Source organism: Manihot esculenta, chromosome 7 (assembly GCF_001659605.2).
Source record: "Manihot esculenta cultivar AM560-2 chromosome 7, M.esculenta_v8, whole genome shotgun sequence".
Lineage (NCBI taxonomy): Eukaryota > Viridiplantae > Streptophyta > Magnoliopsida > Malpighiales > Euphorbiaceae > Manihot > Manihot esculenta.
The window spans coordinates 15,439,004-15,583,182 of record NC_035167.2 but is presented as its reverse complement, the minus strand read 5'-3'; the positions used below and the strand labels follow the sequence as shown (position 1 = coordinate 15,583,182).

The window sequence follows — 144,179 nt, the reverse complement described above, 5'->3', positions numbered from 1 at the left end:
AAATTCTGAAAAGTTTGATTAAAAGGTGTGGAGCAAAGCAATACGGATCCAATAGGACAAATTTCTAACAATGGTGTGGAGCAAACTTATATCATTCCAATGGATCCAAGAGTAGTTCAAAATCATATTCATATAATCCATATATATTTGGGGCGTGCTTTAATTCATATGGGACAGATTTGGTGCAACACTTGCAATCATAGGCTGAGGGAGCCTAATCAAACCTATGGGCTAAAACTACATAAAGGAAAGCCTAAAGTGAAGATCAAGTAAGGCTTTTGTGAAGATTCAACTTTGTTATGATGGGCTTGCTAGTCTTATTATTTAAACACTTGTTTTATTTTAGTTTTGTTTGGGCTTGTATTTTGGCCATATTTTATCTTTTAAGTTTTAGAGTGTTGGGCCATGTTGTGGGCTTATATTTTAATACCTATGTGTTATTTTAGTGTGTGATTAGGCTTGGGTCTTATGTGTTTAAGTCAGGCCCAAGAAGAGTATCGTAGGGTTTTATTTGTTTTTCTCCTTACTATATAAGGATAAGAAACAATTGTAAGAGGCAGCTTTTAATCAAACTTTTCAGAATTTCTTTCATGCCTTTGGCGTGTATTGCTTTGAGTGAGAGTGAGGATTTGCTTTCATCAATTGCACCAGGAATCTTGGCTAACTTATCAACTATTCGTTGTGGCGTTTGTCGGATTCTCATCTAAATCCTTCGATCATTGGTGTTTCAGCTTCTCTAAGTTTGGGGTGCCATAGGAGGTGGGTTTATCAGATCTTTGGATTCCGTATCTACTTGTGCGTGTGAGTTTGAGGCTTGTGCCATAGGGTTCCGCGTCAGTTGGTATCAGAGCCAAAGTGAGGTAAATTCTTATTTATCTCAGGATCTAGAGTTATTTTTTTTGAATTTTCCTTTTCTTTCCTGTTCTTTTCGGTGAAAGCTTGTGTGTCCATGGCTGCACCTTCTTGATTATTAGTTATAAAAAAAAAAAAAACCGAAATCCTTAAAAAAAAAAAATCAAAAATCAAAAATCGCCTTTACCTTATTTATCTTGATCTGGCCGATATTGTGGTATATTTCCTTTTTCGTCCATATTGCCTTACCTATCTCAATTGATTGCTGTAATTTGTGGGAATCAATTTTGAATTTTGAATTTGGTTGAATCCAGATTAGGAGATAAAAGAATTTCTGCCTATTTCCTAAAGTGCACATTTAAGGCAATTGGATCTAAATCGATTTGGTGTCAAATCCTTTTTTTTAATGCCCATTTTCGTCCATATTTATGATCTGAGAGAAATTTATATATATATTTTTTTATTCTATTTGTGGTGTTTTGATACTTGCCTTTTTTGGGTAGATTTAAATAGATCCATATTTAATTTGCATTGAAGTGAATTAAATTCAAACTTTTGTCCAGATTCGTCTTTATTTCAATTCAAAGTTTCTTTTTGGTTTAAACTTGCTTTTACTTCCTTGACATTGCTGGAGTATTGTTTGCTTGTGGCTATACTCTAGGTAATATTTTTCAAGTAGCACAAAACCTAGTTCATGTGTTACTTTTCAAATTGTCAGTGTTTTCTTTCTAGTTTTTGCGCGCTTCATTCTTTCTTTAGGTTTTCTTTTTTTTGTTTCATTAAACGCACCTTGTGGTTGGTTGGTTGACCTTAGTTTCTGAAGTGCAATTGAAGAATCAGCAAAAGAGTGGTAAGTGTGCAGACACTTGAGTGCTTTCCTTTCTAACACAATATTTGCTAGTTCTCTTTGTTCTTTGTTGATTCAAGGTAGGATGAGTAAAGATCAGAATATCTCACCAGCGTCCGCTTCTACAAGAATACCTCAAAGAACTCATAATTGCAATAATGGCTGTGATGATTCGGATGTGTTTGTTAATAATGTGTTGCTTGCTGCACATTGTGAGATGCTTGTTGCTAGGCGTGCTCTGAATATGCAGGTTAAGGAAGAAAGCCTGAAACAGCGGGAAAACATATTTCACACTAGGTGTTTGGTTAATGGAAAAGTGTGTACTGTCATTATTGATGGAGGTAGTTGTGCAAATGTGGCTAGTGTGTATATGGTGGAGAAATTGGGCTTGACTTCTATTAAACACCCTAAGCCATACAGATTGCAATGGTTGAACGACTGTGGTGAGGTCAGAGTTACACGCCAGGTGATTATACCATTTTCTATTGGTAGGTATAAGGATGAGATCTTGTGCGATGTGGTACCTATGCAGGCAAGCCATATATTGTTGGGTAGGCCGTGGCAATATGATAGAAAGGTGCAACATGATGGGCTCAATAACAAGTACTCCTTCACTCATGAAGGACAGAAGCTTATACTCGCTCCTTTATCACCTCAAGAGGTATATGCGGATCACATAAAAATGCTGGAGAGGGAGAGGGAGGCTTCGGCCTTGGCTACAAAGGTGAGTGAGAGCTTGAGTTCTGCGGAAAAAATGAGAGAAAAGAGTGAGTTTGAGGGTAACGAGGCTGGAAAAGAATCAAGACTAGTTCAAGGAGGGAAGATGGAGAAAGAAAAGGAGAAAGAAGAGGCTAAAGTTCCAATGTCAACTTCCATAGAGATTCAAATTGAAGAGGAAGTTGTAATGCAATCATCTAATGTAGTTGTTCTTGAAAATTCCATTAATTAGCTTATAGAAGAGGTTGTGAATGATGGTGGACATGGGGAGCACATGATTGATGAGGTGGAGGAGGTGAATAAGACTGTTTTGGAAGTTGTAGAGGAGAATGGGTCACATCCACATGATATTTCTATGACTAATATTTTTATGTCTAGTTCATTTGTTCTTGATGTGCAGGTTGTTGATGAAAACATCCATGATGAAAGTTTTATACTATTTCCACCTATTCAAAAGGAGGTCTTTGAAGATACATGGGTGCCTAAAGCTTTCCTTCTTGACATAAATATCAGCAAGATTCGAGGACGAATCTTTTCTAAAGAAAGAGGGAATAATACGGATCCAATAGGACAAATTTCTAACAATGGTGTGGAGCAAACTTATATCATTCCAATGGATCCAAGAGTAGCTCAAAATCATATTCATATAATCCATATATATTTGGGGCGTGCTTTAATTCATATGGGACAGATTTGGTGCAACACTTGCAATCATAGGCTGAGGGAGCCTAATCAAACCTATGGGCTAAAACTACATAAAGGAAAGCCTAAAGTGAAGATCAAGTAAGGCTTTTGTGAAGATTCAACTTTGTTATGATGGGCTTGCTAGTCTTATTATTTAAACACTTGTTTTATTTTAGTTTTGTTTGGGCTTGTATTTTGGCCATATTTTATCTTTTAAGTTTTAGAGTGTTGGGCCATGTTGTGGGCTTATATTTTAATACCTATGTGTTATTTTAGTGTGTGATTAGGCTTGGGTCTTATGTGTTTAAGTCAGGCCCAAGAAGAGTATCGTAGGGTTTTATTTGTTTTTCTCCTTACTATATAAGGATAAGAAACAATTGTAAGAGGCAGCTTTTAATCAAACTTTTCAGAATTTCTTTCATGCCTTTGGCGTGTATTGCTTTGAGTGAGAGTGAGGATTTGCTTTCATCAATTGCACCAGGAATCTTGGCTAACTTATCAACTATTCGTTGTGGCGTTTGTCGGATTCTCATCTAAATCCTTCGATCATTGGTGTTTCAGCTTCTCTAAGTTTGGGGTGCCATAGGAGGTGGGTTTATCAGATCTTTGGATTCCGTATCTACTTGTGCGTGTGAGTTTGAGGCTTGTGCCATAGGGTTCCGCGTCAGTTGGTATCAGAGCCAAAGTGAGGTAAATTCTTATTTATCTCAGGATCTAGAGTTATTTTTTTTGAATTTTCCTTTTCTTTCCTGTTCTTTTCGGTGAAAGCTTGTGTGTCCATGGCTGCACCTTCTTGATTATTAGTTATAAAAAAAAAAAACCGAAATCCTTAAAAAAAAAAATCAAAAATCAAAAATCGCCTTTACCTTATTTATCTTGATCTGGCCGATATTGTGGTATATTTCCTTTTTCGTCCATATTGCCTTACCTATCTCAATTGATTGCTGTAATTTGTGGGAATCAATTTTGAATTTTGAATTTGGTTGAATCCAGATTAGGAGATAAAAGAATTTCTGCCTATTTCCTAAAGTGCACATTTAAGGCAATTGGATCTAAATCGATTTGGTGTCAAATCCTTTTTTTTAATGCCCATTTTCGTCCATATTTATGATCTGAGAGAAATTTATATATATATTTTTTTATTCTATTTGTGGTGTTTTGATACTTGCCTTTTTTGGGTAGATTTAAATAGATCCATATTTAATTTGCATTGAAGTGAATTAAATTCAAACTTTTGTCCAGATTCGTCTTTATTTCAATTCAAAGTTTCTTTTTGGTTTAAGCTTGCTTTTACTTCCTTGACATTGCTAGAGTATTGTTTGCTTGTGGCTATACTCTAGGTAATATTTTTCAAGTAGCACAAAACCTAGTTCATGTGTTACTTTTCAAATTGTCAGTGTTTTCTTTCTAGTTTTTGCGCGCTTCATTCTTTCTTTAGGTTTTCTTTTTTTTGTTTCATTAAACGCACCTTGTGGTTGGTTGGTTGACCTTAGTTTCTGAAGTGCAATTGAAGAATCAGCAAAAGAGTGGTAAGTGTGCAGACACTTGAGTGCTTTCCTTTCTAACACAATATTTGCTAGTTCTCTTTGTTCTTTGTTGATTCAAGGTAGGATGAGTAAAGATCAGAATATCTCACCAGCGTCCGCTTCTACAAGAATACCTCAAAGAACTCATAATTGCAATAATGGCTGTGATGATTCGGATGTGTTTGTTAATAATGTGTTGCTTGCTGCACATTGTGAGATGCTTGTTGCTAGGCGTGCTCTGAATATGCAGGTTAAGGAAGAAAGCCTGAAACAGCGGGAAAACATATTTCACACTAGGTGTTTGGTTAATGGAAAAGTGTGTACTGTCATTATTGATGGAGGTAGTTGTGCAAATGTGGCTAGTGTGTATATGGTGGAGAAATTGGGCTTGACTTCTATTAAACACCCTAAGCCATACAGATTGCAATGGTTGAACGACTGTGGTGAGGTCAGAGTTACACGCCAGGTGGTTATACCATTTTCTATTGGTAGGTATAAGGATGAGATCTTGTGCGATGTGGTACCTATGCAGGCAAGCCATATATTGTTGGGTAGGCCGTGGCAATATGATAGAAAGGTGCAACATGATGGGCTCAATAACAAGTACTCCTTCACTCATGAAGGACAGAAGCTTATACTCGCTCCTTTATCACCTCAAGAGGTATATGCGGATCACATAAAAATGCTGGAGAGGGAGAGGGAGGCTTCGGCCTTGGCTACAAAGGTGAGTGAGAGCTTGAGTTCTGCGGAAAAAATGAGAGAAAAGAGTGAGTTTGAGGGTAACGAGGCTGGAAAAGAATCAAGACTAGTTCAAGGAGGGAAGATGGAGAAAGAAAAGGAGAAAGAAGAGGCTAAAGTTCCAATGTCAACTTCCATAGAGATTCAAATTGAAGAGGAAGTTGTAATGCAATCATCTAATGTAGTTGTTCTTGAAAATTCCATTAATTAGCTTATAGAAGAGGTTGTGAATGATGGTGGACATGGGGAGCACATGATTGATGAGGTGGAGGAGGTGAATAAGACTGTTTTGGAAGTTGTAGAGGAGAATGGGTCACATCCACATGATATTTCTATGACTAATATTTTTATGTCTAGTTCATTTGTTCTTGATGTGCAGGTTGTTGATGAAAACATCCATGATGAAAGTTTTATACTATTTCCACCTATTCAAAAGGAGGTCTTTGAAGATACATGGGTGCCTAAAGCTTTCCTTCTTGACATAAATATCAGCAAGATTCGAGGACGAATCTTTTCTAAAGAAAGAGGGAATAATACGGATCCAATAGGACAAATTTCTAACAATGGTGTGGAGCAAACTTATATCATTCCAATGGATCCAAGAGTAGTTCAAAATCATATTCATATAATCCATATATATTTGGGGCGTGCTTTAATTCATATGGGACAGATTTGGTGCAACACTTGCAATCATAGGCTGAGGGAGCCTAATCAAACCTATGGGCTAAAACTACATAAAGGAAAGCCTAAAGTGAAGATCAAGTAAGGCTTTTGTGAAGATTCAACTTTGTTATGATGGGCTTGCTAGTCTTATTATTTAAACACTTGTTTTATTTTAGTTTTGTTTGGGCTTGTATTTTGGCCATATTTTATCTTTTAAGTTTTAGAGTGTTGGGCCATGTTGTGGGCTTATATTTTAATACCTATGTGTTATTTTAGTGTGTGATTAGGCTTGGGTCTTATGTGTTTAAGTCAGGCCCAAGAAGAGTATCGTAGGGTTTTATTTGTTTTTCTCCTTACTATATAAGGATAAGAAACAATTGTAAGAGGCAGCTTTTAATCAAACTTTTCAGAATTTCTTTCATGCCTTTGGCGTGTATTGCTTTGAGTGAGAGTGAGGATTTGCTTTCATCAATTGCACCAGGAATCTTGGCTAACTTATCAACTATTCGTTGTGGCGTTTGTCGGATTCTCATCTAAATCCTTCGATCATTGGTGTTTCAGCTTCTCTAAGTTTGGGGTGCCATAGGAGGTGGGTTTATCAGATCTTTGGATTCCGTATCTACTTGTGCGTGTGAGTTTGAGGCTTGTGCCATAGGGTTCCGCGTCAGTTGGTATCAGAGCCAAAGTGAGGTAAATTCTTATTTATCTCAGGATCTAGAGTTATTTTTTTTGAATTTTCCTTTTCTTTCCTGTTCTTTTCGGTGAAAGCTTGTGTGTCCATGGCTGCACCTTCTTGATTATTAGTTATAAAAAAAAAAAAACCGAAATCCTTAAAAAAAAAAAATCAAAAATCAAAAATCGCCTTTACCTTATTTATCTTGATCTGGCCGATATTGTGGTATATTTCCTTTTTCGTCCATATTGCCTTACCTATCTCAATTGATTGCTGTAATTTGTGGGAATCAATTTTGAATTTTGAATTTGGTTGAATCCAGATTAGGAGATAAAAGAATTTCTGCCTATTTCCTAAAGTGCACATTTAAGGCAATTGGATCTAAATCGATTTGGTGTCAAATCCTTTTTTTTAATGCCCATTTTCGTCCATATTTATGATCTGAGAGAAATTTATATATATATTTTTTTATTCTATTTGTGGTGTTTTGATACTTGCCTTTTTTGGGTAGATTTAAATAGATCCATATTTAATTTGCATTGAAGTGAATTAAATTCAAACTTTTGTCCAGATTCGTCTTTATTTCAATTCAAAGTTTCTTTTTGGTTTAAGCTTGCTTTTACTTCCTTGACATTGCTAGAGTATTGTTTGCTTGTGGCTATACTCTAGGTAATATTTTTCAAGTAGCACAAAACCTAGTTCATGTGTTACTTTTCAAATTGTCAGTGTCTTCTTTCTAGTTTTTGCGCGCTTCATTCTTTCTTTAGGTTTTCTTTTTTTTGTTTCATTAAACGCACCTTGTGGTTGGTTGGTTGACCTTAGTTTCTGAAGTGCAATTGAAGAATCAGCAAAAGAGTGGTAAGTGTGCAGACACTTGAGTGCTTTCCTTTCTAACACAATATTTGCTAGTTCTCTTTGTTCTTTGTTGATTCAAGGTAGGATGAGTAAAGATCAGAATATCTCACCAGCGTCCGCTTCTACAAGAATACCTCAAAGAACTCATAATTGCAATAATGGCTGTGATGATTCGGATGTGTTTGTTAATAATGTGTTGCTTGCTGCACATTGTGAGATGCTTGTTGCTAGGCGTGCTCTGAATATGCAGGTTAAGGAAGAAAGCCTGAAACAGCGGGAAAACATATTTCACACTAGGTGTTTGGTTAATGGAAAAGTGTGTACTGTCATTATTGATGGAGGTAGTTGTGCAAATGTGGCTAGTGTGTATATGGTGGAAAAGTGTCCCTTCAAGTGTTTTAAGGACTCATGATCCGTATATATCACAAACTCCTTGGGCAGGAGATAGTGTTGCCACACGTCCAGTGCTCTCACCAAGGCATACAACTCCTTTTCATAGGTTGAATAATTGAGATGTGCTCCGTTCAACTTCTCGCTGAAATAGGCTATTGGTTTCTTCTCTTGCATCAACACAGCCCCAATACCTACGCCAGAAGCATCACACTCAATTTCAAAAGTTTTATCAAAGTTAGGTAAAGATAATATAGGAGCGGATGTTAACTTCCCTTTTAAGCAGTCAAAAGCTTTCTGTTGCTCCTCTCCCCACTTGAACCCAACTTCCTTCTTAATAATTCCTGTGAGTGGTGCTGCAATCGTAGAGAAATCGCGCACAAACCTCCTGTAAAAGCTTGCAAGGCCATGAAAGCTCCTCACATCTGAAATAGATTTAGGAATAGGCCACTCCTTTATAGCTTTCACCTTCTCTTCATCTACCTCAATTCCCTGTGCACTCACAACAAAACCAAGAAAAACAAGTCTATCTATACAAAATGTGCACTTTTTAAGTTTAGCATACAAGCTCTCTTGCCTCAAAACCTGCAGAACCAACCTAACATGCTCAATATGTTCGTCGAGAGACCTGCTATAGATCAAGATATCATCAAAGTAAACAACTACAAATTTTCCTAAGTATGCACGCAACACATGATTCATTAGCCTCATAAACGTACTAGGTGCATTTGACAAACCAAAAGGCATAACTAACCATTCATACAAACCATACTTTGTCTTAAATGCAGTTTTCCATTCATCACCAGGTTTCATCCTAATCTGATGATATCCACTCATAAGATCAATTTTTGTAAAATACCTGGCACCATGAAGCTCATCCAACATGTCATCTAGCCGAGGTATAGGATGCCTGTACTTCACTGTGATCTTGTTAACTGCTCTACAATCAACACACATTCGCCAAGTGCCGTCCTTCTTTGGAACAAGCAGGACAGGAACAACACATGGACTTAAACTCTCTCTCACCAATCCCTTCTCCATAAGCTCGTCAATTTGCCTTTGCATTTCCTTTGTTTCCATTGGATTGCTTCGGTAAGCTGGTCGATTTGGAATGATAGAACCAGGTATGAAATCTATCTGATGCTCAATTCCCCTCAACGGTGGCAATCCATTAGGTAGCTCATCTGGAAAGACATCAGTGAATTCCTGCATCATAGATTTAAAACTAGAAGGCAAAGAAGAAAGGTTAATATCAGTGTCAGCAAATAAAATCTCCTTGTATCTTATAAGCAACACGGGCTGCCCTAAAGAAATAGCACTCTTAATCTCTCTTGCTCTCACATAAAATGTTTGTTTTGCCCTCCCTTCTTGCATCTTTTTTCTCACCAATGGGCCATTTATTGGTCTTGATTCTTTTCCAGCCTCTTTACCCTCAGACTCACACTTTTCTCTCATTGTTTCCGCAGAACTCAAGCTCTCACTTCCCTTTACATCCAAGGCCGAAGCCTCCCTCTTCCTCTCCAGCATCTTTATTTGATCTGCATATACCTCTTGAGGTGATAAAGGAGCGAGTATGACCTTCTGTCCTTCATAAGTGAAGGAGTACTTGTTATTGAACCCATCATGTTGCACCTTTCTATCATATTGCCACGGCCTACCCAACAACATATGGCTTGCTTGCATAGGTACCACATCACACAAGATCTCATCCTTGTACCTACCAATAGAAAATGGTATAACTACTTGGCGTGTGACCCTAACCTCACCACAATCATTCAACCATTGCAATCTGTATGGCTTAGGGTGTTTAATAGAAGTCAAGCCCAATTTCTCCACTATATACACACTAGCTACATTTGTGCAACTACCTCCATCAATAATGAGTGTACACACTTTTCCATTAACCAAACACCTAGTGTGAAATATGTTTTCCCGTTGTTCTAGACTTTCTTCCTTAACCTGGATATTCAAAGCACGCCTAGCAACAAGCATCTCACCACGTTCAGCAAGAAACACATTATCAACAAACACATCCGAATCATCACAGTCATTATGAGCATCAATCAATTCAGTCATATTAGCATGTATCTCATCATCACTATGATCGGAATCAGACACTACACCCCCATCAGCAGTTGCTATCATAACTCTTTTATTAGGACATTGAGATGCAATATGTCCTTTTCCCAAACATTTAAAACATTTTATCTCTCTACTAGGGTTAGAAGAGTTAGAAGTACCTGACTGTTCCTTGCTATTCCTTTGGGAAGGTCCTTTGTTAGTGGGGACCGAATCCTTGCCCCCCTGGATTGGGCTTTTGTAATCTTTCTTTTCTCCACTTCTATAGCCTGGAAATCCACCACCACTAGTTGAGGACTTGTATGTGAGTTTAAGATTATTTCTGCCCTTGTGTCGCCTTTCTATTTTCATTGCTTTATCAACCATATCCTCCATGGTATTGTATTGGTACATGTCAAGTTCTTCAGCAATGTAGTGGTTAAGACCACCTAGAAACCTGGACATCAACATTTGCTCATCCTCCTCAATATGAGCCCTAGCCATCATCATCTCCATCTCCTTGTGGTATTCTTCCACGCTCTTTCCTCCTTGCACCAGTCTTGCCAACCTGTTGTACAAATCCCTATAATAGTGCGAAGGAATAAATCGTTGGCGCATCAACTCTTTCAAGTAGTCCCATGGTGGAACTGCCCTTAAACCCTTATTCCTCCTAGTGGATTTCAATTGATCCCACCAGAAAGAGGCATAACCTGTGAACTCAACGGCGGCGATATGAGACTTCTTCTCCTCGGTATAGTTATGACACTCAAAGATTTGCTCAGTTTTTCTCTCCCATTCAATATATTCTTCAGCATTGTTATTCCCTTTAAATTCAGGAACTTTCATCTTTATGGAGCGCAAGTCACCGTCAATTGTGTTGGTTTGGTATGTCTCGGTGTCATCGTCATTTCTGCCAAGTCTAGCATCTCCACCTCCATTCCACCCTACGCCTGTTCTATTACCTCCATGAACTTCTCCTCTCCCCCTCCCTTGTCCGACATTATCTTCTGTATCATCAACTTCACCTCGAACTTGAGGTTCTCGGACTTGTGGTCTATCGGGGTTAAGAATTCGATGAGCCATTCTTGTAGAAGTAGAAGCCTGTGAGACTTTCAAACTCTCCATACTTACCGTCATCCTCTCAAGAGCCCTACTGAGCCTTTGTAACTCCCCACTGACTGACTTCTTAAAGATCTCATAATCGTTACCCATGTCCGATTCACTTTCACCAGTACTATCCACCACATTTTTGTCTTTACTCATCCTACCTTAAATCAACAAAGAACAAAGAGAACTAGCAAATATTGTGTTAGAAAAGAAAGCACTCAAGTGTCTGCACACTTACCACTCCTTTGCTGATTCTTCAATTGCACTTCAGAAACTAAGGCCAACCAACTAACCACAAGGTGCGTTTAATGAAACAAAGAAGAAAACCTAAAGAAAAAAAAAAGGAAGTGCGCAAAAACTAGAAAGAAGACACTGACAATTTGGAAAGTAACACAAGAACTAGGTGTTGTGCTACTTGAAAATATCACCTAGAGTATAGACACAAGCAAATAATACTCCAGCAATGTCAAGAAAATAAAAACAAGCTTAAACCAAAAAAGGAAACTTAGAATTCAAATAAAAACGAATCTGGAAAAAAATTGAATTTAATTCACCTCAAAGTAAATTAAATATGGATCTATTTAAATCTATCCAAAAAGGCAAGTATCAAGACCCACAAATAGAAACAGGAAAAAAATTCAATGGGCAGATTGCTTTTGTCTCCTAATCTGGATTCAACCCAAATCAAAATTCAAAATTTAAAATTGATTCCCATAAACTACAGCAATCAATTGAGATAGGTAAGGACATATAGATGAAAAAGGAAGGAGATCACAATTTCGGCCAGATCAAGATAACTATGGCAAAGGCAATTCTTTTTCTTTTTCTTTTTCTTTTCCTTTCTGATTTTCGTTTTTTTTTTTTTTTTTTTTTTTGGATTTTGGATTTTTCTTCCAAAACAGGTTATGTGATAATTTATCAAGAAGGTGCAGCCATGAATACACAAGCTTTCACTGAAATCAACAAGGAAGAAAAAAGGAAAACTCAAAAACCCCTAGATCCTGAGATAAATAAGAATTTACCTCACTTTGGCTCTGATACCAACTGACGCGGAACCCTATGGCACAAGCCTCAAACCCACACGCACAAGTAGATAACGGAATCCAAAGATCTGATAAACCCACCTCCTATGGCACCCCAAACTTAGAGAAGCTGAAACACCAATGATCGAAGGATTTAGATGAGAATCCGACAAACGCCACAACGAATAGTTGATAAGTTAGCCAAGATTCCTGGTGCAATTGATGAAAGCAAATCCTCACTCTCACTCAAAGCAATACACGCCAAAGGCATGAAAGAAATTCTGAAAAGTTTGATTAAAAGCTCCCTCTTACAATTGTTTCTTATCCTTATATACTAAGGAGAAAAACAAATAAAACCCTAAGACACTCTTCTTGGGCCTGACTTAAACACATAAGGCCCAAGCCCAATCACACACTAAAATAACACATAAGTATTAAAATATAAGCCCAAAACATGGCCCAACACTCTAAAACTTAAAACATAAATTATGGCCAGAATACAAGCCCAAACAAGACTAAAATAAAACAAGTGTTAAATCATAAAAATATAGCAAGCCCATCATATCGATGCTGAATAAATTGGACAGCGCTATCTCCATTACACACCTTAAGCAAGGTGAGCAGCTTAGGTGTGTCTTCAAGCTTCACGAGACATTTGCCAAAGGCGAGCTCAGTCAATTCTTGTGTTACTTGTTCTTGAATGTGTAAGTTCATAGCTGCTTCAAGCTTCTTAGCTTTGCTTCTTGTCACTGGTCCCCTAGGGAGCACCAATGGATCCTTGCTTCCTTGATTCTCATGTGCTTGTGCTTGCTGGTTCGTATCAAAATCCCTATAATAGTGCGAAGGAATAAATATTTGGCGCATCAACTCTTTCAAGTAGTCCCATGGTGGAACTGCCCTTAAGCCCTTATTCCTCCTAGTGGATTTCAATTGATCCCACCAGAAAGAGGCATAACCCGTGAACTCAACGACGGCAATATGAGACTTCTTCTCCTCGGTATAGTTATGACACTCAAAGATTTGCTCAGTTTTTCTCTCCCATTCAATGTATTCTTCAGCATTGTTATTCCCTTTAAATTCAGGAACTTTCATCTTTATGGAGCTCAAGTCACCGTCAATTGTGTTGGTGTGGTATGTCTCGGTGTCATCATCATTTCTGCCAAGCCTAGCATCTCCACCTCTATTCCACCCTACGCCTGTTCTATTACCTCCATGAACTTCTCCTCTCCCCCTCCCTTGTCCGACATTATCTTCTGTATCATCAACTTCACCTCGAACTTGAGGTTCTCGGACTTGTGGTCTATCGGGGTTAAGAATTCGATGAGCCATTCTCGTAGAAGTAGAAGCCTGTGAGACTTTCAAACTCTCCATACTTACGGTCATCCTCTCAAGAGCCCTACTGAGCCTTTGTAACTCACCACTGACTGACTTCTTAAAGATCTCATAATCGTTACCCATGTCCGATTCACTTTCACCAGTACTATCCACCACATTTTTGTCTTTACTCATCCTACCTTAAATCAACAAAGAACAAAGAAACTAGCAAATATTGTGTTAGAAAAGAAAGCACTCAAGTGTCTGCACACTTACCACTCTTTTGCTGATTCTTCAATTGCACTTCAGAAACTAAGGTCAACAAACTAACCACAAGGTGCGTTTAATGAAACAAAGAAAAAAACCTAAGGAAAGAAGGAAGCGCACAAAAACTAGAAAGAAGACACTGACAATTGGAAAGTAACACCAGAACTAGGTGGTGTGCTACTTGAAAATATCACCTAGAGTATAGACACAAGCAAATAATACTCCAGCAATGTCAAGGAAATAAAAACAAGCTTAAACCAAAAAGGAAACTTAGAATTCAAATAAAAACGAATCTGGAAAATTTTGAATTTAATTCACTTCAAAGTAAATTAAATATGGATCTATTAAAATCTACCCAAAAAGGCAAGTATCAAGACCCACAAATAGAGACAGAAAAAAAAATCAAATAAAATTCAATAGGCAGATTTCTTTTGTCTCTAATCTGGATTCAACCCAATTCAAATTTCAAATTTCCAAATTGATTCCCACAAACTACAGCAATCAATTGAGATAGGTACGGAAATATAGATACAATCACAATTTCTGCCAGAACAAGATAAGGCAAAGGGATTTTTTTTTTTCGTTTTTTTTTTTTTTGTATTGCGATTTTTTTTTTTGTGATGCACGAAGAAAAGGAAAACTCAGAAAAAAAAAACTCAGAAAAAAAGGAAAACTCAATAACGAAGAAAAGGAAACTCACAGAAATCAATAACGAAGAAAAGGAAAACTCAGAAAAAAAACTCTAGATCCTGAGATAAATAAGAATTTACCTCACTTTGGCTCTGATACCAACTGACGCGGAACCCTATGGCACAAGCCTCAAATCTGGAACATGGTCAAAAGGAGACAAGTCAGACACATTAAAGGTAGCACTAACCCCATACTCACCTGGCAAGTCTATTTTATAAGCATTGTCATTGATTCGCTCTAAGACTTGAAATGGACCATCACCACGAGCATCCAGCTTATTCTTCCTCTGATTTGGAAATCGTTCCTTTCGGAAGTGCACCCAAACCCAATCACCAGGAACAAACACCACTTTCTTCCGTCTCCTATTTGCCCTGTCAGCATACACCTTGTTCCTCTTCTCTATGTTAGACCTAGCCTTCTCATGCAAGGACTTCACCAATTCTGCCTTTTTTGTACCATCTAAGCTAGCAAGCTCATGTAAAGGTAAAGGAACAAGATCAAGTACAGTTAGTGGGTTAAAACCATAAACAAGCTCAAATGGAGAAAACCCCGTAGAAGAATGTATGCTGCGGTTATATGCAAACTCAATGAAAGGCAAGCATTCTTCCCAAGTGTTCAAATTCTTACCCACTATAGCTCTGAGTAAGGTACCAAGAGTTCTATTCACCACCTCTGTTTGGCCATCTGTCTGTGGATGACAAGTAGTAGAATATAAGAGTTTAGTACCCAACTTACCCCAATGATACGGATCCAATAGGACAAATTTCTAACAATGGTGTGGAACAAACTTATATCATTCCAATGGATCCAAGAGTAGTTCAAAATCATATTCATATAATCCATATATATTTGGGGCGTGCTTTAATTCATATGGGACAGATTTGGTGCAACACTTGCAATCATAGGCTGAGGGAGCCTAATCAAACCTATGGGCTAAAACTACATAAAGGAAAGCCTAAAGTGAAGATCAAGTAAGGCTTTTGTGAAGATTCAACTTTGTTATGATGGGTTTGCTAGTTTTATTATTTAAACACTTGTTTTATTTTAGTTTTGTTTGGGCTTGTATTCTGGCCATATTTTATCTTTTAAGTTTTAGAGTGTTGGGCTATGTTGTGGGCTTATATTTTAATACTTATGTGTTATTTTAGTGTGTGATTGGGTTTGGGCCTTAGGTGTTTAAGTCAGACCCAAGAAGAGTGTTTAGGGTTTTATTTGTTTTTCTCCTTACTATATAAGGATAAGAAACGATTGTAAGAGGGAGCTTTTAATCAAACTTTTCAGAATTTCTTTCATGCCTTTGGCGTGTATTGCTTTGAGTGAGAGTGAGGATTTGCTTTCATCAATTGCACCAGGAATCTTGGCTAACTTATCAACCATTCGTTGTGGCGTTTGTCAGATTCTCATCTAAATCCTTCGATCATTGGTGTTTCAGCTTCTCTAAGTTTGGGGTGCCATAGGAGGTGGGTTTATCAGATCTTTGGATTCCGTTATCTACTTGTGCGTGTGGGTTTGAGGCTTGTGCCATAGGGTTCCGCGTCACATTACATCAATGGGGTCATGGAAGGAAAAGCTCATCCAACATAATCTATCAGTTTGAGTAGAGCAAATCAAAGAGAAGAAGACTGTGGTTGTGTGTTATTGAAAGCAAAAAATGAAAAAAAAAATGGAATTGAAAGAAAGAAAAATGCAAAAATGGAACTAAAATTAAAAGACTGACTGAAAATAAAAGTTCAAATATGCACCTCCACACCTAAATCATGCATTGTCCTCAATGTATAGGAAATATTAAAATGCAAAAGAGAACTGAGTACTCCCCTGGGTGTGGTGTACATGGTGCGATCCACTTGATCAAGGCTCAAGTAATTGGGGAAGGAAAAAGAGTCCCAACTGAATTGAGTAGTAATGTCAAGAACCAAGATCTCTCTTAAGCTCTCAAAGAAGAATCGCATAAAGCAATTGTATTGAATAATTGATAATCTGCCTACAATATGGAAAAAAAGATGCTTTATATAACATAAATAAAGACCCATGACCTTTGCCACTTCCCATTACTATGCATGGACCTATGATCTATGCCACTACCCACTACTCTGCATGGATCCATGATCTATGCCACTACCCACTACTGATTAACTACCAACTACTAAATAACTTCCCACTATAAATACAAAATTTGAATTGTCAATAAGGACACATTAGGCCTAATTGACTTGGAATGGCCAGATTGTTCTTCAACTTCAAAATGAACTTGCAAAGCTTCAACATATTCCTTCATGAATCCTTGAAGTGCTTCCTTCAACCTCTTGGATGTCAACCTTGTAATTGGTCCTTGAGGCAATGCTAGCTCATCATTTTTAGTGTTGTTGGTCGTGCTTACATCATCCCCTCCCTCTTGAAAAGGATTCATCCTCGAATTTGTACCAAAATCAAAAGGAGACAAATCAGAAACATTAAAGGTAGCACTTACACCAAACTCACCTGGCAGATCAATTATGTATGCATTGTCATTGATCCGTTTCAGCACTTGATTTCCTTTGAGTTGGAAACCTTTCCTTTCGCATATGGATCCAAACCCATTTCAGCCTTCGCTTTTCCATCTAAATTAGACAACTCGTTCAAAGGTAAAGGCATTAAATCTAATACAGTTAATGGATTAAAACCATACACAACCTCAAAAGGTGAATAACCAGTAGAAGAATGGACTGCTCGATTATAAGCAAATTCAACATATGGCAAACATTCTTCCCAAGTTTTCAAGTTCCTACCCACAATAGCACGAAGCATAGTTCCTAAATTCCTATTAATAACTTCAGTTTGGCCATCTGTTTGTGGATGACAAGTAGTAGAAAATAAAAGTTTAGTACCCAATTTCCCCCACAATAGCACGAAGCATAGTTCCTAAAGTCCTTAACCTAATCATGCATCTCTACCCATAAAACTCCATAGAACCTTCATAAATCATGAAAAGAAGTTAAGGATCTACACTTACCTCTTAGAGATCTAGAGGATAGGTGATCCTAACGTGGAGATATGGAGCAACTCTCTCTCAAAGTCTCCAAGCTTCAAAACTTTTGTTTTTAGCTGAAAAACTTCAAAACAACATAAAAACTTATCAAAACGTTGAAAGATGTGAAGAAAACATGAAGATCACCCAAGAAAGATCATGGTCTCACCTCTGTCCGTGGAAATGGAAAGAAAATCTCATCCATTCACCGACCTCTGTCCGTAGCATAGAAACATGGAATACCGGATGGATCCTCTCCATAGAAGCAGGTAAATCCAGCTTATACGACACATTTCCAATCTTCTGCAAGATCTCAAAGGGTCCAATGTATCGTGGAGCCAGCTTACCCTTCTTCCCAAAACGAACCACTCCCTTCATTGGAGACACCTTCAGCAATACCATATCACCCTCCTGAAACTCTATCTGCTTCCTGCGGATATCTGCATAACTTTTCTGTTTGCTTACAGCAGTTCTGATTCTCTCTCTGATAATGGGCACCAACCTGCTGGTGATCTCTACTAATTCAGGCCCTGCAAGAGCCTTCTCTCCCACTTCTTCCCAGCAAACAGGTGATCTGCACTTCCTTCCATACAAAGCTTCGTAAGGAGCCATCCCGATGCTAGCATGATGGCTGTTATTATAGGCAAACTCCACCAGAGGTAGATGCTGCCTCCAAGAACCGCCAAAATCTAACACACATTCTGAGCATATCCTCTATGGTCTGGATGGTCCTCTCTGACTGTCCGTTAGTCTGTGGATGGAAAGCAGTGCTAAAATCCAACCTTGTGCCCATAGCACTCTGCAGACTCCGCCAAAATCTAGAGGTGAACTGAGGTCCTCTATCTGACACTATAGACACTGGAACCCCGTGCAACCTTACTATCTCTTCCACATAAACCTGTGCCAACTTATCCACAGAGTAATTGCTCCTAACAGGGATGAAATGAGCAGATTTAGTCAGTCTGTCCACGATCACCCATATGGAGTCTATTCTGTTGGACACTGTCGGTAACCCCACCACAAAATCCATCACTATATTCTCCCATTTCCACTCTGGAATCGGCAGTGGGTTAAGCATTCCAGCCGGCTTCTGATGTTGCAGATTCACCCTCTGGCAAACCTCACAGGCGGACACAAACTGTGCCACTTCTTTCTTCATAGCTGGCCACCAAAACACTCTCTTTAGATCCTGATACATCTTAGTGGCTCTAGGGTGAACACTGTACCTTGCATTATGAGCTTCCCTCATAATGTCTCCTTTCAGACTTATGTCATCTGGTACACATAGTCGGTTCCCATAGCGAAGGATTCCTTTCCTGTCAAATCTGAACTCTGCACTGTTGCCTGATTGAACAATCCTGGCAATTTTCACTAACTCAGGGTCCTCATGCTGTTTCTGAGCTACCTGCTCCAGAAACATGGGTGTCACTCTCATCTGTGCTATCAACGCACCCGTACCAGACAACTCTAGCTGTAACCCTTCATCGATGAGCCTATAAAACTCCATCACCACTAGTCTTCTCTCTGCTGCTATTTGGGAAAAACTGCCAAGTGATTTTCGGCTTAGGGCGTCTGCGACCACATTCGCCTTACCCGGATGATACTGGATCTTGCAATCATAGTCACTGAGCAGTTCTACCCATCTTCTCTGTCTCAAATTCAGCTCTTTCTGACTCAAGATGTACTATAAACTCTTATGATCTGTGAAGATCTCGCATTTAACCCCATAAAGATAATGCCTCCACATCTTGAGTGCAAAGATAACTGCCGCCATCTCTAGGTCATGTGTGGGGTAATTCAACTCATGCTTCTTCAGCTGTCTAGAAGCATAAGCAATCACTCTGTCGTTCTGCATCAAAACACAACCTAGTCCCACTCGGGATGCATCACAGAACACTGTAAAGTCCTCATTACTGACGGACAGAGCAAACACCGGTGCTGATGTTAATCTTCTTTTTAGCTCTTCAAAGCTCTTTTCACACTGGTCCGACCACACGAACCTCTGATTCTTCTTGGTCAGTTTGGTCATAGGAGCGGCAATCTTTGAGAAGTCCTGGACGAACCTCCTGTAGTAACATGCCAAACCCAAAAAGCTCTTAATCTCTGTCACTGTGGTGGGTCTGGGCCAGTTAGCTACAGCCTCTATCTTCTTGGGGTCTACCTCAATACCTTCTGCTGATACTACATGCCCCAAGAATGAAATGCTCCTCAACCAAAACTTACACTTAGAGAACTTGGCATACAAGCCATGCTCTCTTAGAGTCTGCAGAACTGTCCTCAGATGATGGTCATGCTCCTCTGCATCTCTGGAATACAGTAAGATATCATCGATGAAGACAATAACAAAGTGATCAAGATACTGACTAAAAACTCGATTCATGAGGTCTATGAATGCTGCAGGGGCATTAGTCAACCCGAACGGCATTACTAAGAACCCATAATGCCCAGATCTGGTCCTGAAAGCCGTCTTTGGCACATCTGCCTCTCGAACTCTCAGCTGATGATACCCGGATCTCAGATCTATTTTAGAAAAACAACCTGCTCCAGCTAGCTGGTCAAATAGATCGTCGATCCTAGGTAGGGGATACTTGTTCTTGGTAGTGACCTTGTTCAACTGCCTGTAGTCGATACAAAGTCTAAAGGATCCATCCTTCTTTCTGACAAACAGCACTGGAGCACCCCAAGGTGAGGTACTAGGGCGGATGAAACCCTTATCTACCAACTCCTGCAACTACTCTTTCAGCTCTTTTAACTCTGCTGGCGCCATCCTGCTGGGAGGGATAGAGATAGGTCTGGTACCAGGCAGCAATCCTATTTCAAACTCTATCTCCCTATCAGGTGGTAGTCCTAGAAGTTCGTCCGGGAAGACGTTTGGAAATTTTCTGACTACTGGTACTGTGGCTGGTTCCCTAACCTGATTATCTAGCTCTCTTACATGAGCTAGAAACCCCTGACAACCCCTCCTATGCAACCTACGAGCCTGAAGGGCTGAGATCAAACCTTTAGGTGTACCCCTCATGTCTCCTCTGAAGAGACACTCTGACCCATCCTGATCTCTGAGACTGACTACCTTGTCTCTACAGTCCAACGTAGCTCCATGTGTAGATAGTCAATCCATCCCTATAATGACATCAAAATCCGTCAAATCTAGAACCACCAGGTCAGCTGGAAGGCATCTACCCTCTATGACCACTGGACTGAAACGACAGACTAACTCTGCCACTGATGGGTCACATTTGGGTCCATTGACCCAGAGAGGACACTCTAACCCAGAGACTATCAGACCCAATCTCTCCACGGCTCTCGAAGCAATAAAAGAGTGAGAAGCACCGGGGTCCATCAAAGCATACACCTCAGAACACCCAATGATGAGATTACCTGACACCACTGTGTTCGACGTGTTTGCCTCCTCCTGAGTCACAGTGAAGATCCGTGCCGGGGCTACCAGACCTTCACCTCGGGAACCTGCTGCTGAAGAAGAGGCTGACCCTCTCCCTCTGCCTCTGCCACTGCTCTGAGTCATGGCTGGCGCTACTGGCTGAGCCACACTAGCTGAGGTCATCTGCTGGGATGGTGCCATAAAGGCTCCTCCAGGACACTCCCGTGCAAAATGTCCCTCCTGCCCACACTTAAAGCAGGCTGTAGATCCCAACCGACAAACTCCTCTATGCTGCCTCCCACATCTCATACAAACTGAGCTGCCTGTGCCAGAGCTTGAGCCACTACCCATTCCCAGACTAGACTTGATCTTATTCCAGAACTTGCCCTTCTTGGACTTAAACTTTTCTCCTTTCTTGCTGCCAGAAGCTGCTGCACTAGGGGTCTTAGAACCCGAAGGCTGTGCCACTTGCTGTTTTACTATTCCCTGAATGATGACACTTGCCTCCATCTTCCCGGCCGCATCCACTATAGAGTGGAAACTCTCTTTCTCTGCTGGAAGAATCAAGGAGGAATACCTGGGATGAAGTCTCATAGTATATCTCCTTGCCTTCTTCTGGTCAGTGTCATAAGCCTGACCCACATACTGAAGCAATTCCAGGAACTTATCTGTGTATTCATCAACACTCATCTCTTCAATCTGCCTCAACTGTTCAAATTCTATCACTTTCATCTTTCTAGAACTGTCAGGAAAAGCCCACCCAGCAAATTCATTGGCGAACTCTTCCCATGACATGCTGTCTAACCTGGGGTCCACATAATTCTTGAACCACTCTAGAGCTTTCTTGCATTTCAGTGTGAATCCCGCCATCTCAATAGCTCTGCTATCATCAACTCCTAACTCATCGGTTATCATCTTAACTAATCTGAGGTACTCAAATGGATCATCTCCCGTGTTGAATTTGGGAGCATCCAACTTCAGATACTCTGTCATTTTCACTTTACTTCCCCCAGATGAGCTAGGTTGAGGTGCTTGGACAACAGGGGCTACTGGTTCTGGTGGTGGAGAAGAAGGTGCTGTATCTCTTGGATCAGGGTATGCTGTACTTGGATGAAAAGGTGAGGGTGGATACATGGTGTAACGACCCGGAAACCGGACCGCTACCTGCGCTAGGATCCAGATCAGCTTAAGGCCGCCGGGACCCGTAGCAAGCCAAACATTCAACCTATAAACCTGTTTAATCCCATACATGATCAACACATACATAAAAATTTTGAACTTTTCTTTTCATTCATTCACCAAACTCAACTTGTGCATGCACTATTCATAAACATAAACATCAACCCCACACTGGAGTCCTCGACAATTGCTCCAATGGGGTAACATATCATAACTTAAGTTTGGTTTACATAACAATGATAAAAGATTATTAAAGACCATGTATAAAGGGATTAACTAACATACTAGAGTCAAGCACAATTCTATCCTCAATACAATCATTAACATTTCATAACTATTTGATACATTACATTACAATATTTATCATGTCCACCACTAGCTATTACAAGACATCACTTTACTCTAGCTGACCTCCTGGTCTATCCCGTACCTGCATACCTGGGGAATTAGGGGAATGGGGTGAGCTACTAGAGCCCAGTGAGCAGAATAATAAAACTTTTAATTTAAAACTCATGATCTCATGGAATGTGTCACATCACAAACAAATCACAATCAAGGATGGTCTTGTCACCAATAGTCCTCAACATATCCAATAGTGCCAGGGGCGTAGAATGGGCCTCGACCTGGTCTTTCTCTTAACATAGTGCCAGAGGCGTAGAATGGGCCTCGACCTGGACTTCCATACAGTACCATATAACATCATATCATACGAGGACTAAAGGATCATCTAATACTCATCCACATCATCATCATATTATGCAATGCAACATATTCGTGAATTCTAATGCAACCAACCTATTACATATTATGATGCATGAACATGCTTAAAACATTTGATTTCTTTAGTATAAAAAGAGTTATGTTCTACTCACCTCTGGCTAGCTCTGACCAGACTCGAAAGCAGCTATCTCACTGCTGGGGTCATCGGTTCCTCAGGTCCAAACCTACACAGGTGGACTCAAGTGAGGGACCTAACATACAAGAACATGACTCTAAAATACTCCCCAAAAACCCCCTAAAATACCTTAAAACAATCACATAAATCATGCAAATGAAGGCTGAACAGGGCACTTTCGGCGGCAGGTTCGGCGGCCGAAAGTCCCTCCAGAGCCGAAAGTCATGCACCTTCGGCAGTACTTTCGGCGGACGAAAGTTCTCTCCAGAGACGAAACTCATGCATGTTCGGCGGCACCTTCCAGAGCCGAAAGTCCACTTTCGGGGGCAGGGTTCGGCAGCTGATACATGCTACCACAGGCAGGTTCGGCGGCCGAAAGAGCCTTCGGCTGCCGAACCTGAGTTCTTCCAAAGTGGCAGAACTCAGCCTCCACATGCACAAACGCCTCCCAAACTTCACAACTCAACCATAACACTTCCAAAGCATGCATACGCACATACATAAGCTCCTAGGGGCTTCAAACTATCCTAAACCCCAACTACAACACATCAAACACACTTATACAACTCACATTGTTCATAAACACAACATACACCTATAAACTCAATACAAACCTAAGCATGAATTTCTACCCCATAAACCTTCATAAAACTCGTTTAAAACATAAGATGAGGTAGGGATCTACCCTTACCTCTTGAAGATCGAGAAGAGAAGCGATCCAACTCGGAGATGGGGGAGATCTAACTCCTTTGGTCTCCAAGCTTCAAAACTTGCTCTATGCTCAAAAATCTTCAAAACAAAGGTGAAAACTCATAAAAATCATGAAAGATTTGAAGGAAGAACTCAAGATCGGCATGAGGGCGGCGAAGACTCACCTTGGCCGAAAATGGGGAGAAAAGCTCGCCCGTTCGGACATGGGGACCCCTTTATAGGTGGCTGGCCAGGCCACTTTCGGGGGCCTAACGTGCCTCCGCATGCATGCCATGTTTGGCGGCCAAATATAAGGTTCGGCGGCCGAACCTGGACTTCCCTCACTTATGCCTTCGGGGGCCTAAAGCACTCCCGAAGCGCATGCATGTTTGGCGGCCGAACTTGAGGTTCGGCAGCTGAACCTGAATCTTCCTCCAAGGTTATTTTCATGCAAAAACTCATTTTCTTTCTTGCTTAAAACCATAAAATATATTAAAACATTTTATGAAAACATGATTTTACCCCTTCTGATGCGAATTCAATAGGGCAAATTTCTAACAATGGTGTGGAGCAAACTTATGTAATTCAAATGGATCTAAAAGGAGTTCAAAATCATATTCATATGATCCATATATATTTGGGGTGTGCTTCAACTCATATGGGACAGGTTTGGTGCAACACTTGTAATCATAGGCTTAGGGAGCCTAATCAAACCTATGGGCTAAAACTCTTACAAAGGGAAGAAACAATTGTAAGAGGCAGCTTTTAATCAAACTTTTCAGAATTTCTTTCATGCCTTTGGCATGTATTGCTTTGAGTGAGAGTGAGGATTTGCTTTCATCAATTGCACCAGGAATCTTGGCTAACTTTTCAACTATTCGTTGTGGCGTTTGTCACATTCTCATCTAAATCCTTCGATCATTGGTGTTTCAGCTTCTCTAAGTGTGGGGTGCCATAGGAGGTGGGTTTATCAAATTTTTGGATTCCATATCTACTTGTGCGTGTGGGTTTGAGGCTTATGCCATAGGGTTCCGCATCAGTTGGTATCAGAGCCAAAGTGAGGTAAATTCTGATTTATCTTAGGATCTAGGGTTTTTGAGTTTTCCTTGTCTTTCTTGTTGATTTCGGTGAAAACTTCTGTATCCATGACTGCGTCTTCTTGATAAATTATCACATAATCTCTTTTGGAAAAAAAAATCGAAATCCAAAAAAAAAAAAAACAAAAAGAAAAACAAACAAAAAATTCGCCTTTGCCATATTTATCTTGATCTGGCCGAAATTGTGATATGCTTCCTTTTTTCATCCATATTTCCTTACCTATCTCAATTGATTGCTGTAATTTATGGGAATCAATTTGAATTTTGAATTTTGAATTGGGTTGAATCCAGATTAGGAGATGAAAGAAATTCTGCCTATTTCCTAAAGTGCACATTTAGGGCAATTGCATCTAAATTGATTTGATGTCAAACCCTTCTTTTAACACCAGAATTTTCGTCCATGTTTCTGGTGAGTGAAATTTACATTTTTCTTTTCTGATTCTATTTGTGGGGTTTTGATACTTTCCTTTTTGGGTAGATTTAAATAGATCCGTATTTAATTTGCGTTGAAGCGAATTAAATCCAAACTTTTGTCCAGATTCGTTTTTATTTGAATTCAAAGTTTCGTTTTTGGTTTAAGATTGCTTTTGCTTCCTTGACATTGCTGGAGTATTGTTTGCTTAGGTCTATACTCTAGGTGATATTTTTCAAGTAGCACAAAGCCTAGTTCGTGTGTTACTTCCCAAATTGTCAGTGTCTTCTTTCTAGTTTTTTTGCGCGCTTCCTTCTTTCCTTAGGTTTTCTTCTTTGTTTCATTAAATGCACCTTATGGTTGGTTGGTTGACCTTAGTTTCTAAAGTGCAATTGAAGAATCAGCAAAAGAATGGTAAGAGTGCAAACACTTGAGTACTTTCTTTTTTTAACACAATATTTGCTAGTTCTTTTTGTTCTTTGTTGATTTAAGGTAGGATGAGTAAAGACAAGAATGTGGTGGGTCGTACTGATGGAAGTAAATCAAATATGGGTAACGATTATAAGCTCTTTAAGAAGTCAGTCAGTGGAGAGTTACAAAGGCTCAATAAAACTCTTGAGAGGTTGACTGAAACTATGGAGAGTTTGAATGTCTCACAAGCTTCCACTTCTACAAGAATACCTCAAAAAACTCCTAATTGCAATAATGACTGTGATGATTCGGATGTGTTAGTTAATAATGCGTTGCTTGCTGCACATTGCGAGATGCTTGTTGCTAGGCGTGCTCTGAATATGCAGGTTAAGAAAGAAAGCCTAGAACAACGGGAAAACATATTTCACACTAGGTGTTTGGTTAATGGAAAAATGTGTACTCTCATTATTGATGGAGGTAGTTGCACAAATGTGGCTAGTGTGTATATAGTAGAGAAATTTGGCTTGGCTTCTATTGTACACCCTAAGCCATACAGATTGCAATGGTTGAATGATTGTGGTGAGGTTAGGGTTACACGCCAGGTGGTTATACCATTTTCTATTGGTAGGTACAAGGATGAGATCTTATGTGATGTGGTACCTATGCAGGCAAGCCATATGTTGTTGGGTAGACCGTGGCAACATGATAAAAAGGTGCAACATGATGGGTTCAATAACAAGTACTCCTTCACTCATGAAGGACAGAAGGTTATACTCGCTGCTTTATCACCTCAAGAGGTATATGTTGATCAAATAAAGATGCTGGAGAGGGAGAGGGAGGCTTTGGCCTTGGCCACAAATGGGAGTGAGAGCTTGAATTCTGCGGAAAAGATGAGAGAAAAGAATGAGTTTGAGGGTAAAGAGGCTGGGAAAGAATCAAGACTAGTTCAAGGAGAGAAGCTGAAGAAAGAAAAGGAGAAAGAAGAGGCTAAAGTTCCAATCTCAACATCCATAGAGATTGAAATTGAAGAGGAAGTTGTTATGCATGAATCTATTGTAGTTGTTGCTGAGAATTCCATCAATGAACTTATAGAAGAGGTTGTGAGTGATGAGGGACATGGGGAGCACGTGATTGATGAGGTGGAGGAGGTGAATGAGACTGTTTTGGAAGTTGTAGAGGAGAATGGATCACATCCCCAAGATCTTTCGATGACTAATATTTTTATGCCTAGTTCATTTGTTCTTGATGTGCAGGTTGTTGATGAAAACATCCATGATGAAAGTTTTATACTATTTCCACCTATTCAAAAGGAGGTCTTTGAAGATACATGGGTTCCTAAAGCTTCCCTTTTTGATATAAATATCAGCAAGGTTCGAGGACGAATCTTTTCTAAAGAAGGAGAGAATGATACGAATTCAATAGGGCAAATTTCTAACAATGGTGTGGAGCAAACTTATGTCATTCAAATGGATCTAAAAGGAGTTCAAAATCATATTCATATGATCCATATATATTTGGGGCGTGCTTCAACTCATATGGGACAGGTTTGGTGCAACACTTGCCCGGTGAGTAGAACAATAAAACATGTTAATAAACATGCTCTCATGAAATGCATCACATCACAGGTAATCACATATCGGACGGACGGAAACAAAACTCCCTCAAACTGTGCTCGGCCCGCGAAGGAGCTCCTCAGGTCTTGATGTGCTCGGCCCTCGATGGGGCTCCTCAGGACTTGATGGGAGGGCTAATGAATCCAAACTATGTCCGTCCGCAAGAACAATAAATAATGCAATGCACATATTAGTGAATTCTAATGCAATCAACCTATTGCATAATCATGATGCATGAAACATGCTAAAAGCATTTGATTTCTCAATTAAAAAGATTAAGTTTAGTTCCACTTACCTCTGGCTAACTCTGAACTGACTTTGAAAACTCTGAAGCAGTGCTCACTGCAGATCTCTTCGGTTCCTCTGGTCCGTTCCTACACATGTAGACTCAAATGAGGGACCAAACTAACTCAAGAACAACTCTATAAAACTCCCCAAAAACCCCCCTAAAACATCCTAAAACAATCAAGGAAAACATGCAAAAGAAGGCTGAACAGGGCACTTTCGGCGGCAGGTTCAGCGGCTGAAATTCCCTCAAGAGCCGAAACTCAGGCATTTTCGACGGCACCTTCGGCTGCCGAAAGTCCTTTCCAGAGACGAAAGTCCCCAACCTTCGGCTGCCGAAAGTCCTTTCCAGAGACGAAAGTCCCCAACCTTCGACGGCAGAAACTCCCTCCAGAGTCGAAAGTCCAAACTTTCAGGGGCGAGATCCTTCCTTCGGCGGCCGAAACTGGATTCTCTAGTAAGGCAAAACCCTGCTCTGCCTCAAGCAAAACTTCCTCCAAACTTCTCATACATGCAAACCACAACTCCACAACACACATATACTCAAGTATATGCACAAAGGGGTCCAAAACTACCTTAAAACCCCAACAAACATCACAACTCAACACATAAACATGCTTTCATCAAAAATCAACCAAAAACTCTCCTTAACCTAATCATGCATCTCTACCCATAAAACTCCATCGAACCTTCATAAATCATGAAAAGAAGTTAAGGATCTACAATTACCTCTTGGAGATTTAGAGGATAGGTGACCCTAACGTGGAGATATGGAGCAACTCTCTCTCAAAGTCTCCAAGCTTCAAAACTTTGGTTTTTAGCTGAAAAACTTCAAAACAACATAAAAACTTATCAAAACGTTGAAAGATGTGAAGAAAACATGAAGATCACCCAAGAAAGATCATGGTCTCACCTCTGTCCGTGGAAATGGAAAGAAAATCTTATCCATTCACCGACCTATGGCCTTTTATAGGTGGCTGGCCAGACCACCTTCGGCGGCCTAACGTGATTCCAAACTCATGCATGTTCGGCGGCCGAATCTCACTTTCGGCGGCCGAACCTGGCATTTCTTCCTTGGTTCTTTTCTTTCAAAAACTCATTTCCTCTTACACTTAAAACATTAACACATACCAAAACTCTTTATAAAAAAAAATCTATTACCCTTCTAGAGGATTCCGACATCTCGGATTCCACCGGACAGTAGAATTCCGATGCCAGACTCTAGCCGGGTATTACACTATCATGGGTCCATGCATCCATTTTTCTATTGTAGACACAGATTATCAATTATTCAATACAATTGCTTTATGCGATTCTTCTTTGAGAGCTTAAGAGAGATCTTGGTTCTTGACATTGCATCACGAATAAGGTTTGATACTAACTTGTATGTTTCTTATTCTTGCTGCTCTTGAAATCAATCCATTATAAGTGTTCTTAATTGCATGTTAATTAAGGGTGCTTTAGATTGGGGAATTATTTTCTGAATTAAGTTCTTTTTACTAGGGTATGTGTCGTTTCAGTCTCTAATAGGCCGGGGTTCCGCATCAATTGGTATCAGAGCTAGGCTTAGTAATAATTTCTTAACTATCCTTTGCGTCTTTGCATTCAATTTTGTCCATCATTGGCTGAATATATCACTTTGGAAATCTGGTTTGGGATACCTATTAGAGCCGAATACATTGTTTGGTTGTTGTTCAAATCAAATTTTACCCTAAATTCTTGTTTAGGCTGAATTACTATCTTTAGTGATTTGGTTTATGCTTTCTGCCCTAATTCATATGCTGTCATTCTAATACTCTTAGAATAGTATTTCCAGTGTTTTACTTTTCTGTCCATAAAAAAAAAAAAATCAAAACAAGAAGAAAAAAAAAAGGAAAAAAAAAAAGAATTTCTGCCACTTTGGTTCATTTGTTCAAACTTCATCCTGATTGATATCTACTGATATAAATCATATTTCATATACCTTGAACATATTTCTGGGCTTGGAATTCGAAATACATGTTTGGGGTAGGTTTAGGACAAATTTGGGTAGTATTTTCACAAAACAGTTGTACTTAATACTTGCTGTTTTAAGTGTCTATTTTGTTTGCTTGCTTTGAATTAATTTTGTTGAGTCAATATTAATATCAGTTAACCTAGGTCGCATGCTTAGGGAAAACTTCGTGTTAAGCACATCCGTCTTGTCAATTTTTGATTCTTAGTTTGTCAATTTGGTGTCTTCCTGTCTGTTGGTTCCTTACATTTAGTTTGACAAATTGCACATTGTTGAACATCTAATTACACTTAGTACATGAAATTTAACTTTTGTGTGCTAAATCAATCTATTTGTTCATTTTGGTCAGTTTGCATCTAGTGTTGTTTCCTATCTTTTCTTCTTAGGTCTTTCCTTGCTTTCCTTATTATTTGAATCATACAAGCTTGGCTTATTGAGTCCTTATTCTGAAGTGCACTTTTGAGATACCAAGTGAGTTCTTGAAAATTAAACACGTGAGTTGAGAGAATTGTGAATTTTTTTTCTATAATGTCTGGGCATAATACTGGTGACACTTCTGACCCTACATTTGATCTTAAAGATATATATAAAGCTTTCATGGATAGCTTTCAGAAGCTAAATTTGAGAATGGATAACCTTGAGGACAACCTTAGATCTTCAAAGGGCAAGTCCATTCAGAGGGATGATGATACACACGATCCATCCTATGATGAGGAAAATGAGGCAATCAGCCCCTGTCCGAGCCAGAAGGTTCAATGATCGTGTACCATATGTAGATAACAGTATGAACTCCATAAAGATGAAGATTCCAAGCTTCAATGGTAAGGCTGATGTTGATGCCTATTTAGAGTGGGAGCGTAAAGTGGAGATGGTTTTTAACTGTCAAAACTATTCCGATGATAAAAAGGTAAAACTTGCTGCCCTTGAGTTTTCAGATTATGCACTAATATGGTGGGATGAGCTTGTGAAATCTAGGAGAAGGAATGGAGAGTTACCCATTGCTAGTTGGGATGAGATGAAGCGAATCATGAGGAAGAAATATGTGCCTACTTATTACCATAGAGATCTCCATCATCAATTGCAAAGATTAACTCAGGGATCAAAGTCTGTTGATGAGTATCATAAGGAGATGGAGTTGCTCCTGATCAAAGCAAACATAGTGGAGGAGGAAGACCAGACTATGGCTCGTCTCTTTGGTGGTCTAAACAAGGAGATTGCTGATGTGGTTGATTTGCAACCATATGTTGATTTGGAAGACTTGGTGAACATTGCAATTAAGGTGGAAAGACAAAGAGGCCGAAATAGATGGGGGAGCAACAGGGCTGCTCAAAACTCCAACAGCAAATGGGGTTCCAAATGGAACACCAAGCCTGATCCTAAAAGGTTTGAAAAGTCTTCAACTCAAAAAGGCATGTTACCTTCCAAAGAAACACCCAACTCTCATGGTAAAAATGAATCAGCCCCTAAATCAAATAGAACTAGAGATATTCAGTGCTTTAAATGTAAAGGGCGTGGGCATTATGCCAATGAGTGTGCTAATAAACGTGCTATGGTAGTGAGGGGAGATGAGATAGTCTCCGAAAGTGATTCTGATTCTGATGAAGTACCACCTTTAGAAGATTGTTCTGATGTAGAGATAGAAGAGTATCCTGTTCAAGGAGAGTCCTTAGTGATATTGCGTACTTTAAATGTTTCTATTAAAGAAGAGGGACTTGAACAGCGTGAAAACATCTTTCACACTCGTTGTTTGGTTGGTGGTAAAGTCTGTAGCATGATAATAGATTCGGGTAGTCAAGTTAATTGTGCTAGTACTATTTTAGTTGATAAATTAGGACTAGAAACTATTAAACACCCTAATCCTTACAGACTTCAGTGGTTGAATGATAGCGGCGAGGCCAAGGTAACCAAGCAATGTAAAGTGTCATTTTCTATTGGCAAATATGTAGATGAGGTTACTTGTGATATTGTACCCATGCAGGCTGGACACATTTTGTTAGGTAGACCATGGCAATTTGATAGGCGTGTCATTCATGATGGGTATAGTAATAGGTTTTCTTTTACGTTCCTCGGTGTAAAACATATACTTGTACCATTATCTCCTAAAGATGTATATGCAGATCAAGTGAAATTACAACAATCTGCTAAATTGGGTAAGGGAGGTGAGACAAGTAAAAAGAATGAGGGAAAAGGGGCCAGTAGTAAAATGAAAGTTTCGAATGGCCCAAAGGAGAGTGACTGCACGGGAAAGGATAAAAATGAGAGATGTGCAGGAGAGAAAACGTTAGTGAGTGTGGAGGTAAAAGGAGAGCTGAGTGAGAATAGTGAAGAATTCAGCAAGTCTTCCTTTTATTGTAAAGAGAGAGAGCTGAAGAAAGCATACTTAGGGAAGAGAGCTTTGATTATATTGCGTTTTAGTTCCAATTTTATGATTGAGACTAACCTTACTGTTGAATTGCCTAGTTCTTTTTCTAAGTTATTGCAGGAGTTTGCGGATGTATTTCCTTAGGAGGTGCCATCTGGGTTGCCACCCATTAGGGGAATAGAACATCAAATCGATTTTGTTCCTGGAGCTCAGATTCCAAACCGTCCAGCTTACCGTAGCAATCCTGAGGAGACGAAGGAATTGCAAAAGCAAGTTGATGAGTTGCTAGCTAAGGGACATATCAGGGAGAGCCTTAGTCCATGCGCAGTACCTGTTTTGTTGGTTCCAAAGAAAGATGGAACAATGCGCATGTGTGTTGATTGTCGTGCGATCAACAAAATCACTGTAAAGTATCGCCATCCTATTCTTAGATTAGATGATATGCTTGAAGAATTATGTGGTGCTGTTTTCTTTACAAAAAATTGATTTGAAAAGCGGTTATCATCAAATTAGGATGAAGTTAGGTGATGAGTGGAAAACTGCCTTTAAGACAAAATATGGTTTATATGAATGGTTAGTCATGCCTTTTGGCTTAACTAATGCACCTAGCACATTTATGAGATTGATGAACCATGTTTTGCGTGATTACCTAGGTAAGTTTGTGGTTGTGTATTTTGATGATATATTGATTTATAGCCGAAACATGGATGACCACATTAGGCATGTTGAACTTGTTTTACAGAAGTTGCGTGAACATGAACTGTATGCTAATCTTAAGAAATGCACATTTTGTACTGATAGTGTCATATTCCTAGGATTTATTATTAGTTCACGTGGAGTTGAGGTAGATACTGAAAAGGTTAAGGCTATCCAAGAATGGCCTACACCTAAGAATGCTAATGAGGTGAGATCCTTTCATGGATTGGCAAGCTTCTATAGGAGGTTTGTTAGAGATTTCAGCACTATTGCTGCACCTCTAAATGAGATTATTAAAAAGGCTGTTGGGTTTAAGTGGGGTAAAGAACAGGAACTTGCATTTAACACATTGAAAGAAAAACTTACTACCGCTCCTGTTTTAAGGTTATCTGATTTTTCTAAAACCTTTGAAATTGAATGTGATGCTTCTGGGATTGGTATTGGTGCTGTTCTTATGCAGGAAGGCCGACCCATAGCATATTTTAGTGAGAAGTTAGGTGGCGCACAATTGAACTATTCCACCTATGACAAAGAGTTCTATGCACTGATTAGGGCTCTTGAAGTTTGGGAACACTACTTGCTGCCTAATGAGTTTGTGATTCATACCGACCATCAGTCTCTCAAACACTTGAAGGGACAAGGGAAGTTGAACAAGCGGCATGGTAAGTGGGTTGAATATCTCGAAATCTTTCCTTATGTGATTAAATACAAGCAAGGTAAAGAGAATGTGATTGCCGATGCATTATCTAGACGTTATGCATTGACTTCCATGCTTAGTTCTAAGTTGTTAGGATTTGAGCATTTGAAAGATATGTATGAGAATGATACTGATTTTTCTGATGTATTTAAGGCATGTGAACATGGGGCATTTAAAACGTTTTATTTGCATGATGGGTTTCTTTTTAGGGGGAAACAAATATGCATACCTAATTGTTCAGTGCGTGAGTTGCTTGTTAGAGAATCACATTCAGGAGGATTAATGGGACATTTTGGTGTGCAAAAGACTTTAGACATGTTGAATGAACACTTTTATTGGCCTAACATGCGAAAATATGTAGAGAAAATTTGTGCTCAATGCTTTGCATGTAAACAGGCTAAATCTAAGTCCTTGCCACATGGGTTGTATACTCCTTTGCCTGTACCTACTGAACCTTGGACTGATATATCTATGGATTTTGTGATAGGTTTACCTAGGACAAAAAGAGGTAGAGATTCAGTGTTTGTTGTTGTAGATCGCTTTAAGCAAGATGGCACATTTTATTCCATGTCATAAAACTGATGATGCAACGAACATAGCTGATTTGTTTTTCAGGGAAGTAGTCCGTTTGCATGGTATACCTAGGACTATTGTTTCTGATAGAGATTCTAAGTTCCTTAGTCATTTCTGGCGTGTTTTGTGGGGGAAATTGGGTACTAAACTTTTATTTTCTACTACTTGTCATCCACAAACAGATGGCCAAACTGAAGTTGTTAATAGGACTTTAGGAACTATGCTTCGTGCTATTGTGGGTAGGAACTTGAAAACTTGGGAAGAATGTTTGCCATATGTTGAATTTGCTTATAATCGAGCAGTCCATTCTTCTACTGGTTATTCACCTTTTGAGGTTGTGTATGGTTTTAATCCATTAACTGTACTAGATTTAATGCCTTTACCTTTGAACGAGTTGTCTAATTTAGATGGAAAAGCGAAGGCTGAAATGTTAAATCCAATACACGTGAAAGCGCGTGAGCATATTGAGAAGCGTAACAGCATATATGAGAAACAGGCCAATAAGGGTCGCAAGAAAGTTGTATTCAAACCAGGTGATTGGGTTTGGATCCATATGCGAAAGGAAAGGTTCCAACTCAAAGGAAATCAAAACTCGATGCACGAGGGGATGGACCATATCAAGTGCTGAAACGGATCAATGACAATGCATACATTAATTGATCTGCCAGGTGAGTTTGGTGTAAGTGCTACCTTTAATGTTTCTGATTTGTCTCCTTTTGATTTTGGTACAGATTCGAGGACGAATCCTTTTCAAGAGGGAGGGGATGATGTAAGCACGACCAACAACACCAAAAATGATGAGCTAGCATTGCCTCAAGGACCAATTACAAGGCTGAGATCCAAGAGGTTGAAGGAAGCACTTCAAGGATTCATGAAGGAATATGTTTGAAGCTTTTGCAAGTTCATTTTGAAGTTGAAGAACAATCTGGCCATTCCAAGTCAATTAGGGCCAAATGTGTCCTTATTGACAATTCAAATTTGTATTTATAGTGGGTAGTTCATTTAGTAGTTGGTAGTTAACCAGTAGTGGGTAGTTATTTGGTAGTGGGTAGTTAAACAGTAGTGGGTGGTTACCTAGTAGTGGATAGTGGCAATAGATCATGGGTCCATGCATAGTTGTGGGTAGTGGCAAAGATCATGGGTCTTAATTTAGGCTATATAAAGCATCCATCTTTTTCTATTGTAGACACAGATTATCAATTATTCAATACAATTGCTTTATGCGATTCTTCTTTGAGAGCTTAAGAGAGATCTTGGTTCTTGACATTGCATCACGAATAAGGTTTGATACTAACTTGTATGTTTTTCTTATTCTTGCTGCTCTTGAAATCAATCCATTATAAGTGTTCTTAATTGCATGTTAATTAAGGGTGCTTTAGATTGGGGAATTATTTTCTGAATTAAGTTCTTTTTACTAGGGTATGTGTCGTTTCAGTCTCTAATAGGCTGGGGTTCCGCATCAATGGTATCAGAGCTAGGCTTAGTAATAATGTTTTAACTAATCCTTTGCGTCTTTGTAGCATTCAATTTTGTCGGCATCATTGGCTGAATATCTCACTTGGAAATCTGGTTTCGGGATACACTATTAGAGCCGAATACATTGTTTGGTTGTTGTTCAAATCAAATTTTAACCCTAAATTCTGTTTAGGCTGAATTACTATCTTTAGTGATTTGGTTTATGCTTTCTGCCCTAATTCATATGCTGTCATTCTAATAACAAGCATCCATTTTTCTATTGTAGACACAGATTATCAATTATTCAATACAATTGCTTTATGCGATTCTTCTTTGAGAGCTTAAGAGAGATCTTGGTTCTTGACATTGCATCACGAATAAGGTTTGATACTAACTTGTATGTTTCTTATTCTTGCTGCTCTTGAAATCAATCCATTATAAGTGTTCTTAATTGCATGTTAATTAAGGGTGCTTTAGATTGGGGAATTATTTTCTGAATTAAGTTCTTTTTACTAGGGTATGTGTCGTTTCAGTCTCTAATAGGCCGGGGTTCCGCATCAATTGGTATCAGAGCTAGGCTTAGTAATAATTTCTTAACTATCCTTTGCGTCTTTGCATTCAATTTTGTCCATCATTGGCTGAATATATCACTTTGGAAATCTGGTTTGGGATACCTATTAGAGCCGAATACATTGTTTGGTTGTTGTTCAAATCAAATTTTACCCTAAATTCTTGTTTAGGCTGAATTACTATCTTTAGTGATTTGGTTTATGCTTTCTGCCCTAATTCATATGCTGTCATTCTAATACTCTTAGAATAGTATTTCCAGTGTTTTACTTTCTGTCCATAAAAAAAAAAAATCAAAACAAGAAGAAAAAAAAAAGGAAAAAAAAAAAAGAATTTCTGCCACTTTGGTTCATTTGTTCAAACTTCATCCTGATTGATATCTACTGATATAAATCATATTTCATATACCTTGAACATATTTCTGGGCTTGGAATTCGAAATACATGTTTGGGGTAGGTTTAGGACAAATTTGGGTAGTATTTTCACAAAACAGTTGTACTTAATACTTGCTGTTTTAAGTGTCTATTTTGTTTGCTTGCTTTGAATTAATTTTGTTGAGTCAATATTAATATCAGTTAACCTAGGATTGCATGCTTAGGGAAAACTTCGTGTTAAGCACATCCGTCTTGTCAATTTTTGATTCTTAGTTTGTCAATTTGGTGTCTTCCTGTCTGTTGGTTCCTTACATTTAGTTTGACAAATTGCACATTGTTGAACATCTAATTACACTTAGTACATGAAATTTAACTTTTGTGTGCTAAATCAATCTATTTGTTCATTTTGGTCAGTTTGCATCTAGTGTTGTTTCCTATCTTTTCTTCTTAGGTCTTTCCTTGCTTTCCTTATTATTTGAATCATACAAGCTTGGCTTATTGAGTCCTTATTCTGAAGTGCACTTTTGAGATACCAAGTGAGTGCTTGAAAATTAAACACGTGAGTTGAGAGAATTGTGAATTTTTTTCTATAATGTCTGGGCATAATACTGGTGACACTTCTGACCCTACATTTGATCTTAAAGATATATATAAAGCTTTCATGGATAGCTTTCAGAAGCTAAATTCGAGAATGGATAACCTTGAGGACAACCTTAGATCTTCAAAGGGCAAGTCCATTCAGAGGGATGATGATACACACGATCCATCCTATGATGAGGAAAATGAGGCCAATCAGCCCCTGTCCGAGCCAGAAGGTTCAATGATCGTGTACCATATGTAGATAACAGTATGAACTCCATAAAGATGAAGATTCCAAGCTTCAATGGTAAGGCTGATGTTGATGCCTATTTAGAGTGGGAGCGTAAAGTGGAGATGGTTTTTAACTGTCAAAACTATTCCGATGATAAAAAGGTAAAACTTGCTGCCCTTGAGTTTTCAGATTATGCACTAATATGGTGGGATGAGCTTGTGAAATCTAGGAGAAGGAATGGAGAGTTACCCATTGCTAGTTGGGATGAGATGAAGCGAATCATGAGGAAGAAATATGTGCCTACTTATTACCATAGAGATCTCCATCATCAATTGCAAAGATTAACTCAGGGATCAAAGTCTGTTGATGAGTATCATAAGGAGATGGAGTTGCTCCTGATCAAAAGCAAACATAGTGGAGGAGGAAGACCAGACTATGGCTCGTCTCTTTGGTGGTCTAAACAAGGAGATTGCTGATGTGGTTGATTTGCAACCATATGTTGATTTGGAAGACTTGGTGAACATTGCAATTAAGGTGGAAAGACAAAGAGGCCGAAATAGATGGGGGAGCAACAGGGCTGCTCAAAACTCCAACAGCAAATGGGGTTCCAAATGGAACACCAAGCCTGATCCTAAAAGGTTTGAAAAGTCTTCAACTCAAAAAGGCATGTTACCTTCCAAAGAAACACCCAACTCTCATGGTAAAAATGAATCAGCCCCTAAATCAAATAGAACTAGAGATATTCAGTGCTTTAAATGTAAAGGGCGTGGGCATTATGCCAATGAGTGTGCTAATAAACGTGCTATGGTAGTGAGGGGAGATGAGATAGTCTCCGAAAGTGATTCTGATTCTGATGAAGTACCACCTTTAGAAGATTGTTCTGATGTAGAGATAGAAGAGTATCCTGTTCAAGGAGAGTCCTTAGTGATATTGCGTACTTTAAATGTTTCTATTAAAGAAGAGGGACTTGAACAGCGTGAAAACATCTTTCACACTCGTTGTTTGGTTGGTGGTAAAGTCTGTAGCATGATAATAGATTCGGGTAGTCAAGTTAATTGTGCTAGTACTATTTTAGTTGATAAATTAGGACTAGAAACTATTAAACACCCTAATCCTTACAGACTTCAGTGGTTGAATGATAGCGGCGAGGCCAAGGTAACCAAGCAATGTAAAGTGTCATTTTCTATTGGCAAATATGTAGATGAGGTTACTTGTGATATTGTACCCATGCAGGCTGGACACATTTTGTTAGGTAGACCATGGCAATTTGATAGGCGTGTCATTCATGATGGGTATAGTAATAGGTTTTCTTTTACGTTCCTCGGTGTAAAACATATACTTGTACCATTATCTCCTAAAGATGTATATGCAGATCAAGTGAAATTACAACAATCTGCTAAATTGGGTAAGGGAGGTGAGACAAGTAAAAAGAATGAGGGAAAAGGGGCCAGTAGTAAAATGAAAGTTTCGAATGGCCCAAAGGAGAGTGACTGCACGGGAAAGGATAAAAATGAGAGATGTGCAGGAGAGAAAACGTTAGTGAGTGTGGAGGTAAAAGGAGAGCTGAGTGAGAATAGTGAAGAATTCAGCAAGTCTTCCTTTTATTGTAAAGAGAGAGAGCTGAAGAAAGCATACTTAGGGAAGAGAGCTTTGATTATATTGCGTTTTAGTTCCAATTTTATGATTGAGACTAACCTTACTGTTGAATTGCCTAGTTCTTTTTCTAAGTTATTGCAGGAGTTTGCGGATGTATTTCCTTAGGAGGTGCCATCTGGGTTGCCACCCATTAGGGGAATAGAACATCAAATCGATTTTGTTCCTGGAGCTCAGATTCCAAACCGTCCAGCTTACCGTAGCAATCCTGAGGAGACGAAGGAATTGCAAAAGCAAGTTGATGAGTTGCTAGCTAAGGGACATATCAGGGAGAGCCTTAGTCCATGCGCAGTACCTGTTTTGTTGGTTCCAAAGAAAGATGGAACAATGCGCATGTGTGTTGATTGTCGTGCGATCAACAAAATCACTGTAAAGTATCGCCATCCTATTCCTAGATTAGATGATATGCTTGAAGAATTATGTGGTGCTGTTTTCTTTACAAAAATTGATTTGAAAAGCGGTTATCATCAAATTAGGATGAAGTTAGGTGATGAGTGGAAAACTGCCTTTAAGACAAAATATGGTTTATATGAATGGTTAGTCATGCCTTTTGGCTTAACTAATGCACCTAGCACATTTATGAGATTGATGAACCATGTTTTGCGTGATTACCTAGGTAAGTTTGTGGTTGTGTATTTTGATGATATATTGATTTATAGCCGAAACATGGATGACCACATTAGGCATGTTGAACTTGTTTTACAGAAGTTGCGTGAACATGAACTGTATGCTAATCTTAAGAAATGCACATTTTGTACTGATAGTGTCATATTCCTAGGATTTATTATTAGTTCACGTGGAGTTGAGGTAGATACTGAAAAGGTTAAGGCTATCCAAGAATGGCCTACACCTAAGAATGCTAATGAGGTGAGATCCTTTCATGGATTGGCAAGCTTCTATAGGAGGTTTGTTAGAGATTTCAGCACTATTGCTGCACCTCTAAATGAGATTATTAAAAAGGCTGTTGGGTTTAAGTGGGGTAAAGAACAGGAACTTGCATTTAACACATTGAAAGAAAAACTTACTACCGCTCCTGTTTTAAGGTTATCTGATTTTTCTAAAACCTTTGAAATTGAATGTGATGCTTCTGGGATTGGTATTGGTGCTGTTCTTATGCAGGAAGGCCGACCCATAGCATATTTTAGTGAGAAGTTAGGTGGCGCACAATTGAACTATTCCACCTATGACAAAGAGTTCTATGCACTGATTAGGGCTCTTGAAGTTTGGGAACACTACTTGCTGCCTAATGAGTTTGTGATTCATACCGACCATCAGTCTCTCAAACACTTGAAGGGACAAGGGAAGTTGAACAAGCGGCATGGTAAGTGGGTTGAATATCTCGAAATCTTTCCTTATGTGATTAAATACAAGCAAGGTAAAGAGAATGTGATTGCCGATGCATTATCTAGATGTTATGCATTGACTTCCATGCTTAGTTCTAAGTTGTTAGGATTTGAGCATTTGAAAGATATGTATGAGAATGATACTGATTTTTCTGATGTATTTAAGGCTTGTGAACATGGGGCATTTAAAACGTTTTATTTGCATGATGGGTTTCTTTTTAGGGGGAAACAAATATGCATACCTAATTGTTCAGTGCGTGAGTCGCTTGTTAGAGAATCACATTCAGGAGGATTAATGGGACATTTTGGTGTGCAAAAGACTTTAGACATGTTGAATGAACACTTTTATTGGCCTAACATGCAAAAATATGTAGAGAAAATTTGTGCTCAATGCTTTGCATGTAAACAGGCTAAATCTATGTCCTTGCCACATGGGTTGTATACTCCTTTGCCTGTACCTACTGAACCTTGGACTGATATATCTATGGATTTTGTGATAGGTTTACCTAGGACAAAAAGAGGTAGAGATTCAGTGTTTGTTGTTGTAGATCGCTTTAGCAAGATGGCACATTTTATTCCATGTCATAAAACTGATGATGCAACGAACATAGCTGATTTGTTTTTCAGGGAAGTAGTCCGTTTGCATGGTATACCTAGGACTATTGTTTCTGATAGAGATTCTAAGTTCCTTAGTCATTTCTGGCGTGTTTTGTGGGGGAAATTGGGTACTAAACTTTTATTTTCTACTACTTGTCATCCACAAACAGATGGCCAAACTGAAGTTGTTAATAGGACTTTAGGAACTATGCTTCGTGCTATTGTGGGTAGGAACTTGAAAACTTGGGAAGAATGTTTGCCATATGTTGAATTTGCTTATAATCGAGCAGTCCATTCTTCTACTGGTTATTCACCTTTTGAGGTTGTGTATGGTTTTAATCCATTAACTGTACTAGATTTAATGCCTTTACCTTTGAACGAGTTGTCTAATATAGATGGAAAAGCGAAGGCTGAAATGGTTAAATCAATACACGTGAAAGCGCGTGAGCATATTGAGAAGCGTAACAGCATATATGAGAAACAGGCCAATAAGGGTCGCAAGAAAGTTGTATTCAAACCAGGTGATTGGGTTTGGATCCATATGCGAAAGGAAAGGTTTCCAACTCAAAGGAAATCAAAACTCGATGCACGAGGGGATGGACCATATCAAGTGCTGAAACGGATCAATGACAATGCATACATAATTGATCTGCCAGGTGAGTTTGGTGTAAGTGCTACCTTTAATGTTTCTGATTTGTCTCCTTTTGATTTTGGTACAGATTCGAGGACGAATCCTTTTCAAGAGGGAGGGGATGATGTAAGCACGACCAACAACACCAAAAATGATGAGCTAGCATTGCCTCAAGGACCAATTACAAGGCTGAGATCCAAGAGGTTGAAGGAAGCACTTCAAGGATTCATGAAGGAATATGTTGAAGCTTTGCAAGTTCATTTTGAAGTTGAAGAACAATCTGGCCATTCCAAGTCAATTAGGCCAAATGTGTCCTTATTGACAATTCAAATTCTGTATTTATAGTGGGTAGTCATTTAGTAGTTGGTAGTTAATCAGTAGTGGGTAGTTATTTGGTAGTGGGTAGTTAAACAGTAGTGGGTGGTTACCTAGTAGTGGATAGTGGCATAGATCATGGGTCCATGCATAGTTGTGGGTAGTGGCAAAGATCATGGGTCTTAATTTAGGCTATATAAAGCATCCATTTTTCTATTGTAGACACAGATTATCAATTATTCAATACAATTGCTTTATGCGATTCTTCTTTGAGAGCTTAAGAGAGATCTTGGTTCTTGACATTGCATCACGAATAAGGTTTGATACTAACTTGTATGTTTCTTATTCTTGCTGCTCTTGAAATCAATCCATTATAAGTGTTCTTAATTGCATGTTAATTAAGGGTGCTTTAGATTGGGGAATTATTTTCTGAATTAAGTTCTTTTTACTAGGGTATGTGTCGTTTCAGTCTCTAATAGGCCGGGGTTCCGCATCAATTGGTATCAGAGCTAGGCTTAGTAATAATTTCTTAACTATCCTTTGCGTCTTTGCATTCAATTTTGTCCATCATTGGCTGAATATATCACTTTGGAAATCTGGTTTGGGATACCTATTAGAGCCGAATACATTGTTTGGTTGTTGTTCAAATCAAATTTTACCCTAAATTCTTGTTTAGGCTGAATTACTATCTTTAGTGATTTGGTTTATGCTTTCTGCCCTAATTCATATGCTGTCATTCTAATACTCTTAGAATAGTATTTCCAGTGTTTTACTTTTCTGTCCATAAAAAAAAAAATCAAAACAAGAAGAAAAAAAAAAGGAAAAAAAAAAAGAATTTCTGCCACTTTGGTTCATTTGTTCAAACTTCATCCTGATTGATATCTACTGATATAAATCATATTTCATATACCTTGAACATATTTCTGGGCTTGGAATTCGAAATACATGTTTGGGGTAGTATTTTCACAAAACAGTTGTACTTAATACTTGCTGTTTTAAGTGTCTATTTTGTTTGCTTGCTTTGAATTAATTTTGTTGAGTCAATATTAATATCAGTTAACCTAGGATTGCATGCTTAGGGAAAACTTCGTGTTAAGCACATCCGTCTTGTCAATTTTTGATTCTTAGTTTGTCAATTTGGTGTCTTCCTGTCTGTTGGTTCCTTACATTTAGTTTGACAAATTGCACATTGTTGAACATCTAATTACACTTAGTACATGAAATTTAACTTTTGTGTGCTAAATCAATCTATTTGTTCATTTTGGTCAGTTTGCATCTAGTGTTGTTTCCTATCTTTTCTTCTTAGGTCTTTCCTTGCTTTCCTTATTATTTGAATCATACAAGTTTGGCTTATTGAGTCCTTATTCTGAAGTGCACTTTTGAGATACCAAGTGAGTGCTTGAAAATTAAACACGTGAGTTGAGAGAATTGTGAATTTTTTTTCTATAATGTCTGGGCATAATACTGGTGACACTTCTGACCCTACATTTGATCTTAAAGATATATATAAAGCTTTCATGGATAGCTTTCAGAAGCTAAATTCGAGAATGGATAACCTTGAGGACAACCTTAGATCTTCAAAGGGCAAGTCCATTCAGAGGGATGATGATACACACGATCCATCCTATGATGAGGAAAATGAGGCAATCAGCCCCTGTCCGAGCCAGAAGGTTCAATGATCGTGTACCATATGTAGATAACAGTATGAACTCCATAAAGATGAAGATTCCAAGCTTCAATGGTAAGGCTGATGTTGATGCCTATTTAGAGTGGGAGCGTAAAGTGGAGATGGTTTTTAACTGTCAAAACTATTCCGATGATAAAAAGGTAAAACTTGCTGCCCTTGAGTTTTCAGATTATGCACTAATATGGTGGGATGAGCTTGTGAAATCTAGGAGAAGGAATGGAGAGTTAAATAATAAAACTAGCAAGCCCATCATAACAAAGTTGAATCTTCACAAAACCCTTACTTGATCTTCACTTTAGGCTTTCCTTTATGTAGTTTTAGCCCATAGGTTTGATTAGGCTCCCTCAGCCTATGATTGCAAGTGTTGCACCAAATCTGTCCCATATGAATTAAAGCACGCCCCAAATATATATCGATTATATGAATATGATTTTGAACTACTCTTGGATCCATTGGAATGATATAAGTTTGCTCCACACCATAGTTAGAAATTTGTCCTATTGGATCCGTATCATTCCCTCTTTCTTTAGAAAAGATTCGTCCTCGAATCTTGCTGATATTTATGTCAAGAAGGAAAGCTTTAGGCACCCATGTATCTTCAAAGACCTCCTTTTGAATAGGTGGAAACAGTATAAAACTTTCATCATGGATGTTTTCATCAACAACCTGCACATCAAGAACAAATGAACTACAAGATCATGTGGATGTGACCCATTCTCCTCTACAACTTCCAAAACAGTCTTATTCACCTCCTCCACCTCATCAATCATGTGCTCCCCATGTCCACCATCATTCACAACCTCTTCTATAAGCTCATTAATGGAATTTTCAAGAACAACTACATTAGATGCATGCATTACAACTTCCTCTTCAATTTGAATCTCTATGGAAGTTGACATTGGAACTTTAGCCTCTTCTTTCTCCTTTTCTTTCTCCATCTTCCCTCCTTGAACTAGTCTTGATTCTTTTCCAGCCTCGTTACCCTCAAACTCACTCTTTTCTCTCATTTTTCCCACAGAACTCAAGCTCTCACTCACCTTTGTAGCCAAGGCCGAAGCCTCCCTCTCCCTCTCCAGCATTTTTATGTGATCGGCATATACCTCTTGAGGTGATACAGGAGCGAGTATAAGCTTCTGTCCTTCATGAGTGAAGGAGTACTGGTTATTGAGCCCATCATGTTGCACCTTTCTATCATATTGCCACGGCCTACCCAACAATATATGGCTTGCCTGCATAGGTACCACATCGCACAAGATCTCATCCTTATACCTACCAATAGAAAATGGTATAACCACCTGGCGTGTAACTCTGACCTCACCACAATCGTTCAACCATTGCAATCTGTATGGCTTAGGGTGTTTAATAGAAGCCAAGCCCAATTTCTCCACCATATACACACTAGCCACATTTGCACAACTACCTCCATCAATAATAACAGTACACACTTTTCCATTAACCAAACACCTAGTGTGAAATATGTTTTCCCGTTGTTCCAGGCTTTCTTCCTTAACCTGCATATTTAGAGCACGCCTAGCAACAAGCATCTCACAATGTGCAGCAAGCAACACATTATTAACAGACACATCCGAATCATCACAGTCATTATTGCAATTATGAGTTCTTTGAGGTATTCTTGTAGAAGCGGACGCTGGTGAGATATTCTGATCTTTACTCATCCTACCTTGAATCAACAAAGAACAAAGAGAACTAGCAAATATTGTGTTAGAAAGGAAAGCACTCAAGTGTCTGCACACTTACCACTCTTTTGTTGATTCTTAAATTGCACTTCAAAAACTAAGGTCAACCAACCAACCACAAGGTGCGTTTAATGAAACAAAAAAAGAAAACCTAAAGAAAGAACGAAGCGCGCAAAAACTAGAAAGAAGACACTGACAATTTGAAAAGTAACACATGAACTAGGTTTTGTGCTACTTGAAAAATATTACCTAGAGTATAGCCACAAGCAAACAATACTCCAGCAATGTCAAGGAAGTAAAAGCAAGCTTAAACCAAAAAGAAACTTTGAATTGAAATAAAGACGAATCTGGACAAAAGTTTGAATATAATTCACTTCAATGCAAATTAAATATGGATCTATTTAAATCTACCCAAAAAAGGCAAGTATCAAAACACCACAAATAGAATAAAAATATATATATATAAATTTCTCTCAGATCATAAATATGGACGAAAATGGGCATTAAAAAAAAGGATTTGACACCAAATCGATTTAGATCCAATTGCCTTAAATGTGCACTTTAGGAAATAGGCAGAAATTCTTTTATCTCCTAATCTGGATTCAACCAAATTCAAAATTCAAAATTGATTCCCACAAATTATAGCAATCAATTGAGATAGGTAAGGCAATATGGACCAAAAAGCAAACATACCACAATATAGGCCAGATCAAGATAAATAAGGTAAAGGCGATTTTTGATTTTTGATTTTTTTTTTTTTAAGGATTTCGGTTTTTTTTTTTTTTTTTTTTATAACTAATAATCAAGAAGGTGCAGCCATGGACACACAAGCTTTCGCCGAAAAGAACAGGAAAGAAAAGGAAAACCCAAAAACCCTAGATCCTAAGATAAATCAGAATTTACCTCACTTTGGCTCTGATACCAACTGATGCGGAACCCAGGACCAACATGTGATCAAAAACCCCATCATAACAAAGTTGAATCTTCACAAAACCCTTACTTGATCTTCACTTTAGGCCTTCCTTTATGTAGTTTTAGCCCATAGGTTTGATTAGGCTCCCTTAGCCTATGATTGCAAGTGTTGCACCAAATCTGTCCCATATGAATTAAAGCACGCCCCAAATATATATCGATTATATGAATATGATTTTGAACTACTCTTGGATCCATTGGAATGATATAAGTTTGCTCCACACCATAGTTAGAAATTTGTCCTATTGGATCTGTATCACTTGGGCCTTTAGCATCTAACAACTATCAATTGCATTAAGAAATTGAGAGACCTAATTCTAGCTACCCAAACGTATGGTGATATCGCTAGATCATGCAATTTCCTTAGTTTTTACACCAAGTGTTCTTGTATTTAAATAATCCAAGCAATTACGGACTCAAAACTATCCAAACGAACAAATTATTACTTTGCAATCAAGAATCAACGTAGATCTAAACAACAAAGCAATAATGGAATCAAGCATGAACCTGCATAAATACTGAAAAACGAAAGATAAACAATGTATGTTCAGATCTCCCAATCCATAAAACAACTAAAGTTTCACCTAATCTTCAACTAGAAAAAAGAGTTTCAGCCACTCATGGCTGAAACAAAACAAAAAGAAAGAGAAGAGGAAAGGAACCAATCGACACTTGGAGAGGAAGGAGAGGTGCTGCCACTTATAATCCCATATGTGTGTCCAAAGGAGATAAGAAAAGGCATGGGGTGGCTCCTTATGTGTCTTTTTATAGTTGAAAGTGTTGCCCTAGGTCTCCTTAATGAGGTGGAGCCTTCTTTTGAATTTTGAATTTTGAATCATGATTACTTGGGTGGTAAGTATGTCTTCTTGAGATTTGGCTTCCTAAATAAGCTGAATTTTGAATTTTGAATGTACATCTTCTTGAGATTTGGCTTCTTCAATAAGGGAAAGACTTCTTGAAGATTTGAAATTTGAAATTCAAATTACTTTGGTGAATGTACTTTCCTTACTTGTCACTTTCCTTATTTATCTTCACTTCAGCTGCAACTTGACTTGGGCAAACAACTTGTTCTCCTTTATCCTTTTTAGGCAGTTTTCAGAGTATTTTCACCAGATTACCTCTTTACACCATTTTCTGCAAAATGAGATCAAAAGCACAGAATTAGGCAGAAAAAGTGTAAATTAACATTAATAAAAACATGATCAAATGGTCTAAATTTGGTCTGATCAGGTTGTTATCCTAATCCTTGATCTAATTGTATTTGTAGCTATCTAAAATAATTTAAATTTTGTAGAGCTATCAAGATAAAAACTCTACAGTCTGTTCATCGAGCTTGGGTCACAGCCTTGGGTAAGGCAGTATCTTTCATCCTAAAACAGTTTTGAAATAGTCTATGATGATTCCCTTTTACACTTTTAGATCCAAACCTGTCCAAAATCAAAATCCAAGTAAAACTCCAATTGTTTACTATCAAAATTATAACAAAATCATGGAAATTAATATGGAATAAGTAATGAGTTTTACAATTCATCATCTACTCAAGCTCAGGAAGGAACAGGAGCAAAATAAGAACATTTCACCCAGCTTGATTCTCTTCAAACCATTCATCCTACTCCAGTTGCATCTCCATAAAAAAGTCATGATTGTACCACAATTCCATCTCCTGAAAAAGCTAACCCTAAAGATTCCTTCAAAGACCAAACTATGCCTACACTTGTTCACCATACCAGTATGCCAAATCCTAAAGAAACAGAAACCTCTGAAAAACCATCAGCTAATCCAGTTTCATCTAAGGATGTTGCACCTACACATTTAAATGTAGAATCTATTTTAGAGCTTGGTTTAAAAAATCCTGATGAACCTTGCTCTGCCTCTTTTTCTTATTACCAAACAAAAGGGAATAACAAAGGTTGCCACTAGAAAATGTCCTACTTGTTCCACTAAAGATTAAATATAATGAGCCTTCCTTTGTTGTGGATAAGGATGCTACTCCAATTCAAATATTTCAAGCACAAAAAAGGAAGCTGCTAAGGAATCTTCTACTTTTGATGATTCAAGCTCAAACAATTATTAATTGTCTCACCTCCCAAGGCCAAACTCAGAAGAAGTTGCAAATATGAAATGAAAACCAAAGAGGCAAAGCAGCAAAGTCTATAAGCAAAGATAAACCCCAAGACCTTTGATTTTAATTATCTATTCTTTGAAAACTTTTTGCATGACATATGAACTATTTCCTTTTTAGTCTTTTTGGATGATCACCCCTGTTTTCTTTTTGCTGATGATAAAAAGGGGGAGTAGTAAGTGTTTGTTGTTTGTTTGTTTGTTCATTTGTTGTTATGTGTTTATTTTATTTTTACTTTCTTTTGTAGTAATTAGCATATCTTGTTATAAGTTTGTGCCTATCCGTTTACAATTGCTAGTTGAATTTTATTTATAGAATGAAATGAATTTCCTTTTCTAGTTACCTAAACTCTGTTAAGCGTTTCATACTCTTTTGGGAACATGGTTAAATATAAACATTAGTTTTACGGGGAGTTATTGAATGTATATATTGTGTGCATATATATAGGAGGAGCTTTCTTTGAGCTTAATTTTCTTTGAAGATCATTAGGTTTTGTGACTGTGTGTGTAACGACCCGGAAACCGGACCGCTACCGGCGCTAGGATTCAGATCGACTTAAGGTCGCCGGAACCCGTAGCAAGCCTAACATACATCCTGTACAACTGATAAAATCCCATACATGATCATACATTTTCATAAAAACTTTAAACTTTTCATATACCAAACTTGACCTGTGTATGCACAAAAACTGTATACATAAAACCCCTTACTGGAGCCCTCATCAAATGCTCCAGTTGGGTCAACATCTCATATATCAAGCTTGGTTCATCATATATCATCGTTAAAAACATTACATAAAGATCATGTACAATAGGGATTTACAATAAACATTAGGGCCAAGCACAATACTAATCCTCATTACATTACTGTTCAATACCTTACATTACATTATATGTCATTTCATGTCCACTACTAATCTATTACATAGACTATGCTATAAACTTGCTGACTTTCCCATAGCTACCTACGCTCCTACAAACCTGGGGGTTAGGGGAAAGGGGTGAGCTACTAAAGCCCAGTGAGCAGAACTATAAAACAGTTTATAAACATATGCCATCATGAAATGCATCACATCACAAACAATTCACATCACGGACGGACTTGTCACCAATAACCCTCTACATAGTCCAATTGTTCCAGGGGCGTAGAATGGGGAAACCTTCTTTTTACTACTGGCCTTTTTTCCCTCATTCTTTTTACTTGTCTCACCTCCCTTACCCAATTTAGCAGATTGTTGTAATTTCACTTGATCTGCATATACATCTTTAGGAGATAATAGTACAAGTGATACGGATCCAATAGGACAAATTTCTAATAATGGTGTGGAACAAACTTATATCATTCCAATGGATCCAAGAGTAGTTCAAAATCATATTCATATAATCCATATATATTTGGGGCGTGCTTTAACTCATATGGGACAGATTTGGTGCAACACTTGCAATCATAGGCTGAGGGAGCCTAATCAAACCTATGGGCTAAAACTACATAAAGGAAAGCCTAAAGTGAAGATCAAGTAAGGATTTTGTGAAGATTCAACTTTGTTATGATGGGTTTGCTAGTTTTATTATTTAAACATTTGTTTTATTTTAGTTTTGTTTGGGCTTGTATTCTGGCCATATTTTATCTTTTAAGTTTTAGAGTGTTGGGCTATGTTGTGGGCTTATATTTTAATACTTATGTGTTATTTTAGTGTGTGATTGGGCTTGGGCCTTAGGTGTTTAAGTCAGACCCAAGAAGAGTGTTTATGGTTTTATTTGTTTTTCTCCTTACTATATAAGGATAAGAAACGATTGTAAGAGGCAGCTTTTAATCAAACTTTTCAGAATTTCTTTCATGCCTTTGGCGTGTATTGCTTTGAGTGAGAGTGAGGATTTGCTTTCATCAATTGCACCAGGAATCTTGGCTAACTTATCAACTATTCGTTGTGGCATTTGTCGGATTCTCATCTAAATCCTTCGATCATTGGTGTTTCAGCTTCTCTAAGTTTGGGGTGCCATAGGAGGTGAGTTTATCAGATCTTTGGATTCCGTTATCTACTTGTGCGTGTGGGTTTGAGGCTTGTGCCATAGGGTTCCGCGTCAACAAGTATATGTTTTGCGCCAAGGAATGTAAAAGAAAACCTATTACTATACCCATCATGAATGACACGCCTATCAAATTGCCATGGTCTACCCAACAAAATATGTCCAGCCTGCATGGGTACAATGATGTAAGCACGACCAACAACACCAAAAATGATGAGCTCCAATGACCAATCACAAGGTTGAGATCCAAGAGGTTGACGGAAGCACTTCAAGGATTCATAAAGGAATATGTTGAAGCTTTGCAAGTTCATTTTGAAGTTGAAAAACAATCCGGCCATTCCAAGTCAATTAGGCCAAATGTGTCCTTATTGACAATTCAAATTTTGTATTTATAGTGGGAAGTTATTTAGTAGTTGGTAGTTAACCAGTAGTGGGTAGTTATATGGTAGTGGGTAGTTAAACAGTAGTGGGTATTATCCAGTAGTGGATAGTGGCATAGATCATGGATCCATGCAGAGTAGTGGGAAGTGGCAAATGTCATGGGTCTTTATTTATGTTATATACAGCATCTCTTTTTCCATATTGTAGGCAGATTATCAATTATTTAATACAATTGCTTTATGCGATTCTTCTTTGAGAGCTTAAGAGAGATATTGGTTCTTGACATTGCATCACGAATAAGGTTTGATACTAACTTGTATGTTTCTTATTCTTAATTGCATGTTAATTAAGGGTGCTTTAGATTGGGGAATTATTTTCTGAATTAAGTTCTTTTTACTAGGGTATATGTCGTTTCAGTCTCTAATAGGCTGGGGTTCTGCATCAATTGGTATCAAAGCTAGGCTTAGTAATAATTTCTTAACTATCATTTGCGTCTTTGCATTCAATTTTGTCCATTATTGGCTGAATATATCACTTTGAAAATCTGGTTTGGGATACCTATTAGAGTCGAATACATTATTTGGTTGCTGTTCAAATCAAATTTTACCCTAAATTCTTATTTAGGTAGAATTACTATCTTTAGTGATTTGGTTTATGCTTTCTGCCCTAATTCATATGCTGCTATTCTAATACTGTTAGAATAGTATTTCCAGTGTTTTACTTCTGTCCATATATAAAAAAAAAAAAAACCAAAACAAGAAGAAAAAAAAAAAGAATTTCTGCCACTCTAGGTCATTTGTTCAAACTTCATTCTGATTGATATCTACTGATATAAATCATATTTCATATACCTTGAACATATTTCTGGGCTTGGAATTCGAAATACATGTTTGGGGTAGGTTTAGGGCAAATTTGGGTAGTATTTTTCACAAAACAGTTGTACTTAATACTTGCTGTTTTAAGTGTCTATTTTGTTTGCTTGCTTTGAATTGTTTTTGTTGAGTCAATATTAATATCAGTTAACCTAGGATTGCATGCTTAGGGAAAACTTCGTGTTAAGCACATCCGTCTTGTCAATTTTTGATTCTTAGTTTGTCAATTTGGTGTCTTTCTGTCTGTTGGTTCCTTACATTTAGTTTGATAAAATGCACATTGTTGAACATCTAATTACACTTAGTACACGAAATTTAACTTTTGTGTGCTAAATCAATCTATTTGTTTGATAAATTGCACATTGTTGAACATCTAATTACACTTAGTACACGAAATTTAACTTTTGTGTGCTAAATCAATCTATTTGTTCATTTTGGTCAGTTTGCATCAAGTGTTGTTTCCTATCTTTTCTTCTTAGGTCTTTCCTTGCTTTCCTTATTATTTGAATCATACAAGCTTGGCTTATTGAGTCTTTATTCTGAAGTGCACTTTTGAGATACCAAGTGAGTGCTTGAAAATTAAACACGTGAGTTGAGAGAATTGAGAATTTTTTCTATAATGTCTGGGCATAATACTGGTGATACTTCTGACCCTACATTTGATCTTAAAGATATATAATAAAGTTTTCATGGATAGCTTTCAGAAGCTAAATTCGAGAATGGATAACCTTGAGGACAACCTTAGATCTTCAAAGGGCAAGTCCATTCATAGGGATGATGATACACACGATCCATCCTATGAAGAGGAAAATGAGGCACAATCAGCCCCTTTCCGAGCCAGAAGGTTCAATGATCGTGTACCATATGTAGATAACAGTATGAACTTGATGTAAGGCTGAGATCCAAGAGGTTGAAGGAAGCACTTCAAGGATTCATGAAGGAATATGTTGAAGCTTTGCAAGTTCATTTTGAAGTTGAAAACAATCTGGCCATTCCAAGTCAATTAGGCCAAATGTGTCCTTATTGACAATTCAAATTTTGTATTTATAGTGGGTAGTTATTTAGTAGTTGGTAGTTAACCAGTAGTGGGTAGTTATTTGGTAGTGGGTAGTTATCTAGTAGTGGATAGTGGCATAGATCATGGGTCCATGCATAGTTGTGGGAAGTGGCAAAGATCATGGGTCCATGTATAGTTGTGGTTTGTGGCAAAGATCATGGGTCTTAATTTAGGCTATATAAGGCATCTCTTTTTCTATATTGTACACACAGATTATCAATTATTCAATACAATTGCTTTATGCGATTCTTCTTTGAGAGCTTAAGAGAGATCTTGGTTCTTGACATTGCATCACGAATAGGGTTTGATACTAACTTGTATGTTTCTTATTCTTGCTCCTCTTAAAATCAATCCATTATAAGTGTTCTTAATTGCATTTTAATTAAGGGTGCTTTAGATTGGGGAATTATTTTCTGAATCAAGTTCTTTTTACTAGGGTATGTGTCGTTTCAGTCTCTAATAGGCTGGGGTTCCGCATCAATTGGTATCAAAACTTGATGCACGAGGGGATGGACCATATCAAGTGCTGAAACGGATCAATGATAACCTATACATAATTGATCTGCCAGGTGAGTTTGGTGTAAGTGCTACCTTTAATGTTTCTGATTTGTCTCCTTTTGATTTTGGTACAGATTCGAGGACAAATCCTTTTCAAGAGGGAGGGGATGATGTAAGCACGACCAACAACACCAAAAATGATGAGCTAGCATTGCCTCAAGGACCAATTACAAGGCTGAGATCCAAGAGGTTGAAGGAAGCACTTCAAGGATTCATGAAGGAATATGTTGAAGATTTGCAAGTTCATTTTGAAGTTGAAGAACAATCTGGCCATTCCAAGTCAATTAGGCCAAATGTGTCCTTATTAACAATTCAAATTTTGTATTTACAGTGGGTAGTTATTTAGTAGTTGGTAGTTAACCAGTAGTGGGTAGTTATTTGGTAGTGGGTAGTTGTCTAGTAGTGGATAGTGGCATAGATCATGGGTCCATGCATAGTTGTGGGAAGTGGCAAAGATCATGGGTCCATGTATAGTAGTGGGAAGTGGCAAAGATCATGGGTCCTAATTTAGGCTATATAAGGCATCTCTTTTTCTATATTGTACACACAGATTATCAATTATTCAATACAATTGCTTTATGCGATTCTTCTTTGAGAGCTTAAGAGAGATCTTGGTTCTTGACATTGCATCACGAATAAGGTTTGATACTAACTTGTATGTTTCTTATTCTTGCTCCTCTTAAAATCAATCCATTATAAGTGTTCTTAATTGCATGTTAATTAAGGGTGCTTTAGATTGGGGAATTATTTTCTGAATCAAGTTCTTTTTACTAGGGTATGTGTCGTTTCAGTCTCTAATAGGCTGGGATTCCGCATCAGAACTCCATAAAGATGAAGATTCCAAGCTTCAATACACTGCCTAAAGGGTAGCCTTCATAGGCAAGTTTGGCGATCGAACCGAGGTTCACCTGCAATGTGGAAAATCCTGAAAATGCAACTAAACTCACAAGCAACAACTAAAAAACATATATTTGCAACTCATAACACAAAGGACTACTCAAAACTAACCAAAACTTCAACATGTATTCATAAAAAAGAGATTCTTGGATTAAAACAAAACTCAACTTCAAGAATTAAAAAAGAAATTGCATGCATCCTAACCACCAACCTAAAATAGAGACAAACCTACTTTAACCTCTTAGATCAATAGAAAAACAAGAATTGGAAACTTACCTCTTAAAGAAAACAAAAACAAATTTAGAAATAGGAAAAAATGATTGTAGATAAAGCCAATCCTCGTAAAAGAAGATCATAAATTTCTGAGAGTTTTAAGAGAAATGTAGTGAGAAAATATCAAGGGTTAACATATGCTTACCGCTGCCTGAAATGAAGAAAACCTCTCTCCATTTTCAGGTTGAGCTCAATTTATAGATGAGCCGGAAAAGCCATATTCAGCGGTCGAATCTTAAAACATTTCTAAAATATTTTTTTAAACACATTTTAAAATACTTAAAATTCATTTATAGTATGAATACAATATAATATCACAGATATTCATATGCCACTAACCTCATCTAACAAGGCAACATTTAACTGATATTTAGACGTATTTCATAAATTAAATATCACAGATATTCATATGCCACGAATCTTTTCTAAAGAAGGATAGAATGATACGGATCCAATAGAGCAAATTTCTAACAATGGTGTGGAGCAAACTTATGTCATTCAAATGGATCTAAAAGGAGTTCAAAATCATATTCATATAATCCATATGTATTTGGGGCGTGCTTCAACTCATATGGGACAGATTTGGTGCAACACTTGCAATCATAGGCTTACCATGGAGGATATGGTTGATAAAGCAATGAAAATAGAAAGGCGACACAAGGGCAGAAATAATCTTAAACTCACATACAAGTCCTCAACTAGTGGTGGTGGATTTCCAGGCTATAGAAGTGGAGAAAAGAATGATTACAAAAGCCCAATCCAAGGGGGCAAAGATTCGGTCCCCACTAACAAAGGACCTTCCCAAAGGAATAGCAAGGAACAGTCAGGTACTTCTAACTCTTCTAACCCTAGTAGAGAGATAAAATGTTTTAAATGTTTGGGAAAAGGACATATTGCATCTCAATGTCCTAATAAAAGAGTTATGATAGCAACTGCTGATGGGGGTGTAGTGTCTGATTCCGATCATAGTGATGATGAGATACATGCTAATATGACTGAATTGATTGATGCTCATAATGACTGTGATGATTCGGATGTGGTTGTTGATAATGTGTTTCTTGCTGAACGTGGTGAGATGCTTGTTGCTAGGCGTGCTTTGAATATCCAGGTTAAGGAAGAAAGTCTAGAACAACGGGAAAACATATTTCACACTAGGTGTTTGGTTAATGGAAAAGTGTGTACACTCATTATTGATGGAGGTAGTTGCACAAATGTCGCTAGTGTGTATATGGTGGAGAAATTGGGCTTGACTTCTATTAAACACCCTAAGCCATACAGATTGCAATGGTTGAATGATTGTGGTGAGGTTAGGGTTACACGCCAAGTAGTTATACCATTTTCTATTGGTAGGTACAAGGATGAGATCTTGTGTGATGTGGTACCTATGCAAGCAAGTCATATGTTGTTGGGTAGGCCGTGGCAATATGATAGAAAGGTGCAACATGATGGGTTCAATAACAAGTACTCCTTCACTTATGAAGGACAGAAGGTCATACTCGCTCCTTTATCACCTCAAGAGGTATATGCGGATCAAATAAAGATGCTGGAGAGGAAGAGGGAGGCTTCGGCCTTGGATGTAAAGGGAAGTGAGAGCTTGAGTTCTGTGGAAACAATGAGAGAAAAGTGTGAGTCTGAGGGTAAAGAGGCTGGAAAAGAATCAAGACCAATAAATGGCCCATTGGTGAGAGAAAAGATGCAAGAGGGGAGGGCAAAACAAACATTTTATGTGAGAGCAAGAGAGATTAAGAGTGCTATTTCTTTAGGGCAGCCCGTGTTGCTTATAAGATACAAGGAAATTTTATTTGCTGACACTGATATTAACCTTTCTTCTTTGCCTTCTAGTTTTAAATCTATGATGCAGGAATTCACTGATGTCTTTCCATATGAGCTACCTAATGGATTGCCACCGTTGAGGGGAATTGAGCATCAGATAGATTTCATACCTGGTTCTAGCATTCCAAATCGACCAGCTTACCGAAGCAATCCAATGGAAACAAAGGAAATGCAAAGGCAAATTGACGAGCTTATGGAGAAGGGATTGGTGAGAGAGAGTTTAAGTCCATGTGCTGTTCCTGCGCTGCTTGTTCCAAAAGAAGGACGTGTGTGTTGATTGTAGAGCAGTTAACAAGATCACAGTGAAGTACAGGCATCCTATACCTCGGCTAGATGACATGTTGGATGAGCTTCATGGTGCCAAGTATTTTACAAAAATTGATCTTATGAGTGGATATCATCAGATTAGGATGAAACCTGGTGATGAATGGAAAACTGCATTTAAGACAAAGTATGGTTTGTATGAATGGTTAGTTATGCCTTTTGGTTTGTCAAATGCACCTAGTACGTTTATGAGGCTAATGAATCATGTGTTGCGTACATACTTAGGAAAATTTGTAGTTGTTTACTTTGATGATATCTTGATCTATAGCAGGTCTCTCGACGAACATATTGAGCATGTTAGGTTGGTTCTGCAGGTTTTGAGGCAAGAGAGCTTGTATGCTAAACTTAAAAAGTGCACATTTTGTATAGATAGACTTGTTTTCCTTGGTTTTGTTGTGAGTGCACAGGGAATTGAGGTAGATGAAGAGAAGGTGAAAGCTATAAAGGAGTGGCCTATTCCTAAATCTATTTCAGATGTGAGGAGCTTTCATGGCCTTGCAAGCTTTTACAGGAGGTTTGTGCGCGATTTCTCTACGATTGCAGCACCACTCACAGGAATTATTAAGAAGGAAGTTGGGTTCAAGTGGGGAGAGGAGCAACAGAAAGCTTTTGACTGCTTAAAAGGGAAGTTAACATCCGCTCCTATATTATCTTTACCTAACTTTGATAAAACTTTTGAAATTGAGTGTGATGCTTCTGGCGTAGGTATTGGGGCTGTGTTGATGCAAGAGAAGAAACCAATAGCCTATTTCAGCGAGAAGTTGAACGGAGCACATCTCAATTATTCAACCTATGAAAAGGAGTTGTATGCCTTGGTGAGAGCACTGGACGTGTGGCAACACTATCTCCTGCCCAAGGAGTTTGTGATACATACGGATCATGAGTCCTTAAAACACTTGAAGGGACAAGGCAAGTTGAATACGAGGCATGGTAAGTGGGTTGAGTTTATTGAACAATTTCCATATGTGATTAAGTATAAGCATGGGAAAGACAATGTGGTTGCAGATGCTTTGTCTAGGAGGTATGCTTTAATTAATGCTGTGAGTTCTAAATTGCTTGGTTTTGAGCATGTTAAGGACTTGTACATTAATGATACTGATTTCGAAAATGTGTTTGTGGCTTGTGAGCATGGAGCTTTTAACTCTTTTTATAGGCATGATGGTTATTTGTTTAAGGGTAAGAAATTGTGTGTGCCTAGATGCTCTTTGCGTGATTTGCTTGTGCTTGAATCTCATTGCGGGGGTTTGATGGGGCATTTTGGAGTGCATAAGACTTATGACACCTTATTTGAGCATTTTTATTGGCCTTCTATGCGCAAAGACGTTGAGAAAGTGTGTGCTTCTTGTATTGCATGTAGACAGGCAAAGTCTAAGTCTATGCCTCATGATCTTTATATGCCTTTACCCGTTCCTAGTTCACCCTGGATGGATATTTCTATGGACTTTGTGCTTGGCTTACCTAGGACTAGGCGTGGTAGAGATAGCATATTTGTTGTTGTCGACAGGTTTAGCAAGATGGCTCACTTCATTCCTTGCCATAAAACTGATGACGCCATCAATGTAGCTGACTTGTTCTTCAGGGAAGTGGTTCGACTTCATGGAGTGCCAAGGACAATTGTGTCAGATAGAGATGCAAAGTACCTTTCACATTTTTGGAAAGTATTGTGGGGTAAGTTGGGTACTAAACTCCTATATTCTACTACTTGTCATTCACAGACAGATGGCCAAACAGAGGTGGTGAATAGAACTCTTGGTACCTTACTCAGAGCTATAGTGGGTAAGAATTTGAACACTTGGGAAGATTGCTTGCCTTTCATTGAGTTTGCATATAACCGTAGCATACATTCTTCTACGGGGTTTTCTCCATTTGAGCTTGTTTATGGTTTTAACCCACTAACTGTACTTGATCTCGTTCCTTTACCTCTACATGAGCTTGCTAGTTTAGATGGTGCTAAAAAGGCAGAATTGGTGAAGTCCTTACATGAGAAGGCTAGGTCTAACATAGAGAAGAGGAACAAGGTGTATGCTGACAGGGCAAATAGGAGACGGAAGAAAGTGGTGTTTGTTCCTGGAGATTGGGTTTGTGTGCACTTCCGAAAGGAACGATTTCCAAATCAGAGGAAGAATAAGCTGGATGCTCGTGGTGATGGTCCATTTCAAGTTTTAGAGCGAATCAATGACAATGCTTATAAAATAGACTTGCCAGGTGAGTATGGGGTTAGTGCTACCTTTAATGTGTCTGACTTGTCTCCTTTTGACCATATTCCAGATTTGAGGACAAATCTTTTCGAGGAAGGAGGGAATGATACGAACCAGCAAGCACAAACACATGAGAATCAAGGAAGCAAGGATCCATTGGTGCTCCCTAGTGGACCAGTGACAAGAAGCAAAGCTAAGAAGCTTGAAGCAGCTATGAACTTACACATTCAAGAACAAGTAACACAAGAATTGACTGAGCTCGCCTTTGGCAAATGTCTCGTGAAGCTTGATGACACACCTAAGCTACTCACCTTGCTTAAGGTGTGTAATGGAGATAGCGCTGTCCAATTTATTCAGCATTGATATGATGGGCTTGCTATATTTTTATGATTTAACACTTGTTTTATTTTAGTCTTGTTTGGGCTTGTATTCTGGGCATATTTTATGTTTTAAGTTTTAGAGTGTTGGGCTTATGTTTTAATACTTATGTATTATTTTAGTGTGTGATTGGGCTTGGGCCTTATGTGTTTAAGTCAGGCCCAAGAAGAGTATCTTAGGGTTTTATTTGTTTTTCTCCTTAGTATATAAGGATAAGAAACAATTGTAAGAGGCAGCTTTTAATCAAACTTTTCAGAATTTCTTTCATGCCTTTGGCGTGTATTGCTTTGAGTGAGAGTGAGGATTTGCTTTCATCAATTGCACCAGGAATCTTGGCTAACTTATCAACTATTCATTGTGGCGTTTGTCGGATTCTCATCTAAATCCTTCGATCATTGGTGTTTCAGCTTCTCTAAGTTTGGGGTGCCATAGGAGGTGAGTTTATCAGATCTTTGGATTCCGTTATCTACTTGTGCGTGTGGGTTTGAGGCTTGTGCCATAGGGTTCCGCGTCAATACCCTAGTAAAAAGAACTTAATTCAGAAAATAATTCCCCAATCTAAAGCACCCTTAATTAACATACAATTAAGAACACTTATAATGGATTGATTTTAAGAGCAGCAAGAATAAGAAACATACAAGTTAGTATCAAACCTTATTCGTGATGCAATGTCAAGAACCAAGATCTCTCTTAAGCTCTCAAAGAAGAATCGCATATAGCAATTGTATTGAATAATTGATAATCTGTCTCTACAATAGAAAAAGAGATGCTTTATATAGCCTAAATTAATATCCATGATCTTTGCCACTTCCCACTACTATACATAGACCCATGATCTTTGCCACTATCCACTACTAGATAACTACCCACTACTGTTTAACTACCCACTACCAAATAACTACCCACTACTGGTTAACTACCAACTACTAAATGACTACCCACTATAAATACAAAATTTGAATTGTCAATAAGGAAACATTTGGCCTAATTGACTTGGAATGGCCAGATTGTTCTTCAACTTCAAAATGAACTTGCAAAGCTTCAACATATTCCTTCATGAATCCTTGAAGTGCTTCCTTCAACCTCTTGGATCTCAGCCTTGTAATTGGTCCTTGAGGCAATGCTAGCTCATCATTTTTGGTGTTGTTGGTCGTGCTTACATTATCCCCTCCCTCTTGAAAAGGATTCGTCCTCGAATCTGTACCAAAATCAAAAGGAGACAAATCAGAAACATTAAAGGTAGCACTTACACCAAACTCACCTGGCAGATCAATTATGTATGCATTGTCATTGATCCGTTTCAGCACTTGATATGGTCCATCCCCTCGTGCATCGAGTTTTGATTTCCTTTGAGTTGGAAACCTTTCCTTTCGCATATGGATCCAAACCCAATCACCTGGTTTGAATACAACTTTCTTGCGACCCTTATTGGCCTGTTTCTCATATATGCTGTTACGCTTCTCAATATGCTCACGCGCTTTCACGTGTATTGATTTAACCATTTCAGCCTTCGCTTTTCCATCTAAATTTGACAACTCGTTGAAAGGTAAAGGCATTAAATCTAGTACAGTTAATGGATTAAAACCATACACAACCTCAAAAGGTGAATAACCAGTAGAAGAATGGACTGCTCGATTATAAGCAAATTCAACATATGGCAAACATTCTTCCCAAGTTTTCAAGTTCCTACCCACAATAGCACGAAGCATAGTTCCTAAAGTCCTATTAACAACTTCAATTTGGCCATCTGTTTGTGGATGACAAGTGGTAGAAAATAAAAGTTTAGTACCCAATTTCCCCCATAAAACACGCCAGAAATGACTAAGGAACTTAGAATCTCTATCAGAAACAATAGTCCTAGGTATACCATGCAAACGGACTACTTCCCTGAAAAACAAATCAGCTATGTTCATTGCATTATCAGTTTTATGACATGGAATAAAATGTGCCATCTTGCTAAAGCGATCTACAACAACAAACACTGAATCTCTACCTCTTTTTGTCCTAGGTAAACCTATCACAAAATCCATAGATATATCAGTCCAAGGTTCAGTAGGTACAGGCAAAGGAGTATACAACCCATGTGGCAAGGACTTAGATTTAGCCTGTTTACATACAAAGCATTGAGCACAAATTTTCTCTACATATTTTCGCATGTTAGGCCAATAAAAGTGTTCATTCAACATGTCTAAAGTCTTTTGCACACCAAAATGTCCCATTAATCCTCCTGAATGTGATTCTCTAACAAGCAACTTACGCACTGAATAATTAGGTATGCATATTTGTTTCCCCCTAAAAAGAAACCCATCATGCAAATAAAACTTTTTAAATGCCCCATGTTCACATGCCTTAAATACATCAGAAAAATCAGTATCATTCTCATACATATCTTTCAAATGCTCAAATCCTAACAACTTAGAACTAAGCATGGAAGTCAATGCATAACGTCTAGATAATGCATCGGCAATCACATTCTCTTTACCTTGCTTGTATTTAATCACATAAGGAAAGATTTCGAGATATTCAACCCACTTACCATGCCGCTTGTTCAACTTCCCTTGTCCCTTCAAGTGTTTGAGAGACTGATGGTCGGTATGAATCACAAACTCATTAGGCAGCAAGTAGTGTTCCCAAACTTCAAGAGCCCTAATCAGTGCATAGAACTCTTTGTCATAGGTGGAATAGTTCAATTGTGCGCCACCTAACTTCTCACTAAAATATGCTATGGGTCGGCCTTCTTGCATAAGAACTGCACCAATACCAATCCCAGAAGCATCACATTCAATTTCAAAGGTTTTAGAAAAATCAGGTAACCTTAAAACAGGAGCGGTAGTAAGTTTTTCTTTTAATGTGTTAAATGCAAGTTCCTGTTCTTTACCCCACTTAAACCAAACAGCCTTTTTAATAATCTCATTTAGAGGTGCAGCAATAGTGCTGAAATCTCTAACAAACCTCCTATAGAAGCTTGCTAATCCATGAAAGGATCTCACCTCATTAGCATTCTTAGGTGTAGGCCATTCTTGGATAGCCTTAACCTTTTCAGTATCTACCTCAACTCCACGTGAACTAATAATAAATCCTAGGAATATGACACTATCAGTACAAAATGTGCATTTCTTAAGATTAGCATACAGTTCATGTTCACGCAACTTCTGTAAAACAAGTTCAACCTGCCTAATGTGGTAATCCATGTTTCAGCTATAAATCAATATATCATCAAAATACACAACCACAAACTTACCTAGGTAATCACGCAAAACATGGTTCATCAATCTCATAAATGTGCTAGGTGCATTAGTTAAGCCAAAAGGCATGACTAACCATTCATATAAACCATATTTTGTCTTAAAGGCAGTTTTCCACTCATCACCTAACTTCATCCTAATTTGATGATAACCGCTTTTCAAATCAATTTTTGTAAAGAAAACAGCGCCACATAATTCTTCAAGCATATCATCTAATCTAGGAATAGGATGGCGATACTTTACAGTGATTTTGTTGATCGCACGACAATCAACACACATGCGCATTGTTCCATCTTTCTTTGGAACCAACAAAACAGGTACTGCGCATGGACTAAGGCTCTCCCTGATATGTCCCTTAGCTAGCAACTCATCAACTTGCTTTTGCAATTCCTTCGTCTCCTCAAAATTGCTACGGTAAGCTGGACGGTTTGGAATCTGAGCTCCAGGAACAAAATCGATTTGATGTTCTATTCCCCTAATGTGTGGCAACCCAGATGGCACCTCCTAAGGAAATACATCCGCAAACTCCTGCAATAACTTAGAAAAAGAACTAGGCAATTCAACAGTAGGGTTAGTCTCAATCATAAAATTGGAACTAAAACGCAATATAATCAAAGCTCTCTTCCCTAGGTATGCTTTCTTCAGCTTTCTCTCTTTACAATAAAAGGAAGACTTGCTGAATTCTTCACACTTCTCACTCAGCTCTCCTTTTACCTCCACACTCACTAACGTTTTCTCTCCTGCACATCTCTCATTTTTATCCTTTCCCGTGCAGTCACTCTCCTTTGGGCCATTCGAAACTTTCATTTTACTGCTGGCCTCTTTTCCCTCATTCTTTTTACTTGTCTCACCTCCCTTACCCAATTTAGCAGATTGTTATAATTTCACTTGATCTGCATATACATCTTTAGGAGATAATGGTACAAGTATATGTTTTACACCGAGAAACGTAAAAGAAAACCTATTACTATACCCATCATGAATGACACGCCTATCAAATTGCCATGGTCTACCTAACAAAATATGTCCAGCCTGCATGGGTACAATATCACAAGTAACCTCATCTACATATTTGCCAGTAGAAAATGACACTTTACATTGCTTGGTTACCTTTGCCTCGCCGCTATCATTCAACCACTGAAGTCTGTAAGGATTAGGGTGTTTAATAGTTTCTAGTCCTAATTTATCAACTAAAATAGTACTAGCACAATTAACTTGACTAACCGAATCTATTGTCATGCTACAGACTTTACCACCTACCAAACAACGAGTGTGAAAGATGTTTTCACGCTGTTCAAGTCCCTCTTCTTTAATAGAAACATTTAAAGTACGCAATATCACTAAGGACTCTCCTTGAACAGGATACTCTTCTATCTCTACATCAAAACAATCTTCTAAAGGTGGTACTTCATCAGAATCAGAATCACTTTCGGAGACTATCTCATCTCCCCTCACTATCATAGCACGTTTATTAGCACACTCATTGGCATAATGCCCACGCCCTTTACATTTAAAGCACTGAATATCTCTAGTTCTATTTGATTTAGGGGCTGATTCATTTTTACCATGAGAGTTGGATGTTTCTTTGGAAGGTAACATGCCTTTTTGAGTTGAAGGCTTATAAAACCTTTTAGGATCAGGCTTGGTGTTCCATTTGGAACCCCTTTTGCTGTTGGAGTTTTGAGCAGCCCTGTTGCTCCCCCATCTATTTCGACCTCTTTGTCTTTCCACCTTAATTGCAATGTTCACCAAGTCTTCCAAATCAATATATGGTTGCAAATCAACCACATCAGCAATCTCCTTGTTAAGACCACCAAAGAAACGAGCCATAGTCTGGTCTTCCTCCTCCACTATGTTTGCTTTGATCAGGAGCAACTCCATCTCCTTATAATACTCATCAACAGATTTTGATCCTTGGATTAGTCTTTGCAACTGATGATGGAGATCTCTATGGTAATAAGTAGGCACATATTTCTTCCTCATTATTCGCTTCATCTCATCCCAACTAGCAATGGGTAACTCTCCATTCCTTCTCCTAGATTTCACAAGCTCATCCCACCATATTAGGCATCAACATCAGCGTTAAAAATCATCTCCACTTTACGCTCCCACTCTAAATAGGCATCAACATCAGCGTTACCATTGAAGCTTGGAATCTTCATCTTTATGGAGTTCATACTGTTATCTACATATGGCACACGATCTTTGAACCTTCTGGCTCGGACAGAGGCTGATTGTGCCTCATTTTCCTCTTCATAGGATGGATCGTGTGTATCATCATCCCTCTGAATGGACTTGCCCTTTGAAGATCTAAGGTTGTCCTCATGGTTATCCATTCTCGAATTTAGCTTTCGAAAGCTATCCATGAAAGCTTTATATATATCTTTAAGATCAAATGTAGGGTCAGAAGTATCACCAGTATTATGCCCAGACATTATAGATAAAAAATTCACAATTTTCTCAACTCACGTGTTTAATTTTCAAGCACTCACTTGGTATCTCAAAAGTGCACTTCAGAATAAAGACTCAATAAGCCAAGCTTGTATGATTCAAATAATAAGGAAAGCAAGGAAAGACCTAAGAAGAAAAGATAGAAAACAACACAAGATGCAAACTGACCAAAATGAACAAATAGATTGATTTAGCACACAAAAGTTAAATTTCGTGTACTAAGTGTAATTAGATGTTTAACAATGTGCAATTTGTCAAACTAAATGTAAGGAACCAACAGACAGAAAGACACCAAATTGACAAACTAAGAATCAAAAATTGACAAGACGGATGTGCTTAACACGAAGTTTTCCCTAAGCATGCAATCCTAGGTTAACTGATATTAATATTGACTCAACAAAATTAATTCAAAGCAAGCAAACAAAATAGACACTTAAAACAGCAAGTATTAAGTACAACTGTTTTGTAAAAATACTACCCAAATTTGTCCTAAACCTACCCCAAACATGTATTTTGAATTCCAAGCCCAGAAATATGTTCAAGGTATATGAAATATGATTTATATCAGTAGATATCAATCAGAATGAAGTTTGAACAAATGAACCAAAGTGGCAGAAATTCTTTTTTTTTTCCTTTTTTTTTCTTCTTGTTTTGATTTTTTTTTATATGGACAGAAGTAAAACACTGGAAATACTATTCTAAGAGTATTAGAATAACAGCATATGAATTAGGGCAGAAAGCATAAACCAAATCACTAAAGATAGTAATTCAGCCTAAACAAGAATTTAGGGTAAAATTTGATTTGAACAACAATCAAACAATGTATTCGGCTCTAATAGGTATCCCAAACTAGATTTCCAAAGTGATATATTTGTATTCGGCTCTAATAGGTGTCCCAAACCAGATTTCCAAAGTGATATATTCAGCCAATAATGGACAAAATTTAATGCAAAGACGCAAATGATAGTTAAGAAATTATTACTAACCTGGCTCTGATACCAATTGATGCGGAACCCCAGCCTATTAGAGACTGAAACGACACATACCCTAGTAAAAAGAACTTAATTCAGAAAATAATTCCCCAATCTAAAGCAATTAAGAACACTTATAATGGATTGATTTTAAGAGCAGCAAGAATAAGAAACATACAAGTTAGTATCAAACCTTATTCGTGATGCAATGTCAAGAACCAAGATCTCTCTTAAGCTCTCAAAGAAGAATCGCATAAAGCAATTGTATTGAATAATTGATAATCTGTCTCTACAATAGAAAAAGAGATGCTTTATATAGCCTAAATTAATACCCATGATCTTTGCCACTTCCCACTACTATACATGGACCCATGATCTTTGCCACTATCCACTACTAGATAACTACCCACTACTGTTTAACTACCCACTACCAAATAATTACCCACTACTGGTTAACTACCAACTACTAAATGACTACCCACTATAAATACAAAATTTGAATTGTCAATAAGGACACATTTGGCCTAATTGACTTGGAATGGCCAGATTGTTCTTCAACTTCAAAATGAACTTGCAAAGTTTCAACATATTCCTTCATGAATCCTTGAAGTGCTTCCTTCAACCTCTTGGATCTCAGCCTTGTAATTGGTCCTTGAGGCAATGCTAGTTCATCATTTTTGGTGTTGTTGGTCGTGCTTACATCACCATGAGCGCACAAAGCATATGGAAATAGACTGTCATCTGGTCAGAGATCAATTTCAACGGGGATTTATATTACCTCACCATCTCACTACTGAAGATCAATTGGCCGACATATTCACCAAGGCTTTACCAGCCTCTCGCCATGGCACTTTAACCCGCAAGTTGAATCTTTTGCCCTTACCAGCTTCAACTTGAGGAGGGGGTGTTAAAACTATGTCGTATTATTGTTATGAACTGAGTTTCATGGGCCCATTCCCACCATCTTTTGGATACACCTATATCATCCTTGCAGTGGATTATGTGTCCAAGTGGGTGGAAGTAGAGCAACTAAGACTGATGATACCAAGGCAGTAGTAGACTTTGTGAAGACCAACATCTTTGCCAGACATGGAGTACCAAAGGCAATCATCAGTGACAGAGGGACCCATTTTTGCAATAAGGTAGTTGAAAGCCTTCTCAGAAAGCACAATGTGATCCATATAACATCCACAACATACCACCCTCAGACAAATGGGCAAGCTGAAGTGTCAAATAGAGAAATCAAAGCCATCCTTGAAAAGACAGTGTCTCCTAACTGAAAGGACTGGAGTACAAGGTTAGAAGATGCTTTATGGGCCTACAGAACAGCCTACAAGACTCCCATAGTTATGTCTCCCTACATATTGGTCTATGGGAAAGCTTGCCACCTTCCAGTTGAACTTGAACACAAGGCCTATTAGGCTGTAAAGAACTGCAACATGGACCTTAAAGAACACAAGATCTCTCTTAAGCTCTCAAAGAAGAATACACATAAAGCAATTGTATTGAATAATTGATAATCTGTGTGTACAATATAGAAAAAGAGATGCCTTATATAGCCTAAATTAAGACCCATGATCTTTGCCACTTTCCACCACTATACATGGACCCATGATATTTGCCACTTCCCACAACTATGCATGGACCCATGATCTATGCCACTATCCACTACTGTTTAACTACCCACTACTGTTTAACTACCAACTACTAAATGACTACCCACTATAAATACAAAATTTGAATTGTCAATAAGGACACATTTGGCCTAATTGACTTGGAATGGCTAGATTGTTTTTCAACTTCAAAATGAACTTGCAAAGCTTCAACATATTCCTTCATGAATCCTTGAGGCAATGCTAGCTCATCATTTTTGGTGTTGTTGGTCGTGCTTACATCATGCAGGAGAGAAAACGTTAGCGAGTGTGGAGGTAAAAGGAGAGCTAAGTGAGAAGAGTGAAGAATTCAGCAAGTCTTCCTTTTATTGTAAAGAGAGAGAGCTGAAGAAAGCATACTTAGGGAAGAGAGCTTTGATTATATTGCGTTTTAGTTCCAATTTTATGATTGAGACTAACCCTACTGTTGAATTGCCTAGTTCTTTTTCTAAGTTATTGCAGGAGTTTGCGGATGTATTTCCTGAGGAGGTGCCATCTGGGTTGCCACCCATTAGGGGAATAGAACATCAAATCGATTTTGTTTTTGGAGCTCAGATTCCAAACCGTCCAGCTTACCGTAGCAATCCTGAGGAGACGAAGGAATTGCAAAAGCAAGTTGATGAGTTGCTAGCTAAGGGACATATCAGAGAGAGCCTTAGTCCATGCGCAGTACCTGTTTTGTTGGTTCCAAAGAAAGATGGAACAATGCGCATGTGTGTTGATTGTCGTGCAATCAACAAAATCACTGTAAAGTATCGCCATCTTATTCCTAGATTAGATGATATGCTTGAAGAATTATGTGGTGCTGTTTTCTTTACAAAAATTGATTTGAAAAGCAGTTATCATCAAATTAGGATGAAGTTAGGTGATGAGTGGAAAACTGCCTTTAAGACAAAATATGGTTTATATGAATGGTTAGTCATGCCTTTTGGCTTAACTAATGCACCTAGCACATTTATGAGATTGATGAACCATGTTTTGCGTGATTACCTAGGTAAGTTTGTGGTTGTGTATTTTGATGATATATTGATTTATAGCCGAAACATGGATGACCACATTAGGCATGTTGAACTTGTTTTACAGAAGTTGCGTGAACATGAACTGTATGCTAATCTTAAGAAATGCACATTTTGTACTGATAGTGTCATATTCCTAGGATTTATTATTAGTTCACGTGGAGTTGAGGTAGATACTGAAAAGGTTAAGTGACGCGGAACCCTATGGCACAAGCCTCAAACCCACACGCACAAATAGATAACGGAATCCAAAGATCTGAGAAACCCACCTCCTATGGCACCCCAAACTTAGAGAAGCTGAAACACCAATGATCGAAGGATTTAGATGAGAATCCGACAAACGCCACAACGAATAGTTGATAAGTTAGCCAAGATTCCTGGTGCAATTGATGAAAGCAAATCCTCACTCTCACTCAAAGCAATAAGTTTTAAAACATAAGCCCAAAACATGGCCCAACACTCTAAAACTTGAAAGATAAAATATGGCCAGAATACAAGCCCAAACAAAGCTAAAATAAAGTAAGTGTTTCAATAATAACAATATAGTAAGCCCACCATAACAAAGCTGAATCTTAACAAAAGCCCTTCTTGATCTTCACCTTAGGCTTTCCTTTGTGTAGTTTTAGCCCATAGGTTTGATTAGGCTCCCTAAGCCTATGATTGCAAGTGTTGCACCAAATCTGCCCCATATGAGTTGAAGCATGCCCCAAATATATATGGATCATATGAATATGATTTTGAACTCCTTTTAGATCCATTTGAATGAAATAAGTTTGCTCCACACCATTGTTAGAAGTTTGCCCTATTGGATCCTTATCATTAAGGCTATCCAAGAATGGCCTACACCTAAGAATGCTAATGAGGTGAGATCCTTTCATGGATTAGCAAGCTTCTATAGGAGGTTTGTTAGAGATTTCAGCACTATTGCTGCACCTCTAAATGAGATTATTAAAAAGGCTGTTGGGTTTAAGTAGGGTAAAGAACAGGAGCTTGCATTTAACACATTGAAAGAAAAACTTACTACCGTTCCTGTTTTAAGGTTACCTGATTTTTCTAAAACCTTTGAAATTGAATGTGATGCTTCTAGGATTGGTTTTGGTGCAGGAAGGCCGACACATAGCATATTTTAGTGAGAAAGTAAGGTGGCGCACAATTGAACTATTCCACCTATGACAAAGAGTTCTATGCACTTATTAGGGCTCTTGAAGTTTGGGAACACTACTTGCTGCCTAATGAGTTTATGATTCATACCGACCATCAGTCTCTCAAACACTTGAAGGGACAAGGGAAGTTGAACAAGCGGCATGGTAAGTGGGTTGAATATCTCGAAATCTTTCCTTATGTGATTAAATACAAGCAAGGTAAAGAGAATGTGATTGCCGATGCATTATCTAGACGTTATGCATTATCTAGAAGTTGTTAGGATTTGAGCATTTGAAAGATATGTATGAGAATGATACTGATTTTTCTGATGTATTTAAGGCATGTGAACATGGGGCATTTAAAAAGTTTTATTTGCATGATGGGTTTCTTTTTAGGGGGAAACAAATATGCATACCTAATTGTTCAGTGCGTGAGTTGCTTGTTAGAGAATCACATTCAGGAGAATTAATGGGACATTTTGGTGTGCAAAAGACTTTAGACATGTTGAATGAACACTTTTATTGGCCTAACATGCGAAAATATGTAGAGAAAATTTGTGCTCAATGCTTTGCATGTAAACAGGCTAAATCTAAGTCCTTGCCACATGGGTTGTATACTCCTTTGCATGTACCTACTGAACCTTGGACTGATATATCTATGAATTTTGTGATAGGTTTACCTAGGACAAAAAGAGGTAGAGATTCAGTGTTTGTTGTTGTAGATCGCTTTAGCAAGATGGCACATTTTATTCCATGTCATAAAACTGATGATGCAACAAACATAGCTGATTTGTTTTTCAGGGAAGTAGTCCATTTGCATGGTATACCTAGGACTATTGTTTCTGATAGAGATTCTAAGTTTCTTAGTCATTTTTGGCGTGTTTTGTAGGGGAAATTGGGTACTAAACTTTTATTTTCTACTACTTGTCATCCACAAACAGATGGCCAAACTGAAGTTGTTAATAGGACTTTAGGAACTATGCTTCGTGCTATTGTGGGTAGGAACTTGAAAACTTGGGAAGAATATTTGCCATATGTTGAATTTGCTTATAATCGAGCAGTCCATTCTTCTACTGGTTATTCACCTTTTGAGGTTGTGTATGGTTTTAATCCATTAACTGTACTAGATTTAATGCCTTTACCTTTAAATGAGTTGTCTAATTTAGATGGAAAAGCGAAGGCTGAAATGGTTAAATCAATACACGTGAAAGCGTGTGAGCATATTGAGAAGCGTAACAGCATATATGAGAAACAGGCCAATAAGGGTCGCAAGAAAGTTGTATTCAAACCAGGTGATTGGGTTTGGATCCATATGCAAAAGGAAAGGTTTCCAACTCAAAGGAAATCAAAACTCGATGCACAAGGGGATGGACCATATCAAGTGCTGAAACGGATCAATAACAATGCATACATAATTGATCTGCCAGGTGAGTTTGGTGTAAGTGCTACCTTTAATGTTTCTGATTTGTCTCCTTTTGATTTTGGTACAGATTCGACGACGAATCCTTTTCAAGAGGGAGGGGATGATGTAAGCACGACCAACAACACCAAAAATGATGAGCTAGCATTGCCTCAAGGAACAATTACAAGGCTGAGATCCAAGAAGTTGAAGGAAGCACTTCAAGGATTCATGAAGGAATATGTTGAAGCTTTGCAAGTTCATTTTGAAGTTGAAAAATAATCTAGCCATTCCAAGTCAATTAGGCCAAATGTGTCCTTATTGACAATTCAAATTTTGTATTTATAGTGGGTAGTCATTTAGTAGTTGGTAGTTAACCAGTAGTGGGTAGTTATTTGGTAGTGGGTAGTCATTTAGTAGTTGGTAGTTAACTAGTAGTGGGTAGTTATTTGGTAGTAGGTAGTTAAACAGTAGTGGGTAGTTATCTAGTAGTGGATAGTGGCATAGATCATGGGTCCATGCATAGTTGTGGGAAGTGGCAAAGATCATGGGTCCATGTATAGTAGTGGGAAGTGGCAAAGATCATGGGTCTTAATTTAGGCTATATAAAGCATCTCTTTTTCTATATTGTACAGACAGATTATCAATTATTCAATACAATTGCTTTATGCGATTCTTCTTTGAGAGCATAAGAGAGATCTTGGTTCTTGACATTGCATCACGAATAAGGTTTGATACAAACTTGTATGTTTCTTATTCTTGCTGTTTTTAAAATCAATCAGTTATAAGTGTTCTTAGTTGCATGTTAATTAAGGGTGCTTTAGATTGGGGAATTGTTTTCTGAACTAAGTTCTTTTTACTAGGGTATGTGTCTTTCCGTCTCTAATAGGCTGGGGTTCCGCATCAGTAACCCACCTTTGTAAAGGTAAACATTTAATGTCATTCCGCGCACTTGCACAAATGATTTGCGCGTAAAAACTTGTGCGTGACTATTTTTGGGTTGGAAATATCAATTATGTCCTGAGTTGTCAAACTTGATTCGGAGTAAACATTTAACATCATTTTGGGCACTTGAACAAATGATTGGCATGTAAAAAGTTCAGAATTGACTATTTTTGGGTTGGAAAATATCAAATATGTCCTTAGTTTGCAAACTTGTTGACGTGGAAATATCAAATATGTCCTGAGTTGTCAAACTTGTTTCGGAGCTCCGTAACCCACCTTTGTAAATGTAAACATTTAAAAGTCATTTCGGGCACTTGCACAAATGATTACTAGGTAAAAACTTGCGTGTGACCATTTTGGGGGTTGGAAAACATCAAATATGTCTTTAGTTCGCCAAACTTGTGTCAGAGCTCCGGGACACACTTTTTAGTTTGGAAACTTGTTTCGGACCTCCGTAACCCACTTTTGTAAAACTAAACATTTAAGTTATTTCGGAAACTTTCACAAATGATTTGCACTTAAAAGCTTGGGAGTGACCACTTTGGATTTGGGATATATCAAATATGTCTTGAGTTGTCAAACTTGTTCCGGGGCTCCGTAACCCACCTTTGTAAATGTAAACATTTAAAAGTCATTTCGGGCACTTGCACAAATGATTACCAGGTAAAAACTTGCATGTGACCATTTTGGGGTTGGAAAACATCAAATATGTCTTTAGTTTGCAAACATGTGTCAGAGCTCCGGGACACACTTTTTTTAGTTTGGAAACTTGTTTCGGACCTCCGTAACCCACTTTTGTAAAACTAAACATTTAAGGTTATTCCGCGCACTTGCACAAATGATTTGCAGGTAAAAACTTGTGCGTGACTATTTTTGGGTTGGAAATATCAAATATGTCATGACTTGTCGAACTTGTTTCGGAGCTCTGTAACCCACTTTTGTAAAAGTAAATATTTGACGTTATTTCGGGCAGTTGCACAAATGATTGGCGTGTAAAAAGTTCCGAGTTGACTATTTTGGGGTTGAAAAATATCAAATATGTCCTTAGTTTGCAAACTTGTTGACGTGGAAATATCAAATATGTCATGAGTTGTCAAACTTGTTTCGAGGCTCCGTAACCCGCTTTTGTAGAACTACACATATAACGTCATTTTGGGCACTTTCACAAATGATTTGGGGTTAAAAACTTGGGAGTGCCACTGTGGGAATGGGAAACATCAAATATATCCGGAGCTCCGTAACCCACTTTTAAAAATGTAAGCATTTAAAAGTCATTTCGCGTACTTGCACAAATGATTTGCGCATAAAAAATTGTGTGTGACTTTTTTTTGTGTTGGGAAATATCAAATATGTCCTGAGTTGTCCAACTTATTCCGAAGCTCCGTAACTGATACGAGTAAGGAAATAATACAATGCTTCAAAGATTTAAAATGGAAAACTCCAAATCATGATAAATCAAGTTACCATCGCTTAATTCAAGGCTTACGAGATGAGAAGTATATTTGGGAAGCATGGGAGAATAAGGAAACAAGTCAGACTCTCTTCAATACATGTGGACGCACAACACAATTTCAGATCGCGTAATGCATGTATGGCCAAATTGCATTTAGGCTAGTTTTATTATTTTGGTATTTTAGTATTTTGTGGGATTTGTTTTAAATTAATTTGGCATAGATTAGAAGCCAAATTCGTGCAGCCCATTTAGGAAGGAGATTTCTCCAAGATAATTTAGGAAAATGATCTTTAATGTAATCCAGATTTAACTATTTGAGTAGATACCCTTCCTATATTGTAATTACACCTTCCTACAATAGAATTAGGGTTTGAAGGCTATAAAAACACCATTAAGGTGGCAGCCACAAGAGACAGCGAATAAAGATGATTTTATGAACAATATTTGGTTCTTCTCCATTATTTGGCAACTTATCAAGGTTTAACCTTGTGGCGTTCTAATATGGATCTCCTCCATGCCTAGTTAACTTATCAAGAATTTCTTGTGGCGTTCTCGAAGCTGGAATCGCTTGATTATCTATGTTTCTAATCACATTGGTTGGTTAGGGGTGTGGTAGAGCAATCTTCGCTTGATTATGTATGTTTCTAATCACACTGGTTGGTTAGGGGTGTAGTAGAGCAACCTTCTGGAAGATATCTTTGTCTTGTTTTTTGTCAAGTTGTGTGACGGGGTTTTTGATCACATGTTGGTCCTGGGTTCCGCATCAGTAACCCTCTTTTGTAAATGTAAACATTTAAAAGTCATTTCGGGCACTTGTACAAATGATTACCAGGTAAAAACTTGCGTGTGACCATTTTGGGGGTCGCAAAACATCAAATATGTCTTTAGTTCACAAACTTGTGCCAGAGCTCCGGGACACACTTTTTTTAGTTTGGAAACTTGTTTCGGACCTCCGTAACCCACTTTTATAAAACTAAAGATTTAAGGTTATTTCGGGAACTTTCACAAATGATTTTCACTTAAAAGCTTGGGAGTGACCATTTTGGATTTGGGAAATATCAAATATGTCTTTAGTTGTCAAACTTGTTTCAGAGCTCCGTAACCCACTTTTGTAAAGGTAAACATTTAATGAGAGAGGGAGGCTTCAGCCTTGGCTACAAAGGAGAGTGAGAGCTTGAGTTCTGTGGAAAAAATGAGAGAAAAGAGTGAGTTTGAGGGTAACGAGGCTGGAAAAGAATCAAGACTACTTCAAGGAGGGAAGATGGAGAAAGAAAAGGAGAAAGAAGAGGCTAAAGTTCCAATCTCAACTTCCATAGAGACTGAAATTGAAAATTCCATTAATGAACTTATAGAAGAGGTTGTGAATGATGGTGGACATGGGGAGCACATGATTGATGAGGTGGAGGAGGTGAATAAGACTGTTTTGGAAGTTGTAGAGGAGAATGGGTCACATCCACATGATCTTTCTATGACTAATATTTTTATGTCTAGTTCATTTGTTCTTGATGTGCAGGTTGTTGATGAAAACATCCATGATGAAAGTTTTATACTATTTCCACCTATTCAAAAGGAGGTCTTTGAAGATACATGGGTGCCTAAAGCTTTCCTTCTTGACATAAATATCAGCAAGATTCGAGGACGAATCTTTTCTAAAGAAAGAGGGAATGATACGGATCCAATAGGACAAATTTCTAACAATGGTGTGGAGCAAACTTATATCATTCCAATGGATCCAAGAGTAGTTCAAAATCATATATATTTAGGGCGTGCTTTAACTCATATGGGACAGATTTGGTGCAACATTTGCAATCATAGGCTGAGGGAGCCTAATCAAACCTATGGGCTAAAACTACATAAAGGAAAGCCTAAAGTGAAGATCAAGTAAGGCTTTTGTGAAGATTCAACTTTGTTATGATGGGGTTGCTAGTTTTATTATTTAAACACTTGTTTTATTTTAGTTTTGTTTGGGCTTGTATTCTGGCCATATTTTATCTTTTAAGTTTTAGAGTGTTGGGCCATGTTGTGGGCTTATATTTTAATACTTATATGTTATTTTAGTGTGTGATTGGGCTTGGGTCTTATGTGTTTAAGTCAGGCCCAAGAAGAGTGTCTTAGGGTTTTATTTCTTTTTCTCCTTACTATATAAGGATAAGAAACAATTGTAAGAGGGAGCTTTTAATCAAACTTTTCAGAATTTCTTTCATGCCTTTGGCGTGTATTGCTTTGAGTGAGAGTGAGGATTTGCTTTCATCAATTGCACCAGGAATCTTGGCTAACTTATCAACTATTCGTTGTGGCGTTTGTCGGATTCTCATCCAAATCCTTCGATCATTGGTGTTTCAGCTTCTCTAAGTTTGGGGTGCCATAGGAGGTGGGTTTATCAGATCTTTGGATTCCGTATCTACTTGTGCGTGTGGGTTTGAGGCTTGAGCCATAGGGTTCCGCGTCAGTTGGTATCAGAGCCAAAGTGAGGTAAATTCTTATTTATCTCAGGATCTAGAGTTTTTTTTTCTGAGTTTTCCTTTTCTTCGTTATTGATTTCTGTGAGTTTCCTTTCCTTCGTTATTGAGTTTTCCTTTTTTTCTGAGTTTTTTTTTTTGAGTTTTCCTTTTCTTCGTGCATCACAAAAACAAAAAAAAAATCGCAATACAAAAAAAAAAAAAACGAAAAAAAAAAAAATCAAAAATCGCCTTTACTTTATTTATCTTGATCTGGCCGAAATTGTGGTATGTTTCCTTTTTCGTCTATATTGTCTTACCTATCTCAATTGATTGCTGTAATTTGTGGGAATCAATTTTGAATTTTGAAAATGTAAGCATTTAAAAGTCATTTCGCGTACTTGCACAAATGATTTGCGCATAAAAAATTATGTGCGACTTTTTTTTGTGTTGGGAAATATCAGATATGTCCTGAGTTGTCCAACTTATTCCGAAGCTCCGTAACCCACTTTTGTAAATGTAAACATTTAAAAGTCATTTAGGGCACTTGCACAAATGATTACCAGGTAAAAACTTGCGTGTGACCATTTTGGGGGTTGGAAAACATCAAATATGTCTTTAGTTCACAAACTTGTGCCAGAGCTTCGGGACACACTTTTTTTAGTTTGGAAACTTGTTTCGGACCACCGTAACCCACTTTTGTAAAACTAAACATTTAAGGTTATTTCGGGCACTTTTACAAATGATTTGCACTTAACATTTTGGGAGTGACCACTTTGGATTTGGGATATATCAAATATGTGTTTAGATTTACGCGTAAAAACTTCTGCGTGACTATTTTTGGGTTAGAAATATCAATTATGTCCTGAGTTGTTAAACTTGTTCCGGAGCTCTGTAACCCTCTTTTGTAAAGGTAAACATTTAACGTCATTTCGGGCAGTTGCACAAATGATTGGCGTGTAAAAAGTTCCGAGTTGACTATTTTGGGTTGAAAAATATCAAATATGTCCTTAGTTTGCAAACTTGTTGACGTGGAAATATCAAATATGTCATGAGTTGTCAAACTTGTTTCGAGGCTCCGTAACCCGCTTTTGTAAAACTACACATATAACGTCATTTCGGGCACTTTCACAAATGATTTGGGGTTAAAAACTTGCGAGTGCCACTGTAGGAATGGGAAACATCAAATATATCCGGAGCTCCGTAACCCACTTTTAAAAATGTAAGCATTTAAAAGTCATTTCGCGTACTTGCACAAATGATTTGCGCATAAAAAATTGTGTGCTACTTTTTTTTTGTGTTGGGAAATATCAGATATGTCCTGAGTTGTCCAACTTATTCCGAAGCTCCGTAACCCACTTTTGTAAATGTAAACATTTAAAAGTCATTTAGGGCACTTGCACAAATGATTACTAGGTAACAACTTGCGTGTGACCATTTTGGGGGTTGGAAAACATCAAATATGTCTTTAGTTCACAAACTTGTGCCAGAGCTCCGGGACACACTTTTTTTAGTTTGGAAACTTGTTTCGGACTTCCGTAACCCGCTTTTGTAAAACTAAACATTTAAGGTTATTTCGGGCACTTTCACAAATGATTTGCACTTAAAATCATGGGAGTGACCGTTTTGGATTTGGGAAATATCAAACATGTCTTTAGTTGTGAAACTTGTTCCGGAGCTCCGTAACCCACCTTTGTAAAGGTAAATATTTAATGTCATTCCGCGCACTTGCACAAATTATTTGCGCGTAAAAACTTCTGCGTGACTATTTTTGGGTTAGAAATATCAATTATGTCCTGAGTTGTCAAACTTGTTCCGGAGCTCCGTAACCCACCTTTGTAAAGGTAAATATTTAATGTCATTCCGCGCACTTGCACAAATTATTTGCGCGTAAAAACTTCTGCGTGACTATTTTTGGGTTAGAAATATCAATTATGTCCTGAGTTGTCAAACTTGTTCCGGAGCTCTGTAACCCTCTTTTGTAAAGGTAAACATTTAACGTCATTTCGGGCACTTGCACAAATGATTGGCGTGTAAAAAGTACCGAGTTGACTATTTTTTGGTTGGAAAATATCAAATATGTCCTTAGTTTGCAAACTTGTTGCCGTGGAAATATCAAATATGTACTGAGTTGTCAAACTTGTTCCGGAGCTCTGTAACCCAGTTTTGTAAATGTAAACATTTAAAAGTCATTTCGGGCATTTGAACAAATAATTAGCAGGTAAAAACTTGCGTGTGACCATTTTGGGGGTTGGAAAACATCAAATATGTCTCTAGTTGGCAAACTTGTGTCAGAGCTCCGGGACACTTTTGTTAGTTTGGAAACTTGTTTCGGACCTCCGTAACCCACTTTTGTAAAACTAAATATTTAAGGTTATTGTGGGCTCTTTCACAAATGATTTGCATTTAAAAGCTTGGGAGTGACCATTATGGATTTGGGAAATATCAATTATGTCTTTAGTTGTCAAACTTGTTCCGGAGCTCCGTAACCCACCTTTGTAAAGGTAAATATTTAATGTCATTCCGCGCACTTGCACAAATGATTTGCACGTAAAAACATGTGCGTGACTATTTTTGTGTTAGAAATATCAATTATGTCCTGAGTTGTCAAACTTGTTCCGGAGATCTGTAACCCACTTTTGTAAAGGTAAACATTTGACGTTATTTCGGGCAGTTGCACAAATGATTGGCGTGTAAAAAGTTCCGAGTTGACTATTTTGGGGTTGAAAAATATCAAATATGTCCTTAGTTTGCAAACTTGTTGACGTGGAAATATCAAATATGTCATGAGTTGTCAAACTTGTTTCGAGTCTCCGTAACCCACTTTGGTAAAACTAAACATTTAACATCATTTCGGGCCCTTTCACAAATGATTTGGGCGTAAAAACTTGTGAGTGCCACTGTGGGTATGGGAAACATCAAATATATCCGGAGCTCCGTAACCCACTTTTAAAAATGTAAGCATTTAAAAGTCATTTCGCGTACTTGCACAAATGATTTGCGCATAAAAAATTGTGTGCGACTTTTTTTTGGTGTTGGGAAATATCAGATATGTCCTGAGTTGTCCAACTTATTCCGAAGCTCCGTAACCCACTTTTGTAAATGTAAACATTTAAAAGTCATTTAGGGCACTTGCACAAATGATAACCAGGTAAAAACTTGCGTGTGACCATTTTGGGGGTTGGAAAACATCAATTATGTCTTTAGTTCACAAACTTGTGCCAGAGCTCAGGGACACACTTTTTTTAGTTTGGAAACTTGTTTCAGACTTCCGTAACCCACTTTTGTAAAACTAAACATTTAAGGTTATTTCGGGCACTTTCACAAATGATTTGCACTTAAAATCTTGGGAGTGACGATTTTGGATTTGGGAAATATCAAACATGTCTTTAGTTGTGAAACTTGTTCCGGAGCTCCGTAACCCACCTTTGTAAAGGTAAACATTTAATGTCATTCCGCACACTTGCACAAATGATTTGCGCGTAAAAACTTCTGCGTGACTATTTTTGGGTTAGAAATATCAATTATGTCCTGAGTTGTCAAACTTGTTCCGGAGCTCTGTAACCCTCTTTTGTAAAGGTAAATATTTAACGTCATTTCGGGCACTTGCACAAATAATTGGCGTGTAAAAAGCACCGAGTTGACTATTTTTTGGTTGGAAAATATCAAATAAGTCCTTAGTTTGCAAACTTGTTGATGTGGAAATATCAAATATGTACTGAGTTGTCAAACTTGTTCCGGAGCTCTGTAACTCACTTTTGTAAATGTAAACATTTAAAAGTCATTTCGAGCATTTGCACAAATAATTAGCAGGTAAAAACTTGCGTGTGACCAATTTGGGGATTGGAAAACATCAAATATGTCTCTAGTTGGCAAACTTGTGTCAGAGCTCCGAGACACTTTTGTTAGTTTGGAAACTTGTTTCGGACCTCCATAACCCACTTTTGTAAAACTAAACATTGAAGGTTATTTCGGGCACTTTCACAAATGATTTGCACTTAAAAGCTTGGGAGTGACCATTTTGGATTTGGGAAATATCAAATATGTCTTTAGCTGTCAAACTTGTTGCGGACCTCCGTAACCCACCTTTGTAAAGGTAAACATTTAATATCATTCCGCGCACTCGCACAAATGATTTGCACGTAAAAACTTCTTCGTGACTATTTTTGGGTTGGAAATATCAAATATGTCATGACTTGTCAAACTTGTTTCGGAGCTCTGTAACCAACTATTGTAAAGGTAAACATTTGACGTTATTTCGGGCAGTTGCACAAATGATTGGCGTGTAAAAAGTTCCGAGTTGACTATTTTGGGTTGAAAAATATCAAATATGTCCTTAGTTTGCAAACTTGTTGACGTGGAAATATCAAATATGTCATGAGTTGTCAAACTTGTTTCGAGGCTCCATAACCCGCTTTTGTAAAATTACACATTTAACTTCATTTCGGGTACTTTCACAAATGATTTGGGCTTAAAAACTTGTGCGTGACTATTTTTGGGTTAGAAATATCAATTATGTCCTGAGTTGTCAAACTTGTTCCGGAGCTCTGTAACGCTCTTTTGTAAAGGTAAATATTTAACATGATTTCAGGCACTTGCACAAATGATTGGCGTGTAAAAAGTATCGAGTTGAATATTTTCGGGTTGAAAAATGTCAAATATGTCCTTAGTTTGCAAACTTGTTGACGTGGAAATATCGAATATGTCCTGAGTTGTCAAACTTGTTCCGGAGCTCCGTAACCCACCTTTGTAAATGTAAACATTTAAAAGTCATTTCGGGCACTTGCACAAATGATTAGTATGTAAAAACTTGCGTGTGACCATTTTGGGGGTTGGAAAACATCAAATATGTCTTTCATTGGCAAACTTGTGTCAGAGCTCCGGTACACACTTTTTAGTTTGGAAACTTGTTTCGGACCTCCGTAACCCACCTTTGTAAAGGTAAACATTTAATGTCATTCCGCGCACTTGCACAAATGATTTGCACGTAAAAACTTGTGCGTGACTATTTTTGGGTTGGAAATATCAAATATGTCATGACTTGTCAAACTTGTTTAGGAGCTCTATAACCCACTTTTGTAAAGATAAACATTTAACGTTATTTCGGGCAGTTGCACAAATGATTGGCGTGTAAAAAGTTCTGAGTTGACTATTTTGGGTTGAAAAATATCAAATATGTCCTTAGTTTGCAAACTTGTTGACGTCGAAATATCAAATATGTCATGAGTTGTCAAACTTATTTCGAGGCTCCGTAACCCGCTTTTGTAAAACTACACATATAACGTCATTTCGGGCACTTTCACAAATGATTTGGGGTTAAAAACTTGCGAGTGCCACTGTGGGAATGGAAAACATCAAATATATCCGGGGCTCCGTAACCCACTTTTAAAAATGTAAGCATTTAAAAGTCATTTCGCGTACTTGCACAAATGATTTGCGCATAAAAAATTGTGTGCGACTTTTTTTTTGTGTTGGGAAATATCAGATATGTCCTGAGTTGTCCAACTTATTCCGAAGCTCCGTAACCCAGTTTTGTAAATGTAAATATTTAAAAGTCATTTAGCGCACTTGCACAAATGATTACCAGGTAAAAACTTGCGTGTGACCATTTTGGGGGTTGGAAAACATCAAATATGTTATTAGTTCACAAACTTGTGCCAGAGCTCCGGGACACACTTTTTTTAGTTTGGAAACTTGTTTCGGACTTCCGTAACCCACTTTTGTAAAACTAAACATTTAAGGTTATTTCGGGCACTATCACAAATGATTTTCACTTAAAATCTTGAGAGTGACCATTTTGGATTTGGGAAATATCAAACATGTCTTTAGTTGTGAAACTTGTTCCGAAGCTCCGTAACCCACCTTTGTAAAGGTAAACATTTAATGTCATTCCGCGCACTTACACAAATGATTTGCGCGTAAAAACTTCTGCATGACTATTTTTGGGTTAGAAATATCAATTATGTCCTGAGTTGTCAAACTTGTTCCGGAGCTCTGTAACCCTCTTTTGTAAAGGTAAATATTTAACGTCATTTTGGGCACTTGCACAAATGATTGGCATGTAAAAAGTTCCGAGTTTACTATTTTGCGTTGAAAAATATCAAATATGTCCTTAGTTTGCAAACTTGTTGAGGTGGAAATATCAAATATGTCATGAGTTGTCAAACTTGTTTCGAGGCTCCGTAACCCGCTTTCGTAAAACTACACATTTAACGTCATTTCGGGCACTTTCACAAATGATTTGGGCTTAAAAACTTGCGAATGCCCCTGTGGAAATGGGAAACATCAAATATATCCGGAGCTCCGTAACCCACTTTTAAAAATGTAAGCATTTAAAAGTCATTTTGCGTACTTGCACAAATGATTTGCACATAAAAAATTGTGTGCGACTTTTTTTTTGTGTTGGGAAATATCAAATATGTCCTGAGTTGTCCAACTTATTCCGAAGCTCCGTAACCCACTTTTGTAAATGTAAACATTTAAAAGTCATTTTGGGCACTTGCACAAATGATTACCAGGTAAAAACTTGCGTGTGACCATTTTTTGGGTTGCAAAACATCAAATATGTCTTTAGTTCACAAACTTGTGCCAGAGCTCCGGGACACACTTTTTTTAGTTTGGAAACTTGTTTCGGACCTCCGTAACCCACTTTTGTAAAACTAAAGATTTAAGGTTATTTCGGGAACTTTCACAAATGATTTGCACTTAAAAGCTTGGGAGTGACCATTTTGGATTTGGAAAATATCAAATATGTCTTTAGTTGTCAAACTTGTTTCAGAGCTCCGTAACCCACTTTTGTAAAGGTAAACATTTAATGTCATTCCGCGCACTTGCACAAATGATTTGAGCGTAAAAACTTGTGCGTGAATATTTTTGGGTTGGAAATATCAATTATGTCCTGAGTTGTCAAACTTGATCCGGAGTAAACATTTAACGTCATTTTGGGCACTTGCAGAAATGATTGGCGTGTAAAAAGTTCAGAGTTGACTATTTTCGGGTTGGAAAATATCAAATATGTCCTTAGTTTGCAAACTTGTTGAGGTGGAAATATCAAATATGTCCTGAGTTGTCAAACTTGTTCCGGAGCTCCGTAACCCACTTTTGTAAACGTAAACATTTAAAAGTCATTTCAGGCACTTGCACAAATGATTAGCACGTTAAAACTTGCGTGTGACCATTTTGGGGTTGCAAAACATCAAATATGTCTTTAGTTCGCAAACTTGTGTCAGAGCTTCGAGACACTTTTGTTAGTTTGGAAACTTCTTTCGGACCTCCATAACCCACTTTTGTAAAACTAAACATTTAAGGTTATTTTGGGCGCTTTTCACAAATGATTTGCACTTAAAAGCTTGGGAGTGACCATTTTGGATTTGGGATATATCAAATATGTTTTTAGTTGTCAAACTTGTTTCGGAGCTCCGTAACCCACCTTTGTAAAGGTAAACATTTAATGTCATTCTGCGCACTTGCACAAATGATTTGCGCGTAAAAACTTGTGCTTGACTATTTTTGGGTTGCAAATATTAATTATGACCTGAGTTGTCAAACTTGTTCCCGAGCTCTGTAACCCTCTTTTGTAAAGGTAGACATTTAACGTCATTTCGGGCACTTGCACAAATGATTGGCGTGTAAAAAGTTCCGAGTTGAGTATTTTCGGGTTGGAAAATATTAAATATGACCTTAGTTTGCAAACTTGTTGACGTGAAAACAACAAATGTGTCCTGAGTTGTCAAACTTGTTCCGGGGCTCCGTAACCCACCTTTGTAAATGTAAACATTTAAAAGTCATTTCGGGCACTTGCACAAATGATTACCAGGTAAAAACTTGCATGTGACCATTTTGGGGTTGGAAAACATCAAATATGTCTTTAGTTCGCAAACATGTGTCAGAGCTCCGGGACACACTTTTTTTAGTTTGGAAACTTGTTTCGGACCTCCGTAACCCACTTTTGTAAAACTAAACATTTAAGGTTATTCCGCGCACTTGCACAAATGATTTGCAAGTAAAAACTTGTGCGTGACTATTTTTGGGTTGGAAATATCAAATATGTCCTGAATTGTCAAACTTGTTTCGGAGCTCTGTAACCCACTTTTGTAAAGGTAAACATTTGACGTTATTTCGAGCAGTTGCACAAATGATTGGCGTGTAAAAAGTTCCGAGTTGACTATATTGAGTTGAAAAATATCAAATATGTTCTTAGTTTGCAAACTTATTGATGTGGAAATATGAAATATGTCATGAGCTGTCAAACTTGCTTCGAGGCTCCGTAACCCGCTTTTGTAAAGCTACACATTTATTGTCATTTCGGGCACTTTCACAAATGATTTGGGCTTAAAAACTTGCGAGTGCCACTGTGGGAATGGGAAACATCAAATATATCCGGAGCTCCGTAACCCACTTTAAAAAATGTAAGCATTTAAAAGTCATTTCGCGTACTTGCACAAATGTGCGCATAAAAAATTATGTGCGACTTTGTTTTTGTGTTGGGAAATATCAAATATGTCCTGAGTTGTCAAACTTGTTCTGGAGCTCCGTAACCCACCTTTGTAAATGTAAACATTTAAAAGTCATTTCGGGCACTTGCACAAATGATTACCAGGTAAAAACTTGCGTGTGACCATTTTGGGGGTTGCAAAACGTCAAATATGTCTTTAGTTCGCAAACTTGTGTCAGAGCTCCGGGACACACTTTTTAGTTTGGAAACGTGTTTCGGACCTCCGTAACCCACTTTTGTAAAACTAAAGATTTAAGGTTATTTCGGGAACTTTCACAAATGATTTGCACTTAAAAGCTCGGGAGTGACCATTTTGGATTTGGGAAATATCAAATATGTCTTTAGTTGTCAAACATGTTTCAGAGCTCCGTAACCCACCTTTGTAAAGGTAAACATTTAATGTCATTCCGCGCACTTGCACAAATGATTTGAACGTAAAAACTTGTGCGTGAATATTCTTGGGTTGGAAATATCAATTATGTCCTGAGTTGTCAAACTTGATCCGGAGTAAACATTTAACGTCATTTCGGGCACTTGCACAAATGATTAGCAGGTAAAAACTTGCGCGTGACCATTTTGGGCGTTGGAAAACATCAAATATGTCTTTAGTTCGCAAACTTGTACAGAGCTCCGGACCACACTTTTTTTTGTTTGGAAACTTGTTTCGGACCTCCGTAACCCTCTTTTGTAAAACTAAACATTTATGGTTATTTCGGGCACTTTCACAAATGATTTGCACTTAAAAGTTTGGGAGTGGCAATTTTGGATTTGGGAAATATCAAATATTGAAACTTATGCCAGAGTTCTGGGACACACTTTTTTTAGTTTGGAAACTTGTTTCGGACCTCCGTAACCCTCTTTTGTAAAACTAAACATTTAAGGTTATTTCGGGCACTTTCACAAATGATTTGTACTTAAAAGCTTGGGAGTGACCATTTTGGATTTGGGAAATATCAAATATGTCTTTAGTTGTCAAACTTGTTCCGCACCTCCGTAACCCACCTTTCTAAAGGTAAACATTTAATGTCATTCCGCGCACTTGCACAAATGATTTGCACGTAAAAACTTGTGCGTGACTATTTTTCGGTTGGAAATATCAAATATGTCCTGATTTGTCAAACTTGTTCCGGAACATTTAAACATTTAAAAGTCATTTCGGGCACTTGCACAAATGATTAGCAGGTAAAAACTTGAGTGTAACAATTTTGGGGGTTGGAAAACATCAAATATGTGATTAGTTGGCAAACTTGCGCTAGAGCTCCGGAACACACTTTTGTTAATTTGGAAACTTTTTTCGGACCTCCGTAACCCACTTTTGTGAAACTAAACATTTAAGGTTATTTCGGGTACTTTCACAAATCATTTGCACTCAAAAGCTTGGGAGCGACCATTTTGGATTTGGAAAATATCAAATATGTCTTTTGACGCGGAACCCTATGGCACAAGCCTCAAACTCACACGCACAAGTAGATACGGAATCCAAAGATCTGATAAACCCACCTCCTATAGCACCCCAAACTTAGAGAAGCTGAAACACCAATGATCGAAGGATTTAGATGAGAATCCGACAAACGCCACAACGAATAGTTGATAAGTTAGCCAAGATTCCTGGTGCAATTGATGAAAGCAAATCCTCACTCTCACTCAAAGCAATACACGCCAAAGGCATGAAAGAAATTCTGAAAAGTTTGATTAAAAGCTGCCTCTTACAATCGTTTCTTATCCTTATATAGTAAGGAGAAAAAACGCGGAACCCTATGGCACAAGCCTCAAACTCACACGCACAAGTAGATACGGAATCCAAAGATCTGATAAACCCACCTCCTATGGCACCCCAAACTTAGAGAAGCTGAAACACCAATGATCGAAGGATTTAGATGAGAATCCGACAAACGCCACAACGAATAGTTGATAAGTTAGCCAAGATTCCTGGTGCAATTGATGAAAGCAAATCCTCACTCTCACTCAAAGCAATACACGCCAAAGGCATGAAAGAAATTCTGAAAAGTTTGATTAAAAGCTGCCTCTTACAATCGTTTCTTATCCTTATATAGTAAGGAGAAAAACAAATAAAACCCTAAACACTCTTCTTGGGTCTGACTTAAACACCTAAGGCCCAAGCCCAATCACACACTAAAATAACACATAAGTATTAAAATATAAGCCCACAACATGGCCCAACACTCTAAAACTTAAAAGATAAAATATGGCCAGAATACAAGCCCAAACAAAACTAAAATAAAACAAGTGTTTAAATAATAAAATTAGCAAACCCATCATAACAAAGTTGAATCTTCACAAAAGCCTTACTTGATCTTCACTTTAGGCTTTCCTTTATGTAGTTTTAGCCCATAGGTTTGATTAGGCTCCCTCAGCCTATGATTGCAAGTGTTGCACCAAATCTGTCCCATATGAGTTAAAGCACGCCCCAAATATATATGGATTATATGAATATGATTTTGAACTACTCTTGGATCCATTGGAATGATATAAGTTTGTTCCACACCATGGTTAGAAATTTGTCTTATTGGATCCGTATCATCTTTAGTTGTCAAACTTGTTTCAGAGCTCCGTAACCCACCTTTGTAAAGGTAAACATTTAATGTCATTCCGCGCACTTGCACAAATGATTTGAACGTAAAAACTTGTGCGTGAATATTCTTGGGTTGGAAATATCAATTATGTCCCGAGTTGTCAAACTTGATCCGGAGTAAACATTTAACGTCATTTCGGGCACTTGCACAAATGATTAGCAGGTAAAAACTTGCGCGTGACCATTTTGGGCGTTGGAAAACATCAAATATGTCTTTAGTTCGCAAACTTGTACCAGAGCTCCGGACCACACTTTTTTTTGTTTGGAAACTTGTTTCGGACCTCCGTAACCCTCTTTTGTAAAACTAAACATTTAAGGTTATTTCGGGCACTTTCACAAATGATTTGCACTTAAAAGCTTGGGAGTGACCATTTTGGATTTGGGAAATATCAAATATGTCTTTAGTTGTCAAACTTGTTCCGCACCTCCGTAACCCACCTTTCTAAAGGTAAACATTTAATGTCATTCCGCGCACTTGCACAAATGATTTGCACGTAAAAACTTGTGCGTGACTATTTTTGGGTTGGAAATATCAAATATGTCCTGATTTTTCAAACTTGTTCCGGAACTGTGTAATCCACTTTTTTAAAGGTAAACATTTGACGTTATTTCGAGCAGTTGCACAAAACATTGGCGTGTAAAAAGTTCCGAGTTGACTATTTTGGGGTTGAAAAATATCAAATATGTCCTTAGTTTGCAAACTTGTTGACGTGGAAATATCAAATATGTCATGAGTTGTCAAACTTGTTTCGAGGCTCCGTAACCCGCTTTTGTAAAACTACACATTTAACGTCATTTCAGGCACTTTCACAAATGATTTGGGCTTAAAAACTTGCGAGTGCCACTGTGGGAATGGGAAACATCAAATATAGCCAGAGCTCCGTAACCCACTATTAAAAATGTAAGCATTTAAAAGTCATTTCGCCTACTTGCACAAATGATTTGCACATAAAAAATTGTGTGCGACTTTTTTTTTGTGCTGGGAAATATCAAATATGTCCTGAGTTGTCCAACTTATTCCGAAGCTCCGTAACCCACTTTTTTAAATGTAAACATTTAAAAGTCATTTCGGGCAGTTGCACAAATGATTAGCAGGTAAAAATTTGCGTGTGACCATTTTGGGGATTGGAAAACATCAAATATGTCTTTAGTTCGCAAACTTGTGCCATAGTTTTGGGACACACTTTTTTTAGTTTGGAAACTTGTTTCGGACCTCCGTAACCCACTTTTGTAAAACTAAACATTTAAGGTTATTTCGGGCACTTTCACAAATGATTTGCACTTAAAAGCTTGAGAGTGGCAATTTTGGATTTGGGAAATATCAAATATTGAAACTTGTGCCAGAGTTCTGGGACACACTTTTTTTAGTTTGGAAACTTGTTTCGGACCTCCGTAACCCACTTTTGTAAAACTACACATTTAAGGTTATTTCGGGCACTTTCACAAATGATTTGCACTTAAAAGCTTGGTTGTGGAAATTTCGGATTTGGGAAATATCAAATATGTCTTTAGTTGTCAAACTTGTTCCGGACCTCCGTAACCCACCTTTGTAAAGGTAAATATTTAATGTCATTCCGCGTACTTGCACAAATGATTTGCGCAAAAACACCTGTGCGTGGCTATTTTTGGGTTCGAAATATCAAATATGTCCTGACTTGCCAAACTTGTTCCGGAGCTCTGTAACCCACTTTCGTAAAGGTAAACATTTGACGTCATTTCGGGCACTTGCACAAATGATTGGTGTGTAAAAAGTTCCGAGTTGACTATTTTGGGGTTGAAAAATATCAAATATGTCCTTAGTTTACAAACTTGTTGACGTGGAAATATCAAATATGTCATGAGTTGTCAAACTTGTTTCAGGGCTCCGTAACCCGCTTTTGTAAAACTAAACATTTAACGTCATTTCGGGCACTTTCACAAATGATTTGGGCTTAAAAACTTGCAAGTGCCACTGGGAATCGGAAACATCAAATATATCCGGAGCTCCGTAACCCACTTTTAAAAATGTAAGCATTTAAAAGTTATTTCTCGTACTTGTGATACGGATCCAATAGGACAAATTTCTAACAATGGTGTGGAACAAACTTATATCATTCCAATGGATCCAAGAGTAGTTCAAAATCATATTCATATAATCCATATATATTTGGGGCGTGCTTTAACTCATATGGGACAGAGCTCTGGTACACACTTTTTTTAGTTTGGAAACTTGTTTCGGACCTCCGTAACCCACTTTTATAAAACAAAACATTTAAGGTTATTTTGGGCACTTTCACAAATGATTTGCACTTAAAAGTTTGGGATTGACCATTTTGGATTTGGGATATATCAAATATGTCTTTAGTTGCCAAACTTGTTTCGGAGCTCCGTAACCCACCTTTGTAAAGGTAAACATTTAACGTCATTTCGGGCACTTGCACAAATGATTCGCGTGTAAAAAGATCCGAGTTGACTTTTTTCGGGTTGAAAAATATCAAATATGTCCTTAGTTTGCAAACTTGTTGACGTGGAAATATCAAATATGTCGTGAGTTGTCAAACTTGTTCCGGAGCTCTATAACCCTCTTTTGTAAAGGTAGACATTTAACGTCATTTCGCGCACTTGCACAAATGATTAGCAGGTAAAAACTTGCGCGTGACCATTTTGGGGGTTGGAAAACATCAAATATGTCTTTAGTTCGCAAACTTGTACCAGAGCTCCGGGACTCACTTTTTTTAGTTTCGAAACTTGTTTCGGACCTCCGTAACCCACTTTTGTAAAACTAAACATTTAAGGTTATTTCGGGCACTTTCACAAATGATTTGCACTGAAAAGCTTGGGAGTGACCATTTTGGATTTGGGAAATATCAAATATGTCTTTAGTTGTCAAAATTGTTCCGGACCTCCGTAACCCACCTTTGTAAAGGTAAACATTTAATGTCATTCCGCGCACTTGCACAAATGATTTGCACGTAAAAACTTGTGCGTGACTATTTTTTGGTTGGAAATATCAAATATGTCCGGACTTGTCAAACTTGTTCCGGAACTGTGTAACCAACTTTTTTAAAGGTAAACATTTGACGTTATTTTGAGCAGTTGCACAAAACATTGGCGTGTAAAAAGTTCCGAATTGACTATTTTGCATTGAAAAATATCAAATATGTCCTTAGTTTGCAAACTTGTTGACGTGGAAATATCAAATATGTCATGAGTTGTCAAACTTGTTTCGAGGCTCCGTAACCCGCTTTTGTAAAACTACACATTTAACGTCATTTCAGGCACTTTCACAAATGATTTGGGCTTAAAAACTTGCGAGTGCCACTGTGGGAATGGGAAACATCAAATATAGCTGGAGCTCTGTAACCCACTATTAAAAAAGTAAGCATTTAAAAGTCATTTCGCCTACTTGCACAAATGATTTGCGCATAAAAAATTGTGTGCGACTTTTTTTTTTGTGCTGGGAAATATCAAATATGTCCTGAGTTGTCCAACTTATTCCAAAGCTCCGTAGCCCACTTTTTTAAATGTAAACTTTTAAAAGTCATTTCGGGCAGTTGCACAAATGATTAGCAGGTAAAAATTTGCGTGTGACCATTTTGGGGATTGGAAAACATCAAATATGTCTTTAGTTCGCAAACTTGTGCCGTAGTTCTGGGACACACTTTTTTTAGTTTGGAAACTTGTTTCGGACCTCCGTAACCCACTTTTGTAAAACTAAACATTTAAGGTTATTTCGGGCACTTTCACAAATGATTTGCGCCTAAAAGCTTGAGAGTGGCAATTTTGGATTTGGGAAATATCAAATATCGCAAACTTGTGCCAGAGTTCTGGGACACACTTTTTTTAGTTTGGAAACTTGTTTCGGACCTCCGTAACCCACTTTTGTAAAACTAAACATTTAAGGTTATTTCGGGCACTTTCACAAATGATTTGCACTTAAAAGCTTGGTTGTGGAAATTTTGGATTTGGGAAATATCAAATATGTCTTTAGTTGTCAAACTTGTTCCGGACCTCCGTAACCCACATTTGTAAAGGTAAACATTTAATGTCATTCCGCGCACTTGCACAAATGATTTGCGCGTAAAAACTTGTGCGTGACTATTTTTGGGTTGGGAATATCAAATATGTCCTGAGTTGCGCAACTTATTCCGAAACTCCGTAACCCACTTTTGTAAATGTAAATATTTAAAAGTCATTTCGAGCACCTGCACAAATGATTAAATGGTTAGAACTTGCGTGTGACCATTTTGGGGGTTGGAAAACATCAAATATGTCTTTAGTTCGTAAACTTATGCTAGAGCTCCGGGACACACTTTTTTTAGTTTGGAAACTTGTTTCGGACCCCCGTAACCAACTTTTGTAAAACTAAACATTTAAGGTTATTTTGGGCACTTTCACAAATGATTTGCACTTAAAAGCTTGGGAGTGACCATTTTGGATTTGGGAAATCTCAAATATGTCTTTAGTTGTCAAACTTGTTTCAGAGCTCCGTAACCCACCTTTGTAAAGGTAAACATTTAATGTCATTCCGCGCACTTGCACAAATGATTTGCGCGTAAAAACTTGTGCTTGACTATTTTTGGGTTGGAAATATCAATTATGTCCTGAGTTGTCAAACTTGTTCTGGAGCTCTGTAACCCTCTTTTGTAAAGGTAGACATTTACTGTCATTTCGGGCACTTGCACAAATGATTGGCGTGTAAAAAGTTCTGAGTTGACTATTTTCGGGTTGGAAAATATTAAATATGTCCTTAGTTTGCAAACTTGTTGACGTGAAAATATCAAATATGTCCTGAGTTGTCAACTAGTTCCGGAGCTCCGTAACCCACCTTTGTAAATGTAAACATTTAAAAGTCATTTCCGGCACTTGCACAAATGATTAGCAGGTAAAAACTTGCGTGTGACCATTTTGGGGGTTGGAAAACATCAAATATGTCTTTAGTTCACAAACTTGTGCCAGAGCTCCGAGACACTTTTTTTAGTTTGGAAACTTGTTTCGGACCTCCGTAACCCACTTTCATAAAACTAAACATTTAAGGTTATTTTGGGCACTTTCACAAATGATTTGCACTTAAAAGCTTGGGAGTGACCATTTTGGATTTGGAATATATCAAATATGTTTTTAGTTGCCAAACTTGTTTCGGAGCTCCGTAACCCACCTTTGTAAAGGTAAACATTTAATGTCATTCTGCACACTTGCACAAATGATTTGCGCGTAAAAACTTGTGCTTGACTATTTTTGGGTTGGAAATATCAATTACGTCTTGAGTTGTCAAACTTGTTCTGGAGCTCTGTAACCCTCTTTTGTAAAGGTAAACATTTAACGTCATTTCGGGCACTTGCACAAATGATTCGCGTGTAAAAAGATCCGAGTTGACTTTTTTCGGGTTGAAAAATATCAAATATGTCCTTAGTTTGCAAACTTGTTGACGTGAAAATATCAATATGTCATGAGTTGTCAAACTTGTTCCAGAGCCTTATAACCCTCTTTTGTAAAGGTAGACATTTAACGTCATTTCGGGCACTTGCACAAATGATTAGCAGGTAAAAACTTGCGCGTGACCATTTTGGGGGTTGGCAAACATCAAATATGTCTTTAGTTCGCAAACTTGTACCAGAGCTCCGGGACTCACTTTTTTTAGTTTGGAAACTTGTTTCGGACCTTCATAACCCACTTTTGTAAAACTAAACATTTAAGGTTATTTCGGACACTTTCACAAATGATTTGCACTGAAAAGCTTGGGAGTGACCATTTTGGATTTGGGAAATATCAAATATGTATTTAGTTGTCAAACTTGTTCCGGAGCTCCGTAACCCACCTTTGTAAAGGTAAACATTTAATGTCATTCCACGCACTTGCACCAATGATTTGCACGTAAAAACTTGTGCGTGACTATTTTTGGGTTGGAAATATCAAATATGTCCTGAGTTGCCAAACTTGATCCGGAGCTCTGTAACCCACTTTCGTAAAGGTAAACATTTGACGTCATTTCGGGCACTTGCACAAATGGTTAGCGTGTAAAAAGTTCCGTGTTGACTATTTTGGGGTTGAAAAATATCAAATAACCCCTTAGTTTGCAAACTTGTTGATGTGGAAATATCAAATATGTCATGAGTTGTAAAATTTGTTTCGGGGCTCCGTAACCCGCTTTTGTAAAACAAAACCTTTAACGTCATTTCGGGCACTTTCACAAATGATTTGGGCTTAAAAACTTGCAAGTGCCACTGTGGGAATGGGAAACATCAAATATATCCGGAGCTCCGTAACCCACTTTTAAAAATGTAAGCATTTAAAAGTCATTTCGCGTACTTGCACAAATGATTTGCGCATAAAAAATTGTGTGCGACTTTTTTTTTGTGTTGGTAAATATCAAATATGTCCTGAGTTGTCCAACTTATTCCGAATCTCCGTAACCCACTTTTGTAAATGTAAACATTTAAAAGTCATTTCGGGCACTTGCACAAATGATTAGCAGGTAAAAACTTGCGTGTGACCATTTTGGGGGTTGGAAAAAATCAAATATGTCTTTAGTTCGCAAATATGATAGAAAGGTGCAACATGATGGGTTCAATAACAAGTACTCCTTCACTCATGAAGGACAGAAGGTTATACTCGCTCCTTTATCACCTCAAGAGGTATATGCTGATCAAATAAAGATGCTGGAGAGGGCGAGGGAGGCTTCGGCCTTGGCTACAACGGGGAGTGAGAGCTTGAGTTCTGCGGAAAAAATGAGAGAAAAGTGTGAATCTAAGGGTAAAGAGACTGGAAAAGAATCAAGACCAATAAATGGCCCATTGGTGAGAGAAAAGATGCAAGAGGGGAGGGCAAAACAGACTTTTTATGTGAGAGCGAGAGAGGTTAAGAGTGCTATTTCTTTAGGGCAGCCCGTGTTGCTTATAAGATATAAGGAGATTTTATTTACTGACACTGATATTAACCTTTCTTGTTTGCCTTCTAGTTTTAAGTCTATGATGCAGGAATTCACTGATGTCTTTCCAGATGAGCTACCTAGTGGATTGCCACCGTTGAGGGGTATCGAGCATCAGATAGATTTCATACCTGGTTCTAGCATTCCAAATAGACCAGCTTACCGAAGCAATCCAATGGAAACAAAGGAAATGCAAAGGCAAATTGACGAGCTTATGGAGAAGGGACTGGTGAGAGAGAGTTTAAGTCCATGTGGTGTTCCTGTGCTGCTTGTTCCAAAGAAGGATGGCACTTGGCGAATGTGTGTTGATTGTAGAGCAGTTAACAAGATCACAGTGAAGTACAGGCATCCTATACCTCGGCTAGATGACATGTTGGATGAGCTTCATGGTGCCAGGTACTTTACAAAAATTGATCTTATGAGTGGATATCATCAGATTAGGATGAAACCTGGTGATGAATGGAAAACTGCATTTAAGACAAAGTATGGTTTGTATGAATGGTTAGTTATGCCTTTTGGTTTGTCCAATGCACCTAGTACGTTTATGAGGCTAATGAATCATGTGTTGTGTGCATACTTAGGAAAATTTGTTGTTGTTTACTTTGATGATATCTTGATCTATAGCAGGTCTCTCGACGAACATATTGAGCATGTTAGGTTGGTTCTGCAGGTTTTGAGGAAAGAGAGCTTGTATGCTAAACTTAAGAAGTGCACATTTTGTATAGATAGACTTGTTTTCCTTGGTTTTGTTGTGAGTGCACAGGGAATTGAGGTAGATGAAGAGAAGGTGAAAGCTATAAAGGAGTGGCCTATTCCTAAATCTATTTTAGATGTGAGGAGCTTTCATGGCCTTGCAAGCTTTTACAGGAGGTTTGTGCGCGATTTCTCTACGATTGCAGCACCACTCACAGGAATTATTAAGAAGGAAGTTGGGTTCAAGTGGGGAGAGGAGCAACAGAAAGCTTTTGACTGCTTAAAAGGGAAGTTAACATCCGCTCCTATATTATCTTTACCTAACTTTGATAAAACTTTTGAAATTGAGTGTGATGCTTCTGGCATAGGTATTGGGGCTGTGTTGATGCAAGAGAAGAAACCAATAGCCTATTTCAGCGAGAAGTTGAACGGAGCACATCTCAATTATTCAACCTATGAAAAGGAGTTGTATGCCTTGGTGAGAGCATTGGACGTGTGGCAACACTATCTCCTGCCCAAGGAGTTTGTGATACATACGGATCATGAGTCCTTAAAACACTTGAAGGGACAAGGCAAGTTGAATAAGAGGCATGGTAAGTGGGTTGAGTTTATTGAACAATTTCCATATGTGATTAAGTATAAGCATGGGAAAGACAATGTGGTTGCAGATGCCTTGTCTAGGAGGTATGCTTTAATTAATATTATGAGTTCTAAATTGCTTGGTTTTGAACATGTTAAGGACTTGTACATTAATGATGTTGATTTCGGCAATGTGTTTGTGGCTTGTGAGCATGGAGCTTTTAACTCTTTTTATAGGCATGATGGTTACTTGTTTAAGGGTAAGAAATTGTGTGTGCCCAGATGCTCTATGCGTGATTTGCTTGTGCTTGAATCTCATTGCGGGGGTTTGATGGGGCATTTTGGAGTACATAAGACTTATGACACCTTATTTGAGCATTTTTATTGGCCCTCTATGCGCAAAGACGTTGAGAAAGTGTGTGCTTCTTGTATTGCATGTAGACAGGCCAAGTCTAAATCTATGCCTCATGGTCTTTATATGCCTTTACCTGTTCCTAGTTCACCTTGGATGGATATTTCTATGGACTTTGTGCTTGGCTTACCTAGGACTAGGCGTGGTAGAGATAGCATATTTGTTGTTGTTGACAGGTTTAGCAAGATGGCTCACTTCATTCCTTGCCATAAAACTGATGACGCCATCAATATAGCTGACTTGTTCTTCAGGGAAGTGGTTCGACTTCATGGAGTGCCAAGGACAATTGTGTCAGATAGAGATGCAAAGTACCTTTCGCACTTTTGGAAAGTATTGTGGGGTAAGTTGGGTACTAAACTCTTATATTCTACTACTTGTCATCCACAGACAGATGGCCAAACAGAGGTGGTGAATAGAACTCTTGGTACCTTACTCAGAGCTATAGTGGGTAAGAATTTGAACACTTGGGAAGAATGCTTGCCTTTCATTGAGTTTGCATATAACCGCAGCATACATTCTTCTACGGGGTTTTCTCCATTTGAGCATGTTTATGGTTTTAACCCACTAACTGTACTTGATCTTGTTCCTTTACCTTTACATGAGCTTGCTAGCTTAGATGGTACTAAAAAGGCAGAATTGGTGAAGTCCTTGCATGAGAAGGCTAGGTCTAACATAGAGAAGAGGAACAAGGTGTATGCTGACAGGACAAATAGGAGACGGAAGAAAGTGGTGTTTGTTCCTGGTGATTGGGTTTGGGTGCACTTCCGAAAGGAACGATTTCCAAATCAGAGGAAGAATAAGCTGGATGCTCATGGTGATGGTCCATTTCAAGTCTTAGAGCGAATCAATGACAATGCTTATAAAATAGACTTGCCAGGTGAGTATGGGGTTAGTGCTACCTTTAATGTGTCTGACTTGTCTCCTTTTGACCATGTTCCAGATTTGAGGACAAATCTTTTCGAGGAAGGAGGGAATGATACGAACCAGCAAGCACAATCACACGAGAATCAAGGAAGCAAGGATCCATTGGTGCTCCCTAGCGGACCAGTGACAAGGAGCAAAGCTAAGAAGCTTAAAGCAGCTATGAACTTACACATTCAAGAACAAGTAACACAAGAATTGACTGAGCTTGCCTTTAGCAAATGTCTCGTGAAGCTTGAAGACACACCTAAGCTACTCACCTTGCTTAAAGTGTGTAATGGAGATAGCGCTGTCTAATTTATTCAGCATTGATATGATGGGCTTGCTACATTTTTATGATTTAACACTTGTTTTATTTTAACTTTGTTTGGGCTTGTATTCTGGCCATATTTTACCTTTTAAGTCTTAGAGTGTTGGGCCATGTTTTTGGGCTTATGTTTTAATACTTATGTGTTATTTTAGTATGTGATTGGGCTTGGGCCTTATGTGTTTAAGTCAGGCCCAAGAAGAGTGTCTTAGGGTTTTAATTGTTTTTCTCCTTACTATATAAGGATAAGAAACAATTGTAAGAGACTGCTTTGAAATCAAATTATCAGAATTATTTTCATGCCTTTGGCGTGTATTGCTTTGAGTGAGAGTGAGGATTTGCTTTCATCAATTGCACCAGGAATCTCGATTAACTTATCAACTATTTGTTGTGGCGTTTGTCAGATTCTCATCTAAATCCTTCAATCATTGGTGTTTCAGCTTCTCTAAGTGTGGGGTGCCATGGGAGGTGGGTTTATCAGATCTTTGGATTCCATATCTACTTGTGCGTGTGGGTTTGAGGCTTGTGCCATAGGGTTCCGCGTCAGGTAAACATTTGACGTCATTTCGGGCACTTGCACAAATGATTGGCGTGTAAAAAGTTTCGAGTGGACTATTTTGGGGTTGAAAAATATCAAATATGTCCTTAGTTTGCAAACTTGTTGACGTGGAAATATCAAATATGTCATGAGTTGTCAAACTTGTTGCGGGGTTCCGTAACCCGCTTTTGTAAAACTAAACATTTAACGTCATTTCGGGCACTTTCACAAATGATTTGGGCTTAAAAACTTGCGAGTGCCACCGTGGGAATGGGAAACATCAAATATAGCCGGAGCTCTGTAACCCACTTTTGTAAAGGTAAACATTTAACGTCATTTCGGGCACTTGTACAAATGATTGGCATGTAAAAAGTTCCAAGTTGACTATTTTTGGGTTGGAAAATATCAAATATGTCCTTAGTTTGCAAACTTGTTGACGTGGAAATATCAAATATGTCCTGAGTTGTCAAACATGTTCCGGAGCTCCGTAACCCACTTTTGTAAATATAAACATTTAAAAGTCATTTCAGGCACTTGCACAAATGATTAGCAGGTAAAAACTTGCGTGCGACAATTTTGGGGGTTGGAAAACATCAAATATGTCTTTAGTTTGCAAACTTGTGTCAGAGCTCTGGGACACACTTTTGTTTGTTTGGAAACTTGTTTCGGACCTCCGTAACCCACTTTTGTAAAACTAAACATTTAAGGTTATTTCGGGCACTTTCATAAATGATTTGCACATAAAAGCTTGGGAGTGACAATTTTGGATTTGGGAAATATCAAATATGTCTTTAGTTGTCAAACTTGTTCCACAGCTCCGTAACCCACCTTTGTAAAGGTAAACATTTAATGTCATTCCGCGCACTTGCACAAATGATTTGCACGTAAAAACTTGTGCGTGACTATTTTTGGGTTGGAAATATCAATTATGTCCTGAGTTGTTAAACTTGTTCCGGAGCTTTGTAACCCTCTTTTGTAAAGGTAACATTTAACGTCATTTCGGTCACTTGTACAAATGATTGGTGTGTAAAAAGTTCCAAGTTGACTATTTTCGGGTTGGAAAATATCAAATATGTCCTTAGTTTGCAAACTTGTTGACGTAGAAATATCAAATAAGTCCTTTGTTATCAAACTTGTTCCGGAGCTCCGTAACCCACTTTTATAAATGTAAACATTTAAAAGTCATTTCGGGCACTTGCACAAATAATTAGCAGGTAAAAACTTGCGTGTGACCATTTTGGGGGTTGGAAAATACCAAATATGTCTTTAGTTGGCAAACTTGTGTCAGAGCTCCGGGACGCTTTTGTTAGTTTGGAAACTTGTTTCGGACCTCCGTAACCCACTTTTGTAAAACTAAACATTTAAGGTTATTTCAGGCACTTTCACAAAAGATTTGCACTTAAAAGCTTGGGAGTGACCATTTTGGATTTGGAAAATATCAAATATGTCTTTAGTTGTCAAACTTGATCCGGAGCTCCGTAACCCACCTTTGTAAAGGTAAACATTTAATGTCAGTCCACGCACTTGCACAAATGATTTGCGCGTAAAAACTTGTGTGTGACTATTTTTAGGTTGGAAATATCAAATATGTCCTGAGTTGTCAAACTTGTTCCGGAGCTCTATAACCCACTTTTGTAAAGGTAAAGGTAAACATTTGACGTCATTTCGGGCACTTGCACAAATGATTGGCATGTAAAAAGTTCCGAGTGGACTATTTTGGGGTTGAAAAATATCAAATATGTCCTTAGTTTGCAAACTTGTTGTAACAGCCCGGAAACCGAACTGCCACCGGCACTAGGATCCAGATCGACTTAAGGTCGCTGGGACCCGTAGTAAGCCTGCTATCCTGTCTGTATACCTGTGAAATCCCATACATGATCATACAGGTTCTGTAAAAACATAAAACTTTTCTTCATTCCAAGGCTTAACCTGTGCATGCACTCTTTCTGTTCTCTACTAATCCCTACTAGAGTTCCTCATGGCTCTAGACGGATCAAACTCAGAATGTTAAGCCTGGTTTTGCTCATAAACATACAACAATAAAGAAACATACATAAACTGATAATGTGACTCCACAAAGGGATTACAATTCTTCTAAGTCAAGCACCATTCTATACACTATACATATACAATTTCATGTCCACACTAGCTATTACACTACTCTGTACTCTTCCTGTACCCTGCTGAGTTGTCTCTGACCTCTGAACCTCCCTTGTTGCTTTTCTTTCAAAACTCAAGTCTTTTAACACTTCAAAACATGAAAACAAGTGAAAATACCTTGGAAAACATATGTATTACCCTTCTCGAGGGTTCCGACACCCGAGATTCCACCGGACTATAGGAATTCCGATGCCGGACTCGAGCCGGGTATTACACTTGTTGACATGGAAATATCAAATATGTCATGAGTTGTCAAACTTGTTGCGGGGCTCCGTAACCCGCTTTTGTAAAACTAAACATTTAACGTCATTTCGGGCACTTTCACAAATGATTTGGGCTTTAAAACTTGCGAGTGCCACTGTGGGAATGGGAAACATCAAATATAGCCGGAGCTCTGTAACCCTCTTTTGTAAAGGTAAACATTTAACGTCATTTCGAGCACTTGCACAAATGATTGGCGTGTAAAAAGTTCCAAGTTGACTATTTTCGGGTTGGAAAATATCAAATATGTCCTTAGTTTGCAAACTTATTGATGTGGAAATATCAAATATGTCCTTAGTTTGCAAACTTGTTGACGTGGAAATATCAAATATGTCCTGAGTTGTCAAACTTGTTCCGGAGCTCCGTAACCCACTTTTGTAAATGTAAACATTTAAAAGTTATTTCAGGCACTTGCACAAATGATTAGCAGGTAAAAACTTGCGTGTGACCATTTTGGGGGTTGGAAAACATCAAATATGTCTTTAGTTTGCAAACTTGTGTCAGAGCTCCGGGACACACTTTTGTTAGTTTGGAAACTTGTTTCGGACCTCCGTAACCCACTTTTGTAAAACTAAATATTTAAGGTTATTTCGGGCACTTTCACAAATGATTTGCACATAAAAGCTTGGGAGTGACAATTTTGGATTTGAGAAATATTAAATATGTCTTTAGTTGTCAAACTTGTTCCGGAGCTCCGTAACCCACCTTTGTAAAGGTAAACATTTAATGTCATTCCGCGCACTTGCACACCCAAATTAACTTCATTGCTTTTCAAGAATGACACTTGGAGGAAATTATGATTGGAAGTGTGTTATTACTTCCCAAAAATGCATATTTCAAATGAGCTGAAAGTAATTTTAACTCAAGTTCTGGTGCCTTATGGCTCAAGGTGTCCAATGAACACATCATTTCTATAATTTCCTCATTGAGTTTCAATGTGCTATTTGACGCGGAACCCTATGGCACAGGCCTCAAACCCACACGCACAAGTAGATATGGAATCCAAAGATTTGATAAACCCACCTCCTATGGCTCCCCACACTTAGAGAAGCTGAAACACCAATGATCGAAGGATTTAGATGAGAATCTGATAAACACCACAACGAATAGTTGATAAGTTAGCCAAGATTCCTAGTGCAATTGATTAAAGCAAATCCTCACTCTTACTCAAAGCAATACACGCCAAAGGCATGAAAAGAATTCTGTAAATTTTTATATTTAAACCTCCCTCTTACAAGTGTTTCTTATCCTTATATAGTAAGGAGAAAAACAAATAAAATCCTAAGACACTCTTCTTGGGCCTGACTTAAATACATAAGACCCAAGCCCAATCACACACTAAAATAACACATAAGTATTAAAACATAAGCCCAAAACATGGCCCAACACTCTAAAACTTAAAAGATAAAGTATGGTCAGAATACAAGTCTAAACAAAGCTAAAATAAAATAAGTGTTAAATAATAAAAATATAGCAAGCCCATCATAACAAAGCTGAATCTTCACAAAAACCTTACTTGATCTTCACTTTAGGCTTCCCTTTGTGTAGTTTTAGCCCATAGGTTTGATTAGGCTCCCTAAGCCTATGATTGCAAGTGTTGCACCAAATCTGTCCCATATGAGTTGAAGCACGCCCCAAATATATATGGATCATATGAATATGATTTTGAACTCCTTTTAGATCCATTTGAATGACATAAGTTTGCTCCACACCATTGTTAGAAATTTGCCCTATTGGATCCGTATCACTAATGTCAGGGCAGTCCATTATTAAGTTTTCAGTTAAAACTATCTCCAACTTGTCTTCCTTGCTTAATTCTAATACTTCTTGAGTGAGAGGATCAACTACATCTATGCTGCAAAGAGAAAAATTATCATCATAATACTTCATTATATCATAGACATTAAACTTTACCACTTCTCCATCAAACTCCATTGTGAGCGTGCCTTCATGTACGTCAATCTTCATTCTAGCTGTGCTAAGGAATGGTCTTCCTAGCAATAAATCTGTAGAGTTTGATGAATTGTCATCCTCCATATCCAAGACAAAGAAGTCAGCTGGGAAAATTAATCTCCCCACTTAGACCAAAACATCCTCCAACACGTCTTTAGGATAGACTATTGATTTATCGGTGAGTTGTAGTGTGATTCATGTTTGTTTCAAAGGACCTAAATCACATTTATAGAAGCTCCTAAATCACACATTGCCTTCTTGATTTCAAGGTTTCCAACTTTACATGATATTGCAAACATGCTTTTGTCTTTACATTTTTGTGCAATTTTTCTTTGGAGTACAGCTGACACATTCTCCCCTACTTTAATTTTTTCGTGTCCATACAATTTTCTTTTATTAGTGCCAAGGTCTTTTAGAAATTTCGCATACCTGGGTATTTGCTTTATAGTTTCAAGAAGGGGTATGTTTACCTGGATTTTGCGAAAAATCTCCAAGATCTCTTTTTCTTCCTTTTCTCTTTTTGATTGAGCAAATCTTTCAGGAAAAGGTGGACGTATTACCTGCATTGGAAATTGTTCTTCCTCAGATTTCTGGGGTTGTTTTTCTTCTAGAATCTCTATTTCTGCTTCTGCCTTCTGGTCTGCCGTATTGCCTTGAGCAAGCCTCTTCGGGCTGGCAGATTCTAACTCCTTCCCACTTCGCAGTATAGATATCAAGTTTGTTTATAATGTATAAGTATAATATTTTGGGGTAAGGAAGGCACTTTCATTTATTTTGCGCCCTATCGTTTATTTTTTAATGTTCTTGACCTTAAACTAATTAAAGTGAACAATTAAAGTTTTATTCTAATTTAATATTTGAATAAATTATTACTAATAAATAACAATTTTGTTTATAATTTATAAGTATAATATTTTGGGGTAAGGAAGGTAGTGTCATTTATTTTGCGCCCATCATTTTTTTTTAATGTTCTTGACTTTAAATTAATTAAAGAGAACAATTAAAATTTTATTCTAATTGAATATTTGAATAAATGATTAGTAATGAGTAACAATTTTATTTATAATGCATGAGTATAATATTTTGGAGTAACAAAGGAACTATCATTTGTTTTGCGGCCCATCGTTTTTTTTTTAATGTTCTTGAATTTAAACTAATTAAAGTGAACTGTTAAAGTTTTATTCTAATTGGATATTTGAATAAATGATATAATATTTAAATTTATAAATTTTTCCTGCTTTTATTCTATTTTAATCCCTATAATTTTTTTTATCACAACCACCTATATATATTAAATTTTTTAAATAATTAAATTTTCAGATTAATTAAGAAGAATATAAATTTATTTCATAACTAAACAATACTTTAATTTTTTTAATAAAATAAATTAAACTAAACATTTTTTTCTCCTAATAATTTTTTCTCATCTAATATTTTTTATATACAAAATATTCACAATAACATTTATATTCTTAAATTTTGTTTGTTTTATACTATTTTAATCTCTACAATTTTTTATCACTAACACTCTAAATATTCAATTTTTTTAATAATTAAATTTTCAGATTAATTATAAATAATATAAATTTATTTTACCACTAAACAATATTTAATTTTTTAATTAAAATAAATTTAACTAAATAATTTTTTCCACATCTCATAATATTTTTTTATAATAAATATTTGCACCAACTTTTATATTTTTATTTTTTTTATTTTTATACTATTTTAATTGCTAAAAAAGTTCCAACACACTATATATATTAATTTTTTTAAATAATTAAATTCTGAAATTAATTATTAATAATATAAATTTATTTCACTACTAAACAATAGTTTAATTTGTTTAATAAAATAAATTTAACTAAATAATTTTTTTTCCATCTCCAAATATTTTTGCTACACAAAATATTTACAACAATATTTAAGAATATAAATATTATTGTGAATATTTTGTGTATAAAAAATATTAGAAGATGTTTAGTTTAATTTATTTTATTAAAAAAATTAAAGTATTGTTTAGTTATGAAATAAATTTATATTATTCTTAATTAATCTGAAAATTTAATTATTTAAAAAATTTAATATATATAGGTGGTTGTGATAAAAAATTATAGAGATTAAAATAGTATAAAAGCAGGAAAAAAATTATAAATATAAATATTATTTTGAATATTTCGTATAGGAAAAATATTAGGAGATGCGGAAAAATTATTTAGTTAAATTTATTTTATTAAAAAAAATCAAAGTATTGTTTAGTCATGAAATAAATTTATATTATTTATAATTAATTTGAAATTTTAGTTATGTAAAGAATTTAATATATATAGGATGTTAGTGACAAAAATTTGTGGGAATTAGAATAATACAAAATAAAAAAATTATAAATATAAATATTATTATGAATATTTTGTGTAACAAAAATATTAGCGATGGAAAAAATTTATTTAGTTGAATTAATTTTATTAAAAAATTAAAATATTGTTTAGTGCTGAAATAAATTTATATTATTCATAATTAATATGAAAATGTAATTATTTAAAAAATTTAATACACACAAAGTATTGGACAAAAAATTGTAGGGACTAAAATTATATAAAAATAGAAAAAATTTATAAATATAAATATTGTTGTTAATATTTTGTTTAGGAAAAATATTAGGAGATGGAAAAAACATATTTAGTTAAATTTATTTTATTAAATAAAATTAAAGTATTGTTTAGTAGTGAAATAAATTTATATTATTCATAATTAATCTGAAAATTTAATTATTTAAAAAATTTAATATTTATAGGGTGTTGAGATAAAAAAAATTGTAAGGATTAAAACGGTATAAAACTAGAAAAAGTTTATAAGTATAAATATTGTTGTAAATATTTTGCATAGCAAAAATAATTGGAGATGGAAAAAAATTATTTAGTTAAATTCATTTTATTAAACAAATTAAACTATTGTTTAGCGGTTAAATAAATTTATATTATTAATAATTAATCTCAGAATTTAGTTATTTAAAAAATTTAATATGTATAGTGCGTTAAAATTTTTTTAATGATTAAAATATTATAAAAATAGAAAAAATTTATAAATATAAAAGTTATTGCGAATATTTATTATAAAAAAATATTATGAGATGTGAAAAAATTATTTAGTTAAATTTATTTTAATAAAAAAATTAAATATTATTTAGTGGTAAAATAAATTTATATTATTTATAATAAATCTGAAAATTTAGTTATTTAAAACATTGAATATTTAGAGTGTTGTGATAAAAAATTATAGAGATTAAAATAGTATAAAACAAAGAAAATTTAAGAATATAAATCTTATTGTCAATATTTTGTGTATAAAAAATATTAGAAGATGAGAAAAAATATTTAGTTTAATTTATTTTATTAAAAATATTAAAGTATTGTTTAGTTATGAAATAAATTTATATTATTCTTAATTAATCTAAAAATTTAATTATTTAAAAATATTAATATATATAGGTTGTTGTGATAAAAAATTATAGGGATTAAAATAGTATAAAAGCAGGAAAAAATTTATAAATATAAACATTATTTTGAATATTTCGTGTAGTAAAAATATTAGTAGATGCGGAAAAATTATTTAGTTAAATTTATTTTATTAAAAAATTAAAGTATTATTTTGTCGTGAAATAAATTTATATTATTTATAATTAATTTGAAATTTTAGTTATTTAAAGAATTTAATGTATATAGGATGTTAGTGACAACAAATTGTAGGAATTAAAATAATATAAAATAAGAAAAATTTATAAATAGAAATATTATTGTGAATATTTTGTGTAACAAATGGAAAAAATTATTTAGTTGAATTTATTTTATTAAAAATTTAAAATATTATTTAGTGCTGAAATAAATTTATATTATTCATAATTAATCTGAAAATTTAATTATTTAAAAATTTAATACATATGAAGTATTGGAAAAAAATTGTAGGGATTAAAATTATATAAAAATAGAAAAAATTTATAAATAAAAATATTGTTGTGAATATTTTGTTTAGGAAAAATATTAGAAGATGGAAAAAATATATTTAATTAAATTTAATTTATTAAACAAAATTAAAGTATTGTTTAGTAGTGAAATAAATTTATATTATTCATAATTAAACTGAAAATTTAATTATTTAAAAAATTTAATATCTATAGGGTGTTGAGATAAAAAATCGTAAGGATTAAAACAGTATAAAACTAGAAAAAGTTTATAAGAATAAATATTGTTGTAAATATTTTGCGTAGCAAAAATAATTGTAAATAAAAAAAAATTATTTAGTTGAATTTATTTTATTAAACAAATTAAACTACTGTTTAGTAGTGAAATAAATTTATATTATTAATAATTAATCTCAGAATTTAGTTATTTAAAAAATTTAATATATATAATGCATTGGAATTTTTTAATGATTAAAATGGTATAAAAATAGAAAAAATTTATAAATATAAAAGTTATTACGAATATTTATTATAAAAAAACTATTATGAGATGTGGAAAAAATTATTTAGTTAAATTTATTTTAATTAAAAAATTAAATATTATTTAGTGGTAAAATAAATTTATATTATTTATAATAAATCTGAAAATTTAGTTATTTAAAAAATTGAATATTTAGAGTGTTGTGATAAAAAATTGTAGAGATTAAAATAGTATAACACAAAAAAAATTTAAGAATATAAATGATATTGTGAATATTTTGTGTATAAAAAATATTAGAAGATGAGAAAAAATTATTAGGAGAAAAAAAATATTTAGTTTAATTTATTTTATTAAAAAATAAAGTATTGTTTAGTTATGAAATAAATTTATTTATTCTTAATTAATCTGAAAATTTAATTATTTAAAAAATTTAATATATATATAGGTTGTTGTGATAAAAAAATTATAGGAATTAAAATAATATAAAAGCAGGAAAAAATTTATAAATATAAACATTATTTTGAATATTTCGTGTAGTAAAAATATTAGTAGATGCTGAAAAATTATTTAGTTCAATTTATTTTATTAAAAAAATTAAAGTATTGTTTAGTCGTGAAATAAATTTATATTATTTATAATTAATTTGAAATTTTAGTTATTTAAAAAATTTAATATATATAAGATGTTAGTGACAAAAATTTGTGGGAATTAAAATAATATAAATTAAAAAGAAATTATAAATATAAATATTGTTGTGTAACAAAAATATTAAGCGATGGGAAAAATTTATTTAGTTGAATTAATTTTATTAAATATTAAAATATTGTTTAATGCTGAAATAAATTTATAGTATTCATAATTAATCTGAAAATGTAATTATTTAAAAAATTTAATACAGACAAAAAATTGTAGGGACTAAAATTATATAAAAATAGAAAAAATTTAAAATAATATAAAATAAACAAAATTTAAGAATATAATTGTTATTGTGAATATTTGTGTATAAAAAATATTAGAAGATGAGAAAAAATTATTAGGAGAAAGAAATGTTTAGTTTAATTTATTTTATTAAAAATATTAAAGTATTGTTTAGTTATGAAATAAATTTATATTATTCTTAATTAATCTGAAAATTTAATTATTTAAAAATTTAATATATATAGGTGGTTGTGATAAAAAAATATAGGGATTAAGATAGCATAAAAGCAGGAAAAAATTTATAAATATAAATATTATTTTGAATATTTCGTGTTGGAAAAATATTAGGAGATGCGAAAAATTTATTTAGTTAAATATATTTTATTAAAAAAATTAAAGTATTGTTTAGTCGTGAAATAAATTTATATTATTCATAATTAATATGAAAATTTAATTATTTAAAAAATTTAATATCTATAGGGTGTTGAGATAAAAAATTGTAAGGATTAATATAGTATAAATATTGTTGTAAATATTTTGTGTAGCAAAAATATTTGGAGATGGAAAAAAATTATTTAGTTAAATTTATTTTATTAAACAAATTAAACTATTGTTTAGTGGTGAAATAAATTTATATTATTAATAATTAATTTCAGAATCTAGTTATTTAAAAAATTTAATATGTATAGTGCTTTGGAATTTTTTAATGATTAAAATAGTATAAAAATAGAAAAATTTATAAATATAAAAGTTATTGCGAATATTTATTATAAAAAATATATTATGAGATGTGGAAAAATTTATTTAGTTAAATTTATTTTAATTAAAAAATTAAATATTATTTAGTGGTAAAATAAATTTATATTATTTATAATTAATCTTAAATTTTAGTTATTTAAAAAATCGAATATTTAGAGTGTTGTGATAAAAAATTGTGGAGATTAAAATAGTATAAAACAAATAAAATTTAAGAATATAAATGTTATTGTGAATATTTTGTGTATAAAAAATATTAAAAGATGAGAAAAAATTATTAGGAGAAAAAATATTTAGTTTAATTTATTTTATTAAAAAAATTAAAGTATTGTTTAGTTATGAAATAAATTTATATTATTCTTAATTAATCTGAAATTTTAATTATTTAAAGAATTTAATATATATAAGGTGTTAATGACAAAAAATTCTAGGAATTAAAATAATATAAAATAAGAAAAATTTATAAATATAAATATTGTTGTGAATATTTTGTTTAGGAAAAATATTAGGAGATGGAAAAACATATTTAGTTAAATTTATTTTATTAAACAAAATTAAAGTATTGTTGAGTAGTGAAATAAATTTATATTATTCATAATTAATATGAGAATTTAATTATTTAAAAAATTTAATATCTATAGGGTGTTGAGATAAAAAAAATTATAAGGATTAATATAATATAAAACTAGAAAAAATTTATAAGTATAAATATTATTGTAAATATTTTGTGTAGCAAAAATATTTGGAGATGAAAAAAAAATTATTTAGTTAAATTTATTTTATTAAACAAATTAAACTATTGTTTAGTGGTGAAATAAATTTATATTATTAATAATTAATCTCAGAATCTAGTTATTTAAAAAATTTAATATGTATAGTGCGTTGAAATTTTTTAATAATTAAAATATTATAAAAATAGAAAAAAATTATAAATATAAAGTTATTGCGAATATTTATTATAAAAAAATATTATGAGATGTGGAAAAAAATATTTAGTTAAATTTATTTTAATTAAAAAATTAAATATTGTTTAGTGGTAAAATAAATTTATATTATTTATAATAAATCTGAAAATTTAATTATTTAAAAAATTAAATATTTAGAGTGTTGTGATAAAAAATTATAGAGATTAAAATAGTATAAAACAAAGAAAATTTTAGAATATAAATGTTATTGCGAATATTTTGTGTATAAAAAATATTAGAAGATAAGAAAAAATTATTAGCAGAAAAAAAATATTTAGTTTAATTTATTTTATTAAAAAAATAAAGTATTGTTTAGTTATGAAATAAATTTATTTATTCTTAATTAATCTGAAAAATTAATTATTTAAAAAATTTAATATACATAGATGGTTGTGAAAAAAAATTATAGGGATTAAAATAGTATAAAAGCAGGAAAAAATTTATAAATATAAACATTATTTTGAATATTTCATGTAGTAAAAATTATAGTAGATTTGGAAAAATTATTTTATTAAATTTATTTTATTAAAAAATTAAAGTATTGTTTAGTTGTGAAGTAAATTTATATTATTTATAATTATTTTGAAATTTTAGTTATTTAAAGAATTTAATATATATAAGATGTTAATGACAAAAAATTGTAGGAATTAAAATAATATAAAATAAGAAAAATTTATAAATATAAATATTGTTGTGAATATTTTGTTTAGAAAAAATATTAGGAGATGGAATATGTTAAGTTAAATTTATTTTATTAAACAAAATTAAAGTATTGTTGAGTAGTGAAATAAATTTATATTATTCATAATTAATATGAAAATTTAATTATTTAAAAAATTTAATATCTATAGGGTGTTGAGATAAAAAATTATAAGGATTAAAATAATATAAAACTAGAAAAAATTTATAAATATAAATATTGTTGTAAATATTTTGCGTAGCAAAAAAAATTGCAGATGAAAAAAAATTATTTAGTTAAATTTATTTTATTAAACAAATTAAACTATAAATTTATATTATGAATAATTAATCTCAAAATTTAGTTATTTAAAAAATTTAATATTATAATGCGTTGAAATTTTTTTAGGGATTAAAATGGTATAAAAATATAAAAAATTTATAAATATAAAAGTTGATGTAAATATTTATTATAAAAAAATATTATGAGATGAGGAAAAAATTATTTAGTGAAATTTATTTTAATTAAAAAATTAAATATTATTTAATGGTAAAATAAATTTATATTATTTATAATTAATCTTAAAATTTAGTTATTTAAAAAATTGAATATTTAGAGTGTTAGTGATAAAATATTGTGGAGATTAAAATAGTATAAAATAAACAAAATTTAAGAATATAAATGTTATTGTGAATATTTTGTGTATAAAAAATATTAGAAGATGAGAAAAAACTATTAGGAGAAAAAAAATGTTTAGTTTAATTTATTTTATTAAAAAAATTAAAGTATTGTTTAGTTATGAAATAAATTTATATTATTCTTAATTAATATGAAAATTTAATTATTTAAAAAATTTAATATATATAGGTGATTGTGATAAAAAAAATTATAGGGATTAAAATAGTATAAAAGCAGAAAAAAATTTATAAATATAAACATTATTTTGAATATTTCGTGTAGTAAAAATATTAGTAGATGCGGAAAAATTATTTAGTTCAATTTATTTTATTAAAAAGTTAAGGTATTGTTTAGTCGTGAAATAAATTTATATTATTTATAATTAATTTGAAATTTTAGTTATTTAAAGAATTTAATATATATAAGATGTTAGTGACAAAAATTTGTGGGAATTAAAATAATATAAATTATAAAAATTTATAAATATAAATATTGTTGTGAATATTTTGTGTAACAAAAATATTAAGCGATGGAAAAATTTATTTTGTTGAATTAATTTTATTAAAAATTAAAATATTGTTTAGTGCTGAAATAAATTTATAGTATTTATAATTAATCTGAAAATGTAATTATTTAAAAAATTTAATACATATGAAGTATTGGACAAAAAATTGTAGGACTAAAATTATACAAAAATAGAAAAAATTTATAAATAAAAATATTGTTGTAAATATTTTGTTTAGAGAAAATATTAGGAGATGGAAAAAATATATTTAGTTAAATTTATTTTATTAAACAAAATTAAAGTATTGTTTAGTAGTAAAATAAATTTATATTATTCATAATTAATATTTATAAAATTTTTTCTGCTTTTTATGCTATTTTAATCTCTATAATTTTTTATCACAACCACCTATATATATTAAATTTTTTAAATAATTAAAATTTCACATTAATTAAGAATAATATAAATTTATTTCCTAACTAAACAATACTTTAATTTTTTTAATAAAATAAACTAAACTAAACATTTTTTTCTCCTCATAAATTTTTTCTCTATCTTCTAATATTTTTTATACACAAAATATTCACAATAACATTTGTATTCTTAAATTTTGTTTGTTTTATACTATTTTAATCTTTATAATTTTTTATCACAATACTCTAAATAAAATTTTTTTAAATAACTAAATTTTTAGATTAATTATAAATAATATAAATTTATTTTACCACAAAACAATATTTAAATTTTTAATTAAAATAAATTTAATTAAATAATTTTTACACGTCTCATAATATTTTATTTATAATAAATATCGCACCAAATTTTATATCTATAATTTTTTTCTATTTTTATACTATTTTAATCCCTAAAAAAAATTCCAATGCACTATATATATATTAAATTTTTTAAATAACTCAATTCTGAGATTAATTATTAATAATATAAATTTATTTCACCACTTAACAATAGTTTAATTTGTTTAATAAAATAAATTTAACTAAATAATTTTTTTCCATCTCCAAATATTTTTGCTACACCAAATATTTACAACAATATTTATATTTATAAATTTTTTCTACTTTTATATTATTTTAATCCTTACAATTTTTTATCCCAACACCCCTAGATATTAAATTTTTTAAATAATTAAATTTTCAAATTAATTATGAATAATATAAATTTATTTCAGCACTAAACAATATTTTAATTTTTTAATAAAATAAATTCAACTAAATAAATTTTTCCCATCACTTAATATTTTTATTACATAAAATATTGATAATAATATTTATATTTATAAATTTTTCTTATTTTATATTATATTAATTTCTACAATTTTTTGTCACTAAAATCCTATATATATTAAATTCTTTAAATAACTAAAATTTCAATTTAATTATAAATAGTATAAAACTATACTTTAATTTTTTTTAATAAAATTAATTTAACTAAATAATTTTTCCGCATCTCCTAATATTTTTTCTACAGGAAATATTCAAAATAATATTTATATTTATAAACTTTTTTCTACTTTTATACTATTTTAATCCCTGTAATATTTTATCCCTACTAACTATTTATATTAAATTTTTTAAATAATTAAATTTTCAGATTAATTAAGAATAATATAAATTTATTTCGTAACTAAACAATACTTTAATTTTTTTAAAAATAAATTAAATTAAATATTTTTTTCTCCTAATAATTTTTTCTCTATCTTCTAAAATTTTTTATATACAAAATATTCACAATAATATTTATATTCTTAAATTTTGTTTGTTTTACACTATTTTAATCTCTACAATTTTTTATCACAATACTCTAAATAAATTTTTTTTTAAATAACTAAAATTTTAAATTAATTATAAATAATATAAATTTATTTTACCACTAAACAATATTTAAATTTTTAATTAAAATAAATTTAACTAAATAATTTTCTCCACGTGTCATAATATTTTATTTATAATAAATATTCTCACCAAATTTTATACCTATAATTTTTTTCTATTTTTATACTATTTTAATCCCTAAAAAAAAATTCCAACGCACTATATATATTAAATTTTTTAAATAACTAAATTCTGAGATTAATTATTAATAATATAAATTTATTTCACCACTTAACAATTGTTTAATTTGTTTAATAAAATAAATTTAACTAAATATTTTTTTTTCATCTCTAAATATTTTTGCTACACAAAATATTTACAAAAATATTTATATTTATAAATTTTTTTACTTTTATACTATTTTAATCCTTACAATTTTTTATCCCAACACCCATAGATATTAAATTTTTTAAATAATTAAATTTTCAGATTAATTATGAATAATATAAATTTATTTTTTTAATAAAATAAACTTAACTAAATAATTTTTTTCCATCTCCAAATATTTTTGCTACACAAAATATTTACAATAATATTTATACTTATAAATTTTTTCTACTTTTATACTATTTTAATCCTTACAATTTTTTATTCCAATGCGCTGTAGATATTAAATTTTTTAAATAATTAAATTTTCAGATTAATTATGAATAATAAAAATTTATTTCACTACTAAACAATACTTTAATTTTGTTTAATAAAATAAATTTAACTAAATATTATTTTCCATCTCCTAATATTTTTACTAAACAAAATATTCACAACAATATTTTTATTTATAAATTTTTTCTATTTTTATATAATTTTAGTCAATACAATTTTTCGTCCAAATACTTCATATGTATTAAATTTTTTAAATAATTACATTTTCAAATTAATTATGAATAATATAAATTTATTTTAGCACTAAAAAATATTTTAATTTTTTAATAAAATAAATTCAACTAAATAAATTTTTTCTATCGCTTAATATTTTTGTTACATAAAATATTGACAACAATATTTATATTTATAAATTTTTCTTATTTTATATTATTTTAATTTTTACAATTTTTTGTCACTAACATCCTATATATATTAAATTATTCAAATAACTAAAAATTTAAATTAATTATAAATAATATAAAACAATACTTTAATTTTTTTAATAAAATTAATTTAACTAAATAATTTTTCTGCATCTCCTAATATTTTTTCTACAGGAAATATTTAAAATAATATTTATATTTATAAATTTTTTTCTGCTTTTATACTATTTTAATCTCTATAATTTTTTATCACAACCACCTATATATATTAAATTTTTTAAATAATTAAATTTTCAAATTAATTGAGAAAAATATAAATTTATTTCATAACTAAACAATACTTTAATTTTTTTAATAAAATAAATTAAACTAAACATTTTTTTCTCATAATAATTTTTTCTCTATCTTCTAATATTTTTTATACACAAAATATTCACAATTACATTTATATTCTTAAATTTTGTTTGTCTTCAATTTTTTATCCCAATACTCCAAATAAAAAATTTTTTAAATAACTAAAATTTTAAATTAATTATAAATAATATAAATTTATTTTACCACTAAACAATATTTAAATTTTTAATTAAAATAAATTTAACTAAATAATTTTTTCCACGTCTCATAATATTTTATTTATAATAAATATTCACACCAAATTTTATACCTATAATTTTTTTCTATTTTTATACTATTTTAATCCTATAAAAAATTCCTAACGCACTATATATATTAAATTTTTTAAATAACTAAATTCTGAGATTAATTATTAATAATATAAATTTATTTCACCACTTAACAATTGTTTAATTTATTTAATAAAATAAATTTAACTAAATAATTTTTTTCCATCTCCAAATATTTTTGCTACACAAAATATTTACAAAAATATTTATATTTATAAATTTTTTCTACTTTTATACTATTTTAATCCTTACAATTTTTTATCTCAACACCCCATAGATATTAAATTTTTTAAATAATTAAATTTTCAGATTAATTATGAATAATATAAATTTATTTCACTACTAAACAGTAATTTAATTTTTTTAATAAAATAAACTTAACTAAATAATTTTTTTCAATCTCCAAATATTTTTGCTTCACAAAATATTTGCAATAATATTTATACTTGATAAATATTTTCCTCTTCCTGGTCCATGATAGATCTGGTTTTCTTCTGGGTCCCTTCTTGCTGGGCTCCCTGGTGGATCTCTCCATGTTCTTCCTGGTGAAGGGACCTGTAAAATAAGAAAGAAAGGTCAAGGGCCTACCGGGTGTGCCCCGGCAGAGGCCCTCCGACGCTCAAGTCAGATTTTATGGCTCAGAGTAGTATATTTAGGCAAGGGTTACAGAAAGAATAAAAATGGTGTCCAGGAAGGAAAAGGAAGAAGAAGAGAGCCCCCCTTCTGCGTGGCCTTTACCGTGATATATATATCTGTCTCTCTACCACAATGCTAGCTGTCTTCTGTCGCCTAGCTCCGTATGTACGGATGTGTCAGGCGCCTGCTCCATGCGTAACGGCTATTAATTCTCCTCTGATACGTATGATTCTCCTCTGATACGCATGCGGAAGGACCTACCAGCGGGGCATCTTGGTCATTTTCCCCTTTCCGGGCTGGGTTGAATGGTAGGGCTGAAGTTGAGCCTGGTGAGGGCCTGATTACTGGGCCGAGAGGTTTGGGCCGGTTTGATTGAGGAGTCTAGGCGGAGTCCGGCCCTGTGACTGAGCGGGCTGGACCTGGCTCTCGAGGGGAATATTGAAGCCTTCGGATCATGGACTGTTTTCATGGGCCTGGCCTTTATACCGGGGTGAAGAAATCCAGCGATCATCAATTGCCCCTTTATCTCCTCAGCAGTTATTCCATGACTGGTGAGGGGATAAATCTTTAAACTCTATTCATGACCGTGTGGTCTGAGAACTGTTCCTGTCGAAAGTATCCCTTTCTTGCCTTTTTATTATTTTTGCCTGAGCGTTGGACTCTTGTGTATGTTTTTTGCCCCTGAGTATTTATGGGCTGTCTTCTTTCGAGCGTTTTGCGGGCTCTTTGTTGCTTGGACCTTTCTCTAGGTCAGCTGAGTTGGTTTAGTGTGAGCGGTCAATTCTCGAGGTCGTTGCCTCTTATGATTGCCCCTGATTCTTTGTTTGGCTTTGTATTTTGGTATGCAGTTTGCTTAGGAATCGCCTTGCCTTAATTCAGCCTGCCTATTGGGTTTACCAGTACTGCACTCGTTTTCTTGAGATCGGCATGATGCTTTGGTACTTTTGGCTGTTGTGTGAGATCAAAGTCTCTCTGATGACTCGAGGTCCTTTGGGAGGTCGGAGTTTAGCTTTTCATTTATGGTCCCGTGCCCCAATCTTTTATGTGAGATCGAAACTATGTTCTTATGAGTTGTTTTTGCTTGTAGCACCGGATGATCTTGGGGATTCCGGCTATTTTTGCTCCGGGAGATCTTTGAGATCTTCGCCGGTCTTCTACCTCAGTGAGGTCTTCTGCCTCAGTGAGGTTTTCTACCTCAGTGAGGTCTTCTGCCTCATTTAGGTCTTCTGCCTCTTTGAGGTCTTCTGCCTCTTTTGAGGTCTTCTGGCGCATTGAGGTCTTCTGCCTCTTTGAGGTCTTCTGCCTCTTTTGAGGTCTTCTGCCTCTTTGAGGTCTTCTGCCTCATTGAGGTCTTCTGCCTCGGTGAGGTCTTCTGCCTCATTGAGGTCTTCTGCCTCATTTAGGTCTTCTGCCTCTTTGAGGTCTTCTGCCTCTTTTGAGGTCTTCTGGTGCATTGAGGTCTTCTGCCTCATTGAGGTCTTCTGCCTCTTTGAGGTCTTCTGCCTCTTTGGGGTCTTCTGCCTCATTGAGGTCTTCTGCCTCTTTGAGGTCTTCTGCCTCATTGAGGTCTTCTGCCTCATTGAGGTCTTCTGCCTCATTGAGGTCTTCTGCCTCATTGAGGTCTTCTGCCTCTTTTGAGGTCTTCTGCCTCTTTGAGGTCTTCTGCCTCTTTGAGGTCTTCTGCCTCTTTGAGGTCTTCTGCCTCTTTGAGGTCTTCTGCCTCTTTTGAGGTCTTCTGCCTCTTTGAGGTCTTCTGCCTCTTTTGAGGTCTTCTGCCTCTTTGAGGTCTTCTGCCTCATTGAGATCTTCTGCCTCATTGAGGTCTTCTGCCTCTTTGAGGTCTTCTGCCTCTTTTGAGGTCTTCTGCCTCATTGAGGTCTTCTGCCTCTTTGAGGTCTTCTGCCTCTTTGAGGTCTTCTGCCTCATTGAGGTCTTCTGCCTCTTTGAGGTCTTCTGCCTCTTTTGAGGTCTTCTGCCTCTTTGAGGTCTTCTGCCTCATTGAGGTCTTCTGCCTCTTTGAGGTCTTCTGCCTCTTTTGAGGTCTTCTGCCTCATTGAGGTCTTCTGCCTCATTGAGGTCTTCTGCCTCATTGAGGTCTTCTGCCTCATTGAGGTCTTCTTTTGTCAAGACCTTTATTGAGGTCTTCTTTTGTCAAGACCTTATTGAGGTCTTCTCTTGTCAAGACCTTATTGAGGTTTTCTCTTGCTAGGACCTCAGTGAGGTCTTCTCTTGTTAAGACCTTATTGAGGTCTTCTTTTGTCAAGACCTTATTGAGGTCTTCTCTTGTCAAGACCTTATTGAGGTCTTCCTTTGCTAGGACCTGAATAATAGGAAAAAAATATCTCTAAAGAAATTGATGACCGCTGAATTCCTTCACCCCGGACCAGGGGCTTGACCACAGCCCAAGGCCCATGACGTAGAGGCCCACACCCCTGATACATATAACAATCATGGCTCATCCAACCTTCAAGGCCGGGCTCGACCCATCTTCCTCACTCAAACCGGCCCGGCCCACCTGAAGCAGGCCCTCTCCACTCAGGCTTAGCATCCTGCCCAACTCTCAAGCCCAGTCCAGGATCCAGAATGATATTCACCAGACAGCCTGGCAAATCCGCTCGAACGTACGCATGAGGAGAATCAGAGGCCGTTACGCATGGAGCAGGCGGCTGATACCCTAGTACCTCCGAATCCGGATGGCAGAGACGCGTGGCCCAATCCTGGAGAAACCTTTACACGTCACCAGCAAGCAAGATAATGTATAAAAGAGGAGACACCTCCTCAGAAAACTTAGGCCTTATTCAGTAATACAAAACCCTTGTAAAACCCTATTCCATTGGATCTCAGATCATCAATTGGCGCCGTCTGTGGGAAACGAAGGAGATCTTTTCATCACCGGAGTTTTCACTTTCAAAACCCACTGAGATCCACGATGGCAAACCACCAAGATAGTAACCTTAATATTCCAAATGACCTGAGCTCTGCCCAAGATGGACAGCAGTTCTCCTTTTCTAGTCCTACAATGTTGAATAACCAAACACCTATTTCTCTTAATCCCTCGCCAAGCCTGGCAGGGAATACTCCCACCATGACCCTGTCTAACCAAGACATTCAAACCATGGCTCTCCAGCTGCAAACCACTGCTCACTGGTTGGGCCAGATAATGCAACAAAGGGGACTTAGCACCCCAGTAAACACACTCCCAGTAGTGGAGGAACCCAGAACCGATGAACCTCAACCTACCTCTGCCCGCCTCCGAACTAACAACCACGATACCGGAGAAGAGGAAGAACCAGAGGCCCAAATTCATGGGCGAAGGGCAAGAGAGTTGATAGAAAATGAAGAGGTGAACGACTATTCTGCCGAAACAACCAGAGAAACGAGAACTGAAACAGAGGAGGAAGAATGCAGTTTGGGCAAAAGACCCAACACGGAAGACGAGAAAATGAACCAAAAGCTGAAAAGGTTGAAGGAGCAGCTCCTAGCCGAGCTAGGTAAGAAAGATCAGAGTCAAACCTCCTTGCCTACTTCTTCTCCCTTCTCAAAGTTAATGCAGCAGGAGACCGTTCCCAAAAAGTTTATGATGCCACCGATGGCGGCCTATAATGGAGCTGGTAACCCGAGAGAGCACGTCATGAACTATAAGACCTTCATGGAGCTACAAACCCTGTCAGATGCTCTGATGTGCAAGGTGTTCCCAACAACGCTCTCGGGACCAGCGAGGGCATGGTTCAACAGCCTAGAGGCCGGAAGCATTCAAAGTTTCGGAGATCTGGCCACTCGCTTCATTAGCCGGTTCGTAGCTGGGGTGCCTGCAGATAGGAAGACAAGTTATCTGGAAACAGTGAGACAAAAAGCTGGTGAATCCCTCAGAGAGTATGTCGCCCGTTTCAATACGGAGGCCCTACAGATCCCCGAGCTTGACGAAGGAAGGGCGGTAGAGGCCATGCAGAAGGGAACAACCTCTGCCGAGTTCTTCGGTTCACTAAGCAAGAAACCTCCGACCTCACTGGCCGAGTTGATGAAGAGGGCGGAAAAGTATATAAGGCAGGATGACGCCTTAGTAATGAGTAGATTTGCCAAAAGGGCGGAAGGAAAAGAAAAAGCCCCGGAGGAAGGGAGGTCGGAGAAGCACGAGAAGAAGCATGGAAAGAGGCCTGAACCGTACAAGCAGGCCTGGGAAAGAAGGGATCACAGGCCTCCTCCTCCTCGGATTCTCGAACCAAGAACGCTCCCTCCTTGGGTTCCGGAGAAACCGACTCCATTAAATGCGTCTAGAGCCGAGGTGCTCATGGCCGTCCAAAATAAAGAGTTTCTCCAGTGGCCTCAACCTTTGAAGTCGGAAGCAGATCAGAGAAATCCTGATAAGTATTGTCAGTATCACCGAACGCATGGCCACGACACAAATAACTGTTTTCAGTTAATTGCAGAGATTGAAAGATTGATAAAAAGGGGGCATCTCAAAAATTTTGTGAAGAAACCGGAGGGGCAGAGGCCTCAACCCGGTCCGGCAGCCCAGATGCCCAGGAGAACTGGAACGGGGCCAGTGAACGATGGGTCCAGTGGGACTATTAACATGATCGTTGGAGGAACTGGAGGACGGATGAACCGTCGAGGAAAGAAGAGAAACCGGGAAGGGGAGACCAACAATGGCGAGGTCATGCAGATCGTTGAACACTCTCCTATGACCATCGTTTTCTCTTCGGAGGATGCACAGGGCGTTCAGATGCCCCATGATGACGCGCTTGTCATTGAAGCAGTCATTCATAATTTTCGGGTGAAGAAGGTTCTGGTGGATGATGGAAGTAAGGTTAACTTATTGCCATATCGGGTTTTCCAGCAGATGGGAATCCCAGAGGAACAGCTGGTTCGGGACCAGTCAGCCATCAAAGGGATCGGAGGAGCACCGGTACTTGTAGAAGGGAAGGTGAAGCTGGCCCTCACCTTGGGAGAAGCACCCAAAGCTCGCACCCATTATGAGGTGTTCTTGGTGGTCAAACTCCCACTGAGCTACAATGCGATTTTGGGGAGGCCGGCGTTGTTCAGTTTCGAGGCTGTCACTAGCATCAGGTATCTGGCGCTCAAGTTCCCAACGGAAGGAGGAGTGGGAATGGTCCGGGGAAGCCAGGAGGAAGCAAGGGCAGTATACTTGGCCACAGTGACGGAACCGAACTCAACCGGAGAAGCGCTTGATTCGGAAGTTTTGGAGGTCAGGGATGAGACAAAGGAAGCCCGGACAGAGCCCGTTGGAGAGCTGGAGACTTTCTCCCTATCAGAAGAAGAAACGAGTAAGGTCTTCAGTCTCAATGCCGGCCTCACCAAAGAACAAAAAGGTGAAGCCATGGCCCTGATCCGAAGTCACTCACCGACCTTCGCATGGAAGCCCTCAGACATGCTGGGAATTGACCCCAAAGTAATGACACACCAATTGAATGTCCTCCCCGAGGCCAGACCAGTAAAGCAAAAGAAGAGAGTAGTGGGAAGAGAGAAGCAGCAGGCAACCCAGGAAGAGGTGTAGAAGCTAGAAGAGGCAGGCTTTATTAGGGAGGTTATGTACCCACAGTGGCTGGCAAATCCTGTGTTAGTCAAAAAAGCCAATGGCAAATACAGGATGTGTATAGATTTTACCGACCTGAATAAGGCATGCCCTAAAGATTGTTACCCCCTTCCCGATATTAATAAGATGGTCGACTCAACGGCTGGTTTTGATTATATGTCTTCTTTGGATGCTATGTCTGGTTACCACCAAATCCCAATGGAAAAAACGGATGAGGAGAAGACCTCATTTATAACCGAAGACGGGACTTACTGCTACAGAGCTATGCCTTTCGGATTAAGAAACGCCGGGGCAACTTACCAACGACTAATGAATAAAATCTTTAAAAACCAGATCGGCAGGAATGTCGAAGTCTATGTGGATGACATGGTGGTTAAAAGTTCAACCTTTCAACAACATATAACGGATTTAAGGGAGATATTTGGGGTGTTAGATCAATACAGGATGAAGCTGAATCCAGCAAAGTGCGCTTTCTTCATCAGGGGAGGAAAATTCTTGGGGTACATGGTGAGCGGAAAAGGCATTGAACCCAATCCGGAGAAAGTGGAAGCCATATTGAATATGCCAGAGCCGACCTGTGTAAGGGACATTCAGAGATTGACCGGGAGAGTAGTGGCGCTTCATCGATTTATGTCAAGATCGGCAGAAAAGTGTTTGCCATTCTTCAAAAAATTGAGGAAGGTCCCGAATTTTGAATGGACAGGAGACTGCCAAAAAGCCTTCACAGAGCTTAAGGAATACCTCAGCTCGCCTCACGTGCTCAGCAGCCCCGCAAAAGGGGAAGAACTCTTGATATACTTGGCAGCCTCAGAGCAAGCAGTTAGCGCAGTACTAGTAAGAGTGGAAGACGGGGAGCAGAAACCTGTTTTCTACGTCAGCAAGGTACTCAGAGATACTGAGGTCAGATACTCGAACATTGAAAAATTGGCGTATGCCTTGTTGTTAGCAGTCCGGAAATTCAAAGTTTATCTGGAAGGCCATCAAGGAGTTGTGATGACAGATCAACCGTTAAAAAAGATCCTACGAAGGCCAGAAACTTCAGGACGGATGTTAGCATGGTCCGTGGAAATCAGCCCTTACTGTCTGGAGTACCGACCTCGGACAGCTATAAAATCTCAAGCGCTGGCTGACTTCATAGCAGAATGCTCATTCAACAAGGAAAAGGAAGGATCATCCGCGGAGATACCAAGCAAAGAAGGAGAGGGAGGATTTTCCCAAGAGTCCAGCTGGAAGCTATATGTAGATGGAGCATCAGGCTCTAAGGGCAGTGGCGCTGGGATAATACTTAAGGGGCCGGAGGGCTTCAAAGTATGTTATGCCTTACGGCTAGAATTCAAAGCTTCTAATAATGTGGCCGAATATGAAGCCTTGGTGAACGGAATGTTGGTAGCTCTGGAAATAGGGGTAACCGACCTCGAAGTAAATAGTGACTCTCAGCTGGTGATCAACCAGGTGACGGGAATATATCAGGCCAGAGATCCCATCATGCAGAGTTATCTTGATAAAGTAAAAGCTGTGGAAGCCGACCTCACGAGCAGAGGAATATTGACGAGATTTCAGAGGATACCTCGAAATGAAAATGAGGAGGCAGACCTGCTTAGTCGGCTGACCAAAGAAGAGTTAGAGCAGCTCCCTGATGAAGTCTACATACAGCATGTCAGCATACCTGCTTTCAAGAAGATAAACACAGTACTACAGGTGGAGCAGAGCCCAACTTGGATGACTCCATACTTGAGATACTTGGAAAAGGGCGAACTCCCCGAAGATAAAGTCGAAGCCAAAAAGATAGCAGCTCGAGCTGCCAATTACCAAGTAATAAGGGGAACTTTATACAGAAAAGGGAAATCCAGCCCATGGCTCCGGTGTGTGAGTCCGGAAGAAGCTGCAAAGGTACTGGAGGAAATACATAGAGGCCTATGTGGGGCTCACGAGGGAGCAGGGACATTAGCTAACAAAATATTCAGGCAAGGATACTACTGGCCCACTGTTAAAAAAGAAGCAGAAGAATTTGTCCGAAGGTGTGACGTATGTCAGAGATTTGCTAATGCCATCAGGACCCCTGCCACTCCTCAAGCAAGCATATCCAGTCCATGGCCCTTCTCACAATGGGAAATTGACATCCTGGGACCTTTCCCCAAGACTACGGGGCAAAGGAAATTCGTAGTGGTGGCTGTGGAATATTTTTCGAAATGGCCAGAGGCAGAAGCAATAGCCACAATCACAGCCCGCAAAATGATAGATTTCGTATGGGGGCATATCATCTGCAGATTTGGCATACCAAGAGTACTTATCTCAGACAATGGCAGACAATTTGACTGCAGCACTTTCAGAGCCTTCACGACGAACATGGGCATATGGCATAAGTTCTCCTCTGTGGCTCATCCTCAGACTAATGGCCAAACGGAAGTCACTAATAGAGCTATCCTTCAAGGATTAAAGAAACGGCTGAATGGCGCAAAGGAGAATTGGGCAGAAGAGCTCAATAGCACTCTATGGGCACTCCGGACCACTCCCAGAGCGCCCACTCAAGAAACCCCGTTTGCACTTGCTTATGGCACAGAGGCTGTAGTCCCAGTTGAATTGCAGATCCCCACTCATCGAGTTCAATTCGTTAGTGAGAACGCTAATGGGGACAAATTAAGGAGCAACCTAGATGCTCTTGAAGAAGTTAGGGAAGACGCCCAAGTCCGAACTGCCGCTTACCAACAACGAGCAGCAAGATATTACAATCAAAAGGTCAGAGAAAGAAGCTTGAAGGTGGGATACCTGACTTTAAGAAACCTGGAAGCTACTGGAAAAAGAGCAGCTGCAGGCAAACTAGCACCGACCTGGGAAGGTCCATTCAAAGTGACGAAAGTAGTTAAGCCCGGGGTATACCGAATTGAAGATATGCAAGGAAACCCCGAACCCCATGCTTGGAACATCCAGCACTTAAAAAGGTATTTTCCTTGAAATATTTGTAAAGAAAAAACATCGTATTTTGACAAATATGAATAAATGGAAATTGTTTATACAATGTAATTATCTTTGTGAAAAAACATTTTTTATGATAAAGAAAAGAACAGGGCTCAGAAAGATCCCTCGCAAACAAGGCCTCAGTTAGGCACAAAAACCAGCTGAGATGACGAAGCGACAGTAAGGCCAATGAGCCTGAATTTTGTACAAAAAAACCGGCGAGGCCCCGAGGTCGTCCCGGAAATTCAAAGAAAAAACAGGATCCCGTAAGATCTCCTGGAAACAAAAAACCGGCGAGGCCCCGAGGTCGTCCCGGAAAATCAAAGACAAAACAGGATCCCGTAAGATCTCCTGGAAACAAAAAACCGGCGAGGCCCCGAGGTCGTCCCGGAAATTCAAAGAAAAAACAGGATCCCGTAAGATCTCCTGGAAACAAAAAACCGGCGAGGCCCCGAGGTCGTCCCGGAAAATCAAAGACAAAACAGGATCCCGTAAGATCTCCTGGAAACAAAAAACCGGCGAGGCCCCGAGGTCGTCCCGGAAATTCAAAGAAAAAACAGGATCCCGTAAGATCTCCTGGAAACAAAAACAACCGGCGAGGCCCCGAGGTCGTCCCGGAAATTCAAAGACAAAACAGGATCCCGTAAGATCTCCTGGAAACAAAAAACCGGCGAGGCCCCGAGGTCGTCCCGGAAAATCAAAGACAAAACAGGATCCCGTAAGATCTCCTGGAAACAAAAAACCGGCGAGGCCCCGAGGTCGTCCCGGAAATTCAAAGAAAAAACAGGATCCCGTAAGATCTCCTGGAAACAAAAACAACCGGCGAGGCCCCGAGGTCGTCCCGGAAATTCAAAGACAAAACAGGATCCCGTAAGATCTCCTGGAAACAAAAACAACTGGCGAGGCCCCGAGCCTAAAAATCCAACTCCGACCTCGGAAAGAGAAAAGCCCAGCATCTAAAAAAAAAAAGGGGACCAAGCTCCCAGCTCGACCAGACTTATATTCTTACGACACTCAAGGTCGAGCTCCCAGCTCGAACTGATGATTGGCAAAGGCCCAAGACCGAGCCCTCAACTCAGATAGACTTATATCCTTAAAGGATACAGATACGAAGGCCAAAGAAGACGGCTGAAGTCCCTTCATAGCAGGACTCATAAACGAAGATATCCTTAGAAGGATAACAACGGGCTCTAATCAAAGACTAAATCAGTTTATCTGAAACACATATACAAAATCACAGCGCAGAATGCAGGACTAAAAGCCAAAAACTGACATGATAGTTGTCATTACAAAGGTACGAGACTTGATCTCCCAAAACATCAGCTAAGAGCTGAGCTCACAACTTAAGCGTAATTCAGAGTTTCTGAATGAAAATATATAGTTTACATCACATACACGAAGCGTAGAAATAAAATGTCAAGAAGTATGAAAAACAAGAAAGAAACTAATATTGCATTAATGACTATTACATTTTATTTCTCTGGTGAGGACGGAGGATAAACAGTCCTTAAAGGACTTATATCAGTAAGTACATCCTCGCCCGCATTATCTCTATTTATTGCCACCCCCGAAGGAAGCTCGGTGTCCCTGGGGCCCGAGCCCTCAACATTGCTAGTAGGGGCAACCTTCGACCTAGGGTGGAGGCCGTCTTTCTCCGAATCAAGATCATCTTCCTCTGACCCAACCTCGGATTCCTCTGACGAAGATTCAGATGGCCGGTCTATGTTCCTCCGAGAATCTCCTCGGGGCAAAGGACAATCATCCTCCCCATATAGCACTGACTCGCCATCTGAGTCCACTTCGCGCCTACGAAGCTCGGCCAAAGGAACATCAGGAGCCTGTCTAGCTTCTCTTAAACCGCGATTGTAGCCCGTTACATACATGCGGTAGGCCTTATCAAGGATAGCCTTTTTCATCTCACCCGAAGCTTTATACTCATCAAGGTGTTCTTCACAAGCCTCAGCCACAAATTCCTTAAACTCAGAAGAGTCTTTGTAGTCCTGAAGATGAGCTTCACAGGCCTGATCAATTTTAACCTTCAGCTCATCAGACTCCTGATACTCCGCTATATACTGTTCACGCTTCAGCTGAGTCTTCCCTTCCGCATACTTTACCACCTCAAGCAGGGCTGAACATTTATGTTCCAAAGCCCTGACTTCATTCTTCAGCTGTTGTTGGCGAAGGTTGAACTCTTCCGCCGATGAAGACAGATCTCTGATACGTTCAGAACTTGTGCCCAATTCCTGCTCAAGGACCTCCACCCGGGCTAGGGCACTCTCCTTCTGAGCCCTCACCTCACTCAGGTGAGCTTGAAGCCCCTCAAAATCAGCCTTTAAGGCCTCATGTTGGCGCTGGACCTCAGCCCTTTGGCTTACAGCCTCATCCCTCTCCTGAAGGGCCGTCGTCATAGAGGACAGCTGTTTTACAACCTCTACACAACGAGTCTCCACTTCAGCTGCCCTCTCATCAGACTCCTGAAGAACTCTGCGAGTACGAGACAGCTCTGACTCCAGGGATTTGCTATGCTCTGCCGCCTCCATTGCTTTGTCCTCAGCTCTTTTAGAGGCCTCCTGGGCAGAATGCAACTCCACTCGGAGAGTTTGGATCTGCTCCCGGGCGGCTACCAGGTGGCCCCTCGCGTCGCTGGTGGCAGTCAGGTTCTCATCACGACGCGCTTCCTCAATCCGGCGGTCCACGGACTCCCGGAGAGAGAGATCACGGGCATCCACCTCCATAACCAGGCCTAACACCTAGGACGGAAGAACAATTATCAAGAAAAGACACAAAGCAAACTCAAAAGACAGGTAAAAACATAACTTACCATCAGCAGCATTTCTCCAATCGTGGATCCGAGCTCCTCACGAGAGCGAGATTGGAAGGACGCCTGCTCCTTGGTAGAACTGGCCAACTGACCAGTCAGGGCCAGCAGACGAGGATCCGAAGCCTCTGTTATCCCGCCGAACATCCGTTCCCGGAGAAGTGCGGCAACAGCGGAGGCCGGAGACTCCGAGGAAATGCTTGACAGGTCCAGAATGTTGTCAGTAGGGGACGACGAAGGAACAGCAGAAACGCCCTTCCCTTTCCCAATGGGAGGAAGAGGTGGGGAAGGACCCACAGCAGTCCGGGATTTTTTCCGAGCAGGAGATGGGACAGGCGTTCCAGAAGAGGTCGGACGCTTGCACCCAGTCTTTGAGGGGACACCCTCAGATCCCTCAGGCTCAGTCCTCACAGGGGCAGGGGCACCTTCACCAGAAACCTCTGGGCTTTGATCCTCTAGGAGGATGATCTCCATCCCTGTCCCAGAGGCCTCCTTCTCTTCAACAGGGGACTTAAGTTTCCCCCCTAACACCTCCTCAGTAGAATGGACGGCACCCTGCCCCACTTGTTCAGTCGCTTGGGTCTGCTCCATAACAGCTAGGGAAGTTTCCCTCACGACCTCTGAGGTTGAGCTCGACCCACCTTGGCCAGATGTCCGAGCTGATTTAATGCTGCGAGAGCTCGGCTTGGAAGTCCGAGCAGAGGCTTTGACAAGAGATCGGCTGATCTTCTTGGAAGAAGCGGCCTGAGCCAGCTCTGCAGCAATCTCAGTTACAGAGCGACCATCCCCAAAGGCGTCAAAAATTGCATGCATGTTCTCCCGAGACAGGTCAAAATTTTTGGGGAATTTGATGCCCTCCATTCTAACCTCAGAAGCTGCAAAAAAAACAAGAAGTTATACAGAGTCAGCATACTTCCTGATATCACAAGCAAAGAAAAAACAAAAACAGAATAACCGGACAAAGCACTATACCCGTGTCCTGGATATCCCTAAGGTTTGACGCCAACATACACTTCTCGACATCATACTTCCTCTCAACGGAAGTCAGTCGAAGCAGCCCAACCTGCTCAATAAGACTCAATTTGGGCAGATCGTTGCAGCCCGGAAAGATCTCCCCCCACCTCAGGTCCACATCCCACGATCGGCAGGACCCTAATTTCAACTCCGCCACAAGGAAATTCTCTACCCATCCCTTTATAGAATCCTTGTAGCCCGTAAGAAGAGACAACCCATTACGGGGGGAAAAGTAATAGAAGTTTTGTTTCGCCCTAACCAGGCGGAAAAAAGTGACAAACAGACAGACCGTAGGGGCGAAACCAAAACCCAGACAGATAGCCTTGAAACAGGACATGAATAAAATGGAATTTGGGGATAGCATTCGAGGAGTTACCCCAAAATATTCAAAAACCTCAACAAAGAACGGGGTAAAAGGAAGCGGTAGACCAAATTCTCTCTGCTTCAGGAAAAACACTATACTACGAACCTCTTGGGGATCTACTAAACCAGGAGGGCGAGGGTAAGGAAGAACTATCCTCTCATTTGGAAGAGGTGCTCGAATAAGATACAACGGAGTATCTAAAAGCCTCCGGGAAATGTGATTAGTTATGTTGGAAGGGGTAATATGCGACTCAAGGTCAAAAACATCAGGAAGCTTTAAACTTGCCATAGAAGAACAAGGAAGCGTACCTGAGAACACGATGGGATGAAAGAAGAGACGTAGAAGGAATTGCAGGGAGACAGAGAGCAACCAAGCGCTAGTTCTTCAAAGGACAGAAGGAATTCGAAAAGAAAGAAAGAAAGGCTATTATGAGGCAAAGCGTCGATACTGAACAGTTTTGTCTTGGAGCGGTGCGATCATTAATTGTTCTCGAAGTTTACCCTCTCGACGGTTAGGTAACAACCGGCGAGACGGTAAAGGGGCAAAAGGATGATCGCTGGGCTTCTTTACATTTATCAAGGGCTAAGTATACGATGACAGTCCATGATGCGGAACCCTATGGCACAAGCCTCAAACCCACACGCACAAGTAGATACGGAATCCAAAGATCTGATAAACCCACCTCCTATGGCACCCCAAACTTAGAGAAACTGAAACACCAATTATCGAAGGATTTAGATGAGAATCCGACAAACGCCACAACGAATAGTTGATAAGTTAGCCAAGATTTCTGGTGCAATTGATGAAAGCAAATCCTCACTCTCACTCAAAGCAATACACGCCAAAGGCATGAAAAGAATTCTGAAATTTTGATTAAAAGCTCCCTCTTACAATTGTTTCTTATCCTTATATAGTAAGGAGAAAAACAAATAAAACCCTAAGACACTCTTCTTGGGCCTGACTTAAACACATAAGACCCAAACCTAATCACACACTAAAATAACACATAGGTATTAAAATATAAGCCCACAACATGGCCCAACACTCTAAAACTTAAAAGATAAAATATGGCCAAAATACAATCCCAAACAAAACTAAAATAAAACAAGTGTTTAAATAATAAAACTAGCAAGCCCATCATAACAAAGTTGAATCTTCACAAAAGCCTTACTTGATCTTCACTTTAGGCTTTCCTTTATGTAGTTTTAGCCCATAGGTTTGATTAGGCTCCCTCAGCCTATGATTGCAAGTGTTGCACCAAATCTGTCCCATATGAATTAAAGCACGCCCCAAATATATATGGATTATATGAATATGATTTTGAACTACTCTTGGATCCATTGGAATGATATAAGTTTTCTCCACACCATTGTTAGAAATTTGTCCTATTAGATCCGTATCATTCCCTCTTTCTTTAGAAAAGATTCGTCCTCGAATCTTGCTGATATTTATGTCAAGAAGGAAAGCTTTAGGCACCCATGTATCCTCAAAGACCTCCTTTTGAATAGGTGGAAATAGTATAAAACTTTCATCATGGATGTTTTCATCAACAACCTGCACATCAAGAACAAATGAACTAGACATAAAAATATTAGTCATAGAAATATCATGTGGATGTGACCCATTCTCCTCTACAACTTCCAAAACAGTCTTATTCACCTCCTCCACCTCATCAATCATGTGCTCCCCATGTCCACCATCATTCACAACCTCTTCTATAAGCTCATTAATGGAATTTTCAAGAACAACTACATTAGATGATTGCATTACAACTTCCTCTTCAATTTGAATCTCTATGGAAGTTGACATTGGAACTTTAGCCTCTTCTTTCTCCTTTTCTTTCTCCATCTTCCCTCCTTGAACTAGTCTTGATTCTTTTCCAGCCTCGTTACCCTCAAACTCACTCTTTTCTCTCATTTTTTCCACAGAACTCAAGCTCTCACTCACCTTTGTAGCCAAGGCCGAAGCCTCCCTCTCCCTCTCCAGCATTTTTATGTGATCGGCATATACCTCTTGAGGTGATAAAGGAGCGAGTATAAGCTTCTGTCCTTCATGAGTGAAGGAGTACTTGTTATTGAGCCCATCATGTTGCACCTTTCTATCATATTGCCACGGCCTACCCAACAATATATGGCTTGCCTGCATAGGTACCACATCGCACAAGATCTCATCCTTATACCTACCAATAGAAAATGGTATAACCACCTGGCGTGTAACTCTGACCTCACCACAGTCGTTCAACCATTGCAATCTGTATGGCTTAGGGTGTTTAATAGAAGCCAAGCCCAATTTCTCCACCATATACACACTAGCCACATTTGCACAACTACCTCCATCAATAATGACAGTACACACTTTTCCATTAACCAAACACCTAGTGTGAAATATGTTTTCCCGCTGTTTCAGGCTTTCTTCCTTAACCTGCATATTCAGAGCACGCCTAGCAACAAGCATCTCACAATGTGCAGCAAGCAACACATTATTAACAAACACATCCGAATCATCACAGTCATTATTGCAATTATGAGTTCTTTGAGGTATTCTTGTAGAAGTGGACGCTGGTGAGACATTCTGATCTTTACTCATCCTACCTTTAATCAACAAAGAACAAAGAGAACTAGCAAATATTGTGTTAGAAAAGAAAGAACTCAAGTGTTTGCACACTTACCACTCTTTTGCTGATTCTTCAATTGCACTTCAGAAACTAAGGTCAACCAACTAACCACAAGGTGCGTTTAGTGAAACAAAAAAAAAAGAAAACCTAAAGAAAGAACGAAGAGCGCAAAAACTAGAAAGAAGACACTGACAATTTGGAAAGTAACACACGAACTAGGTTTTGTGCTACTTGAAAATATCACCTAGAGTATAGAAAACAATACTCCAGCAATGTCAAGGAAGCAAAAGCAAGTTTAAATCAAAAAAGAAACTTTGAATTCAAATAAAAACGAACCTGGACAAAAGTTTGAAGTTAATTCACTTCAAAGCAAATTAAATATGGATCTAATTAAATCTACACAAAAAGGAAAGTATCAAAACACTGCAAATAGAATCAGAAAAAAAAAATGTAAATTTCTGTCAGATCAGAGACATGGACGAAAATTCTGGTGTTAAAAGAAGGGATTGACATCAAATCAATGTAGATGCAATTGCCTTAAATGTGCATTTTAGGCAATAGGCAGAATTTCTTTTATCTCATAATCTGGATTCAACCCAATTCAAAATTCAAAATTCAAAATTAATTCCTATAATTTACTGCAATCAATTGAAATAGGTAAGGCAATATGGATGAAAAAAGAAGTATATCACAATTTCGGCCAGATGAAGATAAATAAGGCAAAGGCGATTTTTTTTTTTTTTTTTTTGGATTTCAATTTTTTTTTTTTAGATTAATAATCAAGAAGGTGCAGCCATGGATACAAAAGCTTTCACCGAAATCAACAGGAAAGACAAAGGAAAACTCAAAAACCCTAGATCCTAAGATAAATAAGAATTTACCTCACTTTTGGCTCTGATACCAACTGACGCGGAACCCTATGGCACAAGCCTCAAACCCACACGCACAAGTAGATACGGAATCCAAAGATCTGATAAACCCACCTCCTATGGCACCCCAAACTTAGAGAAACTGAAACACCAATTATCGAAGGATTTAGATGAGAATCCGACAAACGCCACAACGAATAGTTGATAAGTTAGCCAAGATTTCTGGTGCAATTGATGAAAGCAAATCCTCACTCTCACTCAAAGCAATACACGCCAAAGGCATGAAAAGAATTCTGAAATTTTGATTAAAAGCTCCCTCTTACAATTGTTTCTTATCCTTATATAGTAAGGAGAAAAACAAATAAAACCCTAAGACACTCTTCTTGGGCCTGACTTAAACACATAAGACCCAAACCTAATCACACACTAAAATAACACATAGGTATTAAAATATAAGCCCACAACATGGCCCAACACTCTAAAACTTAAAAGATAAAATATGGCCAAAATACAAGCCCAAACAAAACTAAAATAAAACAAGTGTTTAAATAATAAAACTAGCAAGCCCATCATAACAAAGTTGAATCTTCACAAAAGCCTTACTTGATCTTCACTTTAGGCTTTCCTTTATGTAGTTTTAGCCCATAGGTTTGATTAGGCTCCCTCAGCCTATGATTGCAAGTGTTGCACCAAATCTGTCCCATATGAATTAAAGCACGCCCCAAATATATATGGATTATATGAATATGATTTTGAACTACTCTTGGATCCATTGGAATGATATAAGTTTTCTCCACACCATTGTTAGAAATTTGTCCTATTAGATCCGTATCAGTCCATCATTTAAGAGCCCATTTGCCACCCACATAATACAGGCCCAACTCATCAGTCAGAGCAACTTAGCCTACTACTTCACCATCCCTATGGTAAATGCCGAGGAAACAGAGGGGCAAGTTATGAAAAGACTCAAAAGTACAAGCAAATGGGAGCATGATAAAGGTCAGATTTGTGCATCACTTAAAAAGTTATAAGATTTGATTTACCGCTATTAAACAAAGGGTGGGAGATCGGAAAGGAGCGCCAAAAGCACCTCGGAGTCATACAAAGCTGAGAGCTTAGAGTTCAACTCATCAGAAGCCGAGCTCAGAGGTCGGATTAGTCCAGCCCGGACAGCACGACTTGAGAGCTCGGCCAGCTAAAGGAAACTCCGAGCTCATTTCATTAAGCAAGGACAGAACTCTCAGGTCGGTCAATTCCGCTCGGACAACATGACCTGAGAGCCCGGACGGATGAAGGAGACTCAAAGCTCAATTCATCGAAATAAAGACCGACCTCACAGGTCGGTCAGACAGTCCAGTTCGAAAACTTGAAAGCCCAGTTGACTAAGTGGATCCGGAGTTCAACTCATCAGAGCTCGCAGATAGGTTAGATTAGCTCGGGAAAAAGCAGGACAGAGCTCAGTTGGTTAAAATTATAAGGCGAGCAATCTGAAGTATTTCACACATGATAAAAAGAGAACAGCTTAAGCAGGAGAGCAAAACAAGAACTTCATTAAAAGAAAAGCACATTACAGCACGTTACAAAGGCCTACACTACGGGATGAAAGACTATCCTTAAAGAATTTACATATCCAGATACTTCCTCATCTGCGACTATCACCTATCCTATTATTCTAGTCTCCAGCTCGGAGGACTTCTCGTAGCTCGGAATGAGAGTTTCTCAGAAAAGGCCAAGATCTGTCTCGCTATTACAGGGGAACTGAACAAGTTGATTCCCATAAGCATTTCTCACTGTTCCCCTGGGCGAACATCCGGTTACCCAAATGTGATGCACGGTACATTCGAACAAGCTCAGATATGGTATGCCGACCGTGCACCACGCATGAAAAACATAAGTCTTCGAGGCTATGGCCCCGAAGAGATCGTGAAGTACACATTCGAAAAAATCGCTGGAGACCTGACTGAATGCAGCAGATCCCAGCCTCACGTAATACTGGTACTTCACACCAAAGGGAATAATAATACTGGTACTTCACATCAAAAGGAACAACGAGCTGAGCGCCGGCGCCACTCCCATTTATATCAAAAGAAGACAACAGGGGCATCGAGGAAATTCCCTTTTTCTCTGCGGAAAAAGGCAAAGTTAGAGCGAACCCCCCAACAGCCCAGACCTTCTTTGGAGCCCGGACAACAAGCAGAGGAGGAGGCCGGCCAGACGACCTGGGTAAAGCAGTTTCAGCAGCTTCCCGAATGGTCCCACCCTTCAGCGGCCATACCAGAAGGATCTTCAAAGCACCATCCAGACGCCTTAGAAGTAACATCAAATTTTCTAGAATTTTGAGCTGACCCATTTTTATTTCAGGAACTGCAAAAAGTTTCAAAACAAAGAAGTCAGAAACAGTCCTCCCTTAAGATGATAAGAGCAAAATCAAAACAAACCTCTGAGGCACAAGGCAATCTGTTTGAAGAAGGCGTCGAATAGACCCGCCACAGATAAAACAAGAATTTCTCATTTCAACAGAAGGCTCAAGAATGAAGAAAAGCTAGCACTGATATATACTTGGAGCCTGTGGACTTAGTACGGGGCAGAGCTACACTAGACTCTAAGCCAGCGATATCAGATTCTTAAAAGGTATTCACGGAAAAGGAAAGAAAGGAGATGTCCAGATAATGATGACAAGAAAGTAAAGGCGGCAGAGGACAAGAAGAATAGAGAAAAGATAGAAAGAGGAAAGGGCATATAGAATTCAGAAACTGCGCAACGACTGAAAGATGAAAGGATGTTATTAAGGCACCTGAACCCGAACAGACGTGATCATAATAGTTCTTGGTATTCACCCCCTCGGCAGTTGGAGCAATAACTGCTGAGAAGGTGAAGGGGCAATTGATGACCGCTGAATTCCTTCACCCCGGACCAGGGGCTTGACCACAGCCCAAGGCCCATGACGTAGAGGCCCACACCCCTGATACATATAACAATCATGGCTCATCCAACCTTCAAGGCCGGGCTCGACCCATCTTCCTCACTCAAACCGGCCCGGCCCGCCTGAAGCAGGCCCTCTCCACTCAGGCTTAGCATCCTGCCCAACTCTCAAGCCCAGTCCAGGATCCAGAATGATATTCACCAGACAGCCTGGCAAATCCGCTCGAACGTACGCATGAGGAGAATCAGAGGCCGTTACGCATGGAGCAGGCGGCTGATACCCTAGTACCTCCGAATCCGGATGGCAGAGACGCGTGGCCCAATCCTGGAGAAACCTTTACACGTCACCAGCAAGCAAGATAATGTATAAAAGAGGAGACACCTCCTCAGAAAACTTAGGCCTTATTCAGTAATACAAAACCCTTGTAAAACCCTATTCCATTGGATCTCAGATCATCAATACTTATAAATTTTTTCTACTTTTATACTATTTCAATCCTTACAATTTTTTATTCCAATGCGCTGTAGATATTAAATTTGTTAAATAATTAAATTTTCAGATTAATTATGAATAATATAAATTTATTTCACTACTAAACAATACTTTAATTTTGTTTAACAAAATAAATTTAACTAAATATTTTTTTCCTTCGCCTAATATTTTTCCTAAACAAAATATTCACAACAATATTTATATTTATAAATTTTTTTTATTTTTATATAATTTTAGTCACTACAATTTTTCGTCCAAATACTTCATATGTATTAAATTTTTTAAATAATTACATTTTCAAATTAATTATGAATAATATAAATTTATTTTAGCACTAAAAAATATTTTAATTTTTTAATAAAATAAATTCAATTAAATAAATTTTTTCTATCGCTTAATATTTTTGTTACATAAAATATTGACAATAATATTTATATTTATAAATTTTTCTTATTTTATATTATTTTAATTTCTACAATTTTTAATCACTAACATCCTATATATATTAAATTATTCAAATAACTAAAATTTCAATTTAATTATAAATAATATAAAACAATACTTTATTTTTTTAATAAAATTAATTTAACTAAATAATTTTTCCGCATGTCCTAATATTTTTTCTACAGGAAATATTCAAAATAATATTTATATTTATAAATTTTTTTCTGCTTTTATACTATTTTAATCCCTATAATTTTTTATCACAACCACCTATATATATTAAATTTTTTAAATAATTAAATTTTCAGATTAATTGAGAAAAATATAAATTTATTTCATAACTAAACAATACTTTAATTTTTTTAATAAAATAAACTAAACTAAACATTTTTTTAATAAAATAAACAATACTTTTATACTATTTTAATCTATTCAATTTTTTATCACAATACTCTAAATAACAAATTTTTAAATAACTAAAATTTTAGATTAATTATAAATAATATAAATTTATTTTACCACTAAACAATATTTAAATTTTTAATTAAAATAAATTTAACTAAATAATTTTTTCCACGTCTCATAAGATTTTATTTATATTAAATACTCACACCAAATTTTATACTTATAATTTTGTTCTATTTTTATACTATTTTAATCCCTAAAACAAATTCCAACGCACTATATATATTAAATGTTTTAAATAACTAAATTATGAAATTAATTATTAATAATATAAATTTATTTCACCACTTAACAATAGTTTAATTTGTTTAATAAAATAAATTTAACTAAATAATTTTTTTTCGTCTCCAAATATTTTTGCTACACAAAATATTTACAACAATATTTATATTTATAAATTTTTTCTACTTTTATACTATTTTAATCCTTACAATTTTTTATCCCAACACCCCATAGATATTAAATTTTTTAAATAATTAAATTTTCAGATTAATTATGAATAATATAAATTTATTTCATTACTAAACAATAATTTAATTTGTTTAATAAAATAAACTTAACTAAATAATCTTTTTCCATCTCCAAATATTTTTACTCCACAAAATATTTACAACAATATTTATACTTATAAATTTTTTCTACTTTTATACTATTTTGATCCTTACAACTTTTTATTCCAACGCCCTATAGATATTAAATTTTTTAAATAATTAAATTTTCAGATTAATTATGAATAATATAAATTTATTTCACTACTAAACAATACTTTAATTTTGTTTAATAAAATAAATTTAACTAAATATTTTTTCCTTCTCCTAATATTTTTCCTAAACAAAATATTCCCAACAATATTTATATTTATAATTTTTTTCTATTTTTATATAATTTTATTCACTACAATTTTTCGTCCAAATACTTCATATGTATTAAATTTTTTAAATAATTACATTTTCAAATTAATTATGAATAATATAAATTTAATTTAGCACTAAACAATATTTTAATTTTTTAATAAAATAAATGCAACTAAATAAATTTTTTCCATCGCTTAATATTTTTGTTACACAAAATATTCACAACAATATTTATATTTATAAATTTTTCTTAATTTATATTATTTTAATTCCTACAATTTTTTGTCACTATCTTCCTAAATATATTATATACTTTAAATAACTAAAATTTCAAATTAATTATAAATAATATAAATTTATTTCAAAATTAAACAATACTTTAATTTTTTTAATAAAATAAATTTAACTAAATAATTTTTCCACATCTCCTAATATTTTTCCTACACGAAATATTTAAAATAATAGTTATATTTAAAAAAAATTTTCTGCTTTTATACTATTTTAATCCCTATAATATTTTATCCCTACTAACTATATATATTAATTTTTTTAAATAATTAAATTTTCAGATTAATTAAGAATAATATAAATTTGTTTCGTAACTAAACAATACTTTAATTTTTTTTAAAATAAATTAAACTAAACATTTTTTTTCTCCTAATAATTTTTTCTCTATCTTCTAAAATTTTTTATACACAAAATATTCACAATAATATTTATATTATTAAATTTTCTTTGTTTTATACTATTTTAATCTCTATAATTTTTTTCACAATGCTCTAAATATTCAATTTTTTAAATAACTAAATTTTCAATTTAATTAGAATTAATATAAATTTATTTTACCACTAAATAATATTTAATTTTTTAATTAAAATAAATTTAACTAAATAATTTTTTCCACATCTCATAATATTTTTTATAATAAATAATCGCACCAACTTTTATATTTATAAATTTTTTCTATTTTTATACTATTTTAATCCCTAAAAAAAATTTCAACGCACTATATATATTAAATTTTTTAAATAACTAAATTCTGAAATTAATTATTAATAATATAAATTTATTTCACCACTTAACAATAGTTTAATTTGTTTAATAAAATAAATTTAACTAAATAATTTTTTTCCATCTCCAAATATTTTTGCTACACAACATATTTACAACAATATTTATATTTATAAATTTTTTCTACTTTTATACTATTTTAATCCTTACAATTTTTATCCCAACACCTCATAAATACTAAATTTTTTAAATAATTAAATTTTCAGATTAATTATGAATAATATAAATTTATTTCACTACTAAACAATACTTTAATTTTGTTTAATAAAATAAATTTAACTAAATAATTTTTTCCTTCTCCTAATATTTTTCCTAAACAAAATATTCAGAACAATATTTATATTTCTAAATTTTTTCAACTTTTATATAATTTTACTCCCTAAAATTTTTCCCCAATATTTCATATGTATTAAAATTTTTAAATAATTACATTTTTCAAATTAATTATTAATAATATAAATTTATTTCAACAGTAAACAATATTTTAAATTTTTAATAAAATAAATTCAACTAAATAAATTTTTTTTATCGGTTAATATTTTTATTACACAAAATATTCAAATCAATATTTATATTTATAAATTTTTATTATTTTATATTATTTTAATTTCTACAATGTTTGTCACTAACATCCTATATATATTAAATTCATTAAATAACAAAAATTTTAAATTAATTATAAATAATATAAATTTATTTTACGAAAAAACAATACTTTAATTTTTTAATAAAATAAATTTAACTAAATAATTTTTCCGCATCTTCTAATATTTTTCCTACACGAAATATTGAAAATAATATTTATATTTATAAATCTTTTCTATTTTTATATAATTTTAGTCCCTACAATTTTTTGTCCAATACTTCATATGTATTAAATTTTTAAAAAATTAAATTTTCAAATTAATTATGAATAATATAAATTTATTTCAACGCTAAATAATATTTTAATTTTTTATTAAAATAAATTCAACTAAATAAATTTTTTCCATCTCCTAATATTTTTGTTACACAAAATATTCACAATGATATTTATATTTATAAATTTTTCTTATTTTATATTATTTTAATTCCTATAATTTTTTGTCACTAACACCTTATATATATTAAATTCTTTAAATAATTAATTATAAATAATATTAATTTATTTCACCACTAAACAATACTTTAATTTTTTTTATAAAATAAATTTAACTAAATAAATTTTCCGCATCTTCTAATATTTTTCCAATATGAAATATTCAAAATAATATTTATATTTATAAATATTTTCATACTTCTATATTATTTTAATCCCTATAATTTTTTATCACAACAACCTATATATATTTATTTTTTAAATAATTAACTTTTCAGATTAATTAAGAATAATATAAATTTTTTTCAGAAATAAACAATACTTTAATTTTTTAATAAAATAAATTAAACTAAATATTTTTTTTATCTCCTAATAATATTTTAATATCTCCTAATATTTTTTTCTACACAAAATATTCACAACAAACTTTATATTCCTAAATTTTCTTATTTTATACTATTTTAATGTCTACAATTTTTTATCACAATACTATTAAATAACTAAAACTATTTATTTTAATAAAATAAATTCAACTAAATGAATTTTTTCCATCGCTTAATATTTTTGTTACACAAAATATTCACAACAATATTTATATTTATAAATTTTTTTAATTTTATATTATTTTAATTCCTACAATTTTTTATCACTAACGCTCTATATATATTAAATTCATTAAATAACTAAAAATTTCAGATTAATTAGGAATAATATAAATTTATTTCAGAACTAAACAATACTTTAATTTTTTTAATAAAATAAATTAAACTAAATAATTTTTTTTATCTCCTAATATTTTTTCTACACAAAATATTCACAAAAACATTTATATTATTAAATTTTTTTATTTTAAACTATTTTAATCTCTACAATTTTTTATCACAACACTCTATAAATATTCAATTTTTTAAATAACTAAATTTCCAGATTAATTATAAATAATATAATTTTTTTTACCACTAAACAATATTTAATTTTTAAATAAAATAAATTTAACTAAATAATTTTTTCCACGTCTCATAATATTTTTTTTATAAAAAATATTCACACCAACTTTTATATTTATAAATTTTTTCTATTTTTACACTATTTTAATCCCTAAAAAAATTCCAACACTCTATATATATTAAATTTTTTAAATAATTAAATTCTGAGATGAATTATTAATAATATAAATTTATTTCACCACTAAATAATACTTTAATTTATTTAATAAAATAAATTTAACTAAATAATTTTTTTTCATCTCCAAATATTTTTGCTACACAAAATATTTACAACAATATTTATATTTATAAATTTTTTCTAGTTTCCTACTATTTTAATCCGTATAATTTTTTATTCCAACACTCTATAGATATTAAATATTTTAAATAATTAAATTATCAGATTAATTAGGAATAATATTAATTTATTTCACTACTAAACAATAATTTAATTTGTTTAATAAAATAAATTTAACTAAATAATTTTTTTCCATCTCCAAATATTTTTGCTACACAAAATATTTACAACAATATTTATATATATAAATTTTTCTACCTTTATACTATTTTAATCCTCACAATTTTTCATCCCAACACACTATAGATATTAAATTTTTTAAATAATTAAATTTTCACATTAATTATGAATAATATAAATTTATTTCAGCTCTAAACAATATTTTAACTTTTTAATAAAATAAATTCAACTAAAAAAATTTTTCCCATCGCTTAATATTTTTTTGCATAAAATATTCAAAACAATATTTATATTTATAAATTTTTCTTATTTTATATTATTTTAATTCCTAAACTTTTTTATCACTAAAGCTCTATATATATTAAATTCATTAAATAACTAAAAATTTCAGATTAATTAGGAATAATATAAATTTATTTCAGAACTAAACAATACTTTAATTTTTTTAATAAAATAAATTAAACTAAATAATTTTTTTTATCTCCTAATATTTTTTCTACACAAAATATTCACAACAACATTTATATTCTTAAATTTTCTTATTTTATATTATTTTAATCTCTACAATTTTTTATCACAACACTCTATGAATATTCAATTTTTAAATAACTAAATTTCCAGATGAATTATAAATAATATAATTTTTTTTACCACTAAACAATATCTAATTTTTTAAATAAAATAAATTTAACTAAATAATTTTTTTCACGTCTCATAATATTTTTTTTATAAAAAATATTCACACCAACTTTTATATTTATAAATTTTTTTTATTTTTACATTATTTTAATCCCTAAAAACATTCCAACGCACTGTATATATTAAATTTTTTAAATAATTAAATTCTGAGATTAATTATGAATAATATAAATTTATTTCACTACTAAACAATACTTTAATTTTCTTTAATAAAATAAATTTAACTAAATATTTTTTTCCATCTCAAAATATTTTTGCTACACAAAATATTTACAACAATATTTATATTTATAAATTTTTTCTAGTTTCCTACTATTTTAATCCGTACAATTTTTTATTCCAACACTCTATAATATTAAATATTTTAAATAATTAAATTTTCAGATTAATTATGAATAATATTAATTTATTTCACTACCAAACAATAGTTTAATTTGTTTAATAAAATAAATTTAAATAAATAATTTTTTTCCATCTCCATATATTTTTGCTACACAAAATATTTACAATAATATTTATATTTATAAATTTTTTCTATTTTTCTACTATTTTAATCCTTACAATTTTTTATCCCAACACTCTATAGATATTAAATTTTTTAAATAATTAAATTTTCAGATTAATTATGAATAATATTAATTTATTTCACTACTAAACAATAGTTTAATTTATTTAATAAAATAAATTTAACTAAATAATTTTTTTCCATCTCCAAATATTTTTGCTACACAAAATATTTACAACAATATTTATATTTATAAAGTTTTCTACTTTTATACTATTTTAATTCTCACAATTGTTCATCCCAAAACCCTATAGATATCAAATTTTTTAAATAATTAAATTTTAGATTAATTATGAATAATATAAAATTATTTCGGCTCTAAACAATATTTTAATTTTTTAATAAAATAAATTCAACTAAATGAATTTTTTCCATCGCTTAATATTTTTGTTACACAAAATATTCACAACAATATTTATATTTATAAATTTTTCTTATTTTATATTATTTTAATTCCTACAACTTTTTGTCACTAACGCTCTATATATTTGAAATTCATTAAATAACTAAAAATTTCAGATTAATTAAGAATAATATAAATTTATTTCAGAACTAAACAATACTTTAATTTTTTAATAAAATAAATTAAACTAAATAATTTTTTTATCTCCTAATATTTTTTCTACACAAAATATTCACAACAACATTTATATTCTTAAATTTTCTTATTTTATACTATTTTAATGTCTACAATTTTTTATCGCAACACTGTATAAATATTTAAATTTTTAAATAACTAAATTTTCAGATTAATTATGAATAATATAAATTTATTTCACCACTAAATCATACTTTAATTTTTTAAATAAAATAAATTTAACTAAATAATTTTTTTCATGATCTAATATTTTTTGTACACAAAATATTTGCAACAATATTTATACTATTTTAATCTCTAAAAAAATTCCAACACACTATATATAATAAATTTTTTAAATAACTAAATTCTGATATTAATTATTAATAATATAAATTTATTAACCCACTAAACAATACTTTAATTTATTTAATAAAATAAATTTAACTAAATAATCTTTTTCCATCTCCTAATATTTTTCCTACACAAAATATTCACAACAATATTTATATTTATAATTTTTTTCTACTTTTATACTATTTTAATTCTTACAATATTTTATCCCAACACCCTATACATATTAAATTTTTTAAATAACTAAATTTTCAGATTAATTATAAATAATATAATTTTATTTTACCAGTAAATAATACTTTAATATTTTTAATATAATAAATTTAAGTAAACAATTTTTTTCCTATCTCCTAATATTTTTCCAACACAAAATACTCACAAAAACATTTATATTTAAAATTTTTTTCTAATTTTATACAATTTTAATCCCTTCAATTTTTTGACCCAACACTCATTAATTAACTAAAATTTTAGATTAATTATAAATAATATAAATTTATTTCATCACTAAACAATACTTTAATTTTTTAAATAAAATAAATTTAACTAAATAATTTTTTTCCACGTCTCCTAATATTTTTCCTACACAAAATATTTACACCAACTTTTATATTTATAAATTTTCCCTACTTTTATACTATTTTAATTCCTTAAAAAATCGCAACGGTATATATTAAATTTTTTAAATAACTAAAATTTGAGATTAATTATTAATAGTATAAATTTATTTCACCACTAAACAATATTTTAATTTATTTAATAAAATAAATTTAACTAAATATTTTTTTTGATCTCCTAATATTTTTTCCACACAAAATATTCACAACAATATTTATATTTATAAATTTTTTCTACTTTTATACTATTTTAATCCTTACAATTTTTTATCTCAACACCTTATAGATATTAAATTTTTTAAATAACTAAATTTTTAGATTATTTATGAATAATATAAACTTATTTCACCACTAAACAATACTTTAATTTTATTTAGTAAAATAAATTTAACTAAATAATTTTTTCCCATCTTCTAAATTTTTTTTACACAAAATATTCATAACATTTCTGTTTATAAATTTTTTCTACTTTTATATTATTTTAATCCCTACAATTTATTGTCCCACCAACCTAAAGATATTAAATTTTTAAATAACTAAATTTTTATATTAATTAGAATAGTATAAATTGATTTCACCACTAAACAATACCTTACTTTTTTAATAAAATAAATTTAACTAAATAATTTTTTTAATCTCCTAATATTTTTCTTACACAAAATATTCACAACAATATTTCTGTTTATAAATTTTTTCTATTTTTATACTATTTTAATCCCTACAATTTATTGTCCCACCAAAATAAAAATATTAAATTTTTTAAATAACTAAATTTTGAGATTAATTAAAATAATATAAATTTATTTTACCACGAAACAATACCTTAATTTTTTAATAAAATAAATTTAACTAAATAATTTTTTCCCATCTCCTAATTTTTTTTCCTCCATAAAATATTTACAACAATATTTATATTTATAAATTTTTTCTATTTTTATATTATTTTAATTCCTATAATTTTTTATCTTTAACACCCTATAAATATTTAATTTTTTAAATAACTAAATTATTAAATTAATTATGAATAATATAAATTTATTTCATCACTAAACAGTAATTTAATTTTTTAATAAAATAAATTTAACTAAATAATTTTTTATCATTCCCTAATATTTTTGCTACACAAACTATTCACAACAATACTTATGAATTTTTTCCTACTTTTATACTATTTTGATCCTACAATTTTTTTTACTAACACCCTATAGATATTAAATTTATTAAATAATTAAATTTTAAATTTATTACATAACTAAAATTTCAGATTAATTATGAATAATATAAATATATTTCACCACTAAATAATACTTTAATTTTTTTTAATAAAATAAATTTAACTAAATAATTTTTTTCCATCTCCTAATAATTTTTTCCTCATCACCTAATATTTTTCCAACACAAAATATTCACAACAACATTTATATTTATAAGTCATATTTTATATTATTTTAATTCCTACAATTTTTTTTCACAACACCCTATATATATTAATTTTTTAAATAACTAAATTTTTAGATTAATTATAAATAATATAAATTTATTTCACTACTAAACAATATTTTAATTTTTTTAATAAAATAAATATAACTAAATAATTTTTTATCTATCACCTAATATTTTTCCTATATAATATTGATACAGATCCAATATGACAAATTTTTAACAACGGTGTAGAACAAACTTATGTCATTCAAATGGATTTAAAAGGATTTCAAAATCATATTTATATGATCTGTATATATTTGGGGCGTGCTTCAACTCATATGGCGCAGATTTGGTGCAACACTTGCAATCATAGATTTAGGGAGTTTAATCAAATCTATGGTTAAAACTATATAAAGGGAAGCCTAAAGTAAAAATTAAGAAAGGTTTTTGTCAAGATTCAGCTTTGTTGTGATGGGCTTGCTATGTTTTATTATTTAAACACTTGTTTTATTTTAGTTTTGTTTGGACTTGTATTCTAACTAT

The 144,179-nt window shown here is 35.4% G+C and overlaps 1 pseudogene; it reads left to right on the top strand.

Annotated features, from left to right (window-relative positions):
- Positions 1-37,165: 37,165 nt before the first annotated feature.
- Positions 37,166-94,034, top strand: LOC122723986 (annotated as a pseudogene).
- Positions 94,035-144,179: the final 50,145 nt, after the last annotated feature.